The sequence below is a fragment of the Budorcas taxicolor genome, chromosome 3 (genome assembly GCF_023091745.1).
Source record: "Budorcas taxicolor isolate Tak-1 chromosome 3, Takin1.1, whole genome shotgun sequence".
In the NCBI taxonomy this organism is placed as follows: Eukaryota; Metazoa; Chordata; class Mammalia; order Artiodactyla; family Bovidae; genus Budorcas; species Budorcas taxicolor.
The window spans coordinates 107,168,774-107,312,952 of record NC_068912.1 but is presented as its reverse complement, the minus strand read 5'-3'; the positions used below and the strand labels follow the sequence as shown (position 1 = coordinate 107,312,952).

The following is a 144,179-nucleotide window of genomic DNA, read 5'->3' as shown; positions in this document are numbered from 1 at the left end:
TTTCTCTCCCTTTTGTTTGTTCATGATAATCCTTTCTGTGAAATCTTCCCTCCCATCTCTCCCCACCCACATCCTCCTCCCACTCCAAGGCCAAACATCACTTCCTCCAAGAAGTCTGCTCCAGTCCCAAGAGGAAGCAATCTCATCCCTTCTGCACTCTCCCAGCACAATGTCGGTGATCTTCTCTTCTTTTTTTTTTACCACTGGGGTTTGGGGGGGGAGGGGGTTGCAGGTTATGCCATCCCAAAAGGCACAATATTGTTTGAGTTAAGAATGCAGGTTTGGGGAATTCCGTGGCAGTCCAGTGGTTAGGACCCTGTGCTTCTACTGCAGTAGGCCCAGGTCCAGTCCCTGGTCAGGGAACTAAGATCCTGCAAGTCACACAGCATGGCATAAAGAAAAGATGCAAGTTTTGAGTCAAACAGACCTAGGTTCAAATCCTGGTTTCCTGGACTGTGATGAACTTGGGCAAGTGACATAATGGTTCTGAATTTCACTTTCCAAGCATGTAAGACAAGAATAACACAGCCTCTCCATTAGAAGGTCTTGGTGAAGATTAAATAAAATGATGTACATTAAAGCCCGATAAATAGTTGGTATTACTATCGTCTTGTCTTTCTCTTGATGCAAGTACCTTGAAGGAGGACATAGCATCTTTCTCCTGACAGCTCAGCACAGGGTCCTTCCTGAGCATGGTTTAAACACTTTTAGAATAAATGAAACAATCAGAAGTGGTTTCAGGCTGTATACCTATGTTCACAGAGGCATTTTTCACAACAGCTGAAAGGTGGAAGCCACCCAAGTGTCCATCAACAGATAACTGGATAAACGAAATACAGTAGTTACATAAAATAGAATATTATTCAGCCTTTAAAAGGTAGGAAATGCTGACATATGGATGGATGAACCTTGAGGCCATTATGCCAAGTGAAATAAGCCAGTCACAAAAAAATAACTATATGATTCCACTTATACAAGGTACCTGCTGCTGCAGCTGCTAAGTCACTTCAGTCGTGTCCGACTCTGTGCGACCCCAAAGACGCCCTCCTACCAGGCTCCTCTGTCCCTGGGATTCTCCAGGCAAGAACACTGGAGTGGGTTGCCATTTCCTTCTCCAATGCATGAAAGTGAACAGTGAAAGTGAAGTCGCTTAGTCGTGTCCAACTCTTAGCGACCTCATGGAGTGCGGCCCACCAGGCTCCTCCATCCATGGGATTTTCCAGGCAAGAGTACTGGAGTGGGGTGCCATTGCCTTCTCCGATACAAGGTACCTAGAGTAGTCAAATTCATAGAGAGGAAAGATGGAATGGTGGTATCCAGGGAAACCAGGAGGGAAGAACGGCGAGTAGTTGTTTAGTGGATACAGAGTTTCCATTTTGCATGATAGAAAGCATTCAGAAAATTGGTGGCACAACATTGTGAATGTGCCTAACATTATTGAACTATACACTTAAAAATGGTTAAGATAGTAACTTTTATGCAATGTATATTTTATCACAGTTAAAACTAAACAAGAAAAAAATCAATAACTTGCTTAGACCTTTAAAAAAAGAGTAGATTTAGGCTGAATCCCTCAAGAGTCTCAGTAGGAACAGAAAAGCAGAAAAGATGCTCTTAAAGTTTCAAGTATTTGGGTATAAAATTTGTTTTAATGTCCGTGAGCCACTCATGTGCTCCAAACGAGCTCATTTTTCTTCTCCCTTCTGCTCTGAAGGGTGACATAAAGATCACCAGCACAGGAAGGATCTGAACGACCTGCTGATTACAGGATAATATTCATACAATGAGGTTAAAAGCACTGGCTGAAAAGTTCTTTCATAAAACCTGCTACATGAGAAGAGAAAATAATTTATGAGAACCATGAACAATTAGCACTTTGTAAAAAAGAAATAATGCACTTAACTTGATCCCTATATTTAACATCAATTAAAGATTATCCTCATGAATGAAACTCGACCTGGAAATTAACAAGGGATTTAAATTGCATTATGCAAGCGAAAGATAGAAACCAAGAAGCCAGTACGCGAGCTCAGGGCTTCCAATATTCAGCTAGGCTGGCATCTGTACGATGAAGCCTGACCATTCCTTCACATTTCTCTGAGCCACAAGATATTGCTGCAACATAAAAGGACATTTGTTTCAGCCCCCAAATCACATGATAAAAATCCCTAGGTAGCTGCAAGCACAAGGTTGGCACCCTTCATTTTTAAAAATAACTTCTGGGTCTTTTTTTTTTTTCCACTAATAAAACAAACCAAGAGATTCCCTTTAAAAGAATGTCTGCACTGCTTCTAGATTTGACTCTGGATCATTTCCATAAAACTATTCAAGTGAATCTATAGGGCGAGGCTAGATCAGAAATTATATTCTGGGTCACCTAGTTTCTTCCCAAGTTACAGAGCATTTTATTCTCCAAAATGAGCAGCTCAAAGGGTGTGAAATGGGTCTTAGAAAACAAGTGTGGACTGTAGCTATTTATGTGTGATTTTTAAAAAATAGGTACCTTGTACTGAGCCATACTCTGTGCTAAGCAACCCACATCCCACCAGGCCAATTTTACGATCCCCATTTTATAACTAAGAAGACAGAGGCTCAGAGACTTCACTTATTGAGGTTCACATGGGCAGATCTGGGATGGGGACCCAGGTTCCTCTGTTTCCAGAGTTCACTGGCAGTCATACTCTTTACCATGGAGGGCAGAGATGATGGCAGAAGCAGAGAAACCCTCAAAAAAGACATACACAAGACCCCCTCAGAATGCCCCAGAGCCTGTGTCTAGAACCAGAGGCTGAATCTCTGTTTGTCTCCTGATACAAAGCATCCTGCTACTCCCCAGGGGACATGTCAGGACCACAGCTCTGATGCTGATTGCTAAGAATTGCCCCACTGGGAGGAAGCAGAGAGTTTCTTACCATCATTCAGACCCCCTGCAAGAAAGGGTCTTGTTCACAGCCCCATGAGAGATTTGGCTTTGTTTTGTTTTGTGTTTTTTCCTTCTATCACTGTCACTCTTGCTACATCCAAGTTTTCTGGTTGTTTCTAGTGCCAGATCTGGGGACAATTTACCCTTTGCGGAGAGAAAGATTCGGCTCTCACAGTACTGGCTTGGGGGGTGTGTGTGTGCAGAGCCCAGGCTTTCCCATTGTTATCCTGGGAAAGAGAAAGCAGATGTTAACCGCTACCCCTTGAGAATTCACCTTGCTGTGCTGTAAAAGTCTGCATTATTAATATTCCAAAATCCTTCCACTCTTGTACTCATCTTAGATGGGAGTGCATTTTTGAGAACTCAAAATGTGGAGAGGATGGAGGTGGCAGAAGTTTATTAAATTGGCCCAGGGCAGTTTTGAAATTTGAAAGTTTCTCACTCTCCATGGCTCTGGGCCAACTCACAGCCAACTTGGTTGAACAGCTTGTGCAGAGGTTTCTCACTGGGTAGCCCTCCCCATCCTCACAGAGGGTGAAAGGCAAGTACAGTGGGTACCCAGGGAGGACAGATTCATCCAGCTCCACTCTGGAAAAAGGGCACAGTGGCAAAAGGAAGACACTCCATAAGACCTCACAGTAAGTGCATTAAATATTAGTTAAATTAACTGATCACTTTTAAGACAAATAATTCTAAGGCAACTTCTCTGTTACATAAGCCAGCAATGAAACTCAGCAGTTTCTTCCTCCTCTGATCTGGCTGACCCATTGGAAAGTGAGAGCTGGGGCTTTTTTTTCACTCTATTTCGAAAAAAAAAAGAAACAGCAAAACCAAACAGCCACTCATTGCAAAATTGTAAAATAATTTTAAAGGGTATTTCCCCACATACAAATGTGCTTCGCAGCAAATAACTGCAAGTTTCTGTAACAATAGAGCAGAGTGAATAAGTCCCGAGTTTTGAAATCATAAGGACTTAGGCTGAGTTCCATCTCTGTTCCTTTCCAGCTGTATCACCATAAGCAAGTTAACCTCTCTGAGCCTCAGTTTCCTCCCTTGCCAAATGGAGATGACAATAGCACCTACTTTATAGGTCTGCTCTGAAAATTAAATAAGATACTGGAGATAGAGTACACAGTACCTGACACATACTAGGTGCCCAAGAAATGATAGCTGCCTCATGCTATTATTTTCATCATCGTTATTGTTGGTGAGGTTGTTTTTCAAGTACACTGGCCCCCCAGATGGCAGTAGCATCCACACACCCTGCCCTGAGATCAACAGCTGGGATTTGATTTTGCCTCATGAGCTAGACCCAAGGATCTCCTAACAGGAGACAAGCTGCAAAATAAAGGAGCCTTCCAATAGGAAGGGTTTCTCTTTCCCAACCCTCAGCCCCACCCCCTGGTTTTGATCTCAGAATTCCCAGCTACTGAAGATTTATTAAGGCCATTTGGGGATAGGGAGAAAAGAAAGACAAAATAGAATCTATTTCTGTAATTAACTACTTAACTAGAGCTTTCAATTAAAGGAATATCTTAAAGAAGAGAGGGATGGATACCCACCATCTCTCATCTGTCTTCCCAGGGGTGAGTTGTTCCCTAACCCAAGGGCAAAGTGTCATCCCAAGGGAACTCAGGTGAGTCCTGTTTGTTACCTCCTGAGCCTAAGGCATCTGAGGACAGAAGACCCTCGCGGGTTTGTAATAGTAATAAAATGTGGTGTCAGCGGAGCCCGGAGCGGGAGACCGACGTTTACAAAAGACTGGCACAGGTCAGGATGAAACCGAAAAGACTGGTCTCATTAATACAAAATAACCGCCCAAGTTAACTGACCCAGAGCCCATCTTCCCCGAGCATTTGGGGGAAAGGGGGCTTGCTGAAGCCACAGCGCCTGGTGTGGGAGGCTGAGCGGCGCTCCCTGCAGAGGGAGCTGTGCAGGCGCTCCCGCGCCCGAGAAGACAGCCATCCATCACTCCGGGAGAGGCGGCGGTGGGGACGTGAACTCGGTCACCTCCTCCCCCTCTCCCTTCCCCTCCAGGCTCCGAGGAGCCGAGGCGGTGGCGGCAGCGCGAGGAACAGAACGCGCTGCAAACTGCTTGGCTACCCCGTTTGCAAGACTGACGCCGCCGACACAAGTTTTTCCATTTCCCCAAACAGCCTCTCCGGCTGCCAATAAAGACGGCGGCGCTAGGCCCAGGCGCGCGGTCAAAGGGGTCCTTTATGGCGGCTTCGGAGAGGCCCTCCCCGCCCGCGGCGCGCGCTGGGGCCCCCGGGGGACGCTCAACTTTCCCCCCTCTGTCTGCCGGTGCGCACGCCGGCGACCCGGGCCGATTGCAAGGTTGTGCGGAACAATTACCGGGTAATTGATGGCGGGCCTGATAGGTGCCAAGTCCAAGTCCCCTTCGAAACCGCCGTCTGCATCCTGCGTGGGTAAGGCACGGTTGACGCCCAGGATCCTACTTTCGCAGGGCTCTGAGGCTCTGAGTTGACAAGCTCCATTAGAGAGCGGTTGTGTCATGGAAATTGTGGTCTTAACAGAGGGGTATGTGGTGGATACCCAATTACCTGCACCAGCCTACACTGACTGGCAGGCCCCTCTCCCTGCCTGATTAATGGGATCAGGGTCTGTTCTCATCCCTGACCTAACCCATCACCATGACCTAACTCCCCAGACCAGTCCTCATTGGACTTGACCTGCAGGGCCGAGATTGGGGAAGGCGTGGCCTGGAGACCCTCACAGCAGGGGAAAAAATGTCCTTTCCATGCCTGATCCAATTCCTAGACCTGGGCCTTCTACCAAGAAGGTTCAGATGCTTTTCCAAACCAAAGCAAACTGCAGAACTTTGCAAGGCTCTCAGATCTAAAGTAGAAAAGTCTTTGGATCAAGGCTTGCAGCTGTGTGGGACACGTGGATGCCCGGGAGTGACCTTGAGAAAGGCCTTCTCCTGGGTCCTCAGCCACACACACACACACCCCCGCCCCACCTCCTCAAGTGCCACGACAAGGCCCAATTTCTCCGAACCTGAAGCAGATCAGGTCTGTCCCTGACCAGTGAATAAAGACGGCCACTAGGCCAAGACAAATTCCTGCGCAGCCCCCTTCCTTCTAGAAAGCCGAGAAGGCACCTGGAGAAAAGGGACTTGACTGGAGAAGGGAGGGGAAAAGGTTGTTTGTAAACTTCACCTGATCCCAAAAGAAAAACTTGGAGCCCAAAAGAAGGAGGCCAATAAAACAAATCCACGAATTCATATCACACACGCCAGAGACAACAGGACTGACCACGGGCCCCTGGATCCTACCTTCCCCCTACTCAGGAAGGACAGGATTTGCCCCATGGCCCCCTCCTCTACACAAACAAACGTCTCTCTCCAGTGGCTGGGCCCAGGTCCCAAGGTATGCTAGCCTCAGACACACGCCAATTGCTGCTCCCCAAAGGTGGGGCCGTGGGGATGGGGAGAGGAGGGGTGACTCTGTCAGCCACTGCGGGTCTTGGTGGACCAAGCATCGCCATGGCTGAGAGGCCAGCAGGGACTGGCCCAGGGTCACCACGCCCCTAGTGTGAGGCTCAGAACGCTCAAGTCTAGGGCAGAGAGAAGGGGGAAGGCTTAGCCGTGGGCCACGTCTAAAGGGACCGGATTAGGACAGGCTAGGTGGCCACCCTGAGGGCCCTGCGCCCTCGCGCCCTGGATTGCCAGGGCTGAAAGCGCCGCCACCCCGCGGAGAATCCCGGAGCTCCCTCTCGGACCCCGCTCCAGGAGAGCCTGGAACAAGACCCCGTTCATTCCAGGCAGCGGAGCCTGGACTGCTTCCAGCAGCCCTCTTCCCTTGGTCACTTGGACCCTGTCACCCGGTCCTGGGTACCCACGGCAGCGCCTCCCACGGAGCAGCCCGCGGGGCCTCCGGCCGGACTCGCTGGAAGGTGGCGGCGGCGCCCGCTGAGCCCTCGCTGGCGCGCGCGGCGGAGACCAAGGCTGCCATCTAGCGGGCGCAGTAGGGGGGCGCCGGGGGGCCCCGAGCCGGGGGATCCCGGAGTCCGCGGCAGCCCGGCAGGGTTTGGAAGCCAAGGACTCGGTGCAAACTTCAGCGCAAGCTGTGTGACCCTGGACAAGCCCCCGACCTTTTTGAATCAAACCTGTTTTCCTGGTAAAACGGAGAGGGAACGACTTCTCCGCTCAGGGTCGTCGGGAAAGATGTGTCGGGGAGACAGGCGCAGCCCCCTTCCTCCAGGCCAGCCCTCCGCGTGCCTGCTTCACACCCCACTCCTGCCCAAATGAGTCTTGAGCAAACCCAGTCCCCCGAAGACGGGAGAAGAAGGCGGCGCTGAGGAAAGCCAGCAAAGCAGGAATCCGCACTGAACAGCAGGATTCTTTTCTAGGAATTGTAAACCCAGAATTGTAAATAAAATGCTAATGATTTATTCGTGCTCAAACTCCGGGGGCTGCGTCGCAGCTTTTGAAGACAATTCCAAGCGAAGCTTTCCAGGAAGGCGGGCCTCCCCGCGGCGCCTTCTAGAGCTCACCGGGGGCTTCCAGGCGGTGGTTCTCGGCCGAGAGCTCTGAGCTGCCCTTGACTGAGACCCGCACGGGGTTAGAGGAGGACTGGTCTTTTTCCTTCAGTCCGCAACTGAGTCAGATCCCTCAGCATTCATCCATCATTCATTCAACAAATACTTACCCATCACCAAGTACCTACCAATCCCTTAGCTAAAACCTGGTGATCAAAACAGACATAGAATTCAAATCTGGTTGGGTAAGTTTGACTTAATGAACAGTCCTAGAAATAAATCCATGCAAATTACAGTGAGTGCCTCAAAAAAGGGGGGTGGGGGGATGGAAAGCAAGAGTATAGATTTTTAACTTCCAAGGATGGATTCCATAAAAGTTCTGGAAGCTTCCGGGAGTTCTGAAGGGCGATCTGAGGGTTGATCTTTGAGTGTCCTAAATATTTCACAGTATTTCTTCAATGGATGAGCTTTAAAAAAAAAAAAACTTGAAAACAATTCAACAATATGTATAGACATCTGCTGTACATGGTAGCCGTGGTGATACCTGGCCTGGCTGGGTAAGGTGGGGATCACTGAGCACCCGTAGGCTGAGAAGCAGAACACAGCCCATCAGACTGCTGTCCAACCAGTGCAACCCACAAAGCATCAGAGAGAGACTCACTTTTAGCTGCTTCTCCCGGCAAAGTAAGAAGCTCAGCACTAGCGGAGAAGCTGCAGTGGCTACAAACCCTACCCCTCAGATCAGGAGACCTGGAGCAGCCCCACGCAGCTGGTTGGAGCTCCCTGCAAAAGCACCTTGCAAGCTGTGTTTGTTTTTAATAAACCTCTCTTCCCCACGCTCCCTTTTATGTAATTTCTTGAGAAATGGTGAGTCTCTGGTTAACACTGACCTTTCTAAGGTCTTTTTGAATATAAGATACAAGTGCACTAAGGATGATCCAGATTCCTGTTTCCATCATTAAGCTGGTTTTTGCATTTGGGGGGGCCTCTATCAGCCCACCAAGGAAATAGTTCCTCCCTCACTGGTCACTGAAGGCCATATTGTTGAGGAAATTCAGGCATCCTGCAGGGGGTATTCTGAATAACTTTTATTCTTTCCTTCAGTGGACAAATTTTTATTGCTCTCCTACTGTTCATGTGTGCTAAGTTGCTTCAGTCATGTCCCACTCTTTGCGATATCATGGACTGTAGCCCTCTGTCCAAGGGATTCCCCGGGCAAGAACACTGGAGTGGGTTGCCATGCACTTCTGCAGGGGGATCTCCCCAACCCAGGGTTTGAACCTGCGTCTCATGTCTCCTGCATTGGCAGGCAAGATCTTTACCGCTAGCGTGACTTGTAGACTGACTCTACACTGGGTCCTGGTGATGTAAGGCAGATAAAGCACCTCCTGCCCTTAGGGGGCTCACAGTTTAAGTCTGGCTTCTCCTTTGCAAAGCAAGGAATTAGGAATTCCCTTTCCCTGGCCTGGCTGTGTCGAGACCTGGACCCCAGCAACATTCTGTGTCCTTTAAATTAGTGTATGTTTTGAGGGAATTCATAAAGCAATCAGGTCCCTAATGCTATAAAAAGAGGATGGCATTTGATCAGAGCATCCAGAACCAAAGTCCAAAGAACAACTTTTCTGGGGCACCCTTGTTCCAACTCCTGCCCTGTAAGCTGAGTTTTATCATGCTTTATTTCACAAGGCTGGGTTCTAATAAGTTTCTTTAAGATAATTCCCATGTAAAAGGAAAAATACCTGTAATGAAAATGAATGAAATTCAACTACAGGAAACAGCATGGATGAATCTCATAATGTTGGAACCAAGAAATAAGACAAATACGTACAAGATGGTTCCATTTATTCAAAGTTTAAAAGCAAGCAGCAATAAGCTATTTGGGTGGGAACATTATGAAGAAAGGCAAGGATCATGGTCAAGAGAGGGATTATTTCTAGAAGGGAGGGGGTTGAGATAAGGGAGGGGCAAACAGTGGGCTTTGGGGGAGCTGGTAATACTCTAGTTCTTAACCTGGATTGTGGCTGCAAAATTATTTGCTTTATATATTATTTGTCAAATCATGTGTTTTATGCACATTTCTATATATGTGTGATAGCTCACAATAAAAAACACTTTCATTCAAGAAATAGGTAGAAAAGTAATATCCAACCTATTTTTTGATGTATTACAATTTTTTTCAAACTGAATTCTTCAGTTTGAGTATCTATACCCTTCCTGAATTCTCTGTAACTGCTGTATCAACCCTTTGATTCTCTCACATGATGGAAACAGATTCTAATTCCGACTCAGCTTTATACATAACACAGATGAGGAAGAGCTCAGCCCTGGAGCTGGAATTCTGTTTCTGTAGTATTACTAATTTACTGTGTGACCTTGGACAAGTCCCTTCCCTCTCTGGGCCTCAGTTTCCTCTGGTACACAATGATGGGGTTAGAGGAGATGATTCCCCAGGTCTGTAGTTATGTGAGCAGTATCTTGCATGTTGAGTGAGGCTTTCTCTGTTCTAGAAACCCCCTTCCATCTCCCAAAGGACCCATACTTGTGGAGCCCAGCAAATCTCGCAGTGATGCCACGCTGCAGAGAAAGTGAGGCCACGGCCTAAAAGCAAGGCCATCAAACAGTCCAGGCGGCTGTCTGAAGCTGCCATAGGCACCCTGTCTTTCACCACATCCCAGCATCCACGCCCAGAGAATCCCAGCACCTTCAGTTCTCAGATGTCTCCGCTTGGCAAAGGCAAGAGCTGTCTTTGGGCCTGATGGCCCTTGGGGATGTGAACACTGCTAAAATCCCATTGATTAATCGGGTCCCACCCTTGGATCAATGGCTGGCATTAGGCGAGCTTAGCACAGTTTTATTAGTCTGGCTGCCCTCTTGTAGATGTTATAGATGAAGAAATAAAATGAGGAGGAGAGGGAAAAAGGACAAAATCATTAGTCTGAAAGAAGCAAAAGAGCATCTTCTCTATTTTGTATTCAGATTTAGAGCTGCACTGGGAGCACACGCAACAATCCATTTTTATGCTGTTTCCAGAAGTTCAGTTCGGCCTCCTGATTTCCCACTTTGCCTGAGAGCCAAGATCCCAGGAGCATCTGATCCAGAAATACGGCCAGCCTGGGCTCTTCTGCCATTCCAGGACCCCCCAAACACCTAAGATCCCATTCATTCATTTGTTCATTTCTCACAAGGGCAGAAGGCTTTTGCCTCATGCAGGGGAACAGCCCTAACCCTCCACCAGGAAGTCCATCTTGAAAGAGTCCTGTTTGCTCTGAAGGTACTGCTCCTTGCACAGGACTTGCAGAGAAACCTGCTATACAAACATCCCCATGTTGCCAAAGCTTTGGTTCCAACAGAGGAAACCCATGGCCTCTGCTCACTGAAGCTCTCCAGAGAGATGCTTTGAATTAAGACCAGAAATGCTTTTAAAAGACTTCAGTCCCTGGCCTTCTGATGATGACCTCTTCCTTAATTTTGTGATAGCTTCATGTGCCTCCTTCCATCATCTAGGTAGCTATAAAAAGCTAAATACCTCCTACTAACCCCATTAGGATGAAAGCGGAGGATTTTATTATTCATTTTTAATAGGAGGAAGAGGCTCAAACTCCCCCAGGAAGTGTAAAAGGTAGGGTTTTGATGTATCTGATGTAGAGAGGTTGCAACAAAGCAGAACCCCCGAGAATGGGGAAGCCTTGTCAGAGGACAAACAGGGAAGACCGGGGTGACCGGCTTCTGCACACAAGGCAATGATCTCAGGCAGCCCCAACTGACTTCTCCAAAGCGCTGAGCTCTGCGGCACAAACTGCTTTCAGAACCTGCCTGGGAATCCAGGAATACCCTGAATCCCCTAGAACACCGTCTCCTGATAATTGTCTGTTAAACATTTGCAACTCACACACAAAGGTAACTAATCAGAATGGTTCCCTCCAGGACCACACTGTTCATAACAGTAATAAAGCCCCTAACACAGACAGCGTCATTATCCAAACGCCATTAACGTCAATATTCGTATCAAATGCCATCTGGCAATGAAGCCGCAAGCCTTAACCCCTCCTACTCTGGGACTTGGCAGCCTGGTGGGGTGAGGGTGGCCCACAGCCCTCCTCCCCCTGTAGCCTGATGCTCGGGACAGGCCTGCCAGGGAATCGGGGCCAGGCTAGTAGGCTGATCCCAGGAGGAGACTGAGGTATATATACAAAGAAGAGCAAGACAGGAAGAGCAAAAACATCTAATTTATTCACTGCCACTGACTTTTCTTCAAGTCTTAATTATGAAGATGCAGTCAACTGCTCCTCCACATTGTCATAATAGGAAACTGATTGAGTATTTATGTAAACCTCGAAAGAATCATAGTTTGGAAGAGAAACAGAACTTAACCGCCTGCCGGTCCTTGGGGTTGCCTTGCAGACAGCGTCATCTCCAGAACCCTATACTTAAGTCGAAAGAGCTTTCTGTGGGGAGTAATTAGGTGACCCCAGAACACGAGTTCTTCCTGGAGAGAGAGGCTGGGTGCTTGGGGCACAGCTCGGCTCCTCCTCAGGGCTGGATCCCGTTTCCCCAGCCACTGCGTTGGTGTCACCAGATGGCCCTCTGAGAATCACGGGTCACCAGGCCGTGGGGCCATCCTCCCTGAGCATGGGCATGTGAAGGCAATGGAGAAGGCGGGAGCCTTGTAGGTGTGGGCTTGTCAAAGCGATGCTGAGCACTGGCAGAAAGAAACACAGCAGCAGACTTCAAGGAGATCCTCACAAACCGCGCCGAGCCTCAGTTTTTCCCTCTGTCAACTGTCGCTATCATGTTGCTGATGTTGTTTAGTCACTAAGTCATATCCGACTCTTTTGCAACCCCATGGACTGTAGCCCACCAGGCTCGTCTATCCCTGGGATTTCCTAGGCAAAAATACCAGAGTGGGTTATGATTTCCTTCTCCAGGGGACCTTCCCAATCCAGGGATGGAACCCACGTCTCCTGCATTGCAGGTGGATTCTTTACACTGAGCTACTTGGGAATAGATAGCTATAAATGAACCAATCATACCTGCTGCATGGGGTTATGGTGAGATTTTGAATGAAGTAGTAATGATGATGGTGATGATGTTGATGGCTGCCATTTATGGAGTATATCTGTCAGGTACAAGGCTGAGTGCTTCATGTTTCATCATTTAATCCTCACCACAATCATGTTAAAAAGTATTGATCTCCATTTCATACAAGACAAAACAGAGGTTCAGAGAAGTTAGGTGAGCTACCTAAGCTTACCTTAGCTAAGTAACCTACCAAGTGGGAGAGCTGGAATTTGAGATCAAATCTACCCAGCTCTAGTGCCCAAGCACTTGACCACTATTCCGCCCTCCTCCCCAAAGCATTTTGTGAGCGCTGATATACTGAGCACAGGATCTTGAATTAGAAGGCCAGCGTTTCAGTCCCAGCCCCCCTGACTGCTAGCTATGTGACCTTGGGTTGGTCACTTTGCCTCTCTGGGTCAAAGTTTGTCTTCCTGCCTCACGGAGTGGCAGTAACGCTCTTAGGAGATGAAGGCTGAGACTAACTGCTCTTAATGGGTAAAGTACGGCACAGATGAAAAGGGCAACCACCAGCCTTGCTTCTAGGAGAGCAGCATGGACCACCAGTAAATAGCTGGGAAGCAGCATCTACAAAGATGAGTGGCTTTGGGGATGCACCAGGGAAGGAGGCTCTGTTCGAGCCCAGGGTCTGAGGCAGCCAAAAAGCAGAACAACTGTTTCCAACCACAGTGGGCTCGCTAGAGAGCCGCCAAGGGCCAGAGAGATGGGAACTGGGGCTATCTGGGAACAATGGACTCCCAGAACCAGGAACCTGGACGATGGTAACGGGAATATAACTGCCCTTAGCGGCAGCTGCCAGGTCTTTCATACCGAGACGTGCCTGGCTGGCAGCAGCACTTAGAACTGCTCTGACTTATACTGTGTCAATGAAAAGTGAACAAGTAATCATAAGGCAGGACTCTCTTTTCTAATCCCATTTTAAATCCTTTTGGGAGAGATACAGGGCTCAATAAATTCAAAAAACAAAACAAAAAGAAGTGAGCTTCCTGACACAGGAAGCATCTGTTCACAGCCCACCAAGTGCTGTCCTGGGGGCGGAATTCCTTCACTGACAGGGAAGTCCTCAGTTCCAGAAAAGTAGTTCTATAGCCACCCTTTGTAATCGGCCAGCACAAAGCCTTCATACGGGAGATAGGGACAGACTCGGAGAGGATATATCGTTACTTCCTGGAAGAATCTAAGTCTTCAGTGCCGCTACTCCATGTAGCTCCTGTGATGAAAGCGGAGTCATCCCACAGCCCTTCTCCCTCTCTCTCTATGCCTCTTGGGCCAGCATAGTGGGCAGTTCTCAAGGGCTAGGATTGGTCAGGTTTTGAGGTCGGGACAGAACTGGAATTCCCTGGCCTTGGAAAGCAGAAGACACCACTGCCAGATGGGAGCAAAGTCAGAATGAAGCTCTGAGTCCGGAGCAAGAAGATAAGTCCAGCGAGGCAGGTCAGGATCTAGTGGAAAATCCGTGCGATTGCATCAAATTCCAGCCAGCATTTAGAGTTCACCTTTACAGCCAATGGACTTCCCTGGTGGCTCAGACGGTAAAGCATCTGTCTATAAGGCGGGAGACCCGGGTTCGATCCCTGGGTTGGGAAGATCCCCTGGAGAAGGAAATGGCAATCCACTCCAGGACTATTGCCTGGAAAATCCCATGGACAGAGGAGCCTGGTAGGCTACAGCCCATAAGGTCGCAAAGAGTCGGACACAACTGAGCGACTTCACTTCACTTCACTTTACAGCCAATAAGGACTTGATTCATGGCTTGGTTCAGAAAAGATCGGAGAGGATGGGTGCTTGGAAGTGAATAGGAGCAGCCCCTGCCCATGCCAGTACCCTGACATACACTGGACCCTCTGAAAACCTTGGGCACATCATTCTTCAACTCTAACCTACTAATACCGCAACCCTGGCAGACAGAACTTTTTCCTTTCCTACTTTTCCCTAATGCTTTCAGGCAGAAGAGTCATTAATACTTCACAAGGAATGAAAAATCAAAGGAAGAAGACAATTTTTTACTGTATTTCTTAAACATTTGGGTAAGAAAAGTCAGATGTCAAAAAAAAATCCCCATTTACATCTTTTAAAATGTGAGCAATTAATATTTTCCACGGAGGTTCACGCTCCCTCTCTTCATTCTGTTTGCAGGGTATTGTTAAGCCATGGTTTGTCATTTGTTGCATGTTTAAATATTCAGTCTGTATTTCATTTGGGCTCCACATTTAATTCAGCCAACATGTTCATTTTAAGATCAATACTGTCATAACTATGTTGAAAAATTAAATTATTGTAACTTTATTTACATTTCTTAAAAGTACTGTGAAAATTATTCTTAACCAGGACCTAATCAATGTTAGAGTCTAAAAATATGCCACTCTGCATGAAGCTATAAAAAGATTAATGTACATTTTTTTACAAGAAATTAGTAGCTTAATGAAGTGGATAAAAACGCTGTCACAATTTTTATTGGATCTAAATTGCATAGTAGTGGAGGTACAGTAAGTGCCTTCTGCATAATGACATAATGAGTCATGACTGGTGCTGGAAGGCTAATTTGCCCTTAACTGACACAAAACCAGGGAATTAACATCCCAGTCGCTCTACGCCAATAGCAGATGCATTATTTCATTGCACAGCAGGGTTTTTAACTAAACTCTTAACTGTAGAAATATTGATCTATTCTTCTGTGAAATGATGAAATTGGAATTTTTTAAAAGGACGTCTTAAATTATGGCTGCTGCAGTGACATTTGCTTTCACAGTACCACGTCTGCCGACAGAGCAAATGTAACGAGAAGTTTGATGAGGCTCCTACCTGTGTTTTAGAGTCTTTAGTCAGAGGAAAGAGGAAGGGGAAATTTTGTATGAGAGCAAATGCTGGTGTTTGAGAAAATGACAGACCATCTATAGGAACCTCAGTTCTAGAGGGAATATTCTTGAGCATTGTCCTAGCCCATGAACTGGTTTAATTTGAAGAATATTTAGTGCTTGAAAGTTGTTTGGGGTAAAACACCATCAAAACAATAATATTCAGTCCAAAATAATAATGTAGCGGTGCAAGGTAGCCTGGGAGTAGTTGAAGGAGCTAGAGACCCTTATAAGAGATAAATATAAAGTTAGAGACACTGTACTACCATGGTTTCAACTTTGTGATTCATTAATTCACTCATTCATTCATTCTGCCTATATTTACTAGGCACCTATCCAGTGCCAGAGATGGATAAATACAGTCACTTCTCTATGGGGCTAATGATCGCTTCTATCAATAGTGCAATGCAATATATATCTTTGTTTAACCAAGTGAATCAAACTTCATCTTGCTTTGAAATTTTTGCAATAAACCTGGTAATAATAACTGCAGACAGTGTGAGCTATCGCAACCCAGGAGGTTAAAAGAAAAAAGAACAGTGTACAGACTAGCAGATACACATCTGACACCTCTCATGTGTCTCTATCGACACATGAGTTAACATAAAAAAACAGTAGTAATAGTAAAGATTGGCAAAATCCAAATTCTTTGTGATCAAGGAGCTGGCAGACCAAACCTATTTAACTCAATTCAACAAGCATGTATTATGTTCATGACCTAAACCTGGACACCCAGAGTAATTAGATTTGGTTGGATCCAGAGGATCTCAACAACACTAAAAGACAGCAAGTCACAAGGGGACAGCCTTATTAGGACAACCTGGTATCACTATTTTTTTTTTAAATCAGCCCCAAATGATTCTGGAGTGCAGCTGGGGTTCAGAATCACTGCTTAAAAGGCTTACAACATAACAACAATGGAGACTGCTCAGACCACACTCAGAAAGTTGGAGGACTTGATGGTCAGGCTCCGACTAGGAGTGGAAAGGAAAAGAGCCATACATTGGCCAGGTGAGGATGCACAAAAGAGGGGCAATTTGAGGGACTGAAAACTACAGACAGAAAATTTGGTCCCCTGTGCAGATTCTTTAATGTCTGAGCCGCCAGGGAGGCCCTAACACTGTTCTGAGTCTAGGACCATGCTCTACTGCATGTTAGAAATCTCAAAACCTCTCCTCCTCATCTTCCCTTCAATTTGTATAGGATATTTTAAAATCCATGTGTGTGTGTGTGTGTGTGTGTGTAGTTATTTATAAAAAGGATACATATTCATTGTAGAAAAATTGGAAAGCTATTAAAAAGGTTAAAAAGAGGAAGACTTTTCAAATCTGTTATTTTAAAGAAATACAATAATTGATCACTTTTAAACCATCCTAAAATGATCTGCAAAGAGATCCAACCAGTCCATCCTGAAGGAGATCAGTCCTGGGTGTTCATTGGAAGGACTGATGTTGAAGCTGAAACTCCAATATTTTGGCCACCTGATGCGAAGAACTGACTCATCTGAAAAGACTCTGATACTGGGAGGGATTGGGGGCAGGAGGAGAAGGGGACGACAGAGGATGAGATGGTTGGATGGCATCACCAACTCAATGGACATGAGTTTGGGTGGACTCCAGGAGATGGTGATGGACAGGGAGGCCTGGTGTGGTGCAGTTCATGGGGTCACAAAGAGTTGGACACAACTGAGCGACTGAACTGAACTGACAGCAACACATGTGTGAAAGATCCCATTCTTAGACTCTCATCCAGCATCATCCCTTGGGAAAAAGTGCCCATTTGATAAGGAGAAAGGGAAGCTGGTTGTTATTTTAATTTGCATTTCTTTCTATTACTTGTTATGGGTTTTCATGTTTGGGGCCTCCTCTACTTTGTGCATCTGTGTCATTTTTTCTCCTCACTCTATTTTGGAATGTGTTTCTTTCAATTTGTGAAATTACATGAAGAATATTAACATTATCTATTACACATTAGTGAACGTTTTCCCTGGTTTCTCCTGTTTTGGTTATAGTACATTTTGACATAAAAAGCTTTCCATTCTTATGGGGGGGTGGTGTAGACAACAAATAGAACTCTGTTAAACTGCCTCTAATATCTTGCTTATTTCTCCTCCCTACACTCCCTGTGTGTCAACAAGCCCCTGGGACCTGGAGTCAAAAGATCATTTAAATAGTCACTTACCAGCGTTTAATTGAGGGCCCCCAGCTTCATGTCTCTAAATCTGTTTTCCTTCATCAGCATCCCAGCTTTTATCAGGATGAAATTCAGTCACCACTCTAATGGCAAGAACTTGGCTATCTTGCCTACTGATACATCCTTAGAAAACAGAATACTCAGTAGGCACTCAACAAATATTTGTTAAATGAGTGGATAAGCATCTGGCCTGGACTCTGGCCCAAAGCAGCCAATCAGCACATTGTGGTCACTCACAGCAAGCCTAGATGCCATTATCTTAACCTGTCAGGTTAACATATCTTGTAGTCCCGCCTACATCTTTGCCATGATTCCCCAAGTACAGTAACATATGTATTGACTGTCCAGTATGAGAATAGGCCTGTTCTGAGCATCCCTGGTGGATATGAAAGAGGGCTACTGCACAAACTCTGCCTTCAGCCTAGTGATGGCTCTTATAGGATTTCATTGTACATACAGAATAATTAAAAGAGAAGATGAAAAGAGCCAGAATGTGGGCCAAGAGTCTCACTGAGAAGTGAGATCAAGAAGGGAAAAGCAGAAACACGGAAGGCTTGTTAAAGAAGGAGGCCCCCAGCAACAGATTTGAAGGATGAAGACTCTTCCAACATGCAGAGGCGAGGAGGCTTCGAGGCCAGATGATAAACAAGGATCCAGGCTTGCTTTTACTCTTAACACTATTGGCCTAATGTGCTACTTGACCACAAGACAATTGTATAATATATTCACGATTTCCCTCACCCAGACTCTTTTACTTGCTCATTGGCAATCATTCCATATGCTAATGTACTAGTTTCTAGAAAAGCTCTCCTTTTCCTCTTAGGATTGGAAACCCCAGGGAAAAAATGTGAAATCAGAACATTCAGCCAAGTCAGGCTTTCATTTCAGTTCTAAATCAGCCTAAGTGGTTTATGTTCAGATTCACAACTGATTCTTCACTTTTTTGAGTGCAGACACACTGGAGAGTGAGAAGAAAAGTGGGGCTCCTTCTGTCCAGTTGGTGCATGTAATTTTGCACACAAATATAGGAGCTCTCAGAACCCCTGTAGCCCATCCAATGACTCCTAGGGTCATACAGTGAATCCCTTGCATCAGAAGTTGACCCTGAAGAGTAGCCAGCAAACTGCAGCCTTCAAATTCTGTAATTATTATAATCTCCTTGGCCTGAAAAGGACTATTTTGGGCATTTTGCAACTGGCTACAAAATCTGAATCTTTCCTGTTTACTTCTTTCAAGAGATGATTTCCTTTCTCCTTCACTACCTGTCCAAGTTCCTACCTACAAATCACAATGGAAAGAGTGTGTAGGTGTATAAGTTAAGATAATACCAACTGCTATAACAAATCAAGTCTAAGGACTTCTCCGGTGGTCCAATGGTTAAGAATCCGCCTTCCAATGCAGAAGATGCAGGTTCAGGCCTTGGTCTGGGAACTAAGATCTCACATGCCCCAGGGCGACTCCTGAACCCTCACGCGCTGAAGCCTATGTGCCACAATTCGTGAGCCATGCATGACTCAACTAATATCCCGCATGACGCAGTGAAGATCCTGCCTGTCTCAACCCAGACCCAGTGCAGTCAAATAAACAAACAAAAAACAAATCAAGTCTGTCATCTTGGAGACTTCACATCATTTATTCACAGCTTATGTAACATTCCAATGCAACAGTTTCTGGCCAACAGATGAGGCTCTCACAGTCTGTCTGGGAATCCAGGCTCCATCCACATCAAAGCTCTGCATTTTCTGAAGAGTTGTTTTGCTCTTTTTTCCATCTTGAAAGAAAGGATAATGAGTGAGAGGATTTTATGTGTTAGACTTGGGAGTGGTGTGCACCACTCCCTCACATTCTTACAGCCAGAATTCAATAATATAACCATCTGTAATTGCAAGAGAGGCTGGAAATGATATCCCTGCACCCAAGAGGAGAAAGCTTATTGGTGAACAGGTATCCTGCCTCAACCACAATGGATGACTACAGCTATTCTCAAACTGCTCTTGGGCAAGCCATTCAGAGTCCTCACTAGCCATTTTTCTTCCTCCTTTTGTAGACTCAGCCTCTAAGGAGTTCTGCCACTACCAAGAAGGAAGCCCTTTGCTCAGGCATCAAACAAGTGAGACTTCAAATCCAAGCTCTGCCAGTAACAAGCAATATGTTCCTGAAAGTTCATCTCTGTACCTCAGTTTTCTCATCTATAAAGTGGACCACAACAATAGCTCTAACCTCATGATATTACTTATTTAACTTATATGCAGAGTACATCATAAAACTGCTGGGCTGGATGAATCACAAGCTAGAATCAAGATTTCCCAGAGAAATATCAACATCAGATATGCAGATGATACCACCCTAATGGCAGAAAGTGAAGAAGAACTAAAGAGCCTCTTGATGAAGGTGAAAGATGAGAGTGAAAAAAGCTGGCTTAAAACTCAACATTCAAAAAACTAAGATCATGGCATCCTATTCCATCACTTCATGGCAAACAGATGGGGGAAAATGGAAACAGTGACAGATTTTATCTTCTTGGGCTCCAAAATCACTGTGGATGGTGACTGCAGCCATGAAATTAAAAGATACTTGCTCCTTAGAAGAAAAGCTATGACAAACCTAGACAGCATATTAAAAAGTAGAGACATTACTTTGCCAACACAGGTCCTTATAGTTAAAACTATGGTTTTTCCAGTAGTCATGCACAGATGTGAGAGCTGGACCATAAAGAAAGCTGAGCACTGAAGAAGTGATGCTTTTGAACCGTGGTATTGGAGAAGACTCTTGAGAGTCCCTTGGACTGCAAGGAGATCAAACCAGTCAATCTTAAAGAAAATCAACCCTGAATCTTCATTGGAAGAACTGATGCTGAAGCTGAAGTTCCAATACTTTGGCCACCTGATGCAAAGAGTCAACTCATTGTAAAAGACCCTGATGCTGGAAAAGACCAAGGATGGGGGGTGAGGAGGGGGGAGAAGGGAGTGACACAGAATGAGATGGCTGGATGGCATCATTGACTCAATGCACATGAATCTGAGTAAACTCTTCAAGATAGTAAAGGACAGGGAAGCCTGGTGCGCTGCAGTCCATGAGGTTGCAAAGAGCCAGACACAACTTAGTGACAAGACGACAACAGCAACATAACATTGGTGGACTACATGAGAAGGCACAAGTAAAGTTCTTAGCCCGATGGTTGATGAGTTGTCAGCACTCAAATAATCTAATGCCAATGCCACTGCTAATAATACTTATAACAAAAACAAAGCTATTATTATGGGGCTTCCCTGGTGGCTCAGACAGTAAAGAATCCGCCTGCAATGCAGGAGACCTGGATTCGATCCCGGGGTTGGGAAGATTCTCTGGAGAAGAAAATGGCTACCCATTCCAGTATTCTTGCCTGAAGAATTCCATGGACAAAGGAGCCTGGTGGGCTACTGTCCATGGGGTCACAAAAAGTCGGACACGACTGAGTGACTAACACCTTCACTTTCACTTACACTTCCTTTCTTTATAGGCTAGTCCAGATTTTGGAAATGAAGAATCTAAGAGATAAGCCAAGGCTTCTGTAAGAATTTTGATAAAATGTGATAAAGGTTTGGCCTGGGGTAAAACGAAGAAGAATTCCAGTTTTCAACAAGTACTTTTATAACCATTTACTTGGATCTGAAAGAAATCAAGAATAAATAATTTTGGGACTTCCCTGGTAGTTCAGTGGCTAAGACTCTGCGGTTCCAGTGCAGAGAGCGAGAGTTCAATTACTGGTCAGACAACTAAAATCCCACATGCCACGTGGTGCAGCCAAAAAAAATTTTTTTTAAATAACTAATTTCAAGATTTAACAATACATTAATGCGGAGAGGAAAGTAAAGAACCTATACAAGTTGCAAAAGGTCCAGATCTCCAGTTCAGATGTTTTTCCAAGTCACCAGTACTTCTAGGTAAAATTAAGATCTATTTATTCTCACCCCTCAGATCTCTTGCTGCATTTCACATTTCACAGTCTACCTGGTTTTCTTCTCATGGCGAGGATCATTCTGACTTCTTCCTCAGCAAGCCTCCTTCCACTGATTAACCTTGGCCTTCACTCAGTGCTGCCCCGAATCCCTCCCTCAAACTTCAGCTCAGGCTCCAGCTCAGCCGTGTCACTCGAGTTGTCCAAGGAACATTTCCACTAAGATCCTGTGACCTTTGACACCTAAATGAGTTCCTTTTTGCCAGATAGGCTGCCTTTCTCAATTATCCGATTTCTATCAATACCCTGCCACAAGGGTCACGCAGTGAGAACACAGGGCTCAGACAACTTTCAGTCTTAACAACTAACCAGGAAGAGCTGCAGTGCAGCGTTAAAGCATCCTCCAAGCGTGAAATGGCAAACAGCTCTAATTTCCAAAGACAGGTATTAGAAGAAGTCAGTAGGGCTCTAAGTTTACTTCTTAGTTCATCTTGCAGAAGTGTAAAGCCAATACCTTGTCTGGGACAAGCTCCAGTAGAGAGAGCTCCAGTACTGCTTTTTAGAGTAAGAGAGGCTCAAATAAGGGCTTCCCAGGTAGCATTAGTGGTAAAGAATCTGCCTGCCAATGTAGGAGACACAAAAGAAGCGGATTCGATCCCTGGGTCAGGAAGATCCCCTGGAGGAGGGCATGGCAACCTTACTCCAGTATTCTTGCATGAAGAATCCCATGGACAGAAGCCTGGCAGTTCTTAGGGTTGCAAAGAGTCAGACACAACCGAAGCAACTTAGCACCCACACACTCAGGCTCAAATAAATCAACATTCCCTTCTCAGCTGACTCATTACCTAGAACACAAACTTTGCATGCCTGTTTGAATACAGACAGGAGAGGACAATGAAAAGAAAGGAAGGGATATACACAACTTACTAACATGAGTGTAACAGCACCTCTCTTAAAAAACAAAAACAGCAAAAAGAACATTGTAGAAGATCAATATTCCATTTTTACAACCCAAGCTATCTATATTGTAGTAAACCAAATTTTAATTGTCTGCCGTGTCCCTTCTGATATTTGATGACTTTAGCTCAAAAGATGCTTTTTTAAAAAAAAATGAAGTATAGTAGATTTACAACTTCGTATCAGTTTCAAGTATATAGCTTCCCTGGTGGCTCAGTCCATAAAGAGTCCGCCTGCAATGCAGGAGACCTGGGTTGGGAAGGCCCCTGGAGAAGGAAATGACAATCCCCTCCAGTATTCTTGTCTGGGAAATCCCATGGACAGAGGAGCCTAGCAGGCTACAGTCCATTGGATCACAAGACATGACTTAGCAATTAAACCACCATCACCACCAGGAATACAGCAAAGTGATTCAGTTACACAAACATATATATATTCTCCTTCAGATTCTTTCCACTACAGATTATTAGAAGATATTGAATATAGTTCCCTGTGGTTGTTTATCTGTTATATATATAGTAGTATGTATGTTACTCCCAAACTCCTAATTTATCCCTGTCTTTCCTTCCCCTTTGTTAACCATAAGACTGTGTTCTATAGCAGTGAGTCTGTTTCTGTTTTTTAAATAAGTTCATTTGTATCCACTTTTAGATTCCACATTTAAGCGGTCTCCTTTGATACTTGTCTTTCTCTGATTTATTTCACTTAGTATGAAAATCTCTGGGTCCATCATGTTGCTGCAAATGGCATTATTTCATTCTTTTTGTGGCTAATATTCCTCTGTACACATATCACATCTTTAGCCATTCATCTGTCCATGGACACTTAGGTTGCTTTCACGTCTTGGCTACTGTAAACAGTGCTGCTATGAACATTGGGTACGCGTATCTTTTCAAATTAGATTTTCCAGTTTTTCCGGCTATATGCCCAGTAGTGGGACTGCTGGCTCATATGGTAGCTCTATTTTTAGTTTTTTAAGGAACCTCCATACTGTTCTCATAGTGGCTGCACCAATTTACATTTCCACCAACATTGTAGGAGGGTTCCCTTTTCTCCACACCTTCTCAGGCATTTATTATTTATAGACTTTTTGATGATGGTCATTCTGACTGGCATGAGGTCATTGTTTTACATTTCTCTAATAATTAGCAATATTGAGCAAAAGGATGGTTTTTGAAGTGCAAGGGTCTTAAACGGGAAGTTGCAGTACTTTTTGAATGACACATTGGTAGTGATGGGCACTGGGTGGTCGGGGAGTAACTAGTTTCCTTCTACTCATTTCCTGATTATAATTGTCCTTTTGCAGTTTTCTCAGTTATATTTTAAACAGTGCTGAAGCTACATTGATGAATTTAGGTTTTTTTTACATTAACATTTGTCCTTGTGGAACAAAGTCACAGCTGGGGATTGTAGAAAGATGATATGCCCATGGAAGGATAATGTGCTGCAGCCTTTTTCTTTGCAGTGTTTTAGCTCTCAAGTGTGAAATAATTACAATAAACCTCATCTGAGGCAAAAAAAAAAAAAAGTGATGAATGCAGAAATTATCATTCAAACGTGGCATTTCCTTCCAAACGAGTGCCCATTACTACCCGCCCCCAGTGCCCATCACTACTGTGTCGTGAGAAAAGTACTGCAACTTCCACTTCAAGACCCTTGCACTTCAAAAACCATCCCTTTGCTCAACATTGCTAATTATTAGAGAAATGCAAATTTCCTTCCTTCCTTTAAGAGCACACTCATCTACGGCAGATGGCTCGGTGAGCAAATCGTTCTGCCTGCTATAGGCATAAGGACAGCATGCTCTTATTAAAGCTCCTTTGTAACCCATAGTCCAGTGAAGAAAAGGATGTTATGACCTTCATCCTATCCAACCCCTTGTTAAAAAGCTGATAATGAACAGAAAAAGTGAAAATCACAAACTACTTCGCCTCCAACACAGTGTCTCAAATCAGCACGGAGTATGATTTCAGGGGAAATAACTTCAGCAATCCTTTGACTCTCTAAGTTAGGTGTACACTTGGGTGATACAGGCAATTGAGAAACTTTCAGAACAGAGCCAACTTCTGGGAGCCTGAAAGCTTGAGTTTAAATGATACAACACCGCCACCTAGAGGTCAAGCAATGAGGAATTGGACACTGCAGCCAAAACCGGTAAAAAGCTTGACAAGCTTACTGCCCAGCCAGGAAAAGCATCATTGCCTTCACATCAAAGCCACAATGAGAGACATTTAAATGAGTCTGGGTTTTCCTCAACATATGGGATATTGGAGAAATTCTACACAGTAGAAAATATACTCCCCCCATCACTCCCTACAAAGACAGGTGCTGAGCAAGTCACCAAAAAGGGGGCAGAGAACAAACTCACCCATGTCAAGGTGCTAGGGAGGCTCAGTGGTTAGAGGGCTTTTGTAGAAGTTAGGACATTTAAGTTGACCTTGGTAGGATGAACAGAATTTCTATATGCCAAGGGAAGCAGATTCCGAGCTGAAGGAACAGCATGAACTACTAATTTCAATTATGAAAATATACAAGATTTACTCATCAGCAGTTCATTACAGGTTATATTAAGCCACTTGGAAAATGGAATAAAAAATCACATCTCCAATCCCACAGAAAACATGCCAGTAAAGTGTCCTTCTGTGTATTTAACATGCTGTTATGCCTTTCTATCTGCAGCCCAATGAACTATAGCCTGCCTGGCTCCTCTGTCCATGGGATTCTCCAGGCAAAAATACCAAAGAGGGTGGCCATTTCCTCGAGAGGATCTTCCCAACCTAGGGATTGAACCCGAGTCTCCTGGACTGGCAGGCAGGTTCTTTACCACTAAGCCATCTGTGAAGCCCGTGCTCTTGAAAAGGCATTCCTTAAAACAATCAAACTTAGGGACACGGGCTATAAACCAAGGTAATCAGACTTCTTTACTGCAGGTCTTCTCAAAGAATTTAGTATTTTACTGTACATAGGAAATCTCCAAGAACTACAGAACGCAGTTTCCAAACTTTACAGAATTTGTTTTCTGCACAATTTTCCATGAGCAAACCCTCCCTCCCTATGAAGGAAGTGAGGTAAACTGATGGTTGAAGGATGCAGGTTCTAGAATCAAACTCCACCACGCCTCCACAGGGCTGTTTCCCCATCTGCAAATAGAACTAGAGGACCTACCTCGCCAGGTACTGTGAAGATTACATGAGGTAATACACACAAACACCTGAAATAATTAGTAGTTGCTACCCCTTCATGTCCCTCCCTCCATGCTCTTTATGGCTAGACCCTCAGCTCCACAGGGCCAGTTCAAGCACTGCTAATGGAAATACACTCCAGCTTTGCCCAGCTGCTGCCTACAGTTCCTTGGAAGACTGTGTTCCTTCAAGGTCTCTGGGGGACAAAGGGGGAATGTTTCAAGTTACTTTGGTAGCTTAGATGAAAAATAACAATATTCACTAACCTCTTCTGGATATAACTCCAAGAGCTGTCAGCATTTGCAAAACAGAACAGGACCGATACAGAACCTTAACAAAGCCCACGAATTACACACATTAAGCTTGTGAAAATCATTGTATCTTTCAAGTCATTTGTTTCTGTGTGTATACACAGAACCCTAAATGTAGGAGGTAAATATATAAATTCCAAATACCTTGAACATTCGGTTATTGAGATATTATTACATAAGTGTCTGTACACATATGCACATGTTATGTATGAATGAATGTGTGTACAGGAGAGGCAGTGTTATGTGAAACAGTTCCAACACCCTGCTGCAGAAGATGATAAGGTATGCTTCCACCATCTCTGCCAGCTGTCTGAGGTAGCCTGGTACATATAAACATCCATGGAGATGCAAAGCATTTCAGGCAAATCCTTAAGTTTCCTGACTTTTGTTTCCTTTTGCCTGAGTCTGTCTCACCATTTTCCACTTGTTCTCCTTATCACTCCCTGAATTTATAACTTCCCATAGTAGCAGAAAAATAGTATTTTATGGGCACCCGTGTCCCTCTTAAAGCATTATCTCCACTGGGTCAACGGGAGCCTGAGGCTGGAAAAGCAGGCAGGCAGCAGAGGGCTGCCAGGTCTGGAGCACAGGCGCCCCTTCACCACTAACTAGATCTGTGACTGAGCTGCCACCTGGCTTACCCCGAAGAGCAGAGTACACACCTGTTGCTCTGGTGGTGATTAACGACATCCCTTTTGCTCTCAACAGTACCCTGGATTGAGAGTTTAAGTTACAATGGTCATCCCATCTATTACCCCTAGACAGGGCTCTTTATTCCTCTGGATTTCAATCTCCATAATTTAAAAATGGATATAGGATTAGATAGTACTTTAAGGGCTTTTCTGTTTTAACCTGTTTTTGTGATTTCCATTTTTTTAAATAGCCCAATCACAAAATTAAAGATCTTTCAACCTCTACCTCCCTCCCTCCTAATATACACATCTTCCCCAACCGAGATCCAACCTAACTATATAAGCAAAACAGACATTTAAGGGTCAATAATGAATATCTCTGGAGAAGGAAATGGCAACCCACTCCAGTATTCTTGCCTAGAGAATCCCAGGGATGGGGGAGCCTGGTGGGCTGCCGTCTATGGGGTCACACAGAGTCGGACACAACTGAAGCGATTTAGCAGCAATGAGTATCTCAGAAACTGGAAGAAATGACAACTAAACTGAAACCAATACATATTTTGTAAAATGTGTTCTATGCTTCCTGGCTTAGATATGATACATCAAATATGTGAGGCCCTGGATAGTCCCCACCATGAACCACCACAACCAAAAGACCCATCTTTACCTCAGTTTAGATCTCCTAAACAGAAACGGGCAAGAGAGAGATGCCTGGACACAAGGCATGAAATTCCTGCACCAGGACAGAATTTTTAAGTCCTGAAACATAACCAGCATCTTAACCATACAAGGCAGCAAAAGAAGAAATGGACTATAAAATCACAGTGGGACGAGCCAATGTTTCATTGCCCCAACCCTCCATATCTTATGCAAATAAAAAACTGATTCTGGAGTAAATACATTTATTGATACCCATTTTATATAGTTCAATGAAATAACCTATAAATATAAAAGCATTTTTCTTTTGGATATCACTATGGTCCATGTAAATACTCATCAGTCGGAATCATCTGCAGGAAGCCCTCCAAGTCACACAGTTGGGTTTACAGACCTGAATACACATATTTCATGTAACAGTGGTACTTATGTACTCAAGCGGTCCAGTGGCTTTGGAATATATGACAACTGGGCATGTGAAGTAAAAGTAATGTATAAGTTTAAGTCAACGGAAAGGGTATCAACTTTCAACAAAACAACCAATTATAAATCAACATCCTAGGCGAAGAAAGTACCACAGTTGACACTTGATGTCGGAACACTGGAGACGAAGTATGTTTAATGACACATGTCGTGGTGCCGTACGCTCTCAACCCCCAGTGGACAGTCCACCAGTGCCTTTGGGTCATTCAGGGGCAACAAAACAGCAATTCTTAAAAGAATCTCAACAGCTTAGAATAAAAGGTACGTGGAGACTGGTATCAAGTTTAAAGAAAAATGAGCTAAATATTTCAATGACATGATGAGTTTTTCTCCTAAGAGGAGGAGGAGATTATGGGGAAAACAACTTTTTTAATTCCCTTTTTTTTCAGTGATCAGAATCATTTATCAAATGTGAGGGAAGGAACCCAGGTATCTGGTATCCAAAACACAGGTGCAAAGATCTTCTGTCTCAAAGTTTGTTCCTTAATACTTCTGAAGGAACGAACGCAGCAGCCACTGTTGGAGACTTGCTCTCGACTTGATGCAGCATAAAATTTTCTCATTTCTTCAGAAACAAATACAGGAATGTCCTTTTTTGCTGCAGTCAGACCATGTGTCTTGAGTTAGCAAGCAAATGCGTTTAGAAGGTCTGAGGTGTGTAAGGTCCAAAATTGAAATCTGAGAGGCAGTGTTAGAACTTAAGCGAGGCAGGATTTTTAGAGACTACTCAAATGAAAATCTAAGTGAAGCATATAAAAATTCAGTTCTATTATTTTCAACTGGTATTTGATGGCGACATCCCCTGGTAAGGACGGGTTAACGGCTATTATCTCCAGGTCCAAGATGTCCCAACTACTTAAAGTAGGGCCCCCAAGAGGAGAAAGACACACACTTCTGTGGTCTCTGAATTCTTTTTTGCCTTTTTTTTTTTTTTAAAGAAACAGTAGCTTCAGTTGCACACCACTGGCTGAAGGTGTTTGCATCCAAATGAGAAACTCTACCCCTTGTCTCTAGTGGGACAGGCACCAGGTTCTCACAAGCGGCAACTCCCATGTCCTGCAGCACGTGGCATCTGACCCTGGAGTGAAGAATAAGCTGGCACAGAGCCCCAATCACTGGCGTCCAGGCTAGATGGCGTTTCGTGGCGTGCCGTTGTGTGTCAACGCTTTCAGGCTGGGGGCACTGGTCTGGTGACTACAGCTCCTGTGAGAAGTCACACCCACCTCAAAAACCTCATGAATAGCTTTTCGGAAACAATGGAAGTTATAGTCTATTAAACCTGCAGGAGAGAAAAAGGAAGATCAGGCACCCTGAATGTCAACTATCTGCTAGGAAACATTTGGTGACAGAAAGAAATAATTGGTATGTATTTTAAAACATATATCCAATTGAGAAATTCTCTACAATGGAAGCATGATAAAGCATATGCCCTAGTTGCTAACACTGATTACCTCTGGGCCTGGGAATGAAGAGGGTAAATAAAAAAGCAATTAGGAAGACAAATTTGCTACGGAAATTTACAATGAACTCTATAAAGTGAAAGTAAAATACTTCGATACATCAAGTTTTTCCTTTTACAAGTCTCTGGGGCAGGCAAAGAAAAGCTGAAGGAAACAGTTGGAACAATAGTTACACAAACTGCTCAGTAGAGCCATGCGGATGGGAGGTTATCAAGAAGGCCCACAGGGCAGAGCCTCAGGAAGCCAGCTCCCCAACCTCAGAGGGGAGGGATGGCAACTCTGCCCTTTCCTGCTCATTAACTGGCTTCCAAATTAAATTTTAGTCAAAGGGTTCCTGCAGGTACATATGGACATGTGACCAATTCCAGCCACCAAGAAAAGTGCAAGTGTGTAAGACTTCCATGGAGTCTCCTTAAAAGGAAGACCTCCCTATTCCTCCCTCAATCCTCCTTAGTGCCCAGAATTTGGAGGAGATTGCTGGAGATCCAGAAGTCCTTCCGCATCATGAGAAGAACTTGAAACTAGCAGCTAGTACTGAGAACAGCAGAGCTGAAAGAGAAGCACCTAGGTCCTCGAGGATACCGTGACACAAAGACAACACACAAGAAACAAACCACAAGCATCTGATGCCAAAGTGCCTACAGATGGGGAAGCAGCCAAAGGTGGGAGGGTCAAGTGCAAGGCAAAGGCAGCCAAGAAAACTTCAGGGTGCAGAGAAGACTCTGAGGATACGGGCAAGATTTTAATAGGCAGGAAAGAGGAGCAAAATCACAAGAAAACAGCAGGGAGTTGGCACTGCGAACACAGCACACAGGTGGAAGACAGGAAAGAAACTGGTCTGGCTGGAGACGGGAGCGGACGATTCTTGGGAGCAGTACTGGGAATGAGTCTGAAGGAGCAGGTTAGAGTCGAATTAAGGAGTTCCTTCAGATTCAGAAAAAAATAAAGGTTTTGATAAGTTCAACTACAATAAAATTGAGTACTCTGCAAATGGTGAAATTAAACTGACAATCAAGGAAACCTGAACAATGTGTGGATATGTGATGATGATATGAAATCACTGTTAGTTTTTTTTTCTTTTAACATCTATTAATGGTGATACCATTACGCTTTAAAAAGAGCACTGTTGTTTAGAGATACCTGCTGAAATCTCTACAGACAAAATGATTTCATGTCAGAGATTTGCTTCAAAATAATCCAGTAAGAGAAAAGATATAGAGATGAAATAAGAATGGCTATGATTTTGATAGTTGTTCAATCTGGGTGACAGATAAGAAGGGCTTCCTTACATTATTTTCTCTACTCTTTTATGTTTGACAGTTTCCACAACAAAGGATTTTTAAAAAAGGAAGATATACAGGAAACAAAAGACTAACCATGTGTTCACGCAGGGACAGGTACATGGAATCGCTGTGCTGCTCATCTTCTGTGTTAACTTGAAATTTTCCAGGAACCAAAAGTTTTAAAAAATTTTTAAAGATTAGAATAGAAAAAGGTAAGAAACTCCTAAGAGGCACAAAAAAGATAAAAGCATAGGAACAAATAAATCACGAGAAGCCGAAACAGACATGACAGAGCGCCTACAAAGAGAAAGACGCTGGCTCTAAGCAGTAACTGGAGAAATAAAAGTGAGACCCCAACGAGACATTGCTTCACACCTGCCAGACTGACAAGCACTGAACAATCCGACAACATTAAACATGAACAAGGACGTGAAGTGACAGAAACACCCACAAAGCTCTGTCTGGGGTGAAAACGATAAAGCCACTTGGAAAGCAATTCAACAATGCCTAGTAAAACTGACATGAACTTGAGCAGGGGACATGAACTTGGGAAAACTTGGGGAGATGGTGAGGGAGACACAGGCCTGAGGGGCTGCAGTCCACGGGGTCACAAAGAGTCGGACTGGGCAACTGACTGAACAATAAAACCGAATACATATGCCCTCCATAAATTTCACTCCTAAATACTCACTATTCTAGAGAAATTCTCTGTATGTGCAAAGGCAAACTTGTTCATTAATTTCTTGCAGAACTATTTGTAATCTTAAAAATCATCTAAACATACAGTAAGAAGAATATAAACTGTGATATACACACTTCACAGACAGTGACAAAGAACTGAGCTGAAGCAACATGCTATTGATATGGATAAACCTCAAAACCAATCTTGAATGAAGAGAAGCAAGCAAGTTGCAGAAGATGACTTACATTTTGACATGGTTTACACAAAGATACATAATACCCTATATAGTTTAAGGATAGATAAGAACTAAAAGACTAATTCAGACACAGGAAAAAGAAAACACTACATTCAACAGAGCACAAGAGAGGGTTTCAACTGAGAAATACACAAAACACAAACATGTATTGGTCACGTTTCAGATCTTAAGCTCAAAGGGGAATATATACATTTTTGTTTTATCAAAAAAACTTTGTATATCTAAAATATTTCATTAGTATGAGCATCAGAGAAATAATATTAACTCATTCAATATTAATTAATATCACAAACCCAGACAGAAAAAAAGGAACTTGTTGCATCACTAACAGAGCTACTCTAGGTCCTTGAGTAGTTAAATAACATGATAAAAGGAACATTCTGGAAACTAGTCTGCCCCGAGGATAAAGGACGACACAGACTGAGCCCTCGGTGTATATGCTGAAGGCAGCCCCTTAGGCCTGGATGGGCGAGGACTTGGACTGGAGACACCAACAGTGGGAAAGGATAGGAAGTTCCACAAGAAACAAATGTGAAGAGTTGGTGAAGATTCAATGAAAACCACAGAAAAGAATGGAAAAAGGAGAACAAAGAACACCCTCTGTGAGATGCTGTGCAAGGGCCCTGGAAGCAATTACACCACACGATTAGCAGACTGCACACAGCTAAGCGCGGACACCAGGAAAATGGCCTAACTAGTAACAGAAGCAGAGCAGCCAGGAGAGTCACGAAACAATGGGGAAAATATTCACCGGTTTTTGACATCATGGAAAGATAAATATTTAGGTAAAGATGCCTTACTAACAGCGTCAAACATGGGATGGAAACAGCCCCAAGTCAGAGCTGGAGAGGCGAATTTTTCAGTCAACTACACGGAGATTAACTGAAGCCATAGATGTGATGTGCTCACCAGGAGAATAAGTGAAGAAGTGAGCCAGAAGCCCTGGCTCCAAAGGGCACTCAGAACTGAGAAAAAGAAAAGTAGTTAGAAGAAACAGGTGGTCAGAGAAACAGACACACAGAAGAACCCAAAGAGCTCTGCTTTGGGAAAGCAGAGAGAAGAGCGCTTGAAAGAGGACTGGATGACAGGGTCACATGCTTTGGCCGGCTGAAAAGGAAAGGCCACCAAATGTGGCAAGAAGGTGACCCGGTACCTCAGCAGATTGGTTCAGGTGGAAGCCAAACGGAGGCAGACAGGTAACAGAAGGATGTAAAACCAGAGGCTGGAATAAAAAATGTGATTTAAAAACCAAAGACCAAAAGAAGGCAGGAGAAAGCACAGACTGTTCATGGAAGGAAAGGCACAAAAGTAGTTGAAAACATCATGAAAGTCGAAGTGTTAGTCACTCAGTCATGTCCAATTCTTTGTGACCCGACAGTAGCCTGCAAGGCAACTCTGTCCATGGAATTCTCCAGGCAAGAATACTAGAGTGGGTTGCCATGCCCTTCTCCAGGGGATCAAACTAACTGGTAAATCCTCTAACACTGCAACAATGTTCTCTCTTGTTTTCCAGAACCTAAGAAATTATGACAAAGACCTTTACATAAAGATGGTTTTTAAAATGTCATTACCTTTCCTTTCAAAACTTTCTTCCCTAAGGATGCAAACCAGTGCCAAAAATTTAGTCACCTCCTTTAAATACAGGACAGTTGTGTTATTCAGCTTGATGATGGCCATGGACTCTTTGTCATAAGCACTTCCACTTCCATCTTCCTTTAACCTGTTTTAAAACAAAGTATCGTTCATTATAGGTTTCCCAACTCGGCATTTTGTCACATTTGCACAACAAGGCGTTCTACCCAGTTTCCTAAATGTCTTTTGAGAAAACAGGCTGGCTCGACCCCAGTGGAACGGAAGCTGTGTTTAGCTGTGGGTGCCCAGCCCCTGCTGCATAATCATTCCATGTGCTCACACCACCTTGTTGACCTAGGACGCATGGAAAACAGCAGACTTCTAATTTTCCTTCACACTAATCAGTGCTGACACCCTCCGCAAATAAAGAAGGGCCTGAAATATGAAAACTGTCAGTAGTGCAAAAGGAGTGAGTACAAAAACTAAAGTAAGTACGGTCTAGCAAAGATACTGTGGAATCCTGATGCCTGCAAAGTGAGCCTTACAGGGTCTGAAAGCTATTTTCATTTATCAGATTAGATTGTCAGAATTACATGGAGCCCCCTTCAAAAAAACACCAATCAAGAGCCAAGTAAGCAACAAACTGAACTTCAATAAAGCATACCAAGATTCACACACAGGTTAATAATAATGAAATAATGGCTGTTTCTTTTCTTTTTTATAATGTACTTTATCATGTGTAATGTAGTTTAAAATGTGCCTTATACTAAAAATAAAATTTACAACTAAATTTGATTCTATTATAAAAAATACATTCTGTTCATCTCTTTTTAAAATTAGGAATGGGAACATGAAACTTTTCTGCACGATGTACAGACAAAAATCACATTTTCGCTGGGGAAAGAATAAAAACAAAGGCAAGCGTGTAATCACAAAACTGACAGGAATGGAAAACAAGAACAGACAGGTAAAGAAGAGCTAAGACCAGCGCATTCTCCTACCCCGAGGCAGCCAGAGAAAGACACTGACAAGTGAGGCAGAAAGACCAAAGTGCCGGGTAGAGACAGAGAGATGAAACAGGAATTCAGACTAGGTGGAACAGAGGAACAACAGATCAAGGACAGAGGTATCAAAAAGCAAAGGTACTGTCAGAGCCCAGGACAGCGCTTGGGAGGGCCGACATTAACATACAAGATGAACCATCACCATTAGAGGCTGCAGAGGCTACTGGCTTTTCAAGTAACTATTAGTGAATCCACCAACGTTTTCACTTGTCTTCTGGACTATTCTACAAAACCCTTTCTTTACAAATTTCTGTATAAAGTGTGGTGAATTTCAATAAAAGGTTTATATTTTAGAGACTTCTTAGCAACTGAGATGTATAGGTCAAACATTCCGTGTTTCCGTGCTCTCTGAAAGATCAAGGACTCCTCAGTTCCACAGAACCTAAATCAAATTAGGAACCAGTACATACTCTTGTTATTCAGTGTTTTAAATAAATCAGTCTAGTTTATTGATCTAACAGTAGTGAAAAGTCGCGGTAGTGAGAAGACATAGTACAAACCCCTGAAATTAAAGCGGGTGAAACTTCCACTGATGTAAGTCTGGCACTAGTCATAGCTTTTCAACTGCTCTTGTCCATCCACTCAGAAAGAGTAAGACCCAGCAGTCCACTCACAGAGAAATTATGCTCCAAACTGAAGCACTATGGTCAGTTCTACTTCATACAGTACTTGCTAGATGCCTCAGAAATTAATCCCCCTAACAAGTCAAACTGGTGGTTTTCCACTTGTCTGAGATCTTACAAAAACATACACGAACACAACTTACCCATATATACAAGACACATCAATTACAACATCAATCATGTCACAGCAAAGTTCATATGACTGCATATCCACAGGAGAACTGTCTGTTGCAATGTAGATTTTGCTGACAACATCGAAGAGAAAAGCTTTTTCAATACCTGAATTCTTGGAAAAAACAAAATCAAGTGTTCATTTTTTACAGAATCACAATTTGTAAACTTATCAAAGATCCTGAATCATTAACATCCAAGAGCATTTTTAACGATACAACCCAATACCAAGAGTAAACAGTACTTTGCTTAGGAGACACTTCTCTTATCCAAAGAAAAGTCAAATTGTTTCTCTGCTCTGATTTACTGACATAATAGCACACTCAAATTTGTTCTTCTTTCATTCTCTTTACTTAAATGAATTATTTTCTAAGACACCACCAAAAAACAAACAAACAAAATCCTCCAAAAATCAAGCCATGCTACATTTCTGATAATCCTTGACAATAATCAATCTCTGATTCAAATGATCCTGCTACCAGAAAGGTTTGATGTGGCACTTAGCAAACAATGTTTCACATCAACATCTAGCATAGTGCAAAAGCCCAAAGAATCGGGGATCACGACACACTGAGTCCTTCAAAGCAGTGTTTGCAAAACATAGTCGCTGAATGCTAAACTGATGGGAAGAATATCCTTTTTAATTAAGCTGAATCCTCAAAATAAGAAATGTGAAATATGACAATGAGATTACAGTTAACAAGGATCAATTTTTCAGTGTGACCTCCAATAAACCAGAGGTTAAACTGAGTCTAATTCCCAATACCCAGTATATCCCAGTTTCTACCCTTCCTTCAGGAAGAGATCACAAAGATATTTTTAATTAAGAAAAGCATGAGAAAATTTTTCACCAGAGCCTTTTAAGACAAAAAAAGTATTAAGGAAAATTTCAGAAAATAACACAAGCCATTTTCATAAATGTTTTTATTATTTATTTAATATTTAACTGTGTGTCTTTAAGCTTGACTCAGATTAATTCAAGGCATTTTGGGGAGAATTTGATAATACAAATATATTCAACAAAAACCAGAAACAACACTGAATTAAATAGCACACTTACTGATATAAAGATATTTAATAGGTTTTCCAAGGTCGGTAGCTGTGGGATAAGTTTCTGCACCACCTTACTAAAGGCTTCAAATATCGAATGGTCATAGATACTAGTCAAATAAAAGCTGAAAGACACAACATAGTTTGATTAATTTGAAAAATATCTTAAAAGTCCAACAACAATTATCGCAACACATAAAATTTTTAAGTTTCTTCACATTTGATTTTAGTAAGTTCAAATAAAGCCTACTTTGTGCACCATCTCCCTCACTCAAGATGACACATGCAATTTCCCCACCTGGCTTGTAGCTCTCCATCCCTTTAATACATTTACACAGAGGGCAACTGAGGGAGTACAGGAAAACATTTTCGGATACGGAAACCTGGAACATTCACCTAAGTCCTTGCAATCTGATCCAAAAAGCTTGGTTTCTTAAGCCCACAACTGACCAAAAAAATAAGAGAAAGCTCAGAGGAGACAGGTGACATTTATTAAATAAGAACACAGTACAGGTTTCTGCTAAAAAGTTACCTCCTCAGAAAGTTCCTTCCTGACCCCACCTGAAATGGTACTCCTGTACCCTCTGCTTTCAACCTCTTCCCCCTTTGTTTTCCTGCATAGCACTGATGAGTACTTAAAATTACACTATATGTTTATTTATGTGCTTTTGAGCTGTCTCCTACATCATGAATGTAAGCTCCATGAGAATACAGGCTGTCAGCCTTGCTCACAGCTACGTGCCCACTGCCCTGTAGAGTATTCATGAATATTTGTTGAGTAAACAAATGAATAAAACTGGCACTTAGAATTTATGTAAATAACACGCTAAGGAAGATGAGAGCAGGAGCTCTAGAGAGAAGGGACAGCTATCTGGGGGCCCGAAAGGATACACAAGGAAGTAAATTTGTAGATTTAACAAAACACATACTTGAGAGAGAGAGAGAGAGGCTTTTAACAATTTAAACAGTGTGATCAACTATACCTGCTTTTTCACTCAGGAAGGATACTCTTAGTTACACAGCTGTATCCATTACGTAATTATAAACACAGATAACAAAGTCAGAGACACCGAACTGTTTATATCACACTTTTTATCAAAATTCAAAGATACTTTCAAAGAGTGCACCTAAGAACCTAACTTAGATGGGGCTCTAATCTAGATGTTAGAACAATGGAAGAGGTAAGACCAAGATTATCCCCCAACAGGCACTAAGGTAAAGGTATATTTTAGGTTAGCAATGTAAGAAGGCCCTGCAGGAACTGTGAGATTTGGAGGTGGATGGGGACAGGAAGAACCTCCAAAAGCAAAGTAATTAATAAAAGTTTAATGCTGTTAACAAGGCCCAGGGCCCCACAGAGAACTGGAAAAAGTGATAGTGTGTACCACTGAAGTGGGTGCTCTGGAAAGGGACACTGACATGGTGCTAAGAGGATCAGAAGGGTTCTTATGGGTCCTGGAGAACACAGGACAATCATGGCTTAAAACCCATCATTCATGGTAGAAAAATAAGACTGAGGAGTTTTATTGGAATATACTTTCACTTTCTCCTACAAATACTGAGTTTTTTTAAAAACACGAATTACTTGCACTTATTTTAATCCAGGCTAAAGGTCAATGGGACTTGTCTATGTGGTTTCTTAGGAGAGTAACAAAAAGATCTTACAGCCGGAGGCCCTAGGGAATATTACGGTAAGGATGCGGGCTGGCTTGAGGCTAGAGGGAAGTCATTATAACAAGGCAAGGATAAGGAAATAGCTACGGTTGTCTCTCTGCTGCTTCCCCTTTAAGTTGTTTGTACCATCAAAAGAACATTTTCTTGGGTACTTTTTATTACTCATTTCTACCTAAACCATAAAAAAAGATGCAGGAAATAATTCTCACGTATTTTTAAAATACAAGCATACAAACCACTGAGTTTATCTAGTAGGTGTTCTTTAATATTAATTTTGCAATGAAAATTACAAATCAGCAGTTCTTTAACTTGATAGCAACCCTAAGCAGATTTAATGGATACAATCACTTCACCCAATTTTTAGAGGTTTATAAAAGCATAAAGTGTTTTAAAAAACATAAACAAGAAACATTAGAATCCAAACTTAAAATGTGCCCTCTTTAAAAGGCTCTTCTTACTAAGAAAGGTACTGTGAAAGATTAAGCTACAGAGTTCTACAACAAATGTGAGATTCCTTGAACTGAGGTGGGGGGGGGGGGGGGAATGTAACCAAGAGAGGGGAATCCCAAAGCAGATTTGATGCCATGAGGCAACAGCCTGACTCCAGTCTCTTGAGATGAATTTGTAAATACACCTACAGAAACAGACCTCGCATGACTTCAACCTCTGGGAATATGCAAAAAAGCAGGGGAAGTAACTTCTCAGTAACATCAGGCTCCCAAAACTGCTTGAATTCAACAAAGATCAAAAACATTACACATTTGGGAAGGGTATACTAGTAACAGAGAGCTACGTGTTTGTAATGACAGAGATGGGAATACATTTACACACTTTTCAGGGCTCCCATATCAAACACACAGGTTGTTACCTAAGGTGGAGTTTTTCTAGCCCAGCATCTGCAAGGTCATCATTGGCCCTTTGATGAATGTCCCTCTGTGTTTCTATTTTGTGATCATCAGACAGACCATCAACTTTGTGAATAAAAACCTCAAAATTCATGTCTGGGTTAACTTTGTAGGCTTTAGAAACAGTAATGTGAAGTCTTGTTAAAGCCTCCATGTAGTCATCCTGTAAGTCAGAACAAAATATTTTTTAAAAAGAAATCTTACGTTAGGAAAGCCTCAAACCACCTCTTTCCCCAACCACAGAATATATATTACCCTAATCATTCATAAGTATTCAAACAACTACATTAACTTATACCACTAAATAGATCTTCAATCTCTCTTGTTAAGAATTCAACTACCAAGTTAATGCTTGTAATTTTTAATACTGATAAGAAAAGGAAATGGAAATGGACACTTATTCCCAATAAAAAATTTTTTAAGTAATCCCAGCTCTGCCATTTATTAGATGTGTGACTCTAAGCAGATTGCTTAAATTCTGTGATCTCAGTTTACTCAGCCATAGAATTGTAATTACAATACCTACCTTACAGCACTGTGAAGAAGAAATTAAATTAGGTCATACGTATGACCGCACTCATAACAGAGTCTGTACCTCAGAACTCATTCCTAGCTAATGCTTAAGCTTAGAAAAAAATTAAGATTCTTAAGGATAGAGACATGTCCCATTTATCTGAGTGTCTGCCACATGCTAGGCCCTCAATAAGTGCTAGCTGAGCTAAACTGAATTTGGACAACTAAAGAAACTATTCACTTAATATTTACTGACTCAGTTCTCACATTCCTCATTACAGACACTGATAAGACCTTTTCAGTGGGTGACAACATTACAACAGTTAATAAAAATATAGCAATATCTACTATTAACAAAAATGGAACACTGCTCACTAACTAGAACTCAGAGATATAAACCCTATCTCCTAGTCATCTCATATTCTGTACTTGCACAAAGGCATGCCTGCTCCTAAAGCACCTCTGCAGGTACACCTCTCAGAGTTAGGAAATCTAGTGGCAAAGAAACAAACTGCAAGAAGCACATGATAAGATAAACAACTTTCCTTTGTTCCTACATCTTCCGCCATCAGAGAAGAAAAGTAAACATCGTCATGCCCAACTACCTGTGCATCAATGACATATATCAACGCTCCCGTTCCCCTGAAGATCATCTCGTAGTCAAAAGTTGGGTCAAAAAAGTCCATTTGCCCAGGAAAATCCCATATTTGGAAATTCACAAAGGAGCTATTAGAAATGTCATCTTTGTAAATCTTGTTGGTACTTTCCAAAAAGAGGGTCTCATTGGGTGACATTTTATGAAACACCACCTGTTAAAAGAAAAAAAGACAATTGAATGACTATTCCACTTTTTATTTAAAATAAGTACAAAACTCCACCCAGAATTAACATAAAGAATGTGACCCTACAGCAAAAATTTTAAGAGAGATGAAAAGTGAATGGTGTATCCGTTGGTACTCACTATCCTCTAACTTGTAACAGAACAGAAAATACCAAATTACTAAAACCAAATCACCCAGAAAAGCTAAAACTTGTCTATTTTCTCTGTCTGTATACAATACTAGCAGTAGCAATGTCTCTCCTCAGTCTTTTTTTTCTCCTCATTGTATAAATTCTGCCAAAATCTGCTCTAAGATTATGGAAATCTATAGCTAAAGTTTAAGTAGTTTTGTTCATTAAAAATTTATCAGAATGCCCACATCAGGTTCTAACAAACAATTAGAAAATAAACTGACTGGACTCTGTCCTTCATGGGTTTGCAGTCTTGTGGAAGAAATAAAACAAAGGCAAATTATACCAAATAGGAAAAGGCATATTGATAGAGAAGGAATATTTGTGAGGAGGGGAAGAATGGGACTTGACAAGGAAAAGACAGCTCCCATGAGAAAAAAAAAAAGGTAAACGCAATTGTTAATCACAATTATCACAATCCACACAATTCCAACACAAAACGAATTTCCCTCTCTCTACTCGCTGGATGAGAAAAATGGATAGTTACTCCTGAGGTTTAGACGCTGAGTAACACTGTAACGAATCAAAACCAGCTTGCTAAAAACCTGCCATCAATGTACTCAGATTTTGCTGTAACGGTGAAAAGATAATAAAACATAGTAATCCCGTAAATTTGGAAGGCTACTTTTTAAAATTATCATGTCTACAGAATATCACGCAGAGATTTATTTTGGAGAGATCTTTGCCACAGAATGAAAAGCGCAAAAAGCCAGGGATCTGGCATTTTATCGCCAGCTCACCTTGTGTTTAAGAGGAATGGCTGATGGACGTCGTCAACCCTGCCTCTATTCCCCCTTACTAAAAAAGCGAATAGCCCTCCATCCTCTCCTGCCATTTCCCAAGTGAAAGCACATGTACAAAGGTCTGTAAATATTCTCCAGGTCTCAAGACTTTTGTAGCCACACACACACAGAGGGGAAATCACTACTAATTATACTCACCGGGCTAAAAGTACTAGAACAGGTGGAAGAACAGCCCCCATTCCCACTAAGGAATGTCACAGTGAAGTCTCCTTCGTACTAGTAACAAGAGCAGGCATTACAAACACCAAGGAGTTAGTCACAACTCTTTCTGACGCTGCTTCCTGGGGCTCACCTGGGAAGCCCTGCAAACTCAGGTCACCTGAAGTGAGTGGCGCACACAACCGGGGTCGGGTAAGGAGTGTGGGAAAGTTAGAACCGGGGAGCAAGTCTCAGTTTCATGAATGGCATGGGGGCTGGGTCCCAGGAAGTGAGGGCCCAGGAGGTGAGGCCACGGGCACCTGCCTCACTCCGGCCACTCAGGGAGTGCGGGGATCCACTCGGCCTCGGCTGACCTGGGCGTGGACTCCGAGATCGGGGTCCCGGTGCGTACCGCGCCCGGGCTCTGCTTCCCAGAGGAGAAGAGAAAGCGCGCTGGGACAACCCAGCCGGCCACCCCGGCCGCCGCCCTCCTCAGGGCCTCCCCTCCCGGCTGGCCCCCGGCGCCCCCGGGGAGGGGAGGGAGGGGGAAGGGCGGAGGGCCCGAACGGCCCCACTCACCTTCTGGATGGAGGACTTGCCGCTGCGCCGCAGGCCCATGAGCAGAATCCTCGGCTTGGAGCTGTCAGCGCCCCCCGGGCCACAGCCGCCTCCGGCCCCCGCCCCAACCCCGCCGCCCGCGGCTGCCGCCTCCTCTTCCTCCTCCTCCACGCCGTAGCCGAAATCCTTTGGGAACGAATCCGCCGCGCCGTAACTGCCGGCGAGGGGCGTCTCCTCCGCCCCGTACTGCAGGGACATGGTGCTGGAGCCGCCGCCGCCCGCGCCCTGACAGGCCAGGCCAGGCCAAGCCAGGCCGCCGCCTCCCCAGTCCGCCGCCGCCGCCGCCGCCGCCGCCGCCCCCGGCAGCCGCCGCCGCTGTGCGGCCCGCCCCCCGGCGCCCGGCTCTCATAGGCTCCCCGCCCGAGCCTGGCCCCTCATTGGTCGCCCGAGCTGCCACTCGGGAGCAGCAAGGTAGGTGGTGCCCGTCACGTGCCCGGAATCACCTGACTCGGAGCCGTGGAGGGGGGAGGAGGAGTCACGAGGAGGGTGGCCGGGCCGAGCCCTCTGCCCTCCGCCCCAGCCCGCACCTCGGTCCAACCCAGCCACGCGCCTTGCTCCTCACCGTTCTCCTGCCTTCTTCGGGACTCCGGAGGCCAACGCAATGAGTGACGCTCTCTGGGCACTTGGGAGAATTGATTGTCCTCCTCCTACTATTGTGCTTGCCCAACCAATACTTACTGATGCCCGCGAAGTCCTGGGGCACAAGGGGCACAAAACTGGAACTACCTTGGACCCTGCCTGCCCTCAAGTTGCCCCAAGGTTAATGGAGATCGGACCTCTGAGTAAGTAGCTTCTATATGAGATAGAAGTGGGAAGGTCAAAGGTGCAGATAGAAATGCTCGGAATGGGTGGGTGAGAGCATCTCTAAGGAGCTGGCGTCTGAACAGGTCTGGAAGGATGGCATTGGTTGGGGTGTTCAAAGGTAGAGAGGAGGAGCTAGCCAGAGGGCAAAACCTCAAACGAGGCAGAGTCATCGGTGAGATAGTTTGTTCTAGCAGGTAGCTGGCCCCTGATAGGAAAGCAAATGCTAGCAAGCTAGAATGTCTTACCCACTTTCTTCAGCAAATCACTGACAATGAATACTACTGTTTGACTTATCAGGATCTGACGACGACGACTCCCCACCCAGTATCTACTTCTGTAGTAATTCCATCACCCCATGAAACATTGCATCTTGTGTGATCTCCTTCAGATCAGAGACCAAAGGAATTAATAATGAAAGCTGACCAGAACAAATGCTTGTCACCAACATATGGGAAAGCTAGAGGAATTTTACTCTTCACAGGGCGGCTTTAGAATTGGAAATTTAACCAATTTCCTCATCCAGGGTCCTCCTCTTAAAGGGGACATGGGTGGTGATATTGATCTTTCAAGGAAACTTTCTTGATTATGAAGGGAAAGCAGGTATGCACATCTAGAAGTTGGTTTTGTCTGAATCTCAAAGTTAAAGGTAGGACATCCTTAGAGGTCATCTAGTGCAACCTCTCACCTAGAAAGAATCTACTGTACAGCGTCTCTGACGCTGCATGAAAGACTTGCAGCATACATTTCAGTAGAGCCCAAGGAAGAGAGCTCACTATCTCAGTAGGAAACAATTCCACTGTAGTGAAACTTGGCTTAGAAGTCTCTTATTCAGGCCAAAAATCACACTTCTTGGAGCCTATACACCAGTCTATTAGCAGTGGTCATCTTTTTTATGACAGCACCTCAGATACTGGATTACAGTCTTCATTACCCACTGTCTTCTCTGTTCCACATTAAACATACTTCAGCCCAGCCTTCTACAGTAATGTCCAATAGCACTTCGTGTGATGACAGAAATGTTCCACATCTATACTGCTCAACATAGTAGCCAGTGTGGATTGAGCACTTAAATTGCTGCTAGTGTGACTCAGGAACTGAATTTTTAATTTTACTTGCCAGATGTGGCTAGCAGCCACCATGTTGGACAATACAGCTTTGTGGTTTCAAATGTCCTCTCCACATTTATATGCAATTGAGCTTGTTAACATCCATCAAATGTCTGACACCTACAACACAATAAGGACCAATAGAGCCTTCAGGGTGATTGTTTAGCACCTGGACAGTATTTCTATTAGTGATTTCCAGAATGGAACTTTTTTAAAAATATACAGACTGTAAGTGGTTCACACTAACAGTCACTGGAACCAGTACTTTGTCAGCAATCCTTAAGTGCCTAAACTTGTACAGCTGCATTTTTAACCTCAATGTAAGACTTGATATTTCAACTTTTTCATTTAGGCCGTGAAGTTTAGGCATTCCCAAGTTGTGAATCATTTTCAAGCTCATCTCAGTATCGTCTACCAACCAGCCCTTCCAACTCTGTGGCAAATAGAGAATTAGCATTACTACCATCTGACCCATATGTAGTCCTTTACAATTTGCAAGGTACTTTTTACATCCATTATATTTAATTTAATCCTTATAACACCTTGTGAGATAGGCAAGATATGAAATCTACATTTTACAGATAAGGCAGCTGCAACAGCAGGAACTGAACAGATCGGATCCTTTTTTTACTCCATTGAGCATCATGTATACCGTCTTCATCCAGATCCTTGATAGAAACGTTGCAAGAGGACCTGCAGAGGCCAGGCTCACCCTGAATTCTTACATAGCACTGACTGATACAGCAGTGTAAGCATGTCATTTCCCCCCAAAAGTCTGATTATCCAACTCACAGGTTGCCATTTTTCAAAAGGATGGTACAGGAGACAATCACCTGATTTACATAAATATTAATACCAGTCTTATTAGGGAAAAAAATAAGTGCTAGCTGCCAGAAAAAATTTCTACTTGCCTGTCCACAAAGGGACTATCACACCAACTGCTTAAAGAAGCCATGTCTCCTTCTCTTCTAAAACCCCCCATGAGGCCATGTTTTATTATCATTTACCGTTCTTAGCACATCCTATCCCACATTGTGATTATATACATGTCTTATAGTTAACTTCAAGTCATTCATCTTTATAATACTTAGCCCACTGCTGTCCCTGTAGGAGGCACTCAAACTGGTAAAAGATAAACCAATTCAAGTAAATGTTCTTCCAGCCGTATCTGCTCCTGCTGCATCTGCTCCTGCTGCTAACTCGCCTCAGTCGTGTCCGACTCTGTGCAACCCCCGAGACGGCAGCCCACCAGGCTCCCCCGTCCCTGGGATTTTCCAGGCAAGAGTACTGGAGTCGGGGGCCACTGCCATATCTGATTCCCCTACAAAAACCAACCTGGGACTGGAAGAGACAGACCACTGCCACATTCCTACCAATGTGACTGATTAAGATGCCCTTATAATTGGCTTGGTCACAGCTTCTAGCAGGTGCTGAGGCTTCTGCTAGTTAAAAACCAGCTTTCATTGTATTGTTTTCTCTGTGTGTTTTGACCAAAAAATAAGGACATTTGTGTAACACTGGGAACAAAAAAACATGAAATAGGGCTGCTACTTAATAATGCTAGTCAATCAATAAGGAAAATAAGTGAAGAGTAACACAAAAACATCTGACTGTAGGTCTTCCAAGAAAGGAAAAAGGACTAACAAACAAGAATATAGTGCTTTACCATTTACAAATCTTTCACATACATTCCATTTGACCCTCACAACAACCCTGTGAGGTAGGCAGCACAGATATTTTCATTTAACAGGTGAGGAAAGTGAATCTTGGAGCAATTATCTAATGTGCCCCAGGTTCTACAATTGGTGAATAACTGGTATTCACATCAGTCTTTGGCCTACAGATTCAGCACCCCACCTCCCCTCACACTTGCCTACCTACTTCACAGGGATAATGAAGATAAAATGAATTCAAAGCTAGAAAAATACTTTGAGGGAAAAAAGCACTGTATAATTATACCCACGAACTATAATTTTCCACAATATATGGCTCATTCCCCTTGTCATCCAGGCTTGTGCGTGAACCCAGAATTTTATATTGCCTCTGTTCTGTGTCCCGCTAAGCAACTAAGTAAGGCAGGGGAACAGTGTGATCCTCTTTAAGTTTATATAAATTACAATCAGGGTAACTGCTATTACAGGAAATTGAAAAACAACACAGAAAGGTCAATGTGCAACTGGGACCCAGGGAAGCACAGTAAAGCAAGGCAACATTATCAGATAGGGCATGATTGCATAGAAGGAAAGGTGGTGTCAGAGTTCACACTGGCACACACAGTTATCTAAGGCAAAGTGGTGGCAAAGAGTCATTCGTTCCAGCTAATATAAACAAGAGCAGAAGATTCATGAGACCCCCCCATGAAACAGCATCGTGTATCAATCACACAGATCTCTCCAGCTGCCTACAGAGAATATAAAACAAGTGTCATCTTCATTTTAAAGAATGACTGTACCTGTGCTCATAATCCTGAGCTAAACCAAGGAATAGCTCTGTACTAATAAACTTCCTTGGCTAAAATACAACCAGTATCATCATTCCTAGTCAGACTGATAGAATGTCTTTTAAGGTAATGAATTTGATGGCTGTGTTTATAGATTTTTTTTTTTTCTTTCCAGGATTCACTTTTGATTCTCCTGCTTTAAGACCCAAAGAAAGTTATACTGAGTTTTTATTGGTGATTCTAAGTATATGTGTTTATAACAGTTAACGTGTGATAGGTGAATTTAACATATTTAAAAGAGTGCTATAGCATCTGTTCAGAAAAGATTATATACTGTACAAACTATTCGAGTCATACAAAACCATTGTTTTCAGTGTCTTTTCAACTGAGAAGAATCCTATTCAGCACGTTTCTCCTCCTGAGGTGGTTCATACTGAGCAAGCTATGGGGGCAAAGACAGAGGCGTTTAGGTGAATTTTATTCTAAATTGGGTTAAAAAAAAACAGTAACAAAACAAGTCAACTACTTTGTTCAATGACTGGATCAGTTTATAAAATCCTAGCCTTTTTAAACCAGTGATTTTTTTAAATATTTAATACAATCAAACCTAGTGAAAGTTTTTTTTGTATAAACCTTAAAAATTACTGGGAAACTAAAATTTAATTCCCATTCATGACTGCACTGCACAAGCATCTATGCAATAATCCGTATCTTCCCAAAGATGCTGTGGCTTATATAGTAAAGGTACTTTCTTCCTCTCCACCATAAGTTTACTGAAAACTTTCTTCTAGAAAGTATAAAAAAAAAAATCATGTGACATATATTAATCTAGCCAGTTAATGAAAAAGCAGCTAATGTCTTTGACTTTAAAAGGGGTCAAAAAAGTTATCTAGCATTTATACACTGGAATCTTAGATAATTTAAGATACTGAATGCTCTCTTATGCCGAACTGTGGTTTACTGCAAGAACACTAAGATATGAGTTGTTCCAATTAGCTGTCAGATTTGAGAAGCTAGACTTAACTGTGCTTTAGTTTCCTCACCTATAAAATGGTCTCACAGAGTCGTTGAGAAGATAAAAACACATTATGAGAAATGCCTAGAGTCATGTGAAATGCATTATGTGATTCAGAATGAGATAAAACCTCAAAAGGCTTAGTTGACAAAAGTTTATGAAAATTCTCATAGGAGTTTAAACAAAAAAACTTCAGCACTAGACAAAATTAAGTGCAAACAAATGTACAGAGGTTAACTGCAAACAAGTTTACAGTTAACACATTTCAGGGCCACCACGTAACGATACAGATCGTGCACTGCACAGTCTTAAGGGGGGCCATTCGCAAAGCAGTGGCCCCGTAATGACCTACTTAACTGCCTAAGACTCCCAGAAATTTCCATTTACTTACAAACCGGTATTTTCATCTTTTTGTTGATGAAGGTTCCCAAGAACCTCTTCTTGACCACACTTTGCTCATCCTGTTTACAATTTGCTTGTGGTTTTCTAGACAGGGTATCAGCTTCTCCTTGCAGTTAACTGAGCTGAGATTGATATTCACCCTCCTCCCTCCTCTACTGTCCATTTTAGTGAGGTTCTGATCATACAATCATTAAAGGTGAAATTATTTTTAACATGAATACTTTCAAAAATTTTACCTTTGTTTTCAGTTTTTTATTTTCTTCTACAATAGCTTCATATTTCTCTTTCATTTCTGCCAATTCTAGGCGAAGCAGCTCTATTTCTGGATTTTCTGGGGTAGCAGCTCCTAAGTGATGCTTTAAAAAACTAATATCAAAGTTAAGGATTTACTTGAGCTCATTAAAACTAATGAAATAGCCCTCTATTGAAATAACTCTGATGAGAGTCACCCCAACCCTACCACCAATATATTTACCCAGAAATCAAAATCCAAATACTCAAAGTAACTTTTTCAACAGAATAAAGGCCTTTTTCTGACTTGAAAAATGAAAAGGATACTCCAAAGCACTATTAGGTTTCTCTGGTTCTTCATATAAGGCTACCAATACTGCAAATCAAAAAGCAAAAAAAAAAAAAAAAATTTAAAGTCTTAAAATGGCCAAAATTATATGCCATACCTCAGTAAATATTAAGCATCTATTATACACCAAACACATTGCTAGGACATACCATGGTGAACAAGACAGACAAGGTCCCTGTTCTCAATGTATTTACAGTCTAGGGCAAAAGAGTATCAAGCATCAATAAGGGTAATGGGTGATGGGAGCACACTGGAAGAACACCTAACTCAGCCCAGGGCACCAGGGAAGGGAAATAAGACCTAAGACCTTGGCAATGAAGGTTTCAGACAAAAAGGGAAGGCAAGGGCAAAAGAACAATGTATTCAGGAACTGAAAATTCAAGTGTGGCTAGATGGAGTTGTGAACTGAAAGGAAGCTGAAAAGGTGGTTAGGGAGGAGATTGGAGGATCCTGCAAGTTCAGTCGGGCCTTGATCCTAATAACAAAATGGCATATAATTAAAACAGTTTTAAGCAGGAGAGTGATGGGATCACTCTTGACTCCTGTGTGGAGTCAAGTAGGCTAACAAGTGGGACAAGGATTTAAATTGCAGGAAGAGCAATTATGGCTCAGTGGTAAAGAATCTGCCTGTTAATGGAGACGGGGTTTAATACCTGGGTGGGGAAGATCCCCTAGAAAAGGAAATGGCAACCAGTAGTGACTTAGCAGCAGCAGCAGCATTCTTGCCTGGAAAATCCCATGGACAGAGGAGCCTGGCGGGCTACAGTTCATGGGGTCGCAGGGGTCTCAGACACAACTCAGCAACTAAACAACCACATGCTAGTTTAAAAAGAGAGTGACCTGGGAATTCCCGGGCTGTCCAGTGGTTAGGACTCCAAGCTTTCACTACAGGGGGCATGGGCCCAATCCTTGGTCAGAGAACTAAAATCCTGCATGCCACGTGGCATCCCCCACCACCACCAAAAAACAAAAGAGAAGTGACCTGTACTAGAGTAATAGAGAGATGAAAACAAGGTAGATACATGAGAAAAATTTTTACAGACTCAATAAGGCTGTGGTTAATTGTTGGAAAAAAGAAGCTTTGAATCCAAAATATTCAAGAAAGAAGTTTCACACACTATATGCTAAATAACCACCAACCAAAAACTACCAGTAATCAATGTGCTCAAATTAAAATACATACATTAGTGGTTTCATATCCAGTAATTCATGTCAGCACTATCTTTTCCATCTTATATTGAACACATTCCTTCTAGGATCCTTCTCAGATAAAAATCTCTCTAAATCAGTGGTTAAGCTTTTGTGTACAAAATTCTGAAAAATCTGATCAAAGACCAAAAGCTGTAACTACATACAAAAAACATGCATATCTAGGCCCCAAGTTAAGAACTCTTGTAAACCAACTTAACATGCTTTGCTCTTTTTTCTATTTTAGTTTTAATAATTATATAAACTAATTATAAAAATAATTTAGACAGCATGAATAAAGAAGTCAAATGGCCAACTACTACAAACAACTTACATTAAGTTCTCATATACTTTTAAACATATTTACAGCACTATTTTTTGAGAAATTGGCATATTTATGTCACCACTACCCTCTCCTCGCCTTCCCTCTTTCAGTGTTACAAGACACTTTATTCCTCTACTTACTACCTTTTTCTTCAAACTATATACTCAACCATGTTTCTTCTTCCATTAATTCCCACTGATCCCTACCAAATTCTAATTTTATAAGACATACTCTTACCCATTCTTCCTCTTTTTCTCCTACCCTTTCTTTTAGCTTCTAAATTTCTGTCAGTGGTACTTACAAGGTTAAGGTTGATAATTACAGAACATAATGTAAGTGTCAAGTTTCCTGTGTTTTTCTATAGATGAAATATACTTCCTTTTAAACAGACAAGAACTCTATACCCAGTGTTTCCCTTTTTGTCTTAGCAGCCAGGATTTTTAGAGGTTGATATAGTGCTCAAAATAACTGAAATGGCTTTTCTTCCAAATAACTTATGTTTAGCCATCCTTATAGTGTTTTAATGTTAGAAGCAGTTTCAAATCCTCTTGGAAATGAGCTGGATAAAAATTATGTTAAATCTGTGTGAAGTACACAAAATCAAATGTTAAATAGATCATCGTATCAGTAGTTACTCTGTTGTCTGGTGTTACTTAGGAAACTGGAAACCCAGGAAGGTTGAGGGGGAATACCAGTAGATGTCAGCCAGGGAAAAGAAGCCTCCAAGGGTTTCCTACTTAGGAAACTGGAAACCCAGGAAGGTTGAGGGGGAATACCAGTAGATGTCAGCCAGGGAAAAGAAGCCTCCAAGGGTTTTGTTTCTCATGAAGGAAAATCCAAGTATGGCCACAAGGCTTCATATCTTCATTTACCTCCCACAATGGTCACTTCTGTGCCCTTTACCAATGTATCTTTCATTCACTGCATCCAGCCACTCTGGCTTCCTTACACTTCCTGAAACTCAACAGCACACTTCTTTCAGGTCTTTGTTCAAAGGTTACTTTCTTAAGAGGCCTTCCCCTACCACCCTAGGTAAAATGCCACACCCATCACTCTATCAGCAATGTTCTTTTCACAACTCTTACCACTGGTTGACACTATGTATTTATTATCTGTCTTCCCCAACTAGGATATGTTCATTTAGAGCAGGGGCCTTCCCCCCCACCCCCCACTGTTGTATCCTCAGTGCCTTAACAGACACCTGAATAAAATGGTTAAATAAATGAAAGAAATGTGCTTGCCGAGTTTTTTGAGGGGAGCGGGAGGTCCATGAAATTCCAATGGTGTGATACTTTACAGGCTGACAGCACAGTGCTTTCACACTAACTTAATGTTTACTGAAATTTGCAAAGAGATAGGAAATTGAACCTAAGGTAGGTAGCAATTCAAAATGACCAACCCAGGCTTGAGAATTAAAAGCCCTGCTTTCTGCTAAGACCCAGAGTTGTTGTCCTTCCAGAGTTTTCAAACTTTTGCTTCTGGACAAAGAGCAGGTACCAAAGTATTTCCAGATACATAACTACACTTCTCATATGGACCCAAATCATCATCCCTGCCAGCTCTTCTGTTCCACACCCTTGAAAGGCCCAGCCAGTGAGCTGAGTGATAGGTAACAGCATTCGCCTTACTGCCTAGCTGACGAAATAAGCAGTACCCACACTAGCTCTTGGAACCTTCCAGTGTCAATCACGTTACTCATCTACTTAGATCTTGAACTCCAGATTAAGAAATACAGTGTAACGACTTCCATTTTAAAAAGTGAAAACAACATAACCATTTTGATGTGTCCTCACGTTATTTAAACTGTAATTCTACTTTATGAAATCTGCACAAAGTAGGAATTGATATAGACTACAAAATGGGGTTCAGTTGAAAAGCCACATCCAAAGAGCTATTTCAGAGATTAGGTTCACTTAAGCTACTTTGTAAACTGCTTTCAAATCTGGTCGTTTTCCCATTTGTCCTTTGTTCGAGGGGAAATGTTTCTAAAGGATTTGGAGGGCTCGGAAAAATTTGTCAGGAGAGAGGAGTTGGGCTCTCCCAAGGTCTCTAGCAACATGCTCACTGCGGCGGCTAGAGGCAGAGCAACGGAAGTCGGAGGGACTTTGCAACAGCTGCAAGAGTTTTACTCACCACGGGGAGGGCGAGGCTACCCGACCCGGGTAGCGTCCGGCAGCCAGGCGTGCGCCGGTCCCCGCTGACCCCCGAGGCCCACCTCGCTGGACCCGAGGTGGGTCCCTCCTGTTCCCCTCCTGCCCCACACCACGGCCCGTTCGCGGCACAGCGCCGAGCAACACGACGACGGCATGAGGAACCCTCTCTTGGCCCATGCTCACCCTTGGTCAGCGTGTCCAGCACCCCCGACTTCTCCAAGTACCTCCGGAACTGCTCGCGCTTCGAGTCGGCGGCCTGAGGAGACACGGCGGGTCAGTGGCCGAAGCCCGGGGGCCAGAGCAGAAAGAAGGCGCTGGGAGTCCGGCAACGCCGCCTCCGCCTCACTACCTCAAGGCCCCCAAACCTACGCGCACGCCCCCACTCCCACCCGAGCCGACCAGCGGCTGGCTACCGCCCGCACGCCCCAAGCCACGCCGCGCCCCCCTCACTTTGTAATGGGCCATAGTGACAGCGGCAGCGGCGTAGCTGGCGCCGGAGACCGTGGCTGGCGGGCTCGGAGCAGCACTGCTCATGCGCGGAAGGGCACGGGCGCCTGCGCACTTGGGATCCCCGGGCCGGGATCGCCGGGGTGTGGCCTGTTTTCATGGCGACCAGGACGCTCTGAATGCCCCATAGCGAGATGAGCCGAGGGAGGCTGCGTGCACCCGCCCCTCTGGTTAGCGAAGCCTCGCCTCTCCTTCCTCTTCCGGTCCTTGCCAAGATTTGGTTGCTTAGTAGGAGGCTAGGTTTTGGTAACTCGGGGCGAGTGTCCAGGTGGGGCCAAAGACGGGCGTGCCGCCAGGGGGCGGGGCCTGCGGAGCTCTGGCGCGGGAGGCCTCACTCCAGACGCCGAGAGTGGGCGGACCCGCCTCAGCTAGGGCCTCAGAAGCCGCGGCAGCCGGCGCCTACTGGTTTGTGGAATCTCGTCTTGAAAGAGGGCGCGCGACCGTCGAAGGCAGCCCTTGGATTTCCAGTGGCTGGAAGACTGCTTAGAATCGTCTGTTTGGGCTCCGGCTCTGACGTTTGGAGTCTCCTTATTTTGTGGCCGACTTGATGTGGGTCTCCAGAGGGTGAGCAGTAATGTAATAATAATAGCTAGCACTTTTGAGCGCTTACTGTATGCCTGGCAGCGCGTTAAACACCTGTTTCTTATTTTAATCCTCACACCATCCCTGTAAGGTAGACACCGTTAGTAAACTGTAATGGTTAGATGGCCAGTGTAGTAGAGCCAAGACTCGGACCCTGGCACTGAATCACAATGCTATAAACTGGTAAAAGAAAGCGACATCTTTTTAGGATTTTATTTACTAGAAGCAACATGATGATTATATCCAGGACACATCGGGTTGCAGTCCATAAGGAAACGAAGAACCAAGCGCAAACAAAGTTCAATCAATGTCCAGAAATAAGATCAATAACTAAAAGAGGGAATTACATAGATCAAGAACAATCAAGGAAGGCTGTTTTTCCCTTCAGGGAAAAACCTGGTTCCGTTTAGCTTCATTTCTGCCATAGATTTTCCCAGAATCAGTGTTTTTCTGAAGGGAACCCACAAAAAAGTAATCCTGATTTGCTAACTCTGTGTCTTTAAACTTGAAACTAATCCTTCCCAGTTCAGAACTAGAGCCATTTTCCCTTTTTAAAACGGGTTTGTAGTCGTTTTTCTAAACAGCTGGTCTTTAGAGCTGCCCTATCTATTTTTTCTGTGCTCCACCATCTCTAGACTACTTCTGTGATAATGTAATATGTAGAATGTCTAAACGCCAACGGATGTTCAGATCTGAAGGTCTGTGGGAGCCCGCCTTCCAATGAGGTTGTTTGTCAGTGACACTAAATGATTTGGAGTACAAGCAGTAGGGTTACCGCAGGTTCTGACCAACTTGGATTCAGAGGACAGCCCTCCTGAAGAATCAGGAGTGTCTGGAACGTCAAGCGGTTGAAAGTCTTCCTGTGAAGGAGGAAGGGTTCTGGTTGTGCTCTCCCTGAGCTGGCCCTTGAGGTTACCTTTAGGAGGTAATGCCTGGGTTTCATTTTCTGCAGAGGGGCCCCGGGTAGCACGAGGCCACTTCGGTTTCCAGGTGCAGTTAGCTGGCAGAGAGAAAGCTGTTTGCGGTGACTGTCCCATGTGGTTGTTAAGCTCTATAGCGTCACCTGGACTAGAACAGTGACCTTTAAAGTAATGATTTCTTTTGCTGTCTTTGCCATAAATTTCTCTTTTTCCCTTCAACTGGTTACCATTAACTTCTTTTCCAGATAGTTTTTGAGTGTCTTTATTACTTGAGCTGATATTTTGAAGATGACCACAGGCCGTACTAAATGTGCACATCTCAGAAAGCAGAGTTTCCTGTTCATCCAAAATGCCTTTGTCATCATTTCCAATATGGTTATCAGGATCTGTCTGAAATGCAGAGGGATTTAAACTAGGATACGCTGCTGTGTGTGCTTCCTTGTCCACTAACAGACTATAATCAGGTGCAGAAGAGAGTCGTTTCAGTGAGTTTGCAGATGTGTTTTGATATTTGGCAAGGTTTTGTTTTGACGTACAAAATTCATTATGTTCATCCGTCAATTTATATTGTCCCCAAAGCCCTCTTTTAATCTTTTTAAAACCTAGATGGAAAATTTCTAAAACATTTAAGAAAAGTGAAACAGTCGCTATGGATTGCATGAATAACAGGAATATCGTCTTTTCTGTGGGTCTAGAGACAAAACAATCAATTGTATTTGGACATGGGTGGCCGTGGCATTTAAATAGAGGCTCTAGGTGAAATCCGTATAAAAGATACTGTCCAATCATGAACCCAACTTCAACCACAGAGCGAGTGAAAATGTGTATCACGTAAGTGCAAAGTAAGGTTCCTCGGAGTGGAACTTTATTTACTTTCCTTTGCTCCAGCTGACACAGTTCTTCCTCCAGTCGCCTCCGATCCCCAGGCGTTTCAAGCTCTACCTCCTCCAGTTCACCTCTCAGTTGCGCCTTCTTCATCTGCCTCTGCTTCTCCAGAACTCTCAGTCGGTACAAAGCATGGCCCATGTAGACCAGGGATGGTGAAGACACAAATATCACCTGCAAAACCCAGTATCTAATGAGGGAGATAGGGAAGGCCTGATCATAGCATACATTTCTGCAGCCAGGTTGTTCTGTATTACAGATGAAGCCAGACTGCTCATCATTCCAGACATCTTCAGCTGCTACACCCAGAACAAGCATTCGAAATATGAACAGGATAGTGAGCCACATCTTTCCAATCATGGTGGAGTGGATATGAACCTCCTCCAGAATGCCTCCAAGGAAATTCCAGTCCCCCATGTTTATTTAGTCAGTCATCTTATCTCTGAACCCCACCAAATAGGAGGCAGATACATTCTTCCATTTCTGAAGCGTGTGCTATTTCTTAAGCAAACCTGTGGCCAAAATATGAACAAAGCATCACTCTTTCAGCATGCTGGTTGCTGTCTTTTTTCCCTAGAAAGTTGTAATAATGTGTTACCAAAAATATGTTTAAGATGTCAAGAATAGAAAGTCATTTACATTTAGACATTATAACACAGTAGGGGGAAAAAAGATACCTGGAAGAGGGGTGTATGTATTCTCTATGAAGAACAGAATTGTAGGAGTTCCTGGAAGAAAGGACTCTTACTTGGCTTTTTGCTTTGTTATTTTAAACTGAGAACTCTTAGAGAGGTTCCTGAGACTACTGACTTGATCTTACAAACCTGTTTATTAAGATTATTTTATATGGAAGCTGTGACCAATGTCAATGATTTTAAAATCTCATTTATGTACAAAGGAAAAGGCATGTGTTTCATTTCATAATCCAGTAAGGTACAGCATTTCATGAAACCAAAGGAAACAGATCTGGCTCTTGCTATAAGAATTTAGATCAGTTTTTTAATCTACATTTAAATGTCTAAATTCTAGTTTCTTTCCGGCAGTTTTTGAGCATTTTCGGAAATCATTTCAGTAAAAATATTTATGAATATTTATGTAGTTATTACCATACTTTGCTATGAAAAATTATTGTGAGGATATTATTAGATATTGCTTGGATCATTGGTATGTTGGTAGTAGTATAGAAATTTTCATTACAACAGTATTTGACCCTTTTAAGACATACAGCTTTCTTTGTGGAGTGAGCAGTAGGGCAAGTTATAATTTAGATGCTTGGATTATCAGCCAGTAGGTTCCATATTAGAGTTGATAACCCTGGGATATCTAAGAGGAAATACATCCCAAAGGAAAGAAAAAATGGGGGAATGTTTTCATTCATTTTCAATTTTAATATATAAATGCATGTCCTGTATTCCTCATAGAAAGGGAAATATTACACAATCAAACAACATACTGGGATATTATAGCTACAAGATATATTCATCACAAAACTCCTGTGAGCTAAGTATATTGTTTCCCCATTTTACAGATGAGGAAACTGAGGCACACCTTAAATTACCCAAGATCACACAGCTAGAACTGGTATTCAAAGATCAATGTGGTTCTAAAGTCACCTCTTAACTGTTTTACTAAACTGCTATTTTTCTTCTCTAAACACACTTGAAGTTTTCATGAAAGAGATATTAAGAAATCACCTGTTTTCTCTTATAATTTTAATTATTTAAATTAGGTATGTCAAATAGTGAAAGTTTTGATTTTTTAAATAACAAGTTCTATAGTTTTTAGTTTTTGAAAGCTTTATATAGTTCAAAATAGTTGCTTCATATAGTTCAAAACCTTCTAAAATTTAGTTGTATGCCTAAGAAAGAGAAATTTTGTATTTGACTTTATTATGTTAATAGCAGTATACTCTTTGACCCACAGTCCAAAGCACTTTAAAATATAAGCAAAGATATTATTCTTATTGTTGTTTATAATAATTATCAATACAAGAAAGGCTGTATTGTACATATAAATAATAGTACATCCACAGTATGGTACTATGCAACCAGTAGAGATAATAAATATATACTAATATAAAAAGACATTGGATATATTGTTTCACTGACATTCAGATTATAAAACAAAATAATATAGCCCCATTATTGTAAATTTACATATATGTAGAGATGCATACAATAAAGCCTAGAAGAATATTCATCAAAATATTAACTGTGATTATCTCTGGGTAGAATGATAATAATTGACTTAATTTTTTATAATTATATATATGTTTAATTTCTTTTACCATGAGCACTTTACTTTTAAAATTACCAAAGAAAATTAAAGTGTTTTTTTTTTTCCTAAAAGGACAAGTGCATAGTATTTTCTGAAAGAGGAAGCACTGTTATGTAGCTTCAAATCTTAGGTCCTAAAGTTTTCATAGAAAATAGCATGAATACTAATATACATAGATACAGTACCATAAAATTCAAAAGAAAAAGAAAAAATATTTCAAATGACTCTTAATTAGCTAAGACAGATTAACACAGACCTTTCTTGACTTAGGTAAATTTGAAGCAGATCACGCTTAAAAGTTATATCACAGCCATCTTCAACGCGTTTCTCAGTGTGTCCCTTTGCAGGTGTAGAGCAGATTGAGTTTAGTTCGGTGCAGTGAGTCAGCCATCAGCTAAGCTCCAGCTCCCTGCCTTCATTCTGGCTTCTCAAACAGCACCACCCAATGGAAGTTTTTCTAATCCAATAGAACTTTTTGCAGCAGTGTTGGATAGACTGTCTGCGCTGTTCAATAAGATGGCCACTATTAATACATAGCTATTGAGTACTTGCAGCGAGGCTTGTGTAACAGAGACACAGTTTTTAATTTCATTTAATTTTAATTAAATGTAAACAGCTACATGTGCCTAGTGGCTACCTTATTGGGCAGCCCACAGAAAGAATATTTCTAATAGTTCTAATTAATACAGCACAGTTTAGAAGACTAAAACTATGAGCACAAAATTAAGCTGAATAAATGGTTCGTCTATTATTTAGAAATGTCAAATTTAAAACGTCAGACATATGTGTGCTTTTTAATGGTAACTTTGCCCCCTGGAGACCCAGAAAGATATCACTGTTTTTGGTAATGTAAACAATGTTTCTAGTACCAAAATAACCTAACTAGATAATAACTTCTTAGTCATCGGTCTTAATAATCAATGGGTCATGTCCGATTTCATAGTTAGATGAATCCTATTCCTCTGTCTAGTTTTCTATTATTAACAATTACTTTGCACTTTAGGTCATTAAAGATCTCCAGAGTACTGACCTGGTGGGTTGGTGATGGCAGATAAATATTTCTTCCTTGGGCTTCTTTGCCATCTAATAGCTACTTTTCAGTTTAAATTCAACCCTTTCATCAGGATATATATATATATATATATATACACACACACACACACACACATATATATTCATACTTGCATATTATATATTATGTGTAATATATAAATTATAAATATTAAACTTTAAATGCTAAGCTTCATTAGTATTACATATGAATTAAAATAAAATATCTTTTAATCAAAATGAAAATTTTTTCAAGATTTATAAAGCTACCTTTTGGCAAATGTATGAGGAAACTGTTACTGTCATATAATATCAGTAAGAATATAAATGGATACAACTATTTAAAAGGTAATTTAGGGAATTCCCTGGCATCCAGTGGCTAGGGGGCTTCCCTGGTGGCTCAGCAGTAAAGAATCTGACTGCAGTGCAGGAGATGCAGGAGACCCAGTTTCCATCCCTGAGTTGGGAAGAGCCCCTGGAGGAGGGTGTGGCAACCCACTTCAGTATTCTTGCCTGGAGACTCCTATGGACACAAGACCCCGGCAGGCTCCAGTCCACAGGGTTGCAAAGAGTTGAATACAATTAAAGCAACTTAGCAGGCACCAGTGGTTAGAACTCAAAACTTCGTGGTTCAATCTTTGGTTGGGGATCTAAGATCCTGCAAGCTGTGTGGCGCAGCACAGCCAAAAAAAAAAAATAAGTGGTAGTTTAAATCTGTCAAAATTAACATAACATTTCTGCTTCTGGATGCTTGAAATACCCATTCATTCAATCATTCTCAAAGACACACCAACATACTAGGATGATCACATAGCACTGTTGGTACAAACTCAGCAGCAGCTTAAATGTTCAGTAGAGGAATGGTTAAATAGCACAAATAGACAAATAGCACAATAGCACGTCTTTTGTTTAGTTACTAAGTCATGTCCCACTCTTTGTGACCTCATGGACTGTAGCCAATCCTGTGTCCATGGGATTCTCCATCCTGGAGTGGGTTGCCGTGCCCTCCTCCAGGGGATCTTCCTGACCCAGTAATCAAATGCACGTCTCCTGTGTCGCCTGCACTGCAGATGGATTCTTTACTCACTGAGCCATCTGGGAAGCCCTGTCAAGTCATTAGCGACCTTTAAGTCCTGCCCCCTCTTAGACAGATTACTTGATTTTTTTTTTTTCTTAAGAATTCTCATAGCCTCCTCTCTAAGATGCAGAGTAATAGCTGCCTTTCTGGGTTGTCAACAAGATGAACAATAATGCACACAAAGCACCCCAAACAGTGACCTATTGATTCAAAACAGTAATGGAAGGTGATAATCAGTAGTCTGACAGATATGAAAAGTTTTTATTGTCAGCAGAGTACATTATTTGTGGATTCTATCAAGCAATCTCTATACCATATCCTCCTAAGAGCAAGTTCTTTTTGAGAATGAATACCCTTGACACAGCATGCCTAGAAAAGAGCCAGTCTCTGGTTCTCACTTCCCTTCCCTTTTCTCTCTTCCTCTTCCCCCTCATTCCCTCGGAAGAGCTCCTTCCTTAAACCCTAACCCCTTCAGTAAGCAGTCTTTGAAACCGACAACTTCAGGGGTGTTTGTTCTCTTTGTAAAATTGTTAGCATTTCCTGGGACTTCTCTGTTTCTTCATAGAGAGTTCTCCAGTTTTGATTGTTTTCCCCGCAGATGGCCCTTTTTATTCATTGGTTTGTGTTAGGGGCAAGTCAGTTCGCTGGGGATAGGAAAATGTTGAAAAACACAGCAAATAAAACAAAAGCTAAATAAGCTGCAATCGCTGTCCAAAACCTTGGATCTTTCAGCAGTGCCTGATCAAAGCAGCTGAACACGGTATAACCAATAGACATTCCAGCAAATCCACCCGCAATGTGAGCTGCAAAAGACACCTTGGGAGAAAAGGGGAAAATGAAAATAAGTGAAGAAAATGCTAACTGTATATTTCAGCTGCATCTCTCTTATTAGAGAACAAATACCATCCCAGGCAGAGTCTTAAAAGTCTGAACAGCAAGGCAATGAGACAAAAGAGACAAGAAAATTCCATCATGCAAAGCTAAAAAAAATGTCATTTCACTGGCTCTTGAGTACATGCAACAGCCATCCTGTCTCTCTTCGAGGCCATCATTGCATTAGGATGGTTCTGTACAAGGCCAGCCAAGAGAGTAAGAGTTGAGATTAGTGACGGTTCTTTATAGGAGCATAATCTATCCCACATAAATGGAATGTCTGAATTAAAACACAGGTAATAACATACGCACAAATACTCAAGCAGAAATGACCAAATTCAGGAACCAATTTCAATAAAACTGGAAATCTTTGTCAGTTTTCTTTATATTATAAATTTATCTGGACCCATATTATTGCTGGTGTCCAATCTGCATTTTATCCTCCATAGACAGTAAAGTCCCTTCACTCCTGTTTTTTGGAATAGCTACCCGTTGGCAGGTACAGAGAACTAGAGCCAGTTATCTGGGCTATGAGAGAAGTGAAAAGGACAACCCAAAAGGCTGGTTTGCTCAGGAATTTTCTTAACTTCCAAATGGAAATCTGACGGCTTTAAATCTTAGAATTGTTGCTGCCCCTATTTGGTGACCCTTTTTAGCTAATGATATCATAGGTAAACAAATTTTCACTTAAAAAATAATAAACTGAACTCACCGGAGACCCATTTGCAGGAACAAAGAACCGTCTGTAGAGAGCAAATCCCATGTCCGACACAACTAGAAGGGAAAACAGCCTGATGAAGCCCCAAGATCTCCACAACAGCACACCAGTTATTTTTGGTTCCCCTCTAGCAATGGTAACATTTATTGAGACTTACTCTGTGCCAGGTACTGTTCTAAGAACTTTACATGTACTAACTTTGTATCATTAATCCTCACAACAATGCCATGAAATTGGTACTGTCATTACCCCATTTCATAGATGCATCCATCCAACAAGTATTTATTAATGGTCTCCCATGTGCCAGCCACTATTCTAGGTGGCGGATATACTGCCATGAAAAGATTAGACTGCCTCATGGAACTGAAAATCTAGCTGGGGAAGGCGAATGAATAAGTAGGGTGCTTAGTGCTGTAGAGAGTACCCAAAGAGAAGGAGAATTGAGAATGCTGGGAGTAGGGTGTGATGTTTAACTGGAGAGTCAGGAAGGATCTCAAGGAGAATTTGATGAAGATAAGGGAGCAAGCCTTGCTGACCTTTGAAAGAGCCTTCTAGGCAGACTGAAGTACAAAGTCCCTAAGGCAGAACCAACAGTGCCTGGTGTGCTTGAGGAATACCAGAGCAGTTGATCTGATGGCATCGGCGGTTTTCAAAGGACGGCTCCCTTTCCCACTGGGGATTCCCAGCTTCACTGGGAACTTACTAGAAATGAAAACTCTCAGGCCCACCCCAAACTTACTGAAGCAGAAACTCTACAGATACAATTCAGCAGTCTGTGCTTTACCAAGACCTGCAGATGATTCTGAACTCAAGCTGGGGATGAAGTTGTAGGTGAGGAGATCAGACCGGGGCAGATGCAGATCACATAGAGCCTTATGGACCCTCGTAAGGACTCCGACTTTTAGTCAAAAGCTTTTGAGCACAGAAGTGACATGTCTGGCTTGGGTTTTTAATAATCTTTATTTATTTGTTGATTGGCTGTACTGGGTCTTCACTGATGCATGAGCGGCCAGGGGGGGCTACTCTCTAGTTGCGGTGCGCAGGCTTCTCATTGCAGTAGCTTCTCTTGCTGAGCACAGGCTCTAGGGTTCAGGGGCTTCAGGAGTTGCAGTCCCCTGGGCGCGACAGTCGTGGCACAGGCTTAGTTGCTGCATGGCATGTGGGATCTTCCTGATCAGGGATTGAACCGTGTCTCCTGTACTGGCAGGTGGTTTCTTTACCACTGAGCCACCAGGGAAACCCCCTGACTCACATTTTTAAAAGATGATTCTGGCTGCCATACAGAAAACATACTCTAAAGAAGCGAAGACAGAAGCAGGCAGGCAAACTAATTACTGCTGTTGCAGCATCTCGAGTGAGGAAAGACCCTGTGTTTAATACATAAAGAAACAAGACACAAAGGCTAAGTACTCCCCCAAGGCCACATAGCTCTGAGGCATTGATGGGATCTGAACCTTAAGCCGTCTGACTGTGGGGGGCTTCACTCTCACCCACCTAGTCACCCCAGATTAAAAGATGAAAGCTTACACCTTGTCTTGAACATCCCAAGATGAAAGGTTGTGGCTATTAGCCATGAACGATGCCGGGATTCTTGGCCTCCAGAGGAAAGGATTTTGATGTGGAGCCAGAGATGAGGCCTGACCACTTGGAGCTTTTGTGTAGCCAAGTTTTATTAAAGTATAAGAGAGACAGAGAAAGCTTCTCACATAGACATCAGAAGGGGGCAGGAGAGTAGCCCCTTTGCAGTTTTTTGCAAGGCATCTTACACTCTTTAGCAAGCTGTTGATCACAGATAAAAGAAACACCTCAAGGCTGAGAGAGTTGCACCAGGTGCAGCTCTCTCCCACAACAGACACATCTACACACCGGGAGTCATCTCTGGACCTCCATGTCTCTGGCAAGATACTAAAGGAAAACAGACCTCCAAGCAAGATACATAGTTTTATTAACATAGCCTAAGAAAAACATTCCCATGAGTAAGATGTATTGTTTTGTTGGGCAATCAGCCCCTCAAGGTTGGGAAAAAGTAACTTCCAGGAAGAGCGGATTGTCTCACAGCAACAGAATTAAAGGAGCCTCCTACCTGGCTAAAGTGGGAGCAAAGGAATGTAGGGGAAAAAAAAGTCCACCACTGCCTTTAGCCATTTGTCTCCTGCAGCTTGGGGACCTCTGGCCCCCTTAGTGAGACCTGCCTACCCATTAACCCTTTCATAATTACCATCAGGAATACAGAAGACAGCCCGAGAAAGGAAGTGATTCCACAGTCACTAATGGAACAGTAAGAGCCAGAACAGACATTCCTTAAATAAGTCATAGCGGTGATGCTCAAGGACCTTCCAGGCTTCTTGGGTTAGAACTCTGCCCTACATGTGCGCTTGGAAACATCTCCTGCAACTGTCACATTCCACACCCATCCCCCAATACTCTATGCTCTACTTAGTGAGTGTCCCAGGAGACCGAAAGACCTAGTCCTTGCCTTTGGGAAAATAGCATCAGGACCATGTGTTCTGGCTAGCTTCCCTTTCAATACAGTATTGACGCTGAAGTCACTGGGTAGGAATGGAGGTCGAGGAAGTACTCAATGTTAATTAAGTTGTAAATGACTGTCACACCAAATGCTAGATAAATGTGGCTGTTAACTGCATTTTAAGTCATTTGCATTTCCCGACGGAGTGTAAATAACAGATGCAGTGCTAGGAAAGTATAAGAAAACCACCACTGGGCAGACTTACTAGAAGCAGTTACTTTGGTCTAGTCTTTCACAGTAGGAGGCCTCCTTTCAAAAACTCTCTGTACCTCTTGGCATGTCAGTTTCTCTCCTGCCTTCTGATTTGTATCTGCCTGACCCTTTCTGCTTCCAAGGGGAGTTTACTTCTAAACTGCTGCAGCCTCTAAACTGAGACCTGTCTTCCCACCTGAAAAGAAGCCCTCATTCCAATAAACCAAATCATTATCTTCAGTAAAACCTAACACTCATTTTTAAGGGAGTTGCCCTTTATATGGGTTTTCTGAAGGATGAAAATCGAGATGTCCTGAACTTTTTCCAGGGAAGCTCAGTTGCTTTGTTAGAAAACACGTCTAAAAATTGGTGTTTAATGAAGGAAGGTCCTTAAGGCCAACTGTCCTTCACAATTAAGAATAATATTTACCATTAAAAATATATATATAAATTTTCCCAAGGAAACGTGCTTAAAATGTATTTGTGTTTCATTAATCTGTAGTTTGTTGTAGGCGTGTGTGTGTGCACACTCAGTTGTGTCTGACTCTTTGGGACCCCATGTGCTGTAACTTGCCAGGCTCTTCAGTCCATGGAATTTTCCAGGCAAGAATGCTGGACCAGATTGCTCTTTCCTTCTCCAAGGGATCTTCCCAACCCAGGGATCAAACCCGCATCTTGCATCTCCTGCATTGGCAGGCAGGTTCTTTACAACTGAGCCACCAGGGAAGCCCCAACCAGGCCAAAGAACTTTTAGAAAAAATGGCATGTGGGGAAGGTTGTTGTTAGCTGTCCGACCTGTGTTTGTAGGATATAATAAAACCCTGTCATTCAGTGACTGTATTACTTACCTCAAGAATGACAGCATGTTACATAAACTGTATTTGGAGATAACTTTGTGCATGAGCAAAGGGTTCTTACTCCACCATTAAAGAGTATTAGAGAATTAAAATTATTTCCCCACTGAGAGTTTGAGGCTTATTTTATGAAAGTCATTTGAAAGAAACAGATGAACTGAAAACCCAGGTAACTTGTGTAAGACTATTTTTCTGTCTTAAGGCTTGTTCCTTTGTTCTGGTTATGACCTTAACAACTCAGGTAGCTCAGCCCACACAGTGACTCCTCCTAACTCCCAGACATCTGTCCTCCTTCCTGTGCTGACTACTTTCCCTCTTTTTAAATTTTTCGATGTCTATGGAGGAAAACATTATATACGGTATGGTATAAACTACAAACAAGTCACTTCTATCTGGGTAAAATACTGCTTTATAAATACACCATTCATAAACTAAACTTAGTCTCTTTTTTGAATACTTGATACCAATTTGCAGGATCATTTTTTTTCCTACTATGTGGACAGCCAAAATTGCGTGCGCATGTGCTAAGTCTCTTCAGTCATGTCAGACTCTGCAACCCATGGACCGTAGCCCACCAGGCTCCTCTGTCTATGGGATTCTCCAGGCAAGAATACTAGGGTGGGTGGTGCCCTCCTCCGGGGTATCTTCCCTACCCAGGGATCGATCCCACGTCTCTTAACGCCACCTGCATTGGCAGGCGGGTTCTTTACCACTAGCGCCACCTGGGAAGCCCTGACAGCCCAAAGTAGCCTGTATCAAATGTCACTTCTGTCTTTGTCTTCAAGTCTGAGCCTCAAGGTCAGCCTTCTCCCCACACCCTCTGTGCAGACACATCTGCAGCAGGAGCAGGCTCGGATATACAAGTTATAAGCCCTGCCTTGGCTCTTGTTTGCTTCTGCTCTGTATGGCCTGCCATCATCCCAAATCCTGACTTTCAGACCCAGGTGAAATTCCACCTCTTCTCCAGAATGAGCCTTCCTAAGCTCCTTCAGCATGTCATCCTCCGCTATCATTCTTGAGATTTCCAAAGCCACGTCAGTCATCTTCCTAGTTCCCTGACCCTTCTCCTCCTCCACCTCTGCTCTCATCATCAATCCTCAGCCTCTGGCCTGGAAAATTCCATGGATGGAGGAGCCTGGTAGGCTGTGATCCATGGGGTCACTAAGAGTCGGACACGACTGAGCGACTTCACTTTCTTTTTTCACTTTCATGCATTGGAGAAGGCAATGGCAACCCACTCCAGCGCTCTTGCCTGGAGAATCCCAGGGACGGCAGAGCCTGGTGGGCTGCCGTCTATGGGTTCGCACAGACTTGGACACGACTGAAGCGACTTAGCAGCTTATATCCTAGATGAGTTTTTTTTAAATCTGAAAATGTAGAAATTGAAGAAGAAAATGGATAATGTGAATGGTTTTTAAGTTTTCCCTTTCAAACAAAATTGTATACAGAATCTATGAATGAGAAAAATCCAGTGTATAAAAAATAAGTGACAGGGTCTTCTCTGGTAGTCCAGTGGGTGAGACTCTGCCTCCCAATGCAGATGTGGGATCCCTGGTGGGAGGATGAAGATCCTGCATGCCACAGGGCAGCCGAGCCCACATACATACCGCAGCTAGAGAAGCCCTTGCACCTCAATGAAGAGCCCACACAGTCAAAAATAAATAGGGCTTCCCTGCTAGCTCAGTGGTAAAGAATCCACCTGCCAATGTAAGAGACACAGGTTTGATCCCTAGTCTGGGAAGATCCCACATGCCATGGGGCAACTAAGCCTATTCCCCACCACTGTTACGCCTATGCTGACTGAGTGACTTCACTTTCATGCATTGGAGAAAGAAATGGCACCCCACTCCAGTGTTCTTGCCTGGAGAATCCCGGGGACGGGGGAGCCTGGTGGGCTGCCGTCTATGGGTCGCACAGAGTTGGACACGACTGAAGCGACTTAGCAGCAGCAGCAGCAGCAGCTGGAGCCTTGGAACCGCAGCTACTGAAGCCCGCACATCCTAGAGCTTCTGCTCCTCAACAAGAAAAGCCACTGCAATGAGAAGCCCAAGCGCTGTGACTAGAGAGTAGCCCCCACCCCCTCCAACTAGAGAAAAGCACACGCGGCAACAAAGACCCAGCACAGCCAAAATAAATAAAGTTAAATGATTAATTTTTTAATTTAATAAAAAAGAAATGACAGCAGAACATAACACAATGTAAATCAACTGTACTCCAATAAAAATTAAAAAAATAATAACATAAGTGATGGTATGGTGGATGAAGTGGACGGAGTACCTCAAGCCCTACTCTCTCAACTCCCCACACCCCAGAAACAGGCACCTCTAAGAACGACCCACAAGGGTCTGTGAAAACTCCACTCATATCTTCCTGCATCAGGCCATGTAGGATGTGCTTGGGAAATACGAGAAGGCCTTCTGAAGGCTGAACCCATAAACTTGAAGATGTGAAGTAGTCACAAAACACACTTACTTATAACAACAATGATGAGTAGTCTGACAACTCCAAAAGCAGGAATCATTTCTTGAAAATTCTTGCAAAGAGATAAATGACAGTATTAATAACACAAGTTATCTATTGGCAAAGGAAATCTCAACTGTACTCCCCCTCCATCTGCTTTTTCATTTAAAATAAAGTGTGTCAAATGTTTGCCAATCAAAGCATCAGTGTTAACAGTCCAGTTTTCAAATGGATTTGGGAAGTACAATGCCAGTATACTTTGAAGTGAAAATGAAACATGATATTCCTTGATACAGCAAGAAATACTCTAAATATAAGTAATAAAAAATCAACTCTTAATGTGTTGCAGATAGTTAATAGATGCTGTCAAACTAAACCTGGTGAAAATATTTCCAAGTTTTTTGTTTAATATTCATTTGATACAGCTTTACCCTCTTTCTAAGTAGGAGTTAGCAAAGAAAGCTAAAATTTTAGCATTACCTTGATTTTTTTTAAGATAATTTTTTAAAAATTTAGAACACTGGTCCAAAAACACTGTTTGATTTTAGTTTTGAAAAGCCTCAAACCAACTTGCTATGTGTTACCAGAGGACCAAGCAGACTCAGAAAGACACCTCCACTTCAACCCAAATTACCTGTCCCTTCCCTTTAAAGTTATTAACTCTCTTCCCAGAGAGACATGCTAAATAGCTATGCTAATTCTAAATCAATTATTTTCAAACTGTTGTGACCAAGATGTACAGTAACAAATAATTTATGTAAAAATCCAGCACACACATAAACAGTACTTACTCTTATTTTACATGGTGCATACTGAAATTTCTGTGTAAAAGGATTTTCACAGTCCCTTCAACTGAGTTCACAACCACTAATGTGATGTAACCCAAAGTTTGAAAAACATTTTTCTAAATGACTTCTAGTTTTGGAACAGTTTTTTAATTGCTTCAAATTTTTCCTCTTAGAGTATTTTTAAGGCACACGTACATGGTTAAAGGGTTAATTTAATCAGGATTTTACCCTGTTTTAAAAAGTGATTGGCATCTCACATACTATATCATGGTTGTGTAAAATGGTATGCCAACTTTGGAGGCATTTATATATAAAAATGTAAAGCCTTCATCCAGTAAATCCACTTCTAGGAACTTGCCTACAAAAGAATCACACAAATGCAAAAAGACAGGTGAAAGAACATTCCTGACAGCATTATTTTGAAATGTAAAAAGCTGTGATCACCCTGGATCTTTTCTTTCAATGAAAAATTGAATAAGTAGGGCTACTATATAGAAGGTGCTGTGGAGCACCTGAAAAGACTGGGGTGGATTTCAGTGTCCTACTCAAGTATCCTACGAGTAGATAGGATACTTTATGTTAAGATGCAGAATAATGTAAGGGGAGTTCCATTTTTGTAGTGTTACTATTGGTAGAATTTTGCATACATACAGAAAACATCTGAACGGTTGTAATATCAGACTGGTAACAGATACTAAATTGGGGGCTTTGACTTTTCTATTTTTCAATTTTGAACTTTCTTTAGTTTTTATTCCTTTTGAGATCAGAGATGAAAGGAAAATTCTTGTGGTCAGATGGAAGATGTGTGCTTAGTAAATACTGATAAATAAGATTCCCTGAACCAGATACCAGTAATTATTTTAAAATTTTTTCTTAAGGTCTATAGATTCATCCCCAAAATTCTTACCACTAGAACATTCATAAAATAGCCTCCCATCAGAGCATAGACTCCTCCTGAAGCACCCACAAGAGATTTGAGTGGGTCAAAGATGGAGCTGGCAAGAGATCCTAAAGAGATAAAACACAAAGAATTTCAGACATGACTAAGAATCATGAAGGATAAATCTTTCTAATCTAAGGTAAAAGTTGGGGAAGCTTGGGCCATTATATTAACGAACAACAAATTCACTTTGTTGCTTCCATACTAGAAAAGTATAGCCGTGTGATCTCTCTCAATTATTATGAAACATTAAATGTTCAATATGAAGACAGTATAACAGTGACAAAAACAAATACTCTGAAGCCAGAATTAGCCACTGTGACTTGAGCAAGTTTTTTAATGTCTCTATAAAAATGGAGGTGTTAAATAGAACTTAACTTCAGTAGGTTGTCGGGAAATAAACGAGTTTACACGCACATTATGATTAGAATACTCCCTGACGTGTTAAATACTTGTTAGCTGTTGTTTCAAAATATCCTACACATTTAACCAAAACTCTCAAAATACGTGAGACATTCCAACATTTTATTATCTATGGGCTAGCTTTTCTCATGGAGTCAAGATCTGGTCTCAGAATCCTTCTTAATATACCATTCAATCAGTTTCACCAAGCAAGATGAAATTGTTTGCTAATTCAATCTTACCTTGTCTGAACCAAAACAAGGCTTTAGAACCACCTTATGCCAACTCTGAAGTGTTCTCCATACTGCTTAGTTCTGTTTTTCCCTTGCCTTCAAGTCCCTCCTTCATTTTCTAAGATACAGTACAGTTCAGTACCTACTTTAGGGCTGCTCTAGTGGTCCCTTGGTTAAGAATCTGCCTGCTAGTGCAGAGACAGAGGTTCGATTCCTGGGCCCATCCCACATGCCATAAGACCACACCCTAGAGCTCATGCTCTGCAACAAAAGTAGCCACTGCAGTGAGGCGCCAACTACAGAGCAACACCCCCACAAACACACTAGAGAAAGCCCAGCAACAAAGACCCAGTGCAGCCAAAAAGAAATCAAATAATTTTTAAAAAAGAAGTTCTCGTTAAAAAGTAGCTACTTAATGCAAAAAAGGGGAAGTGTCTGACCTTAGGAATCTTACAAATGTATGATCAGTTATCAAGAAATGCAGACTCTAATAATTACTGTGGTTTTTTTAATGTGATAAATTTGCTATGGAAGCACTTAGGAAAGAATGACTCTGAGCAGAAAGGTGGAGGCCCTGCTACTCTTAAGAGGAGGGAGACAGCATTTTTTTAAAATTTATTTATTTATTACAATTGGAGGCTAGTTGCTTTACAGTATTGTGGTGGTTTTTGCCATACATTGACATGAATCAGCCACTGGGCTGGATTGCCCCAGTGCACCAGCTTTGAGTGCCCTGTTTCATGGATCGAACTTGGACTGGTGATCTATTTCACATATGGTAATATACATGTTTCAGTGCTATTCTCGCAAATCATCCCACCCTTGCCTTCTCCCACAGAGTCCAAAAGTCTGTTGTTTATATCTGTGTCTCTTTTACTGTCTCGCGTATAGGGTCGTTGTTACCATCTTTCTAAATTCCATATATATGCATTAATATACTGTGTTGGTGTTTTCCTTTCTGACTTACTTCACTCTGTATAATAGGCTCCAGTTTCATCCACCTCTTTAGAACTGACTCAAAGCATTCTTTTTAATAGCTGAGTAATATTCCATTGTGTATATGTACAACAACTTTCTTATCCATTTGCCTGCCGATGGACCTCTAGGTCGCTTCCATGTCCTAGCTATTATAAACAATGCTGCAGTGAACATTGGGGTACATGTGGGGAGACAGGATTTTGGTTAAATTCTGAAGACACTTTAAGATCTGGACAGGGAGGAAAGGGGGAAGAAGGCCAGGATTTAGGGATCTGGAAAAGCAAAGACAAAGTTATATGGGTTACTGAAGATCAGTGAGAAGCAGTCCATTAGGGTTAAAGCAGTGGTTCTCAAATGTTAACCTACAAGCTAGACCTGGGGTGGTTGTATCTTAGTTATGAGAAATTTATTTTTAAAATATAGATGTCCACTTCTGGCCACAATGAAGTAACAGGACAAGATTTTTCCTCCTGCTTGAAAGCAATGGACAAACAGTGGTCTTAAAGATACTGGACATCAGATAACAAGGGACAATGAACCCTAAGAAACAGGAAATAAATGAGTTGACTAACTGCCCAGCTACTGCCTTGAGAGAGACTGCAGGTAGCCGCGCATGAAGGGCAAACCTAGGCAGATAACAGTAAACTTCAAGTTGGTGAGATAGAGTCTAGGTCTATATAGAGCTCAGCAGCTACAGTTCAGACTCCTTGCAAGTAACTGAGTTACAGAACACATCTAAAGAATACTTACATGAGTACAATAACACCCACCATCCAAAGATAAAATGCCTAGCATCCAAACAAAAACTCAAGACATGCAAAGAAGCATGAAATTATGACCCATACTGAAGAGAAAAAAATCAATTAAAACCTACCAAAACTAAAAAAAAAAACCTAAAAGTAAATTTATTTATGATCTAGCAATCCCACCCAGAGGGAACTATAACTTGAAAAGATGCACGCACCCCAGTGTTCACTGCAGTACTAGTTACAATAGCCAAGACATGGAAGCAACCTAAATACCCATGACAGATGAGTGGATAAATAAGATGTGGTATATATACACAGGGGAATATTGTTGTTTAGTCACAAAGTCATGTCTGACTCTTTTGCGACCCCCTGGACTGTAGCCCTCCAGGCTCCTCTGTCCAAGGGGTTTCTCAGGCAAGAATACTGGAGTCGGTTGCTATTTCCTTCTCCAGGGGATCTTCCTGAGCCAGGGATTGAACCCACAGTTCCTACATTGCAGGCAAATTTTTTGCCACTGAGCCATCAGGGAAAGAGTGAGATAGTACCATTTGCAGCAACACAGGTGGATGTAGAGATTATCATACTAAATGAAGTAAGCTATACAGAGAAAGACAAATATATGATATTGTCTATATGTGGAATCTGTAAAAATGATACAAATGAACTTATTTTTAAAACAGAAATAGACTCACAGGCATAGAAAACAAACATGGTTACCAAAAGGGAAGAGGGAAGATAAATTAGGAGTCTGGGATGAATATATACAACTATTATATATAAAATAGATAACCAACAAAGACCTACTGTATAAAACAGGAAACTATCCTCAGCATCTAGTAGTAACTTATAAGGGAAAAGAATCTGAAAAAGAATGTGTGCGTGTGTGTGTGTGTGTGTGTTCAACTGAGTCACTTCTGTATTCCTAAAACTAACACAACATTTTAAATCAACTATATTTTAATTTTTAAAAAATCTACCCAAACTGACACAGGTGTAAGATTTAGCAAATAAGGGCCATAAATAATTATTTCAAATATATTCAATGTGTTCAAAAGTTAAATAGCAATAAAACAGGCTCAAATCAAACCTCTAAAATGAAAAGTACATCTAAGATGAAATAATAAAGTCGTTGAGTTGATTGACCAGTTAGACATTGCAAAAGAAAAGTTTAGTGAACATGAAGATGTGGCAATCAAACTGTCCAAAATAAAACACACAGAGGACTTCCCTGGCAGTCCAATGTGTAAGACTCACCACTTCCACTCCAGGAGACACAGGTTCAATCCCTAGTCAGGGAACTAAGATCCCCCATGCCGTGGGGTTAAAAAAAAAAAAAACTTTAAAAAATACATACAGCATCAATGAGCTATAGGTCAATTTCAAGCAGCCTCATAATATCTATAATAATTGCATAATCAGAATCCCCAGAAAAGAAGAATGAAGGCAGATTAAAAATACTTGAAGAAATAATAGCCAAATTTTTTCCAAAGTTTTGTGAAAACTATAAACCCACAGATCCAAGAACCTCAACAAACCCAACACAAGAATCATGAAGAAAACCACAAGGTATAACAGAATCACATCTTCAGTGAAAGTCTCAGAAGCATCTAGAATAAAAAGACATGCTTCATATCGAGAAACAAAGAAAGATGGCAGGAGATTTATCATCAGAAACAATGCACATGAGAACAACAGGAGAGCAGCATTTTAAAGTAAAGAAAGGAAAGTACTGTCAAGCTAGGACTCCAGACCAGAAAATGCACTACAAAAAATGAAGGCAAAAGACGGATTTTCTTTTTCAGACATACAGAGGCTGAAATAATTGATGACTAGCATTTCCATGCTATAAGAAAGGTTAAGAAAATCTTCAGGAAGAAGGAAAAAGAGATGGAAAAATAAAGCTACACAAAGGATAGGGAGCATTAAAAATGGTAAGAACATGGGCAAATATACAGGATTTTGTTATTATTTAAATCTCTTTAGAAGTTCATTAACAGTTAAACTATTGGACTACTAGAAATAATAAATGGCTTTATCAAGCTTAGAAGGTACAAGATCAATACCAAAAAAATCAACTGTATTTCTTTGTAATAGCAATGAAAATCAGAAATAGAAAATTTAAAAATAGTACCATTTACAGTACATCAAAAATATGAAACGTAGACATAAATATGACCCCCAAAATGTGCAAGCCCTAAACACTGAAAGCTAAAGACGATGCTGAAAGGAATTCTGAAAGACCTAAATAAAGAGAAGTCTATACCTTGTTCGTCAGTTAGAAGACTCTGATATTGTTAAGATGTCAGTTCTCCCCCAGTTGATCTAAAGATGCATTGCAATCCAAATCAAAATCCCAATAGACTATCTTATAGAAATTGACAAACTGATTCTCAAGTTTACATGGAAATGCAGAGGACCTAGAATAACCAAAACAACTTGAAAAAGAGCAAAGTTGGAGCACTGAGGTGTCCCAATTTCAAAACTTAGTAGAAAACTACTTAATCAAGATAGTATGGAATGGATGTTCAGTTCAGTTGCTCAAGTTGTGTCCGACTCTCTGTGACCCCATGAACCGCAGCACACCAGGCCTCCCTGACCATCACCAACTCCCGGAGTTTACCCAAACTCGCGTCCATTGAGTCGGTGATGCCATCCAGCCATCTCATCCTCTGTCGTCCCCTTCTCCTCCTGCCCCCAATCCCTCCCAGCATCAGGGTCTTTTCAAATGAGTCAGCTTTTCGCATCAGGTGGCCAAAATATTGGAGTTTCAGCTTCAACATTAGTCCTCCCAAAGAACACCCAGGACTGATCTCCTTTAGAATGGACTGGTTGGATCTCCTTCCTCTCCAAGGGATCTCAAGAGTCTTCGCCAACACCACATTTCAAAAGCATCAATTCTTCAGTGCTCAGCTTTCTTTATAGACCAACTCTCACATCCACACATGACCACAGGAAAAACCATAACCTTGACTAGATGGACCTTTGATGACAAAGTAATGTCTCTGCTTTTTAATATGCTGTCTAGGCTGGTCATAACTTTCCTTCCAAGGAGTAAGCGGCTTTTAATTTCATGGCTACAGTCAACATCTGCAGTGATATTGGAACCCCAAAAAATAAAGTAAGCCACTGTATCCACTGTTTCCCCATCTATTTCCCATGAAGTGATGGGACCAGATGCCACGATCTTCATTTTCTGAATGTTGAGCTTTAAACCAACTTTTTCACTCTCCTCTTTCACTTTCATCAAGAGGCTCTTTAGTTCTTCTTCACTTTCTGCCATAAGGGTGGTGTCATCTGCATATCTGAGGTTATTGATATTTCTCCTGGCAATCTTGATTCCAGCTTGTGCTTCGTCCAGTCCAGCGTTTCTCATGATGTACTCTGCATAGACGTTAAATAAGCAGGATAACAATATACAGCCTTGACGTACTCCTTTTCCTATTTGGAACCAGTCTGTTCCATGTCCAGTTCTAACTGTTGCTTCCTGACCTGCATACAGGTTTCTCAAGAGGCAGGTCAGGTGGTCTGGTATTTCCATCTCTCTCAGAATTTTCCAGTTTATTTTGATCCACACAGTCAAAGGCTTTGGCATAGTCAATAAAGCAGAAATAGATGTTTTTCTGGAACTCTCTTGCTTTTTCCATGATCCAGTGGATGTTGGCAATTTGATCTCTGGTTCCTCTGCTTTTCTAAAACCAGCTTGAACATCTGGAAGTTCATGGTTCACGTATTGTTGAAGCCTGGCTTGGAGAATTTTGAGCATTACTTTACTAGTGTGTGAGATGAGTGCAAAACACAACAGAAGGTCCAGAAATAAACCCACATATATATGGACAACTGATTTTGACAAGATGCAAAGGCAATTTAGTAAAGAAAAGATTGTTTTCTCAACCAGTGATGCTGGCACAATTAGACATTTACATGCAAAAATGTGATATTTCAGTCCATACCTTGCACCATGTATAAAAATGGATCATATACTTATATGTAAAGTCTAAGATTATAAAACTTCTAAAGCAAAACATAGAGAAAATCTTTGTGATTTTAGATCAGGCAAAATTTCTTAAATGTGACACTAAAAGCATAATTCCTAAAATTTAAAAACTGATAAATTATAATTAATCGAAATTCTGAAATTTGAGTCTTCAGAATGTACTATTAAGAGAAAAGCAACAGACTCAGAGGCAATATTTATAAGTCATATATCTGGTAAAAAACTTAGAATATATAATGAGGAATGTAAATCAATTTTTTAAAATATTTGTTTGTATCTGTGTCAGGTCTTAGCTGTGGTTCATTGCAGCCTTAGTTGTTTTGCGGCGTGTGGGATCTTAGTTTCCCAACCAGGGCTCGAACCTGTGTCCCCTGCATTGAAAGGCAGATTCTTAACCACTGGACCACCAGGGAAGTCCCTAATTCAGTTTTTAAATTGGCAAAAGATTTAAATATATACTTTACCAAAGAAGATATATGGGTAGCAACTAAGCATATTAAAAGATGCTCACCATCATTGTCATTAAGAAATGCAAATTTAAACCCAATGAAATACCTTTATATACCTAACAGATTGGCTAAAATTAAAAGACTGATCATACCAAGTGTTGATGAGGATATAGAGGAGCGGAAACGTATGGTGGGGATGTAAAACTATACACTTTGTTACCATATGACTTAATTCCACTCACAGATATTAATATATACACAAGAGATTCACACAAAAACTTGTACACAAATATTCATGACACTGTTATTCATAATAGACAAAAGTGAAAACAACCCAAATGTCCATCAAATGGTGAATGAAAATGTGGTATATCCATACAATGGAATATCATCCAACAATAAACAGGAATGTAGTACGGATACATGATACATCATGGGTGAAGGTGGAAAACATTATGCTAAAACATTATGCTTTAAAAAAAAAAAGTCAAGAAAAGACCACATAGTTTATTATTTCATTTATATGAAATGTCTAGAATGGGTAGATGTAAAGAGACGGAAATTAGATCAGTTGTTGCCTAAGGCTAGGGAAGGGGTTTGAGGTAAGGAGTGGGGAGTGACTGCTAATGGCTACAGGGTTTCTTTGGAGCACAAAAGTGTTTTAAATTTAGATTGTGATAATGGGTGCTTAACCTGTAAATCAACTAAAAAACACTGAATTATACACCTTAAATGGGTGCATTATCAGTTCAGTTCACTTCAGTTCAGGCGCTCAGTCGTGTCCAACTCTTTGCGACCCCATGAATCACAGCACGCCAGGCCTCCCTGTCCATCACCAACTCCCGGAGTTCACTCAGACTCACGTCCATCGAGTCAGTGATGCCATCCAGCCATCTCATCCTTGGTCATCCCCTTCTCCTCCTGCCCCCAATCCCTCCCAGTGTCAAAGTCTTTTCCAATGAATCAACTCTTCTCATGACGTGGCCAAAGTACTGGAGTTTCAGCTTTAGCATCATTCCTTCCAAAGAAACCCCAGGGCTGATCTCCTTCAGAATGGACTAGTTGGATCTCCTTGCAGTCCAAGGGACTCTCAAGAGTCTTCTCCAACACCACAGTTCAAACGCATCCATTCTTCGGCGCTCAGCCTTCTTCACAGTCCAACTCTCACATCCATACATGACCACTGGAAAAACTATAGCCTTGACTAGAAGGACCTTAGTCAGCAAAGTAATGTCTCTGCTTTTGAATATGCTATTTAGGTTGGTCATAACTTTTCTTCCAAGGAGTAAGCGTCTTTTAATTTCATGGCTGCAGTCACCATCTGCAGTGATTTTGGAGCCCCAAACAATAAAGTCTGACACTGTTTCCACTGTTTCCCCATCTATTTCCCATGAAGTGATGGGACCAGATGCCATGATCTTCGTTTTCTGAATGTTGAGCTTTAAGGCAACTTTTTCACTCTCCTCTTTCACTTTCATCAAGAGGCTTTTTAACTCCTCTTCACTTTCTGCCATAAGGGTGGTGTCATCTGCATATCTGAGGTTATTGGTATTTCTCCCGGCAATCTTGATTCCAGCTTGTGTTTCTTCCAGTCCAGCGTTTCTCATGATGTACTCTGCATAGACGTTAAATAAGCAGGGTGACAATATACAGCCTTGACATACTCCTTTTCCTATTTGGAACCAGTCTGTTGTTCCATGTCCAGTTCTAACTGTTGCTTCCTGACCTGCATACAGGTTTCTCAAGAGGCAGGTCAGGTGGTCTGGTATTCCCATCTCTCTCAGAATTTTCCACAGTTTCTTGTGATCCACACAGTCAAAGGCTTTGGCATAGTCAATAAAGCAGAAATAGATGTTTTTCTGGAACTCTCTTGCTTTTTCCATGATCCAGCGGATGTTGGCAATTTGATCTCTGGTTCCTCTGCCTTTTCTAAAACCAGCTTGAACATCAGGGAGTTCATGGTTCATGTATTGCTGAAGCCTGGCTTGGAGAATTTTGAGCATTACTTTACTAGCATGTGAGATGAGTGCAATTGTGCGGTAGTTTGAGCATTCTTTGGCATTGCCTTTCTTTGGAATTGGAATGAAAACTGACCTTTTCCAGTCCTGTGGCCACTGCTGAGTTTTCCAAATTTGCTGGCATATTGAGTGCAGCACTTTCACAGCATCATCTTTCAGGATTTGAAACAGCTCAACTGGGATTCCATCACCTCCACTAGCTTTGTTCGTAGTGATGCTTTCTAAGGCCCACTTGACTTCACATTCTAGGATGTCTGGCTCTAGGTGAGTGATCACACCATCGTGATTAGCCGGGTCGTGAAGATCTTTTTTGTACAGTTCTTCTGTGTATTCTTGCCACCTCTTCTTAATGTTTTCTGCTTCTGTTAGGTCCATACCATTTCTGTCCTTTATCAAGCCCATCTTTGCATGAAATGTTCCCTTGGTATCTCTAATTTTCTTGAAGAGATCGCTAGTCTCTCCCATTCTGTTCTTTCCTCTATTTCTTTGCACTGATTGCTGAAGAAGGCTTTCTTATCTCTTCTTGCTATTCTTTGGAACTCTGCATTCAGATGCTTATATCTTTCCTTTTCTCCTTTGCTTTTCGCTTCTCTTCTTTTCACAGCTATTTGTAAGGCCTCCCCAGACAGCCATTTTGCTTTTTTGCATTTCTTTTCCATGGGGATAGTCTTGATCCCTGTCTCTTGTACAATGTCATGAACCTCATTCCATAGTTCATCAGGCACTCTGTCTATCAGATCTAGCCCCTTAAATCTATTTCTCACTCCCACTGTATAATCATAAGGGATTAGATTTAGGTCATACCTGAATGTCTAGCGGTTTTCCCTACTCTCTTCAATTTAAATCTGAATTTGGTAATAAGGAGTTCATGATCTGAGCCACAGTCAGCTCCCAGTCTTGTTTTTGCTGACTGTATAGAGCTTCTCCACCTTTGACTGCAAAGAATATATCAATCTGATTTCGGTGTTGACCATCTGGTGATGTCCATGTGTAGAGTCTTCTCCTGTGTTGTTGGAAGAGGGTGTTTGCTCTGACCAGTGCATTTTCTTGGCAAAACTCTATTAGTCTTTGTCCTGCTTCATTCCACATTCCAAGGCCAAATTTGCCTGTTACTCCAGGTGTTTCTTGACTTCCTACTTTTGCATTCCAGTCCCCTATAATGAAAAGGACATCTTTTTTAGGTGTTAGTTCTAAAAGGTCTTGTAGGTCTTCATAAAACCATTCAACTTCAGCTTCTTCAGCATTACTGGTTGGGGCATAGACTTGGATTACCATGATATTGAATGGTTTGCCTTGGAGACAAACAGAGATCATTCTGTCATTTTTGAGATTGCATCCAAGTACTGCATTTTCGACTCTTTTGTTGACCATGATGGCTACTCCATTTCTTCTGAGGGATTCCTGCCTGCAGTAGTAGATATAATGGTCATTTGAGTTAAATTCACCCATTCCAGTCCATTTTAGTTCACTGATTCCTAGAATGTCGACGTTCACTCTTGCCATATCTTGTTTGACCACTTCCAATTTGCCTTGATTCATGGACCTGACATTCCAGGTTCCTATGCAATACTGCTCTTTACAGCATCAGACCTTGCTTCTATCACCAGTCACATCCACAGCTGGGTATTGTTTTTGCTTTGGTTCCATCCCTCCATTCTCTATAGAGTTATTTCTCCACTGATCTCCAATAGCATATTGGGCACCTGGGGAGTTCCTCTTTTAGTATCCTATCATTTTGCCTTTTCATACTGTTCATGGGGTTCTCACGGCAAGGATACTGAAGTGGTTTGCCATTCCCTTCTCCGGTGGACCACATTCTGTCAGACCTCTCCACCATGACTCGCCCGTCTTGGGTTGCCCCGCGGGCATGGCTTAGTTTCATTGAGTTAGCCAAGGCTGTGGTCCTAGTGTGATTAGATTGACTAGTTTTCTGTGAGTATGGTTTCAGTGTGCATTATAGGTTGTATGAATTATTGATATATCTTAGAAAAGCTATTTTAAAAGTTTGATAGTTTCTTAAAAGTTAAATATAACCCTGTATGTCGATCATCCCTCTCCAAGGGCTTCCCTGGCAGCTCAGTGGTAAAGAGTCATCCTGCAATGCTGGAGACTTGCAGGAGACGCAGGTTCGACCCCTGGGTCAGGAAGATCCCCTGGAAAAGGAAATGGCAACCTGCTCCAGTATTCTTGCCTGGGAAATTCCATGCAAGAAGCTTGGCGGACTGCAGTCCATGGAGTGGCAGAGAGAGACGTGACAGAGCGACTAAACAGCAACAAAAACCTCGCTGAACAGAAAAATGAAAAAAAAAACCACACAGATCCTAGGGCCATGTTCTTGGAGATTCTGATTCAGTAGATCTGAGTGTGATCTGAATAATATTTTAGTTGTAGCAGGTTCTTCAGGTGCTTCTGATGGTCAGTCAGATTGGGGGACCCAGGGCTGAAGTGCAGGCCATTGGTCCTCAACTTTTATGAATCACCTGTGGACTTGTCCAAATGCAAATTCTGATTAGTAGGTCTGGTGTGGGCCCCCAGAATTCTGCATGTTAACACGATCTCAGTTGAGGCCAGTGCTGCTGACTTGGTGACCACACTTGGCCAGGAGCAAGGATAGGGAAACTAGACTTACGTTACATATGAAGGAATCCAGGAAAAAAAGCAAAGCAATGGAAGAAATAGGTGAAAGGGGTCAAAAGGTAAAAATAAAATATGACTGCTTCCCTCATTTAAAAATAAAAAGCAAAGCAAGAAAGACACTAGCAGGAAGAAACTTTCATAGATGGTATGTTGACGGGATAGAATGTGGTGATGGTTTTATGGGTGTATACTTTTCTCCAGATAGTTTGGAAAACTCATCAGTGGCCACAGGACTGGAAAAGGTCAGTTTTCATTCCAATTCTAAAGAAAGGCAATGCAAAAGAATGCTCAAACTACCGCACAATTGCACTCATCTCATATGCTAGTAAAGTAATGCTCAAAATTCTCCAAGCCAGGCTTCAGCAATACGTGAGCCGTGAACTCCATGATGTTCAAGCTGGTTTTAGAAAAGGCAGAGGAACCAGAGATCAAATTACCAACATCCGCTGGATCATGGAAAAAGCAAGAGAGTTCCAGAAAAACATCTATTTCTGCTTTATTGACTATGCCAAAGCCTTTGACTGTGTGGATCACAATAAACTGTGGAAAATTCTGAAAGGGATGGGAATACCAGACCACCTGACCTGCCTCTTGAGAAACCGTATGCAGGTCAGGAAGCAACAGTTAGAACTGGACATGGAACAACAGACTGGTTCCAAATAGGAAAAGGAGTATGTCAAGGCTGTATATTGTCACCCTGCTTATTTAACGTCTATGCAGAGTACATCATGAGAAACGCTGGACTGGAAGAAACACAAGCTGGAATCAAGTTTGCCGGGAGAAATACCAATAACCTCAGATATGCAGATGACACCACCCTTATGGCAGAAAGTGAAGAGGAGCTAAAAAGCCTCTTGATGAAAGTGAAAGAGGAGAGTGAAAAAGTTGGTTTAAAGCTCAACATTCAGAAAACGAAGATCATGGCATCTGGTCCCATCACTTCATGGGAAATAGATGGGGAAACAGTGGAAACAGTGTCAGACTTTATTTTTTGGGGGCTCCAAAATCACTGCAGATGGTGACTGCAGCCATGAAATTAAAAGACGCTTACTCCTTGGAAGAAAAGTTATGACCAACCTAGATAGCATATTCAAAAGCAGAGACATTACTTTGCTGACTAAGATCCTTCTAGTCAAGGCTATAGTTTTTCCAGTGGTCGTGTATGGATGTGAGAGTTGGACTGTGAAGAAGGCTGAGCGCCGAAGAATGGATGCGTTTGAACTGTGGTGTTGGAGAAGACTCTTGAGAGTCCCTTGGACTGCAAGGAGATCCAACCAATCCATTATGAAGATCAACCCTGGGATTTCTTTGGAAGGAATGATGCTAAAGCTGAAGCTCCAGTACTTTGGCCACCTCATGAGAAGAGTTGACTCATTGGAAAAGACTCTGATGCTGGGAGAGATTAGGGGCAGGAGGAGAAGGGGACGACAGAGGATGAGATGGCTGGATGGCATCACTGACTCGATGGACATGAGTCTGAGTGAACTCCGGGAGTTGGTGATGGACAGCAAGACCTGGCGTGCTGCGATTCATGGGGTCGCAAAGAGTCAGACACGACTGAGTGACTGAACTGAACTGAACTGATACATTAAATATGTACAAAATTTTGTATGTCAATTATACCTCAAAAGTGATTTTTTAAAATGTTTTACGTTACATAAGCATGTCTAACATCTTTATATATATTCCTCCCTGAAGAAAAAGGAGAAAAGAATAAAAAGCAGTGAGTCCAGATGGTGGAGGGTAACACAAAGCAATCTCAGACATTTCAGGGACTTTCTGGTCCAGTGGTTGAGAATCCACCTTCCAATGCCGGGGACCTGGGTTAATTGTCCCATGGCAACTAAAGCCCACCTGCCACAATGAAGACCCAGCCCAGCTCCCCTTCCCACCACCCCCCCCCCCAAAAAAAATCTTCAATGTTTCAACTTTTTATCAGCCGCTGTAAATGTTTTAGGAAGGATGTGTTTGAGGAAGGCGACCAGCAGCAGTGTGAAAGAGAGACTGATACAGCAAAGAGATACCTGCCAAAAGGTATTGCAAAAATAGGCAGAGGATGTGAACAGGTTATTCACGTTCTCTCCTCTCTCTCTCTACACTGAAACTGGGGCACAGCTAATTCCACAGGTTGAAATTCAGCTGTGGGGGAAACAAGCATAGATACTGGAGCCAGGAAAAACGAGTGTGTGCAGAAACACACGGAGGAGGTGGAATAACAGCATGCACAAAGGCAGGGAGGAAGTAACTTGGGTAGCTGCGTCACTAGGCCTGGCCAACCCATCTCTTTACCCTTTACCAAGGCTTCCCACTCTCCATCCCCACTGCGCTAGGAAGCAGGCACAGCTGTGATTGGTAAAGTTTTGAGCACTGCCATGGGTCAGATTGGGTCCTTCCCCTCCCCAAAATACGTTTAAGTCCTAACCCCCAGCACTGCAGAATGTGACCTTATTTGGAAAATTGTTACAGATGTGACTGGATAAGAGGAGGTCATATTGGCCTTGAAAACTAATACAGGCACCCCCTGCAATACAGGTATATTCACTTATAAATTACATACATCAATATATGTACCACTTCTTTAATGTTTTGTAAAATCACAAACATAGAATTTTAAAGGATGGGACTTATTGGTAATATGATATTTTTAAATTACTGTTACTTCATTAATGATACAAAAAATTATTATCAAGAAATAAAAAGACATGGGGGAAACTGAAAAGCATGTTACTAAGTGAGACCAATCTGCAAAGGCTACCTAATGTATGACTCCAACTATATGACATTCTGGAAAAGGAAGCAATGGAGACAGTAAAAAGATACCCTTTATAATACTATAATGGTGGATACGTGTCAGTATGCATTTGTCCAAAACCATAGAATGTACACCACCAGAGATGAACCCTAGTTTTAAAGGACTTGGGTGATTATGATGTCATCAATGTAGGTGCATCAGTTGTAACAAATGTACCATTCTGTTGATAATGGAGGAGGCTGTGCAGGTGTTGGGGCAGGGGATGGATGGGAAACTTCAGTACTGTCCCTCTCAGTTTTGCCGTGAACCCAGAACTGCTCTAAAAATTAGTCTTAAAAAAAAGAATCTTTCAATGAGCAGTATTATTAAGTAAGAGCTTCCCAGGTGGCGTTAGAACCGACCTGCCAATGCGGGAGACACAAGAGACACAGGTTACATCCTTAGGTCGGGAAGATCCCCTGGAGGAGGGCTGGCAACCCACCCCAGTATTCTTGACTGAAGAATCCCATGGACAGAGGAGCCTGGTGGGCTACAGTCCATAAGGTCACAAAGAGTCAAACATGACTGAGGCAGCTTAGCACGCATGCACATTATTAAATAAGCATTATTATATTTTAAAACCCTGGTTAAATATCATGCCACAGAAATGCCAAGATTTTTTTTCGACTCAGCAAGTTTTACTTTAATGTTATGTTTGCTCATAAATGACTCTGGAAAAGCTGATATGCAAGAGACTAACACGCTGCGGTCTAAAGCAACGTCAAGGCCACTGAGAACGTCCTTCAGGAAAGAGACTACTCTAAATCTCCCTCACCTGGGGCAAGAGCAGAAGAAGGGGGTACTGGGACAGACAAATAAATACACATGGTCTTAGCTTTGCCACCAGGGCTGGCGGCCCGGGACCCCAAGGCACATGATCGGAAGTTGATTTCTTGGAACTTCCAAAGCCTCTCAGATGTTTGGGTCTTTGAGGGAAAGGCTGAGGTTTTGGGAGGGCTCATGTGCCAGCTGGAAGGGCCCTCAGCCAGCTCCCTCCTCCCGCTTCAGCCCCAGGGAGAGCCTAACTCCCTGCTGGCCAGGCCTGCTGGGCCCTGGGATGGGGGTAGACTTTCACCCCAGCAGCCCCTGCCAAAGGGATATTTTGGTTTTCCTGCCATGCAGGGTCAGGTGCTGAGGCCTGGCGGTGGCCCTGAAGCAGAAATAAGACAAATGCACATGAAAAATGGTGATTGCCCAAGACACCCTTAGTTATACTGGCACAGGGTTGTGATTGCTGGGCCTTAGGAAGAGGGAGTGGGGGCCGTTGAGGCTCCTTGCCAGGGTGGAATGGCAGGTGGGAAGAGGAGGCAAGGGTCCCTAGGCAGGGGGTACGGGCTTAGCACCTGCAACTAGGGGCTACCAATAACTTCATATTTATTTCCAGAGTGCAGGATGCTTTGGGGAGGGCGGGCCACATGGTGCTGGCAGCCTCTACCCAGTAGTGTGTGTGTTGGGGGCAAGGAAGGGCAAGGGCCTAAGCATCTGTGGCGAGGCCCGAACAGGAATCTGCCCTAAAGGTGGCTGAAGCAGCCCACCTGTAACAGAGCCCTGCTCCCAAAGGCAAAGTGCCAGCCCAGCAGGGTGACCTCCCAGGCCTGGGCAAACCAGGCTGAACCCAGCCATAGAAGGAGATGCGAGGGAAAGTGGTGGTAATGAACAGTGGTAGAAGTGGGTGCAGACAGGGCACAGTCAATGCGGGGTGGGCCCAGCGGCCAGCGTCCATCCATCAGAAGGCAAAGTAGCACTCCTTGGGATGGCCCACATGGTCCATGCAGGTACACTGGCTCGTGGGCAGGGGTCTGCACATCTGTACCAGTAGGCTCCTCCTCCAGGGATGGAAGGTGGTAGGTATGGAAGCCCTGGCTGTAGTCCCAGGCTTCAGGGGCTCTGTCCACCGTGTACCAGAGCCTGAAGCATGCAGAATGTTCATTCCTCCGTTTCTGCAACTCAGGCTGCAGCACGATGTCCTTCTCGGTCTGGTTGGCAAACAGCAGGTGACACATGGTGTGATCCCTGGGGTCCTTCATGATGACATGGGTCACCTGCAGCACTGAGGTGGTGCCGGTCCCTGCAGCAGTCATGCCCACAGACTTCAGCATCTTGAAGACAGGGTTGGGTTTCTTGTCCAGACAGATGGCAAACTTTGCTTTGCCCTGGTAGACCAGCAGCCTACTGGAGCCCCAGCACTCAAATAGTGTCTCCAGTCTTTGTGCTTTGCACGTACTGGGACATCTTTCCTCCAGAGGGAAACGTGGGATGGGTGTCTTTAAAGTAAACCTTGATGACCAGCTCCACAAAGCCCTGGTCGTCATCACTGGAAATGGGCATGTAGGGCCAAAGGACCAAGTTCCTGTTGCTTCAAGCAGAGAGGTAGATGTGCTGGCCAACAGGGAGGCCCAGGATGTGCTGGGGTGACGGCAGAGCAAAGCAGAACCGCCAGACATCCTGGCTGATGACCTCCTTGTTGATGAGCCACAGCAGGTACTTGATGTCCCGACTCTGGAGCATGATGGCCGGGGTGGAGCGCTGAAACAGCTTCCCGAGGAGGCTGCACAGGAGCCAGACTGGGGAGAGGACCCTGTGGCCCAGTGTGCCCAGCTGGGCCCCTATATTGGCACCCCTCTGCACTCACTCCACGGCCGCCGCCACCAAGACCCACAAAGATGTACTTTTAAGGTCAGTTATTTTCCATAGAAATTTTTTTCTTAGTCACTTAAAATATGAAATTAAAAAGTGATGTCCAGTTTCAACTGGAAGAATTGCATCATTGTGCGTGCGCGTGTGCGTGCGCATGCACTCAAGTCTCTTCAGCTACATCTGACTGTGAGGCTATGGACTGTAGCCCGCCAGGCTCCTCAATCCATTGAATTCTCCAGACAAGAACACTGGAGTGGGTTGCCATTTCCTCTCCCAGGGGATCTTCCCCACTCGGGGATGGAACCCGGGTCTCCCGTGTCTCCTGCATTGCAGGCAGATTCTTTACCCTTTGAGCCACCAGGGAAGCCCCGTCATTGTCTAAGCTTATTCCAGTTATCCAAAAAATTTGTTGTAATATGGCTGTTGATTCCTACCTTCCCTAACATCAGTCAGTTGTTCTTGCAAAGTTATCAGGAAGTGTTACAATCAGTTAAATTTAAAATTTACTAAAACTCCCCGCTGAGAAATTTTAAATCAGATGAGAAAAGTGTTCGCTGGCTTTTTTAAGTGTGAACTTAAGAGTTACTTCATCTTCTTCAGCAGCAAAAATCACATAATGATGGAATGATTTCCAATAACAAGTTTTCAAAATGCCCTTTTCAAAGCATGAGTGTTTTTGGAAAAGCAGTTACATTCTCACTTCTTAAGAGAAAAATACTACTGTGTCTTCAAAGGGACATATTTTGTGTTTGTTTTTCAACATCTGTAAAGTAGCTTACCAGTGAGAGCCTTTTGTTATCACAGAAAAAAAAAAAAAAAAAAAAGACACCCAACTGTTTTTAAAAGAAAAATACATAAACTAATCAGTAAATGAGCAAAAAATGAGAGGAATCCCTCTCGCTCACTACAGGACTTACAGCTACAGTGGTATTGACTGTGTGGTATTGGTAGAGAGATAGACACATTGATCAATGAAACAAAAAGGAGAACCCAGAAATAGTTTCATGAAACTACAACCACCTGATTTTTGACGAGGTGTAAAAGCAACTCAGTGAAGGAAGAATGGTCCATTCAGCAGTTTATTCTGATATTCACAGACAAACAGAAAATCTGAACCTCATGCTTTAACTAACCAACTCAAATAAATCACATATTTAAATGTAAAGTGCAAAACATAACTTTAGAAGACAACATAGAGAATAAGTTCAAGACTTAGGGCTCAGTGAAGAGTTCTTAGACATGACACCAAAAGCATGGCTCGTAAAAGGAAAAACCTGATAAACTAGACCTCATCAAAACTAAAACCTTTAGCTCTGTGAAAGACTCTGCTAAGACAATGAAAACATAAGCTACAGACTGAGAGAATATCTGTAAACTACATATTCTATAAAGGACTAGGTCTGGGATATATAAAGTCTCAAAATTTAACAGTTAAAAAAAAGTCTAATTAGATAAGTGGGCAGAATTCATGAACAGATACTTCACTGAAGAGGATGCATAAATGGCAAATAAGCACATGAAGAGATGTTTAACATCATTTAGACCACTAGGGAAATGCAAGTTAAGACCATGATGAGATCACACACATGCGAGCACAGCTACAATTAAAAACAGTGGACTTCCCTGGTGATCCAGTGGTTAAGACTCCACCTGCCAACTTCGGGGACACAGGTTCGATCCTTGGTCCAGGGAGATCGCACATGCTGCAGGGCAGCTAAGCCCATGCACCACAACTTCTGAAGCCTGTGTGCCTAGAGCCCGTGCTCTACAACAAGAAACGCCACCGAAATGAGAAGCGCGCACACCACAGCCAGAGAGTAGCCTCCACTCGCCACAACCAGAGGAAGCCCGAGTTCAGCAACAAAGACCCAGCTCAGCCAAAAATAAATGGTTTTAAAAATAGTGACAACACCAAATGCTGGCGAGGATGTGGAAAACTGAATTGTTTACACAGTACTGGGAGGAAAGTGAAATGGAACAGCCATTCTGGAAAACATTTTGGCTGGTTCTTAAAAAAACTAAATATGCAACTACCATACAACTCAACCAACTTGCTCTTGGGCATTTATCCTAGAGAAATGAGAATTCAAGTTCACAAGACTATACTTATGTTTTAAAAAGCCTGTTCACAAATGCTTACTGGAACTTTATTTGTAATAAAACTGGAAACAATACAGATATCCTCCAGTAAGTGAATGATTAAGCTAGTGGTAGTATACCATCCATACCATCGAATACTACCCAGCAATATAAATGAATAAACGGTTGATAAATGCAACAACCTACATGATTCTCCAGAGACTTATGCTGAGTGAAGAAAGCTCATCCTAAATGGCTGTACTCTGTATTATTCCATTTATATAACATTCTTGAAATGAGAAAATTATAGAAATAGAGAACAGATTAATGGAGTTGCCAGGGGGGTAGAAGAAAAGGGGGTATGGCTATAAAAATGAAACTGTGAGGAATCTTTGTGATGTTGGAAATGTTTTGTACTTTGACTGTATCAGTGTGGATATCCTGATTAGGATACTGTACTGTGGTTTTGTCAGCTGTTACCATTGGGGGTAACTAGTTACAGGGTATGTGAGACCTATAGGTATTTATTTCTTAGAGTGTGAATTTGTAATTATCTCAAAGTAAAAAGTTTAATTTTTTAAAGTTTCTAATAAATGGATAGATAGGGGTTCTAATATTTCCTGCCCACACCCTAATGAATTTTTGGCATGCCCAATTTGAGAGATCATTGGCATATGCTGCCAGTCCCAGGATGCTAGTCCCTACCCAGTCTTTGGGTCCCTTTAGCTATTCTCAATGTTCTCTTGAAGTTATCTTTCTTAAATGCAAATTTGGTCACGTTATTTCCCAAAATCATTAGTCTTGGGACATAAGGACCTTCTGGCTTTAGTCCTTTATCCAGTACCTGGACACCAAACTACTCACAGTTTCCAATCGCGTAGAACTCGTACCTGAGAATGGGCACAGAGACCTCTCGATACGCTTATCTCTAGTTAACTGATTTCTAAACTTACCAGGTGCCCTAGCACATATTAGAATGCAGTAAATCTTGATGTAAAAGTGTATTACCTTTGCTTATTACCTCCTAAGAGTCCAGAGATGTTGATTCTGTATTATATTCGGAACACTGACCTGCTATCACTCCTGCCAGGTACACCAGCCCCACTCGGAGGCCTTTGTGGACCATTTCCAAGGGGATGCCCAGACTGAGCTGCATAATAAGATTCCCCAGGATGTGCTGAACTCTGCAGAGACAAACACCATTGTCAAACATTATGACTAGCCCAGGCAGTTATTTCCTTGGGAGGTTAACAGGCATTGATATGTTGTTTCTAGTTAAGAACATGCTTAATGTGAATTCCATTTTCTAATTTTGTTAGGTGACTTTTTTAAAGAGATAAAATCTTGAGCTTCAGTATGTGAAGCAGATAAAAGGACATTTTTGAAATATACATTTACTTTATAAGTTTTGTTTTACAGTAATTACTGATAATGTCAAACAGAGCAGTGAGGAAGCTTTAAGGAATGGAATATAAGCTTGCAATTATGGGTTTAGCTGACAGTTGCCATCACATGTCAGCCTTAACACTTGATTTTGTTTTAGTCGCACAGTAATGCTGAGAGAATACTAATTCACTCATATTGAGTTGAAATTTCAGTAGGTTTTTAAACATCTCTTGCAAGCTCAGGGTAGTCTTTAATAAAACAGATGGTGGGACTTCCCTGGTGATCCAGTGGCTAAGATTGCACTCACTCCTAATGCAGGAGGCCTGGATTTGATCCCTAGTCAGGAAACTAGATCCCACATGCCACAGCTAAGACTTGGCACAGCCGAAGAAATAAATAAAACAGATATGGCAAGAGAAACCTCATTCCCAGTTCTGTATTTAAAAGGTTTTAAATTTACCAGAATGGAAAAAAAAAAATGTTTACCTAGTAACACTAGCTAAACTTGCTTTCTCTCATATAAATATACTATAATTTGGTATATAACATTGTTGAATACAAATGCTTTTAAAGTGAAATTGACATTATTTTGCTTGTCAAACCCCACAAGCATCTATGGAAACTCTCTGAATGTCATTTGTCAAATTTCCTTGTAACAGTAATCCTTGATTTAGTTGCTATGTAGCAAAATGCTTTAGTTTTTTTAAGTGGGTATGGTGAATCAGAATTCTGAGTGAGGTCATAAAAGGCTATTAGCATTGAAGAGACTGTAACCAAAACTAAAAGGCAGGCACCTATTGCTTGCATTATTCTAAATAAACTATTTTACACCCATCAAAATGTTGATGAATTACATTTTTAACTTTGGCAGAGGTGGGGAGGAAGTCACTGGCAATTCACATTTTAAAGGGAACATTTAACAACACCACACAACTTGGGGGACACAATTCTGGTTTGGTGATAATTTGGTCTCTTCTCACTGATGAAAGTGAAGTCACTCAGTCCTGTCCGACTCTTTGTGACCCCATAGACTGTAGCCTACCAAGCTCCTCTGTCCATGGGATTTTCCAGGCAATAGTACTGGAGTGGATTGCCATTTCCTTCTCCAGGGGACCTTCCCAACCCAGGACTCAAACCCAGGTCTCCCACATTGTAGACAGACGCTTTACCGTCTGAGCCACCAGGGATATTGATATTCCTACGTAAATACCAATATTAGGCAGTTACAATATAAAGTACACTGGACTTGGAGTTAGCACTAATGGGTTGAGATCCTCACTCTACAAATGACTACTTCCCGTAAGCCTCACACAAAACAGCAGGAGCAGTGCTTGCCTCCTAGGGTTGCCAGGAGCATCAAACAAGATTATGGATATAAAAGTGCCTGATTAATACTAAGGGCTTCCCTGGTGGCTCAGAGGTTAAAGTGTCTGCCTGCAATGCAGGAGACCAGGGTTCAATCCCTGGGTTGGGAAGATCCCCTGGAGAAGGAAATGCCAACCCACTCCGGTATTGCCTGGAGAATCCCAGGGATGGAGGAGCCTGGTGGGCTACAGTCCACAGGGTCGCACCACCGATAGCACAGGGAACTGTGCTCAATATTCTGTAACAACCTCACTGGGAAAAGAATTGGAAAAAGAACAGATACATGTACATGTATAACTGAATCGCTCTGTTGTACACCTGAAATTAACAGCATTGTTAATCAACTATGAAAGTGAAAGTGAAGTCTCTCAGTCACGTCCTACTCTTTGCGACCCCATGGACTGTAGCCTACCAGGCTCCTCCATCCGTGGGATTCTCCAGGCAAGAGTACTGGAGTGGGTTGCCATTTCCTTCTCCAGGAGATCTTCCCAACCCAGGGATCAAACCTGGGTCTCCCGCATTGCAGGCAGATGCTTTACCATCTGAGCCACCAGGGAAGACTCATAGTCCAATATAAAATAAAAAGTTAATAAAGTACCAAACAAATGTTCAGGGCTATGGTTACTTACAGTCACCTCTGACATCAGTGACTCAACTGTCATTGCTTACCCAGCATGAACCAGCATGTACGAGATAAATCTCCAGGCTTCCTCCCGCTTCTCAGGACGGTAGATAAAGGGACTTTCCAAGATGCCTGTGTCCAAGGTGATCCACTGTTTCTGAGGCTTCCATACAGCATAGTAAATAAATACCGCCAGCTGACAGGGAGGGGCAGACACTAAAGTTAACCATACCTGCTGCAGAAAGCAGCCCCATTAAAGCCCACGGGCACTACCTCTGTTTGAAAGAATTTGCTCTTAAGATTACTGCTCCACAGCATGTGCTCAGATGGCAGAATTCAGTTCCCTGCTGTATATCTGACCGTGTAACTGTAGGCGTCTCCTGCTTCTTCCAGCAGTTAAGAGCAGCCCTAGACCAAACTTCAAAGAAGAGTCCCTCTTGAACCCACTTTCCCCTCCTGTGCCTTCCACTTCCCACCTTCACCACTTGATCACTCATCTGCAACTTAATCAGTCATCTGCAACTTAATAGGAAATGAGGCCACCACTGGCTTCTGAAAAACAGAGGAGGCAAAGGGGAAAATAGTGACTTTACAGTGGGAAAACCTGGCAAACAGGACCTGAACCAAGTGACGAAGGCCCACGTCACAGGGAGGGCATGTGGATGCCCCCATTCCCGAACGTGACGTGATGAGAAGGGCCCTTCACTCCTGTGGTCTTCCTCCCCCAACCCCACAACTCCAGTCTAACCATGAGAAAAAGTATCGGACAAACCCAGACAGAGGGACATTGCATAGGATACCTGGCCAGTACTCCTCAAGACCACCAAAACCACGGAAAGCAAAGGCTGAGAGAGGGTCAGAGGTCAGAGAGGAGTGGGGAGATGTGACGAGTAAACAGTGCGACACCCCAGGTTCGAGGTCACCGATGGAAAGACGGGCGAGATTCAAATTAAGCCTGGAGTTTAGCTAATACTGATATCTCAATATGAGTTTCCTGGTTTTGACAAATGTAAAACTATGGAAATGTAAGATATTAACATTGGGAGAAACTGGGTAAGGGGCATAAGGAACTCTCTTACTATCTCTGTAACTTTTCTATAAAGCTAAAATTACTCCAAAATAAAAAATTTGCTTAAAAATCATTTTTGGCAGCACCACTCGGTCTGCAGGGTCTTCGTTTCTTGACCAGGGATTGAACCCAGGCCCCTGCAGTAAAAGTATCGGATTCTAACCTCGGAACTGCCAGGGAATTCCCCCTTTCCTTTTTTTAATGTACAGTCTATCACATCCAGCAAAATACTGAGTAGAAATGGTGATGGGCATTCTTGTCATTTCTGATTCTAAAGGAAAAAACGATTTTAACATTTCACTGTTTGTACTATTAAGCCCCTAAGATGGTCCTCAAGGGTCCCCACCACTTAATATTCACACCCTTGAACAGTTTCCTCCTTCAATGAATTAGGGCTGGTTTCTCTGTCTTCCCCAATCAAAACAGCACTGACCAAAGCTTCTTTCAGGAATGCCACATTTTGGCCTTATCTTTATATAAGCTGTAAGAGGCCAGGTCCCTATGATAGTTAAATTTATGTGTCAGTGTAACTAAACCACAGTATTTGGTCAAATATCATTCTACATGTGTCTGTGAATAAAGCAGACTACCCTCTGAAATGCGGGTGAGCTCATATCAGTTGAAGGCTTAATAGAACAAACATTCCTTGAGCAAGAAGGAATTGTGCCAACAAATGGCCTTTGAACTTCAGCTTATCCCCAGGTTGCTAGTCTGCTGGCCCACCCTGTAGATTTTAAATTTGCCAAGCCTCTGCAATTACATAAACCAATTCCTTAAATCAATCTCTCTCTCTCTTCATATATGTGTATAGATAGATGATAGATTGTGTGTGTGTGTGTGTGTACATCCTATTGACGCTGCTTCTTTAAAGAACCCTGACTAATACAGTCCTTGATAAGAAAGTTGAGGCATCGGTGGGAACTAAGAGAATAACAGCAGCAACTTTCTCATACTCTTAAGTCGGGGCTTCCCTTGTGGCTCAGAGAGTAAAAGAAATCCACCTGCAATGCAGGAGACCTGAGTTCAATCTCTGGATCAGGAAGATCCCCTAAAGAAGGGAATGGCAACCCACTCCAGTATTCTTGCCTGGAGAATTCCACGGAGAGAGGAGCCTGGAGGGCTACAGATCACAGGGTCACAAAGAGTCGGACGTGACTGAGTGACTAACACACACAGTGCCCCTAAGTCACATCCCACAGGCGGCCATACTCTGTCAATTCCTTTATGAGGCATCATGGTGTGGGAGAAAAAGCTGGGTGAGATAAGGCTCAGGACAAGCCCGGTCCTGGTCAAATAACTAAGTATGCGGCCTTGGGCAAGTCACCCCACTCTTTTCCGGAAAACAAAACAGCTGACTGGACCAGAGTCTGATACTCACTACATGCTGCCCAGAGCCGACATCACTAGAAGATCCCAATCCCATTTTTTCCTACTGAAATCTGGAGGCAACCTATAGCTCTTTTAAACATAGAGCTCCTGATAGACCTTACCAATCAATCAAAGCTGGTTCATGAGATCAAACCAACTGGAAACCCAGAGATTATATGATCTCTAAAACCCCCACCAACTAAAATGAAATGAAGCCACTGCGATTGTGGTCACTGCTGGGCAGAGGAGTTGTTTGAAAAATAAAACTCAACACTTGACTGCAAGTCCTGGGAAGGCAGGAGGAGCCTGGGAGGGGGCTGTGCTTGCCACCCCAGGCTCTCTTCATGTGTTCCCCAGTCTTCCCTCCAGGTGTGAGCTGAAGCCCCAGTGTATCTGCAGCCCCCCAGGAGTCCTTGCGCCAGTGCCCACCACCCGGCACGTTTACCTCGGCGATGCTGACGCAGATGATGAACACGGGGGGCGGGAGGCAGTTAGCTCTTTCCAGGTATGTTCTTCGCACCGGTTCAGGAAGCATCCATTTTGAGACAATCCTGTGGACCTTTCTAGGCTTGAAGGGGTCTTTATCTGCCCTGCCCTCTCTCATTTTCTCCTCTTCCAGCTCTTCTTTCATCTCTCTATCCATATTCAGAGTCACATCCTCCTCTATCTCCAAATCATGAGCAGCAGCCATTGTCCTGGGTCCTCCTCCACCTGAAAGGAACAAGACTATCGGGGGGAAACAGATGACCCTATAGTCTTTGGGCCATAGCTCTTTCCTGGGCTCTCTGGCCATTGCCTTCCCAGTGAGTCAGTAGAAGGTGGCTGCAGATCTGTTGCCCAAACACATGCAATATCCATACCCTCACCATCCGGATATAATTGTGAAAAAGTACTAAGTTCTCCCCAGCTGCGGAAGAGGACTCCCCAGAAGTCACTTATGGAATTGTCACCACCCAAAGGGTGGACTGGAGCTTTGGGGTGGCAGCTCTACCTCATACACCCTTTCCTTGCCCTCTGCCACTGACTCCCAAGGCAATTATTAGTGTTTAAGAGATAGCTTTGCCACGAGGTGATACATCTCAGAGTCTAAGCCACACACACACGTAACTGAATTCAGTTTTGACTAGCTTAAGTAAGTAGTCTCCTCTCAACTCTTATTAGTTTCATCTTACTTCTACTCCCAAGCCAAACACAGGTCTCTGGTTTCTGATTCCGAATCAAAAATTATTTAATGAGCATCGACTATGTATCCGGTACTATGCTGAGAGGTACTATGTATCAGGCACCCATTTTAGTTTAAAAAATTCCCCTCCCCTCAAAAAAGATTTAAAACCACATCTTCTCTTTTTAAATTATCAGTGTCCTTTCCAACGTGCCACCGCTGCATTCTGTGGCACAGGAGTTAAGTAGGCCATTGCTGACTGGCCCTCCAGGTGCAGCACCGCCACTCTCGCTAAAACACATCTTCCCAACAACTCGTTGACATTTGACACTCTTGGCTGAGTTCCTACTAATTTCTACACCCAGTATCCCCTTGAACTCAATCCTCAATATCTAGACACTCCAGCATTTATTCAACAGATATCTGCTGAACACCTACTATGTATCAGGTGACCAGTTCTATCCCAAAGTGTTTACAGTGTCATGGAGGAGGCTCAGGTCAATAAAGATCACACAAATAATTGTATAATTACAGCTGTGCTAAGAGACACCAAGCAGACGCATAAGTCACTGAGGCGGCGTGTCTGTAACTGAGGCCAACTACGTACTCCCTTCTCTCCATGTGTCTGGTGCAATCTGTACAGTCTTTCTCCTTTCGGCTTAGTTCTGTTATATTTTGCTTCTGGTTGAACTACTTAATCAAATATTTTCATAATCAAAAAAATGGGTGCTGCTGCTTCTTAGTCGCTTCAGTCATGTCCAACTCTGTGCAACCCTATGGACTGCAGCCTGCCAGGATTCTCCAGGCAAGCGTACTAGAGTGGGTTGCTGTGACCTCCTCCAGGGGAGCTTCCCAACCCAGGGATCGAACTCGGGTCTCCTGCATTGCAGGCAGATTCTTTACCACTGAGCCACCAGGGGAGGGGGAGGCTCAAATACATTAAAGGAAAAAAATAGTGTTGCCAGACAGTACAATCCCTTTCTGAAAAGAGTAATGTATTGATACACAGGGAAAACATCTGGAGAATTAACCATAATTATATTCGTATGATGGGATTTCACTAGATTTTTCCCCTTTATGCAGGAGTGGGTCTACATTTTGTGTATGCTGAAGCTTAAACAATATGGGGGGGTGCTCTTTGGAAAAAATAACATTAAATTTAAATTATAAAATAGAAAAACTCTAAAAGTACTTAGAGTGCTTTAGAAGAAGCCTGTGTAAGTAGAAATCTGAAGCTTAAGCTTTGTTAGTATCACAGATAACCCAGCCAAAACAATCTTGAAGAACAAAACAGGAGGCACCGCATTCTCTGATTCAAACTATAATTTAAAAAACTACAGTAATCAAAACAGTATGGTACTGGCACAAAAACATACAGATCAAAGGAACTGAATAGAGAGGCCAGAAGTGAACTCACACCTATATAGGCAATTAACCTAAGGAAGCAAGAATATACAATGGGGAAAAGATGGCATCATACCACATACGAAAATAAACTCAAAATGGATTAAAGACTAAAATGTAAGACCTGAAGCCATAAAACTTCTAGGAGAAAACACAGGCAGTCTACTCTTTGACATTGGTCTTAACAATATTTTTTCTGGATATGTCTCCTCAGGAAAGGGAAACAAAAGCAAAAATAAACAAATGGGACTATATCATACTAAAAAGCTTTTGCACAGCAAAGAAAACTACCAACAAAAGGAAAAGGCTGCCTACTGAATGGGAGGAGATATTTGCAAATGATAGATCTGACAAGGAGTTAATATCCAAAATATACAAAGAACTCATAATACAACCCAACATAAAAAACAAACAACCCAATGGAAAAATGGGCAGGGGACCTGAATAGATACTCTTCCTACAAAGAAGACATAGAGATGGCCAACAGACACACGAAAAGATGCACATCACTAATCATCAGGGAAACACAATCAGAACCACCATGAGGGGAATTTCCTGGCATCTCAGTGGTTAGGACTCCACATTTTTCACTGCTGTGGCCCAGGTTCAGTACCTGGTCGGGAAAATAGACCCAACAGTCATGCAGTGCAGCCAAAAACAAACAAAAAAGCCACAATGAGAGTCACTTCACACCTGACACCATGGCTTTTATCAAGAAAGACAACATAACAAGTGCTGGCCATAGTGCTGAGAAGAGAGCCTTCGTGCACTGTTGGTAGAAGTGTACTTTGCTACAGCCACTATGCAAATAGTACAGGGAGGTGGTTTAGTCGCTAAGTTGGGTCCAACTCTTGAGACCCTGTGGACTGTAGCCTGCCAGGCTCCTTTGTCCACAGAATTTCCCAGGCAAGAATACTGGAGTAGGTTGCTGTTTCCTTCTCCAGGGGATCTTCCTGACCCAGGGATCAAATCAGAGTCTCCATGGAAAACAGTATATGGATTCCTCAAAGAAAAGCAGAATTACCATTAGATCCAGAAATTCCATTTCTAGGCACTTATCCAAAGAAAATTAAAATGTACCTCTGTGTTAAATGCTGAATGATTTACAGTAGCTAAGATACAGAAGCAGTCTAAGTGCCCATCAATAGATGAATGGATAAAGGGTATGCGGTATGCACACACACGCACACACACACAGAGGAATATTTCTCAGCCATGAAAAGGAATAAAATCTTGCTATGCAACAACATGGATGGACTGAAAGGGTAGTATGCCAAGAGAAATGAGTCAGGCAGAGAAAGACAAACACTGTATGATTTCACCTACATGGGTAATCTAAGAAACACGTGAACAAACACAACCAAACAGAAGCAGAGTCATAGATACAGAGAACAAACAGGTTTTTGCCAGAGAGGAGGAGGTTGGGAGGAGGCAAGAAAAAGATGGGAGATAAAGAGGTACATTTCAGTTACAAAATAAATGTCACAGGAATAAAATGTAGTGTGAGGAATACAGTCAATAACTGTGTAATAGCTATGCATGGTGACAGATGACAACCAGACTTTTCCTGGTGATGATTTTGTAATTATAGAAATAACAAATCGCTATGCTGTACTCTTGAGAGTCCCTTGGACTGCAAGGAGATCCAGCCAGTCCATTCTGAAGGAGATCAGTCCTGGGTGTTCTGTGGAAGGAATGTTGCTAAAGCTGAAACTCCAGTACTGTGGCCACCTCATGCGAAGAGTTGACTCATTGGAAAAGACTCTGATGCTGGGAGGGGTTGGGGGCAGGAGGAAAAGGGGACGATAAAGGATGAGATGGCTGGATGGCATCACGGACTCGATGGATGTGAGTATGAGTGAACTCTGGGAGATGGTGATGGACAGGGAGGCCTGGAGTGCTGCGATTCATGGGGTCGCAAAGAGTCAGACACGACTGAGCGACTGAACTGAACTGATGCTGTATACCAGGAAGTAACAGTGCTGTGGGTCAGTTATTTCAAAAACAAATAAAGTCATAGAAAAAAAGATCAGCCACATCAGATATATGTGACTACCAAAGGTGGGGGTGGGAAGGGGAATTAGATGAACGCAGTCAAAAGGTGCAAATTCCTGCTGCTGCCGCTCGCTCAGTTGTGTCCGACTCTTTGCGATCCCATGGACTGTAGCCTGCCAGCCTCCTCTATCCATGAGATTCTCCCAGAAAGAATACTGGAGTGGGGTGTCATTTACTCCTCCAGGGGGATCTTCCCAGCCCAGGGATCGAACCCACATCTCTTACCTCTCCTGTGGTTATAAGATACATATGTACTAGGGATGTAACACTATAACATCATAAAGATAATTAACACTGCTGTACATTATAAATGAAAGTTGTTAGGAGAATAAATCCCAATAGTTCTCATCATGAAGAAAAAAAATTTTTTTCTAGTTCTTTTAATGTATCTATATGAAATGATGGATGCTCACTAAATGGATGCTCAACGATCATTACGTTGTACACCTTAAACTTAAAAAAAAAAGATATAATAAAAACAGAGCCATATGTATGAGACCTTTGCTGGACCCTAAAGTCTCAAGCAATGTACTATTTCTTCCTTCCCCTTGTGGATCAATGTCTTAAAGGATGAGTTTGTACCCACTAAAAACCTTGTCATCTGAAACTCCGATCGAAACTGCTCTAAGTTATGCCCTTTAAATAAATCTACTTCTGTTGTAATGTGAGTTCTAACGAAGTGTGCAGAGCAGCCCAGTCTCTTCAAAGCACATCCTCATGCAAATACTCACATACTCCTCTGAACAATCTGGGAAGAAAAGCAAGCAATATGTTCCTAATTCTCACCTTCCACTTTCCTAACTGAGCTTCCTGTTGAAAGCCCTTCATCCCTGCCTTTCATCCCAACCACATTCCACTGGCTGACTTCTTTTTCCTACTACCCAGCCACAGGCATCCCCTCTGTGCACTTCAGCAACACTGTCCTCCCGCAATTGGCCTTCTCTAACTTGGTGGGAAAAGGCAGTGTCAAGGTCACTAAAGGACGGGTACACAGGCTAGACAGACCTGGGGAATGGCCATGTCTTAGTTTTATATGCCACCCCAGTAAATAGCCCTGGATCTGGGACTGTGAACCATAGAATCAGGGCTTTGAGGGATAGGAGGCAGGGGAATGGAGAAGTTTATGTTTAATGGGTACAGAGTTTCAGTTTGGGAAGATGAAAAAGTTCAGGAGATGGATGATGGTGATGGTTGTACAATACTGTGAATGCTATGAATTAATTATACACTTAAAAAGAGTTAAAATGGTTTTATGTGTGTTTTACCACACGCACAAACTAAATAATAATATTAAATTTTCAAGGTCACTGTGGAGACTAGATAGAATATACTGTTTATCATTAGCATGTGCTTAATCAACAGTACCCAATGTCACTGACATTTTCAGCTTAGTCCAGTGTATCTAAACTTCCTCTCATGCACATGCTCAGAAGCTCAGTCATGTTTGGCTCTTTACAACCCCATGGAGTATAGCTCAGGAGGCTCCTCTGTCCGTGGGATTCTCTCAGCAAGAATACTGAAGTAGGGTGCCATTTCCTTCTCCAGGGGATCTTCTGACCCAGGGATCAAACCCACGTCTCTTATGTCTCCTGCACTGGAAGTGGTACATCTTCCCAAGTGGTACCACTAGCACCACCTGGGAAACCCTCTAAGTATTTTCCACTGGAATTTTCTTTTTTTGGAGGGGCTGGGGGGCCGCATCAAGCAGCATGGGGGATCTTAGTTCCTCAACCAGGGATCAAACTCAGGCCCCTTGCAGTGGAAGCACAAAGTCCTAACCACTGGACTGTCAGGGAAGTCCCTAAAATTAACCATTTTAAAGTATATAATTCAGTAGCATTAACTTCCCTGGTGGCTCAGACAGTTAAGCATCTGTCTACAATGTGGGAGACCCAGGTTCGATCCCTGGGTCGGGAAGGTCCCTGGAGAAGGAAATAGCAATCCACTCCAGTACTATTGCCTGGAAAATCCCATGGACAGAGGAGCCTGGTAGGCTACAGTCCATGGGGTCGCAAAGAGTCAGACACGACTGAGCGATCTTCACCGTAAATATATTTATAGTGTTGTATAACCATCACCACTATCTATTTCCAAAATTTTTTCATCACCCCAGACAAAACCCTCATACTCAGTAAGAAGTCACTTCCTTCTTGCTCCATCCCTCCAGCCTCAGACAGCCATTAATCTGCTTTTGGTCTCTGTGGATTTACCTATTCTAGATATTTCATACAAATGGAATTATACAATATGCGGCCTTTTGAGCCTGGCTTCTTTCACTTAAAGTCTGCAAGGTTCATCCATGCTGTAGCATGTGTGGTACATCACTCCTTATGGCTGAAGAATATTACATCACATAGACAAATAAATAAAACCACATTGTTCATCCATTCATGGGTTTAAGGGCATTTGGATTGACTCCACCTTTGGGCGACTGTGAATAGAGCTGCTATGAACATCCCGATACAACTTTTTATTTAAATACATGTTCTCAATTCTTTCAGGAATATACCTAAGAGTGGAATTGTTGGGTCATATGGTAATTCTGTGTTTATCAGGAAATCTTCAGATCCCATTTTTAAGTGGTTAAGACTCTGCGCTTCCACTGCAGGGGACACAAGTTTGATCCCTGGTTGGGAAACTAAGATTCCGCAAGCCAAGTAATGAAGTGGAAAAAAAAAATTAAAGTGGGGATAAGGATAGCACTTACTTCATAACATTTTTAATTGTTTCTTATTGCAGTATAGCTGATTTACAGTGTTGTGCCAATCTCTGCTGTGCAGCTAAGTGACTCAGTTATACACGTATCAGTTCAGTTCATTTCAGTCCAGTCGCTCAGTCGTGTCCGACTCTTTGCGACCCCATGAATTGCAGCACGCCAAGCCTCCCTGTCCATCACCAACTCCCAGAGTTCACTCAGACTCACATCCATCGAGTCAGTGATGCCATCCAGCCATCTCATCCTCGGTCATCCCCTTCTTCTCCTGCCCCCAATCCCTCCCAGCATCAGAGTCTTTTCCAATGAGTCAACTCTTCGCATGAGGTGGCCAAGGTACTGGAGTTTCAGCTTTAGCATCATTCCTTCCAAGGTAATCCCAGGGCTGATCTCCTTCAGAATGGACTGGTTGGATCTCCTTGCAGTCCAAGGGACTCTCAAGAGTCTTCTCTAACACCACAGTTCAAAAGCATCCATTCTTCGGCGCTCAGCCTTCTTCACAGTCCGACTCTCACATCCATACATGACCACTGGAAAAACCATAGCCTTGACTAGACAGACCTTAGTCGGCAAAGTAATGTCTCTGCTTTTGAATATACTAGTGTCCTTTTATTTGTATTATTTTTTTTTATGGCTTATCATGGGATATTGATTACAGCTTCCTGTGCTATACAGTAGGCCCTTGTTGTTTATCCATTCTAAATGTAATAGTTTGCATCTAGCAATCTCACCTCATAGCATTTTGGGGAAGATTATTTGAGATAATCCATATAAAGCCTTAGAACATTTTCTGGCACATAGTAAACATGCCTTAATTATTAGTCCTATCGGCTATGGATGGATGAGTGGGTATGTGGATAGGCAGATAGATGGCTAGAAGGGTGGGACTGAGTCTGGGGTCTATTTTCACACTGCAAGTTACTAGGAATTAGGTCACATTTTTTTTTTTCAAATGCACTCCATTAGGCAAGGCTGCACATTATAATAGATTATAGTTAATAAATTTAAGGAAGTCCCCTTTTATTACTTTTTTCCCAGTAACTTTGCTGAAAATAAAGGCTTCTTCTCTTACACTCACCCAGTTCCCGAGGGTCAGACTCTCAGTGTATAGAAATAACTATGGGGTTGGGCAAAAACTTCATTCGGGCTTTTTGCAATGTTTTGTGGAAAACCTGGATGAACTTTTTGGCCAATCCAGTATTTTATTAATTTTCCTTGCATATTGATGATTATTTCTAGTTTGTTTCATGTCTCATAAATGGCAAAACAGAGTGTGGATTTAAGATCAGCAGCTCTTAAATGCAAATACTAAGGCATTTTAAAAGAAGTTCAGGGACTCCCTGGTGGTCCAGTGGCTTAGACTCCACACTGTCAATGCAGGGGGCCTGGGTTCAATCCCTGGTCAGGGAACTAGAGCCCACAAGCCACAGCTAAGACTCGGTGCAGCAAAATAAATGTGCAAGTAGGAGTGATTAACATTGTGTTAATAAGCCCTAGTCATACATGATCATTTCACGAGGAAATAAAATTCCTCATTGTTAATAACACAACTTTATAGCTGTAAAAGGGCTTCCCTGGTGGCTTAGACAGTAAAGAATCTGCCTGCAATGTGGGAGACCCACGTTAAATCCCTGAGTTGGAAAGATCCCCTGCAGAAGGGAATGACAACCCACTCCAGTATTCTTGCCTGGAGAATCTCATAGACAGAGGAGCCTTGGCAGGCTACAGTCCACGGGGTCACAAAGAGTCAGACACAACTGAGTGACTAACACACACACACACACACACACACACACACACACCCCTATAAAAAGAGCTAGAAAAACAAGGATTACATTTCTCCCCCAATTTTTCTCTTTTTTCCAGACCTCAGAATTTCCAGAAATTTTATGACCTCAGGGCCATCATTTTATTTATTTTAGTGAAATATATTTCCTGTGTTGCCAAAGTATCTGACCCATTCAGTCTGGCTGAGCTCACTCTGTGTGTGCTTTCTTCCTTGGTGTGTGTGAGTGTGTATTAGTCACTCAGTTGCGTTCAACTCTTCGAGACCCCATGGACTGTAGCCCGCCAGGCTTCTCTGTTCATGGGATTCTCCAGGCAAGAATACTGGAGTGGGTTGCCACTCCCTTCTCCAGGGGATCTTCCCAACCCAGGGATCAAACCCAGGTCTCCTGCATTGCAGGCAGATTCTTTACTGTCTGAGCCACCAGGGAAGACCTTCCTCCTTGGTACATGCAGTAAAGGGATCTGATGTCTAGGTCTAAGTAGATTCTAGAAATAGATGAACATGTTGGTAGAGATGGTGGCATTTTGGTTTGATCTCTCTTCTCAAACACTATCGTGCTTTGACTTCCGTACCCTGTGTGCCTGTTGCATGAATATCGAGGCCCCTCTCTCGTTCATCTCCACAGGTGCTGCTTCTCATCTGACATTCCCTGTCCCTCCCACTCCTGTTTACCTTCTGCTCCCACAGCTGAATTTCTGAGCACAATTCTCCACCATGGAAACACTACTGACCAGATTGGCAACTTATGAGGCTATATGGAAATGGGTGCCGTTTATGAGGTGTAATTGATGCAGGCTTTTCACAAGGCAATTGGGTAGTTTCTATAAAATATGAAACTCATATACCTTTCAACAGACTTATTCTACTTCTAGAAATCTACTTCTAGAAACGTATTTGAGCAAGTACTCAAGGCTATCGTTCAAAGATGTTCAGAGCAGAACTATTTAGAGTAGTGAAAAATTACAAAGAACCTTAAAGTACGTTAATCAGGTTGTTGTATTTTCTGATAGTTCTCCTTCCTTATACTGTGCTGAAATCTGCTCACCATCACTTCCTGGGTCAAAGGTTCCCCTCCCCAGGGCCTCACAAAGCACGTATAAGCTAGGGTCATGTCATTAATCATGAGGGTGTAGCCTATATAGGCTATGAGTTCTATAAGTCAAAGTTGGGATAGATAATCGGAATTTCCTGGATTACCAGAATTTTCAGAGGCTCAGTCCATAGCACAAGATCTCAAAACAAGTCAGCAATGGTTACAACACATTATAGTCTCAGAAATATAAAAACATCTACAGCTATCAAATTATTTACTTGGTCACTCTCATCACAGTGTTAACTCATGGAGTGAACTGTTTACTACACTGACTACTTCCTTATTCATTAAGCAAAGATGATGCAGGTTTCTTAAGCTTTCTTGAATGTAGGCTTGATATTATGCCTCAGCTCCTACCTTTTATCTGCAGCAAGTGGCTGTCAACTCTTTGTTGAAATCACACACACACGAACACACACACACATTCAGATCAAAACTGGGTGGAACTGCTGTGAAATGTTCTCATCCTACACTTAGAGAACAACTGGGGTAGATTATTAAAAAGAATACTGGAAAAGTAGAAAAGACTCAGAGCCTTCTGGTTAAAAATGGAGATGTTTCCCTGCAAACAAGAACTGAAGACCTTCCCTTCAAGTCAGCAATTATTCTCAAGAAGAGGAAAAATAGAAAGAACTTTTCTACTTCCTGACCTTACCTGGTATAAGCATTGCTCTTGTTATGAATCATGGAGCCAGTGTGCTGGCCAAGGATTGGAAAGGGGAGGGCTCTGCTCTTTTACCCAGAATAGTGATCTGCCTTTAAAATATATATATCTGTAGAAAAAGAGATTTCCATAAGAAGATTTACATAGGAGACTCTAGACATTGGCAAGGGATTTTTCTGAAGATCGCTTGTGAAGTGAAAGTCACTCAGTCAATACAGTCCATGGAATTCTCCAGACCAGAATACTAGAGTGAGTATTCTTTCCCTTCTCCAGGGGCTTGAACCCAGGTCTCCTGCACTGCAGGCAGATTCTTTACTGGCTGAGCCACAAGGGAAGCCCAAGAATACTGGAGTGAGTAGCCTATCCCTTCTCCAATGGATCTTCCCAACCCAGACATTGAACTGGAGTCTCCTGCATTGCACATGGATTCTTTACCAACTGAACTATCAGGGAAGCCCAAAGACCTATTCAGTTCAGTTCAGTTCAGTCGCTCAGTCGTGTCCGACTCTTTGCAACCCCATGAATCACAGCACACCAGGCCTCCCTGTCCATCACCATCTCCCGGAGTTCACCCAGACTCATGTCCATCAAGTCCGCGATGCCATCCAGCCATCTCATCCTGGGTCGTCCCCTTCTCCTCCTGCCCCCAATCCCTCCCAGCATCAGAGTCTTTTCCAATGAGTCAACTCTTCACATGAGGTGGCCAAGGTACTGGAGTTTCAGCTTTAGCATCATTCCTTCCAAAGAAATCCCAGGGCTGATCTCCTTCAGAATGGACTGGTTGGATCTCCTTGCAGTCCAAGGGACTCTCAAGAGTCTTCTCCAACACCACAGTTCAAAAGCATCAATTCTTTGGTGCTCAGCCTTCTTCACAGTCCAACTCTCACATCCATACATGACCACTGGAAAAACCATAGCCTTGACTAGACGGACCTTAGTCAGCAAAGTAATGTCTCTGCTTTTGAATATGCTATCTAGGTTGGTCATAACTTTCCTTCCAAGGAGTAAACGTCTTTTAATTTCATGGCTGCAGTCACCATCTGCAGTGATTTTGGAGCCCCAAAAAATAAAGTCTGACACTGTTTCTACTGTTTCCCCATCTATTTCCCATGAAGTGACGGGACCAGATGCCATGATCTTCGTTTTCTGAATGTTGAGCTTTTAAGCCAACTTTTTTGCTCTCCTCTTTCACTTTCATCAAGAGGCTTTTTAACTCCTCTTCACTTTCTGCCATAAGGGTGGTGTCATCTGCATATCTGAGGGTATTGATATTTCTCCCGGCAGTCTTGATTCCAGCTTGTGTTTCTTCCAGTCCAGCGTTTCTCATGATGTACTCTGCATAGACGTTAAATAAGCAGGGTGACAATATACAGCATTGACGCACTCCTTTTCCTATTTGGAACCAGTCTGTTGTTCCATGTCCAGTTCTAACTGTTGCTTCCTGACCTGCATACAGATTTCTCAAGAGGCAGGTCAGGTGGTCTGGTATTCCCATCTCATTAAGAATTTTCCACAGTTTACTGTGATCCACACAGTCAAAGGCTTTGGCATAGTCAATAAAGCAGAAATAGATGTTTTTTGGGAACTCTCTTGCTTTTTCCATGATCCAGAAGATGTTGGCAATTTGATCTCTGGTTCCTCTGCCTTTTCTAAAACCAGCTTGAACATCAGGGAATTCACGGTTCACGTATTGCTGAAGTCTGGCTTGGAGAATTTTGAGCATTACTTTACTAGCATGTGAGATGAGTGCAATTGTGCGGTAGTTTGAGCATTCTTTGGCATTGCCTTTCTTTGGGATTGGAATGAAAACTGACCTTTTCCAGTCCTGTGGCCACTGCTGAGTTTTCCAAATTTGCTGGCATATTGAGTGCAGTACTTTCACAGCATCATCTTTCAGGATTTGAAATAGCTTAACTGGAATGCCATCACCTCCACTAGCTTTGTTCGTAGTGATGCTTTCTAAGGCCCACTTGACTTCACATTCCAAGATGTCTGGCTCTAGCTTAGTGATCACATCATCATGATTATCTTGGTCGTGAAGATCTTTTTTGTACAGTTCTTCTGTGTATTCTTGCCACCTCTTCTTAATGTTTTCTGCTTCTGTTAGGTCCATACCATTTCTGTCCTGTATCGGGCCCATCTTTGCATGAAATGTTCCCTTGGTATCTCTAATTTTCTTGAAGAGATCTCTAGTCTTTCCCATTCTGTTGTTTTCCTCTATTTCTTTGCATTGATCACTTTTTTATCTCTTCTCGCTATTCTTTGGAACTCTGCATTCAGATGCCTATATCTTTCCTTTTCTCCTTTGCTTTTCGCCTCTCTTCTTTTCACAGCTATTTGTAAGGCCTCCCCAGACAGCCATTTTGCTTTTTTGCATTTCTTAGGTACCCTTATTCACTATTGAGAATACTGATAGGGACATAGTAAAGAGACAAAGTTGGTAATTAAACAGTTAATCCCACTAGGGGATTATAAGTCAAGAAAAAAGTATGGGAGACCCTTGTAAGTTAATGATCACTCAAGAAAGCAGGTTTGCTTAACCACAAAACCAAGCAGGGCTGCTTAGCAACAAAACCACACAACAGAAGCATGAGACATGCCCCCAGACAGTAAAACCACGGTGGCATGAGATCCACATCCTGCCCAGTGAGCCTGGTGAGTTAGTGACCCCGAGGACATGCTCTCTGCACACACGAAAAACAACAATTTATGGAAAGGTAACATTTCAAAGTGCAAGATCCTCAGTGGACTGAGATCTGAGATAATTCTTCCATAGTGTCATGACAGTCATGCTGCTGCTGCTGCTGCTGAGTTGCTTCAGTAGTGTCTGACTCTGTGCGACCCCATAGACAGCAGCCCACCAGGCTCCCCTGTCCCTGGGATTCTCCAGGCAAGAACACTGGAGTGGGTTGCCATTTCCTTCTCCAATGCATGAAAGTGAAAAGTGAAAGTGAAGTCGCTCAGTCATGTCCGACTCTTAGCGACCCCATGGACTGCAGCCCACCAGGCTCCTCCGTCCATGGGATTTTCCAGGCAAGAGTACTGGGGTGGGGTGCCACTGCCTTCCCCGCATGATAGTCATAGTGACAGTCATAGTGTCTTGACCATGTAGGGACCAAAAAAACTCCCCCACCTGACATAGAGGAGGAGCTGACGATGGAACCATGACATCTACTCAAGAATGAGGAAGAAAGTGGTTTTCTCCCTTTCTGACTTCTCCTTTGATTATAAAACTGTAGCCCACTAAGTTCTTGCGGTGGGGCACCTTCTCGCCTGCCCACTTATAAGCCTCACAAGCACCCTGTTCTAATAAATTACTTCTTACCCATCACTTTGCCTCTCACTGAATTCTTTGTGCCCTGAGACGTAAAGGACGGGAGCTCCTTGGAGTCCCTCAAAATGCCATGTAGCATTTTCAATATCACATAGTGTTTCTCAAAATTATGTTATAAAGTAAGTCCCCAAAATTTAAGTTAAGGACTTCTGTAACTGAGCAGAACCGTATGGGGCTTCCCAGGACAGACCTCTCTGCCATTTCCTCTGCTTCAGCTCCTCTCTAAAGCACCTAGAAAACAGTATCTGATGCACATTTCCTGAGTTGTTTTGCAGATACTAAAAAACCCCACCAAATGAAAGACGTTAACTACCTGATGACCATGAGCAGAGCCCCCAGGCCTACTGAACCTAAGGATTGATAACGTTAACCCTGTGACTCCACCCTGTTACCTCATCAGAGAACTGTGTGCCAGCTGATCACATACCCTGGGTCGCCCCTTCCTCGTCTTGCCTTTTAAAAATGCTTGCCTGAAACCCATCAGGGGAGTTCAGGTGTTTTGAGAACTAGCCACCCTGGACTCCTTGCTTGATGCCCTGCAATAAACACAGCACTTTCTTCCACCACAACCCAGTGTCAGTAGACTGGCTTTCGTGCATGGACAAGTGGACCCAAGTTTGGTTCTGTGACACTTCCACTGTATTCTTTTGATAATGCTTATGTAATGGTCATTTGTTAATTTTCTCAGCCAATTACTCATTTCACGAATCTGGGTGGGCAGCAAGGACCACTTCCCGGTACAAAAGCTAAAAATGTCCAATACTCACTTTTCCAGGTTCTTAGGCTCAGGTATGTGACCTGGGCTTGAGCAGTCAGCTGCATTTGCTTAGAATTTGGAGGACTGGAGCTGCGGATGGGGAATATTCTTTACATGGTGCACTTTAAAGCAATGGCAGCAGTGTCTCGTGTCCATCCAGCTGTGCCACTGGAGTCAGTGTGGCACCCAACATCCGATGCCCACTGTGTCTTTCATGCAGGTTGAAGCAATGAGCGTGCAGCAGCGACAATGTGGCTCTTTTTGCCTGCCTGGCTCTGTACCTCTAACTGCCTGGCCTCCCTTTGATTCTGCTTATTTCCTTCCAGTGATCTTGTAATCTACCATGACATTGTGATATATTAAGAAATATATACATTTGGTCTTCCTCCCCAGACTTCCCTGGTGGCTCAGACGGTAAGGCGTCTGTCTACAATGCGGTAGACCCGGGTTTGATCCCTGGGTTGGGATGATCCCCTGGAGAAGGAAATGGCAATCCACTCCAGGACTATTGCCTGGAAAATCCCATGGACAGAGGAGCCTGGTAGTCTATGGGGTCGCAAAGAGTCAGACACGACTGAGCGACTTCACTTTCACTTTCACTTTCTAACTGCCTGGCCTCCCTTTGTCTCTGCTTATTTCCTTCCAGTGATCTTGTACTCTACCATGACATTGTGATATATTAAGAAATATATACATTTGGTCTTCCTCCCCAGCTCCCGGCACTGAGCTCCTAATACCCCTGAAATTTCCTGAGTGATAAGTGTGAGAGGAGTATCTTTTGCTATTCTTAATAAGCCTCTTTCAGCTGTACCTGAGTTTATGCAAATGAAGGTATTCTTAGAGGATGGGGACTGGTCACCAGAGGAAACAACCATGTGATTAGAGAGTTGGGACTTTCAGTCCCCCACCTCTGGGATGGGAAGAAGTGCTCGAAACTGAGTTTAGTCATCGGTGGTCAATAATTTAATCCATCATCCCTATGTAATTGAATCTCCATTCAAATCCTAAACAAATGGGTTTGAAGAGCTTCCAGGTTAGGTGAACAGTTCAAGGTGCTGGGAGGGTGATGCATTTACAGAAGGTGTGGGGGCTCTACGTCCCTTCCCACATCTCTTCCATTTGGCTGCTCCTGAGTTGTAGTCTTTATAATAAACTGATAATAGTAGGCAATGTCCTGTCCTGAGTTCAGTGAGCTGCTCTAGCAAATTATGGAACCCAAGGAGGGAGGAGACAGAAACGCTGAAATTATAGCCGTTTGGTCAAAAGCCCTGGAAGCCTAGGCTTGCAACTGCATCTGAAACCGGGAGCAGCTTTGTGGAACTGAGCCCTTAATCTGTAGGGTAGTCAGCGTCAGAATTGCTTGACATGGAAACCCCACACATTTGGTGTCAGAAGTGTGAGTACTATTAGAGGTCCACTCTGTCTCACAATCTCTGTGATCTTCCAACAGGAGGCTGACACAGTTTTGTTGCTGTATTCCACAAGCCCAGAAAGTTCCTGATGCATCAAAGGTGTTCAGAAAATACTTGTATCTGAGTAAAAGGTAAACAAACTCTCTGCAACTTTGATGTATTAGTAAATCTACAGTTGTTCCAAAATACAGTTTATTTAAAAGAATACTGGAGGGAGGGAGGGAAGGAGAGAGGAATTCCGTGTACACCGTATTAATTAAGAGTTTTGGGTTACTTCTCTTAAACCGAGAAGCACTTCGCCTCATCCTTTTCCTCCGCACACCCACCCACCCCCATTGTCATCATTCTGCCATCGCTGAGCCTTCATCGAGACCTGCAGAGCTACCATGCTGCACTGGTTACCAAAGGGACTGTCACCTGTCTTCATGGAGCACTATTCCTTGTGCTTGGCACTGTGAAGACTCGAGTTCTACTCCCCTCAATGTCTTACAGAATTATTGTAAGAATCAAATGAAGTTCTAAGAGTTGCCATAATGGTGAGCACTTAGTGTGTGCCCGGTTCTATGCCAAACACTTTAAGAGCGCGCTCTCCTTTACTTCTTACAACAGTCTTGTAAGTTGGGATAATAACGTCCCCAGTTTGTGGATAAGGTAACTCGGGCTTCCCGAGCACCTTGCTCAGGGTCATAGAGCTGGTGAGAAGGTGGAGCAGGAGACGAAGGCGTCTGACTCCAAAGGCCCCGTGCGTGCCTCTGCCTTGTGATTCCCATGTAACAAGTGTGCAAGAAGTGTGCATAGTTCTGAGCATTTTCATCCCATCCTTCCCTCTTTCCTCCTCCCACTTCCTCCTCCAGCTCTCCGATCAGATCCCGACTAGACTCTGGGAGTTCCCAGATGGGAGCTGTAGAAGAACTGGCAAGCGGGGCTGGGAACACCCACCACTCCCATACTGCTGCAAGGAGTCAAGATGGAGAAAGACATCCAGGAAAGAAAAAGGATGTGATTCTCTGAGAACCCGAGGACTAAGTCAGGCTCACCTTCCCTTCTCCACCTCACCCAGGAGAGCGCTGCCAAGGCCACCAACCTTAGAACAACTCCTCTTTGGCAGAAGAGGCTTTCGATCACTAAGCTGTGCTGCTTTCCCAGCTGCATGCGAACAAGTAGGTTTCAGACATCTGAACTGTTTTTTTAAACAGCTGGCCCCACCCATTCATTGGTACCAGGCGGGCCCTTGCAGAGGCTGAGTCCAGCCTTGATGTGGCTGGGGTGTCCAGAAGGCTGGGCAACAGACTATGCTGGGTGTACCCAATTGCTGCCCAGCTGGGCGGGGTGGGGAGGCTTTGAGTGGTGTTGCTAGGCAACCTGGGTAATTGGAGAGGCCACGGATTGGGCTTCTGGGCCACAGAGACGAACAGCCTCCTTCATCACACTGCAGACCATCATTATGCCTCATTCCAGAGTCCTGCAGCAATCTCTCTGTGGTTATAGCCTGAAAGAGGGCTTTTTTAGCTACAGAAATTAAGAACCAGCCTTTCCAATTTATGGGTTTGTGGTTGTGGTTGTTTTCTTTTCACTACATCTCCAAGAATACACTTGAAATAAATAGGCAAAAGATTTTAAAACAAAATAGAAAGTACCTTTACAAATCCCCTTTTCCAAAAGTGTTCCTTATTCCTGAAGCAAACAAAGCACACTTGCCCTCAGTTGTGAGGGCACCTAAGGTAGGGACGCTCTTCTTCCTGAGGTCTCTGCATGCCCACTATGTGTTAAAAGATTCTCCTTTGGAACCCCACAACTGTGGCTGTGGTTCAAGGTGGGGGGACCAAGACTCCGGTCATATACAAGACCTCTCAGTGGAATAATTTCTTTGTGTCTCTCCCATTCAAAGACTATCATGACTGCCCCTTCCCAATCCACAGAACCACTTTCACTTGCGGGGTTTTTAGTTTGTTTTTTTGTTTTTGTTTCATTCGGCCGTGCCTCAAGGCTTGCAGAATCTTAGTTGCCTGAATGGGGATCGAACTTAGGCCCACAGCAGTAAAAGTACTGAGTCCTAACCACTGGACCATCAGGGAATCCCCATCACTTGTGGTATTTTGATGAATCCTCCTAGCTGCCCTGTGAAGAAGACACCATTTTTATTCCCATTTTACAGATGAACAAAGGCAAAAAGAGGTACCTGGGATTGCACATCAAAAGCAAAGCCAGACCACTGTCCCATTCTTGAGGCTAGATCCTGAGCCACTCCACTATTAATATACCCACTGCCTCCCCACAGAGCTATTTAAGCACTCTATTATAACATTTTTGTTTTCTGTTATAATAAATAATAGTAACAGTAATATATACTGTAAAGACCAAAGCTTTATGTTGTATCTCATACTGTCCTCAACACATTTTCTTTGTTGATTGTGATCAGACTTTCAAAGCTGCCTCATGCACACTAAGAAATAGAATATGGAAGAAGTCCCAAAGACAGACACACTATTTAACTAATGACCTAGCCTGCCAGAGCACAGAGCTAAAGGAAAACTCCCAGATGGTGCCAGGGGTAAAGAACCCTCCTGCCAATGCAGGAGACATAAGAGACACAAGTTTGATCCCTGTGTTGGGAAGAGCCCCTGGAGGAGGACACGGCAACCCACTCCAGGACTCTTGCCTGGAGAATGCCATGGACAGAGAAGCCTGGCGGGCTACAGTTCATGGGGTCGCACAGAGTCAGACACGACTGAAGTGACTTAGCATGCAACGCAGTGACCTAGCCCACCAGAGCACAGGGCTGAAAGAAAACTCCTAACCTCCTTAATTCAAGGAATTGGCTCTGTTTGATAATATGATGATACTATTTCAGTCCCTTCAGTAAGGAGGCAGAATCACTGCTCTCAGTAGGTATTTGTAGGTATTCTTCAAAAAGGCTTTCACTGCCTCATCTTCAATGTTTCTTAAATAATGGTCCATTGATGATAACCAACTGTGCTGCTTTGCATGGGATGAGGGATATGTGATTCAGGGTGCTAAAATTAGGACAGTCCTGGGCACACCAAGGACAGCTGGCCACCCTGACATAAACCAGCTACAGAATCATCTGAAAAAGTCAAGTGGAGATGGCTGGTTTTAACCCTAGGGCAGTGGTTCTTAACCCTGGCTACACATCAGAATTGTCTGAGGAGATTGTAAAGCAGTGTAAATGTCTGAGCTCACCCCTGATCAGCTGAACTAAGGCCTCTGGAGCTAGGGCCTGGGCATTGGGATTTTTTGATGTGCAGCTAAGATTGAAACCACCTCCTGTAGAAATGTGGATTCTGGGCTGGGGTCTTGCCCAGGAACCTGCCTGTCTTTGTAACAGCTCCCCAGGGGATTCTCATGTACACTATGATTTGATAACCAATGAGTTCTTACGTGATATGTGAATTTATTGCACAACATAACCTGAATGCCTTGTATATGCTATACACTGGAAACACACAAAAAAGCAAAAACAAAACCACTTCCTATTCCCCAGGCCCTCTTTATTCCCCGGTGGAGAACAAAGACCTATAAATTGTTCTAACACAGTATACAGTAGTCTCCCCTTATCCACAGCAATACATTCCAAGTCCCCAGGGAATATCTAAACCTGTGGGTAGCACCAAATTTTATCTATACAATGGTTTTTCCTATACACACATACCTATGGTAAAGTTTAATTTATAAATTAAACATTAACAACAATAACTAATAATAAAATAGAGTTAAAACAATATTCTGTAATAAAAGTTGTGTGAATGTTGTCATCATTCTCTCTCTCTCCAAATCTTATTGTACAAATTTAAAGCTGTTTCCATCTTAACTAAGCACTTACCATACATTGTGGCTGTAACTTTTGCAGTCTGAGGTGAGATAGCAAACCTAACATGCATTTTCTTTTCCTTCTTCACAATTTCATACATAGATGATTCATTTTTATCTTAGCAGCCTCAGAATGCAATTTTTTTCCTTACCATTTTTTTGTTGTTGTTGTTGGTCACACCATGTGACTTGTGGAAGCTTAGTTCCCTGACCAGGACTCGAACTTGTGCCCCTTACAGTGGAAACAGAGTCCTCACCATTGAACCACCAGGGAAGTTCCCTTTTTTCTTTCCTTATTAAGTCAAGAAGTTTCACCTTTTCACTTAAAGGAAGCACTTTACAGCTTATCTGCGGCATATCCAAATTGCCAGCATTATTACCCTTGTGTTTTGGGGCCATTAGTAAGTAAAATAAGGGTGACTTTAGCATACCTCAACTGATAACCAACACTGCAGCTAGATGACTGGGCAGGATACACTAGACAAAGAAATGATTCATGTCCCAGGCCAGATGGAGCAGGACAGCTTGAGATTTCATGAAGCTACTCAGAAGAGTACACAATTCAAAATTTATGAATTGTTCATTTCTGGAATTTTCCACTTAATATTTTCAAACCAAGGTTGACTTCAGGTAACTGAAACCGGGGAAAGCAAAACCTCGGGTAAGAAGAGGGTGCTACTGAACTGTGGTTTAGATTTTAAAGTGGGCCAGTCTCATCAGGGCAGTTGTGGTTATTCAGTTTCCAGAAGCCCAGTGTGGTAGATTAAAGACAGAGCATATTACTTGCTGTTTCTCCACGAAAAGGTGGTTTTGTTTCCCCACCTTGAATCTGGGCCAGACTTGTGACTAGTTTTGACTGATAACATGAGGCAGAAGTAGTGCCGGATGCCTCCAAGGCCAGGCCTGCGGAGATCTGCAGGCCTACTTCTGTTCCTCTTGGAATGTTCCCTCTTCGAGATCTGACATCATATAAGGAGAATGACCTCCACTGAGGCCACCATCCCATGAGGAAGTCCAAGCTACTCACAAGGAGAGAGAGACCACAGAGAAGAGCACCAAAGTGCCAGACCTATGAGTGAAGCCTTCTTGGAGTCCAGTTCATCCACCAGCTGAATAGTGCCAAGGGAATGATCTCAGCTGACACCACATGCAGCAGAACTGCTCACTTTAACCCAAATTCCGGACCCACAGACTCATGACAAAATCAAATGGCTGTTGTTGGAAGCTACTATGCTGTATAGTGATTTGTTGTATAGCAATAGTTACCAGCACCCCTCATCAGAACCAGAGGACGACATGACATTCCATACCATTCTGCCTTCCCTTGAACACCATTCATCTTCACAACCCCTCAGCAGAGTAGACAGCAGCTGTCTCACCTGAAAGAGCCTCTCAGTTAATCTCCATCTCTGTTTCCATTCCTGCCCTGCTGCCAAAACAAAACACAATCACTGTCTGCTTAAAAATCCTTCAGTGGGGGGGTTTCCTGGCAGTCCAGTGGTTGGGAGTCCACTTTGCAATGCAGGGGACGCTGTTCAATCCTTGGTCTGGGAGCATCTCACATGCTCTGGAGTAACTGGGCCTACGCGTCACAACTACTGAAGCCCACGCTCTAGAGTCCATGCTCTGCAACAAGAGAAGCCACCTCAATGAGAAGTCCTCACAAAGCAACTAGAGAGTAGCCTCTGCTCACTGCAACTAAAGAAAGCCCACGCACAGCAACAAAGACCCAGCACAGCCAATACACATGAATAAACAAAACCCTTCAGTGTTTCCCATTGTCTTCAAGGTAAATACAGGGTCCTTGGCATGGCTGATAAATCCTGCACCACCTAGCTCCAGCCTTTTAACCTTCTGCTACTCTCCCAGCATCTCTGTGCTGCAACCACAGGGGCTTCTTTCTGTCTCAAGCACACACCAAGCTCTCTCCTGTCTCAGGGTCTTTGCACTTGCTGTTCCCTCTACCTAACCCTTTCTCCTCCCCACCCCCCACTCCCCAAACCCCAGCACATACACCCAAGGCTAGCTCTTTTTCTGGCCTCTCTGTAGTGGCAGCCCAACCTCTGCCCACCCCATATACTCTATCACATCCCCCCTTCACTTTTAGCACTTAACTATCTAAAAATACCTGGTTTGGGGATTTCCCTGGTGGCCTAGTGGTTAATAATCTACCTGCCAATGTAGGGTACATGGGTTCAATCCCTGGTCAGGGAACTAAGATCCCACATTGGTTGGTTGGTTGGTTTAGTTGCTAAGTCGTGTCCGATTCTTGCAACCCTATGGACTGTAGCCCGCCAGCCTCCTCTGTCCATGGGATTTTCCAGGCAAGAATACTAGAGTGGATTTGCCATTTCCTTCTCCAGGGGATCTTCCTGACCCAGGAATCGAACCTGGGTCTACTGCATTGCAGGCAGATTCTTTACTGACTAGGCTATGAGGGAAGATTCCACATGCCACGGGGCAACTAAGCCTGTATGCCACAACCACAGAGCCTACACACTGCAGCTACTGAGCCGGAGCTGTGGAGCCCATGTGCTGCAATAAACTGAAGCTCACATGCCACGATCAATACTGATCCCGCATGCCGCAAAGATCTCCGGTGTGACAGCTAAGACTCAGTGTTGCCGCTGTTGTTGTTGTTTTCAATGGCTAGGTTGTGTCCGGCTCTTTGCAACCCCATGGACTGGGGCATGCAAGCCAGGCTTCCCTGTCCTTCACTATTTCCTGGCGTTTGCTCAAATTCATGTCCGTTAAGTTGGTTATGCTATCTAACCATCTCGTCCTCTGCCACTCTCTTCTCCTTTCGCTGCCTAAGACTCGATGCAGTCAAATAAATATGTAAAAATAAAAATCTGGTTTGTTTATCTGTTGTCTGTCTCTTTCTACTAGAATATAAAGTAGGAAATTTTCTTTTTTATCCTATGTAATGGTGCTTACTGTTTGCTGAATAAACCACTAAGTGAGTAGAAGAAGGAAAAAGGAGGAAATTTGGAAAGAACACTGAATTACTACACTCAGAAAACCCTGGTTCTTGCTCCAGTTCTGCCCCCTGCCTATCTCCAGACAAGCCTCATCACCTCACCTGATCAGTCTCCACTGTGATGTCCCTGGACAATGATGTTATGTGTGCCATACACCTGTAGTGTTCACATTTGTTGCTCATGAAGCCACATAAGAATTTTGGACAAGCTATGTTACTCTCATACATTTTTAAGTCAACAATAAATTATTTCTCACAAATTAAAATCAGTTGCAAGATAGAACTTTTTAGCATAGTCTTTATTAGAGACATGCTTTAGATATATCTTCCTCTAAACCTTGGAGGTACAGATTTAGCTTGCTCACTTTATGGAAAATGTCTGCCATATAATCCAATTGTCAAAACCAGTCCTCACTGTCAAATCGATCAGCCAAACCAGAATAATCTTCTGTCTGTAAGAGAATCCGCCTTCATTCTTTTCTTCCTTGTTAACTCTAATTAATTTTTTATTGAGGTATAGTTGACTTGTGATACTATGTTAGTTTCAGGTGTACAACATAGTAATTCAAAATTTTTATAGGTTGTACTCCATTTAAAGCTGTTATAAAATATCAGCTATATTCCTTGGGCTATATAATATATCCTTGTAGCTTATTTATTTTACACATAGTAGCCTGAACCTCTGAGTCTCCAACTCCTGTCTTGCCCCATCCTTTTCTCTCTCCCCACTGGTAACCACTAGTTTTGGTCTTACTGAGCGCCTAGCAATTCTAGCTCCCGCCCTCCACTAGGCCTTTTCATGAGCGTCTCTCTCTGTTAGAACATCTTCCCTCCCCAATTTGTTCTCTTGGCCAAGTTCTAACACCCCCTCCAAGACTCTGTCCTAACATTTCCTCTGCAAAGCCTTATTAAGCCTCTACTATGACTCTGATGCTGGGAGGGATTGGGGGCAGGAGGAGAAGGGGATGACAGAGGATGAGATGGCTGGATGGCATCACCAACTCGATGGACGTGAGTCTGAGTGAACTCCGGGAGTTGGTGATGGACAGGGAGGCCTGGCATGCTGCGATTCATGGGATCGCAGAGAGTCGGACACGACTGAGCGACTGAACTGAACTGAATTGAACTGATGCACCTGTCATTGTGCTAAGCAAGGAATACAGTAAGGAATAAAGCAGACATGGAAGAATTAAATGCCCTTAGGGTATCACTGTCTCCTCCACAAGGCTGTGAAAGCCCTGAAGATAGAACTTGTTTTATTCATCTTTTAAAGTTATTTATTTATCTAGGTTGGGCTGTGCTGGGCCTTCGTTGCTGCATGGGCTATTCTCTAATTGTGCTGTGCAGGCTTCTCATTGTGATGGCTTCTCTTGTTGTAAAGCATGGGATTTAGGGCGAGTGGGCTTCAGTAGTTGCAGCTCCCGGGCTCTAAAGCATAGGCTCAATAATTGTGGCGAATGGACCTAGTTGCTCCACAGTATGTGGGATCTTCCCAGATCGGGGAATCAAACCTGTGTATCCTGCATTGGCAGGCGTATTCTTTACCACTGAGTCGCCAGGGAAGACCTATTTTATTCATCTTTGAATCCCTATTATGGAACCCACAGAATGAATCAGATTATGTTTGTTGAATTAACAAAAGATTCCTCGAACATTTCTGTATCAGGGACATACAGGGTGCTCACTATAAGCTGTGAACATAACATAGGGTCAACAGAGCACATGACTGAATGAAGTATGAATGAGTGACAATGAATGAATCAGGGGAAGACTGTGCTCTTTCCCACTTGGATGAAGCAGCCCAGAGCAGGAGATGTACTGATGTACGGCAAGTGAGAAGCCAGTGTCTAGGAAGCTGGGGGAAGGCGGATGGCCTTTTGTTCTTTCCGATACACAGAAATTTGAAGGACGATAAGGATTTGAACAAAGTGTGGAATCCAGAGTCTGACCTAGATATGAATTCTGGATCTACTACTTATTATTAGCTATGTGACCTTAGGCAAATCCCTTTGTTTGTTTGTATCTTCATGTTCTCAACTATAAAATGGGGCTGAAGATAATACAAATAGGGTTACGATTAAATGAGATTTCGCATTTAAAAGGCTGTAACCTGAGACCAGGCGGAGTTGGTGGTAGGAACTGACGGTTCCCACCACTGACAATGCAAATTCAGAAACACAGCGGAAGAGCCTTCCTTTCCTTCCAGCTAGAGGTCCCAGCCCTGATTGCTGTTCTAACCTCAAACGGCAGGAGGCGCTTCTTCTATTCAGCCCCTCCCTTCACCACCTGCCCCTTCACTCCCAACTCAGTGTTTACAGGTCGGCCCAAGTGCCTTCAAGGCCAAGGGCGTCTGCTACATCGTTACAAGACAGAGAGGGGAGGGTGGCAGTTAGGGCAGGGCATGGCAGGAAGCGGGCCAAAGAAGCACAGGTGTTTCTGGAGCCGGCCTTGCTGTGTGCCCGGCACTGGGCTTGGTGCTTAATATGTATCCTCTCATGTCCATGGAGTCCCAACAACAAAACATCTCATGTCCTCTTCATAACAATACTATTTAGAGATAAGGAAACTGACCTTCAGGGAGAGGTGGGATATCAATCCAAATGCCTCTCTAAGACTCTAAAATGTTTCCACTCTGCCACGCTGGCCACCGCTTACAGATGATCACCATACATTTGTGAAATAAATTTCAGTTCTCTTATTCCCAGGAAGAGCGAAACTGTGTGCCCCACCCCTAACTTCACCCCTGCCCCACCCCAACCCCCCACCCCCCCGCAGAGAATCATGAATAAAGAATAAAAAGTAACATATTAAGGAGTGAACAGAATCCTTCAGACACCCAAACCAGGAAGGAGGAAACAACCTCGGAGACTTGCTGGGCAGGAAGCAGCCAGAGACTGTCTGGCCCTGGCTGTGGTCTCCTGGGGCAGAGGTCTAGAGACGACTAGGATCTGGCTCAGTTGGAGGGAGGAGAGGACTGTGGGACTGGAGATAGGGACAGGTTACTGAGGAGAACGGGATGCAGGGAGAGAAGATTGACCAGGGCTCAGAGGGGCAATGGTATTACCTGGTCCTCCCACCATCGGGGAGACGGGTGAGTCAGAGACAGCCCCTGACTCCTGGCCCAACCTGCTGCCAACTTTTAAAATGAAAGTAGCAGGAGCGGACACTCCTGAAGCTCCTGCGGAAGGAGGTTGCCAAGGGAGCACTCGTCCGTCGGCCCTGGGCCTCGGGCGCTCCCCGCCCGACAGAGGGACCCGGTCGACGGCTCCCCGCGCCCTCACCAGCGCCCGCAGCTTACCTGGGGGAGGCCAAGGTGCGTCCCAGGCAGGACAGGCCAAGGGGCTGCCTCAGGTATCCTGGAGTTCCCGCCCTGCCACACACTCCGAGGTCGCTCCTCGAATTAAAATCCTCCGCACAGGTTCCCGCTCGCCCAGCCCGAGGGGAGGGAGCCCGAGGAAATTCCCTCCCAGCCCTGAGAGGGCCTGGGCCGGGCCAGCCAGCTCGGCAACCTCAGCCCTGGGCTGGCCCTGGATGAATGAGCCCTTCCGCTCCGCCTGTCTGGGTTTGAGCCAGCCAGCCTGTGACCGCCCCTTTGCTCTTTCTCCTTGGCCCTGGCCCTGAACTCCGATCCTCTTGCTAGTCCTACCCTCCCAGGTCTCTTGCTCTGTGTTCTCAGCTCTCTGGAGAAAGACCTCAGCCAGAGGACTCCTTTCTCTTCCCACCTTCTTATTTCCTGATTCCTTGTCAAAAAAATGCCGGAGAGCAAGAGAGCTTATTGATGCATCCCAAACGGGTCGGCGCCCCAAGACCCAGAGCAAGACAGAGCCAGATAGAGAATGGATGGAGGGGGCGAGGGGGTCTAAGGGAAAAACAGTCTTCCCTCCTGTGTCTCTTCCTTACTCTCATAAGAGTACCGTCCAGCACTTCTGACACCAGATGTGTGGGTCTAACCCACCCCAAACAATTCTGCAATAGCAGCTGGGTGTCCTCCGTTTAACTCAGTTCTGACACAGTCTACCTGAAGTGAATGTCAGATCCCCCAGGTGAAGGGCTCAGACTGCTGCCCGCTTCAGAAGCCAGTTGCAAGAAGTAGGTCCCCAGGCCACCCACAACTTTCATCCAACTTAGCTACACATCAGAGGTTCCCGTGTCCCCTTCCTGAGATCTAGGGTGAGGCCTGGATGATCACCAAGCACAGGAGTGTCTGTCCTCGTGGAGTTGGGATGCAACACCCTACCCGTAGGCGGATGCGTTTACCAACCTGGAAACTCCCTGAACTGCTAATGTTGGGATTTTATGGAGACCTCCTCACATAGGCATGATCAATTATTAACCCCATGGCTAGCCCCTCTATCCTATCCGAGTATAGAAAATTTCAGTCCTCTAATACTGCCTGGCTTGGTCTTTCTAGTGACCAACTCCTATTCAGGAGCTCACCCAGAGTGGCCTCGTTAAAACAAAAGATGTTCATTGTGCTCTTATCTGGACTGAGAAGTTTTACAAGTGTTTTAAGAGCCTTGTGTCAGGGACAGAGTCAAAAACCAAATAATAGAACAAAAAGATGCTGGCAACGCTCTTATCACTTGGGAAATTACAAGACTTTTAGGGGCTGTCTCTAAACCAGGAACCTGGGACAGAGACCAATATATATACATTTTTCTATTATCTCACACAAGGGAACCAAACAGCTGGAAAAAAGATATTTAGGAGTGGTCCAGAAATAGCAACTGAAGCCCTGGGAATGGGTGAGGTCACTCAGGGAGAGGAACCAGAGAAAGGAGAAAAGGGAATCTAGGACAGGACCCTGGTAAATACCAAGGGACATGCAGAGGAGAAAGAAAGAGGGAAGGGGGCTTGCTTGGCGGTCCAGTGGCTGACTCCATACTCCCAATGCAGGGAGCCCAGGTTTGATCCCTGGTCAGGGAACTAGATCCCACATACCGCAACTAAGAGTTTCAATGCTGTGACTAAGAGCTGGCACAACCAAATAAATGGATAAATAGGAAATAAAGAAAGAAGAAAGGGCCAGAAGTGAGAGCCAAGCGTTTGAGTCAGTTTGGGCTCCTACAACAACATATTATAGGGACCTGGCAGTGCAATGGTTAAGACTTCACCTTCCAATGAGTTGGCTACTTGGTTGGGGAACTGAGGTCCCAAAAGCCGTAGGGTGCAGTCAAAAGTTACAAACAAACAAACTGTAGACTGGATGGCTTAAACAATGCTCATTTTTCAGTTCTGGATGCCAGGAAGTCCAAGATCAAGGTGCTGGCAGATCAGTGTCTAGAGAGGGCCTGCTTCCTTGTTTGCAGACAGTCACCTTCTCTCCAGGTCCTCACCTGGTGGAAAGCAGAGAGAAGCAAGCTCTTTGGCATCTCTTTGCAGAAGGGCTCTCATCTCATCATGAGGGCTCCACCCTCCTGACCTAATTACCCGCCCGAAGCTCCATGTCCAACACCATCACATGGGGGCTTGGGGCTTCAACACATGAACTGGCTGGAGAGGGAACACAACCCCACTATTGAGCAGAAAGGCCAGAAAAACAGATGCAAATTGGAGCGGACAGAGCAAGTAGGCTGAAGTGGGAAGGGGTGGCTCTGGGAGATGCCCAAAGCACTAAAGATGGATAGCTGAGCCTTTCCTCAGGAGCTTAAGGGAGTAGCACCCCACCCCTACTTCCTAACTAAAGTAGGGGGCGCGTTCACCTGTTAGGAGTTAGAGGGATAAAGGTTGGATGGAAGATTGCAAGAAATTGTCAAATGTTTGAAAAAAACTGTTGAGATGAGAGAAAGTTAACCAAAGTAATGTAGAGGCTCACAGAGGAGTATGGAGAGTCCGGTCATAACCACACACATACGTGGAGACTTCCCTGTGGTCCACTGGTTAAGGATCCTTCTTCCAATGCAGGGGACGTGCGTTTGATCCAGGGTCAGGAAACAAAGATCCCAAGCCTGGGTGCTGTAAATACTGAGCATGTGCACTCTGGAGCCTGCGCCTTAAAAGAAAAAGAACAACACAGATTAACAAGGAGGCCAGATTGAGGGGCCCTCAGGGCAGCTCCTGTCCTAAGTGACATGATGGTAAGATCAAATGGGAAATGGATGATACGTGTGGGGAATGCCACCAACACCGTTCAGCTCCCAGACCTAGGGGGAGATTTTCCATAAGATCGGAACTGTCTACAGAGAAAAGGTCCTGCTTTAAGGGACTGTGGGCAGCCATAAAAGTGCAAAGAGCACCTAAGGCCAGCAGTGACGGTGCTGGGCTGCAGAACTGCACGGGAACAGTGGCTGTGCCAACTCAACTCCAGGATCCAGTTCTCCCCACCAAGTAAAGCAGGGCCCAGGCTGCCAGAGACACCACTGAGCAGTCCAGCCTCCAACCACCCTCCCTTGTTCTTGTCTCACCCTCAACAAGCTGCTTCCTGACTGTGACTTGGTTTCTCAAGCTATGTGATTTCAGAGAAGGAAGGTGTCTGCCCACAGCCAACACGCGCATAAGTTAGGGAGCTCTCAGAGATCAAAGCCTGTATCTAATTTATCTCTATGTCCCCAGCACTCAGCACTGGGTTCAGCATTCAGTTGGGGTTCAAAACGGTATCTGAAAAACAGACCCGGGGAAGACTGATATGCCTTTAAATACACTTTGTAAATTAATAAATTCTCATTTAGGATTTGTGTATTGGTTGTTGTTGAAACCCCATTCATATGGATCAGTGCCTACAAATCATGTCAGTTCTGAAACATTGACAAGCTCATGTTTCTAAATCTGCAAAATTCAGAGCCTGGCCCTGCATTGTGGTGAATTCACCGAAATCATACTCATTTCCTTTTTTAAAGTTTATTTTATTGAAGTATCGTTAATTTACAATTTGTGTTCATTTCTGCTGTACATCAAAGTGATTATATATATATACACATATATATACACACATACATTCTTTTTCATATTCTTTTCCATTATGGTTTATCAGAAGATACTGAATATCCCTGTGTTATACAGTAGGGCCTTCTTTATCCATCCTATATATAATAATTTGCATCTGCTAATCCCAAACTCTCAATCCATCCTCCCCCATTCCCTCCCCCTTGGCAACCACAAGTCTGCTGTCTGTGTCTGTAAGTCTGTTTCTGTTTTGCAAAGAAGTACATTTGTGTCATACTTTATATACTTTATATAAGTATATACTTTATATAAGTATATAAGTATCATATATAAGTGATATCATATGGTATTTGTCTTTATTTCTGACTTACTTCACTTCTAGTATGTTAATCTCTAGCTCCATCCATGCTGCTCCAAACAACATTATTTCATCCTTTTTTATGGCTGAGTAGTGTTCCATTGTATGTAAAGATCATGGCCCTTGGAGATCCGTGAACCAGGCTTCTTCTTTGTAAAGTAACATACCCAGCACCATCCCTCCTCATCCAACCAACATCATCAGATCTAGATCTTGTGCCTGGGAATTCCCGGGCAGCCCAGTGTTTAGGACTGGGTTTTGCTGCCCTGGGAAAGAACACAGTAGGATGGTAGGACTGATTTGGGTTTGGGCGCTATAGGAATGCAAGGACCTTGCGTCTTTCCAGCTCACCACACCCAGCTCCTCCTCATTCATCCCTCCAAACTTTGGCTGTCGTATATGTAATCTGTGCCCAGAATTTGTTTCATTGGTTTTTCAAAGTCCTCAGAAAGAGGACATTTGACTCAGGCTGGGCCAATTTGTTTCCTTTTCCTAAAAATGGCCACAGGGGAAGGGAGACTGTACTTTGTCTCTGCTTATAGCTGTAACTAAAAGAGGTAAGCCTGGGAGCTACAGAGAGTTCCTTACGAAGAGACGCAGAGTTAACGAATCTTTGCCATGGCACTCTGCACTTGCCACACAACTTCTGACACTGCTGGTCACCAAATGTGTGACCACTAAGCAATTCTCCGTAACCCCAGCTGGGCGTCCTGCAGTTAACTCTGTTCTGACACGACTGCCCTGAATAGAGCGTCACATCATACAGATGAAGGGCTCAGACTCATGAGACTGTCCCCACTTCAGATGCCAGTCCCAAATAGCAGGTTACCCAGGACTTCCAAACAACTTGGTTACAAATTGGAAGTTCCCACATTCCTGTACTCAGATTTGAATAACTTGCTACAGTGGATCACAGAACTCGGAAACACATTTACCAGTCTGTTAAAAAATTATATGATAATGGATACAGATGAAGAGGCAGGTGAAGACTTACAGGATGAGGTCTGGGAGGGTCCCAAGAGCAGGAGCTTCTGTTTCTATGGAGTTAGGGTGCAAACCTTCCCAGTATATGGCTGTATTCACCAACATGAGCGCTCTCAGAAGCCCATGCTATTGGCATTTTACACATGCTTACTTGTATAGGTGTGATCAATTATTAACTCCCATTTCCAACCCTTCTACCCTCACTAAAGAAGTGAGGGTGGAGGCAGGGCTGAAAATTCCAAGCTTCTAATCATGGCTGGTCTTGCCACTCAAAGTTGCCCCATTAAAAAGAAAGATGCTCTTAACTATTAAGAAACTACAAGGGTTTCAGCAGCTGAGCCAGGAACTGGCTGCAGAGACCCATGCATATGTTCTCTTTTCTCACACACACCATAACACCTACCACAATGCAGTTAAAATACCCGAATATGTGTCTTTCTCTTTCACTGCTAAAGAGATTATGAGATCTTCAAGAACAGTAACCTTCACTGTTTCATCTTTGTATCCATGCAATTATGCCCCAAATCTGACACAAAGTAGGAAACAATGAATGTTGAACTTTCAAACTGGGCAATAAAAATGAGGTTCCCACCTTTCCGAAGTGAAGACTCCCTCAGCCACCAGCAGGTGTCAGGACATGTCTCTGTGGCTTCTGACTACCAAGCTCCTTGTCCGATCCATAGCGATTGGTAAAAGTACAGGTGAATCACTGAAGGTATGAAGAATGACCACCTGAACAACTCTAAGGCCAGGGTGTCAGGCTCTAACAAGAAGTGGTATAATTGAGGCTGCAACAAACTACTCATTGTATTCCTCCAGATTCCCGATAGCATGTTTCCCGAATGCTGAGCTCTTGCCTAAACAGGTTGTGTGTGTGTGTGTGTGTGTGTGTGTGTGTGTGTGTGTGTGTGTGTGTGTTAGTCACTCAGTCGTGTCCGACTCTTTGGGACCCCATGGACTGAAGCCTGCCAGGCTCCTCTGTCCAAGGGATTCTCCAGGCAAGAATACTGGAGTGGGTTGCCATTTCCTCCTCCACCTAAACAGGTTAGATGAACTGCAAAGAGAAGTCTCCCAATAAGTGATCTTTCCTTATGGGTTTTAGCATTCTATGTCTAAAGGAAAAATAAATTGTTAAAAAGATACTCATCTATGAAAAAGTACAGAAAATCTGATACAGAGGAGCTGGTAAATAATCTGCCTGCGATGCGGAAGACCTGGGTTCGATCCCTGGGTTGGGAAAATCCCCTGGAGAAGGGAACAGCTACCCACTCCAGTACTCTGGCCTGGAGAATTCCATGGACTGTATAGTCCATGGGGTCGCAAAGAGTCAGATATAACTGAGGACTTTCACTTCACTTTGTCAGGCAAGTGTATTAGCCTTGGTTCTGTCTCATCACAACAAAGATTTGGAGTGATGGACATTAAAGCCCTCGGCATGTCACAGCTCTTGGGTCTTGGACAGACCGTGTTATAGCTCTTAGACAAATCAGTGTTACAGCTCTGTGTTACAGCTCTATTTTATTTAGATAATAACAGGAAAATCCATCCTCAAGGCGTGAGGGCATGTCGACCCAAAGACTCGAGGAGAGGAGAAGAGCGCCCCCGGCGTACGGGAGGAGGGGGGAGAGAGAGAACCCCAGCCCTTTGGCTCCTCTTTTTATATGTCCCCCCCCAACCCGCCCCCGGGGCCTGCCCTATGTAAATTGGGTTAGCCAGGAGTGGTGTTGGTTCTACCTGAGGTCCTCACTCCAGTCCTCCAACCTTCCTTTGTTCTATTTTCACGGGCTTTTCTCTTCCTTATCTTTTAGCCACTGCCATTCTGGACTCCTTTTCCCTATTCTACCTACCTAACAACTTCAGAAAAAAAAAAAAGCAAAAACAAAGCAAACAGTAGAAACTAGATGAAATGAAAAGAAAATCTTTTAAATGCATGGATGACCTTGACCGGAATGTGAGGAGCCTCTAAGAGAAAGCAGGAGTAGGCGTGTGTGAGAGTCATATTTGTGCCAGAGTCATATGCAGATTCCTGGTGACCCAGCATCTGTGTTTTCATGGACCATGGAGGTAAGGAAAAGTAAAATTTACTCAGTCATGTCTGACTCTTTGCAACCCCATGGACTGTGATGAATTCTCCAAACCAGAATACTGGAGTAGGTTTGCCATGCTCTCCTCCATGGGATCTTTGCAACCCAGGGATCACACCCAGGTCTCCCACATTACAAGTGGATTCTTTACCATCTGAGCCACCAGGGAAACCCAAGAAAACTGAAGTGGGTAGCCTATCCCTTCTCTAGGGGATTCTTCCCTACCTAGGAATCAAACCAGGGTCTCCTGCATTACAGGTAGACTCTTTACCAGCTGAGCTACAGGGAAACCCACCCTGGGCCTAAAGAGAGCAGAAAATAAAGTCAGAGGGCAAGGCTGAGCCTCTCCAGTACCCAAGCCACTAATAGCCTCAGTGGACAGCGAGCAAACCGAAAACAAAAACTGGGAGAGTGGGAGTGGGGATGCAGGCCTGTCTTCACTTGGATCAGAGAAGAGGGAAAAATAAACATAAAACCGTCTCTCCTGAGAATTCTCTATCCCACGCCTCCACTTATACGTGTTTACCTTGGGGCATACTCTCTGTATCTGTATGAATCAAACACTCCAAGATGAAAATTTAGAGTGTTTCTGGATTGGCAGGACAGAGAGACAGCTGGGAGAAGCAAACCCAAACTTCCTCTTGAAGAATATGAGTAAACTCGGGCCTCAGATATTTCCCACAAAGTTTCAAAAGGCCTCTGATTACTCAAAGAAACAAATCCCTATAAGCAGAAACAACCAGCTAGAGGATCATACCCGTAAAGATCAGAAATATGTGGGTTTTTTTTATTTAAAAAATTTTTTTTGGCTGCATTCAGTCTCCATTGTTGCACATGGGCTTTCTCTGGTTGCAGTGAATGGGGTCTACTCTCTGTTGTGGTGCCTGGACCTCTCATTGCAATGGTTTCTCTTGTTCCAGAACATGGACTCTAGACACTGGGGCTTCAGTAGTTGCAGCCCCCCAGGCTCTGGGGCTTAGGCTCAGTAGCTGGGATACACAGGATTTAGTGGGATGTGGGTGGGGTCCTGTGCCATGTGGGATCTTTCCAGACCAGGGATTGAACCTGTGTCCCCAGCATTGCAAGTTGGATTCTTAACCACTGGACCACCAGGAAAGTCCCAAGATATTGCTAGTTTGAACTATAAACTATAGTTTAATTATGTTTAATATGTTGAATAAATTAGAAGGAATTAAAAGTATAACCAAGAAAAAGCAAATAGCAATGACTGGAAGTCTAGGCAAGTAACAATAGAGTCTAAAAATCCTGGATATTTTCCTTTGTTTAATTTCACTAGAGAAATTTAGGAACCCTTGACTGCAAGAAAAACCAACAGTAGGGTAACTGGAAGGACTGGTATATGCAGCAAGATTCCTGGCTCTATTCACCATATTGAAAGTCACCATGCTAAAAGTTGCTCAGGGGATGTAGCTCAGTGGTAGAGTGCATGCTTTGCATGTATGAGGCCCCGGGTTCAATCCCCGGCATCTCCATATTTTGGGCTTCGCACTGGCTCAGTGGTAAAGAATCTGCCCGCTAGTGCAGAAGATGCCCAAGAGGCAGGTTTGATCTCTTGGCTCAGGAAGATCCTCTGGAGTAGGAAATAGCAACCCATTCCAGAATTCTTGTCTGGAAAACTCCATCGGCAGAGGAGCCTGGCAGGCTACAGTCCATGGGGTCACAAGGAGCTGGAAATGACTGAGTATGTGCGTGCACACACACATGCACACACACATACACCCACATGCCTGCAAGTTACAGAGATTGGTGAAGGTTTTAATTTAGAACTGCTGACCTTAGTTAAGCTTCTCAGAACTTTCTTTGATAAAATATACGTAAGATAGTATTCACCATTTTACCCATCTTTAAGTGTACAACTCAGTGGATTCTCGTTGCTTTTTAAGTCTTCTCTTTGTTCTTGATGTTTCATTGTTCAGTCACTAAGTCATTGCCTTCTCCTTATAGGAGAAAGCAATGGCAACCCACTCCAGTACTCTTGCCTGGAAAATCCCATGGACAGAGGAGCCTGGTAGGCTGTAGTCCATGGGGTAGCACAGAGTCGGACACGACTGAAGCGACTTAGCAGTAGCAGTAGCACTAAGTCATGTTCAAATTTGCGACCCCATGGACTGCAGCACATCAGGCTTCCCTGTCCTCCACTATCTCCTGGAGTTTGCTCAGACTCATGTCCATTGAGTCAGTGAGGCTATCTAACCATCTCATCCTTTGCCTCCACCTTCTCCTGTTGCCTTCAGTCTTTCCCAGCATCAGGGTCTTTTCTAATGAGTCAGCTCTGTGCATCAGGTGGCCAAACTATTGGAGCTTTACCTTCAGCATCAGCCCTTCTAATCAATATTCAGGGTTGATTTATCTAGGATTGACTGATTTGATCTCCTTGCAGTCCAAGAGACTCTCAAGACTCTTCTCCAGCACCACAATTCGAAAGCATCAATTCTTCTGTGCTTAGCCTTCTTTATGGTCCAACTCTCACATCTGTACATGACTACTGGAAAAACCATAGCCTTGACTAGACAGACCTTTGTTGGAAAAGTCATGTCTGCTTTTTAATAGTCTGTTTAGGTTTGTCGTAGGTTTCCTTCCAAGGAGCAAGCATCTTTTAATTTCAAGGCTGCAATCATCATCTGCAGTGATTTCGGAGCCTACAAAGAGAAAATCTGTCGCTACTTCCACTTTTTACCCTTCTATTTGCCATGAAGTAATGGGACCAGATGCCATGATCTTCATTTTCTGTTGTTTCTTTTTAAAATAAGTTCAAGTCAGTTCAGTTCAGTTCAGTCGCTCAGTCGTGTCCGACTCTTTGCGATCCCATGAATCGCAGCATGCCAGGCCTCCCTGTCCATCACCATCTCCCAGAGTTCACTCAGATTCACGTCCATCGAGTCAGTGATGCCATCCAGCTGTCTCATCCTCGGTCGTCCCCTTCTCCTCCTGCCCCCAATCCCTCCCTGCATCAAAGTCTTTTCCAATGAGTCAACTCTTTGCATGAGGTGGCCAAAGTACTGGAGTTTCAGCTTTAGCATCATTCCTTCCAAACAAATCCCAGGGTTGATCTCCTTCAGAGTGGACTGGTTGGATCTCCTTGCACTCCAAGGGACTCTCAGGAGTCTTCTCCAACACCACAATTCAAAAGCATCCATTCTTCGGCACTCAGCCTTCTTCACAGTCCGACTCTCACATCCATACATGACTACTGGAAAAACCATAGCCTTGACTAGACGGACCTTAGTCGGCAAAGTAATGTCTCTGCTTTTGAATATGCTATCTAGGTTGGTCATAACTTTCCTTCCAAGGAGTAAGCAGCTTTTAATTTCATGGCTGCAGTCACCATCTGCAGTGATTTTGGAGCACAAAAAAATAAAGTCTGACACTGTTTCCACTGTTTCCCCATCTATTTCCCATGAAGTGATGGGACCGGACGCCGTGATCTTCGTTTTCTGAATGTTGAGCTTCAAGCCAACTTTTTCACTCTCCTCTTTCACTTTCATCAAGAGGCTTTTTAACTCCTCTTCACTTTCTGCCATAAGGGTGGTGTCATCTGCATATCTGAGGGTATTGATATTTCTCCCAGCAATCTTGATTCCAGCTTGTGTTTCTTCCAGTCCAGCGTTTCTCATGATGTACTCTGCATAGAAGGTAAATAAGCAGGGTGACAATATACAGCCTTGACACACTCCTTTTCCTATTTGGAACCAGTCTGTTGTTCCATGTCCAGTTCTAACTGTTGCTTCCTGACCTGCATACAGATTTCTCAAGAGGCAGATCAGGTGGTCTGGTATTCCCATCTCTTTCAGGATTGTCCACAGTTTATTGTGATCCACACAGTCAAAGGCTTTGGCATAGTCAATAAAGAAGAAATAGATATTTTTTTCTGGAATGCTCTTGCTTTTTCGATGATCCAGCGGATGTTGGCAATTTGATCTCTGGTTCCTCTGCCTTTTCTGAAACCAGCTTGAATGTCAGGGAGTTCACTGTTCAAGTATTGCTGAAGCCTGGCTTGGAGAATTTTGAGCATTACTTTACTAGCATGTGAGATGAGTGCAATTGTGGGGTAGTTTGAGCATTCTTTGGTATTGCCTTTCTTTGGGATTGGAATGAAAACTGACCTTTTCCAGTCCTATGGCCACTGCTGAGTTTTCCAAATTTGCTGGCATATTGAGTGCAGCAATTTCACAGCATCATCTTTGGGAATTAAAAGTACAACCAGGAAAAACCAAATAGCAATGACTGGAAGTCTAGGCAAGTTACAATAGAGTCTAAAAATCCTGGATATTTTCCTTTGTTTAATTTCACTAGAGAAGTTTAGGAACCCTTGACTGCGAGAAAAACCAACAGTAGGGTAACTGGAAGGACTGGTATATGCAGCAAGATTCCTGGCTCTATTCACCATATTGAAAGTCACCGTGCTAAAAGTTGCTCAGGGGATGTAGCTCAGTGGTAGAGCGCATGCTTTGCATGTATGAGGCCCCGGGTTCAATCCCCGGCATCTCCATATTTTGGGCTTCCCACTGGCTCAGTGGTAAAGAATCTGCCTGCTAGTGCAGAAGATGCCCAAGATGCAAGTTTGATCTCTTGGCTCAGGAAGATCCTCTGGAGTAGGAAATAGCAACCCGTTCCAGTATTCTTGTCTGGAAAATTCCATCAGCAGAGGAGCCTGGCAGACTACAGTCCATGGGGTCACAAGGAGCTGGATATGACTGAGTATGCGCGTGCACACACACATACACACACATGCCTGCAAGTTACAGAGATTGGTGAAGGTTTTAATTTAGAACTGCTGACCTTAGTTAAGCTTCTCAGAACTTTCTTTGATAAAATATACGTAAGATAGTATTTACCATTTTACCCATCTTTAAGTGTACAACTCAGTGGATCGCATTGCTTTTTAAGTCTTCTCTTTGTTCTTGATGTTTTGTTGTTCAGTCTAGTAATGTCCAACTCTGCGACCCCATGGACTGAAGCACACCAGGCTTCCCTGTCCTCCACTGTCTCCTGGAGTTTGCACAAACTCATGTCCATTGAGTCAGTGAGACTATCTAACCATCTCATCCTTTGCCTCCACCTTCTCCTGTTGCCTTCAGTCTTTCCCAGCATCAGGGTCTTTTCTAATGAGTCAGCTCTGTGCATCAGGTGGCCAAACTATTGGAGCTTTACCTTCAGCATCAGCCCTTCTAATCAATATTCAGGGTTGATTTATCTAGGATTGACTGATTTGATCTCCTTGCAGTCCAAGAGACTCTCAAGACTCTTCTCCAGCACCACAATTCGAAAGCATCAATTCTTCTGTGCTTAGCCTTCTTTATGGTCCAACTCTCACATCTGTACATGACTACTGGAAAAACCATAGCCTTGACTAGACAGACCTTTGTTGGAAAAGTCATGTCTGCTTTTTAATAGTCTGTTTAGGTTTGTCGTAGGTTTCCTTCCAAGGAGCAAGCATCTTTTAATTTCAAGGCTGCAATCATCATCCGCAGTGATTTCGGAGCCTACAAAGAGAAAATCTGTCACTACTTCCACTTTTTACCCTTCTATTTGCCATGAAGTAATGGGACCAGATGCCATGATCTTCGTTTTCTGTTGTTTCTTTTTAAAATAAGTTCAAGTCAGTTCAGTTCAGTTCAGTCGCTCAGTCGTGTCCGACTCTTTGCGACCCCATGAATCGCAGCACGCCAGGCCTCCCTGTCCATCACCATCTCCCAGAGTTCACTCAGATTCACGTCCATCGAGTCAGTGATGCCATCCAGCTGTCTCATCCTCGGTCGTCCCCTTCTCCTCCTGCCCCCAATCCCTCCCTGCATCAAAGTCTTTTCCAATGAGTCAACTCTTTGAATGAGGTGGCCAAAGTACTGGAGTTTCAGCTTTAGCATCATTCCTTCCAAACAAATCCCAGGGTTGATCTCCTTCAGAGTGGACTGGTTGGATCTCCTTGCACTCCAAGGGACTCTCAGGAGTCTTCTCCAACACCACAGTTCAAAAGCATCCATTCTTCGGCACTCAGCCTTCTTCACAGTCCAACTCTCACATCCATACGTGACTACTGGAAAAACCATAGCCTTGACTAGACGGACCTTAGTCGGCAAAGTAATGTCTCTGCTTTTGAATATGCTATCTAGGTTGGTCATAACTTTCCTTCCAAGGAGTAAGCAGCTTTTAATTTCATGGCTGCAGTCACCATCTGCAGTGATTTTGGAGCACAAAAAAATAAAGTCTGACACTGTTTCCACTGTTTCCCCATCTATTTCCGATGAAGTGACGGGACCGGATGCCATGATCTTCGTTTTCTGAATGTTGAGCTTTAAGCCAACTTTTTCACTCTCCTCTTTCACTTTCATCAAGAGGCATTTTAGTTCCTCTTCACTTTCTGCCATAAGGGTGGTGTCATCTGCATATCTGAGGGTATTGATATTCTCCCAGCAATCTTGATTCCAGCTTGTGTTTCTTCCAGTCCAGCGTTTCTCATGATGTACTCTGCATAGAAGGTAAATAAGCAGGGTGACAATATACAGCCTTGACACACTCCTTTTCCTATTTGGAACCAGTCTGTTGTTCCATGTCCAGTTCTAACTGTTGCTTCCTGACCTGCATACAGATTTCTCAAGAGGCAGGTCAGGTGGTCTGGTATTCCCATCTCTTTCAGGATTGTCCACAGTTTATTGTGATCCACACAGTCAAAGGCTTTGGCATAGTCAATAAAGAAGAAATAGATATTTTTTTCTGGAACGCTCTTGCTTTTTCGATGATCCAGCGGATGTTGGCAATTTGATCTCTGGTTCCTCTGCCTTTTCTAAAACCAGCTTGAACATCAGGGAGTTCACGGTTCACGTATTGCTGAAGCCTGGCTTGGAGAATTTTGAGCATTACTTTACTAGCATGTGAGATGAGTGCAATTGTGGGGTAGTTTGAGCATTCTTTGGTATTGCCTTTCTTTGGGATTGGAATGAAAACTGACCTTTTCCAGTCCTATGGCCACTGCTGAGTTTTCCAAATTTGCTGGCATGTTGAGTGTAGCAATTTCACGGCATCATCTTTGGGAATTAAAAGTACAACCAGGAAAAACCAAATAGCAATGACTGGAAGTCTAGGCAAGTTACAATAGAGTCTAAAAATCCTGGATATTTTCCTTTGTTTAATTTCACTAGAGAAGTTTAGGAACCCTTGACTGCGAGAAAAACCAACAGTAGGGTAACTGGAAGGACTGGTATATGCAGCAAGATTCCTGGCTCTATTCACCATATTGAAAGTCACCGTGCTAAAAGTTGCTCAGGGGATGTAGCTCAGTGGTAGAGCGCATGCTTTGCATGTATGAGGCCCCGGGTTCAATCCCCGGCATCTCCATATTTTGGGCTTCCCACTGGCTCAGTGGTAAAGAATCTGCCTGCTAGTGCAGAAGATGCCCAAGACGCAAGTTTGATCTCTTGGCTCAGGAAGATCCTCTGGAGTAGGAAATAGCAACCCGTTCCAGTATTCTTGTCTGGAAAATTCCATCAGCAGAGGAGCCTGGCAGACTACAGTCCATGGGGTCACAAGGAGCTGGATATGACTGAGTATGCGCGTGCACACACACATACACACACATGCCTGCAAGTTACAGAGATTGGTGAAGGTTTTAATTTAGAACTGCTGACCTTAGTTAAGCTTCTCAGAACTTTCTTTGATAAAATATACGTAAGATAGTATTTACCATTTTACCCATCTTTAAGTGTACAACTCAGTGGATCGCATTGCTTTTTAAGTCTTCTCTTTGTTCTTGATGTTTTGTTGTTCAGTCTAGTAATGTCCAACTCTGCGACCCCATGGACTGAAGCACACCAGGCTTCCCTGTCCTCCACTGTCTCCTGGAGTTTGCACAAACTCATGTCCATTGAGTCAGTGAGACTATCTAACCATCTCATCCTTTGCCTCCACCTTCTCCTGTTGCCTTCAGTCTTTCCCAGCATCAGGGTCTTTTCTAATGAGTCAGCTCTGTGCATCAGGTGGCCAAACTATTGGAGATTTACCTTCAGCATCAGCCCTTCTAATGTATATTCAGGATTGATTTATCTAGGATTGACTGATGTGATCTCCTTGCAATCTAAGAGACTCTCAAGACTCTTCTCCAGGACCACAATTCAAAAGCATCAATTCTTCTGTGCTTAGCCTTCTTTATGGTCCAACTCTCACATCTGTACATGACTACTGGAAAAACCATAGCTTTGACTAGACAGACCTTTGTTGGAAAAGTCATGTCTGCTTTTTAATAGTCTGTTTAGGTTTGTCGTAGGTTTCCTTCCAAGGAGCAAGCATCTTTTAATTTCACGGCTGCAATCATCATCTGCAGTGATTTCGGAGCCTAGGAAAAGAAAATCTGTCACTGCTTCCACTTTTTCCCCTTCTATTTGCCATGAACTGATGGGACCAGATGCCATGATCTTAGTTTTTGTTTTTGTTTTTAATAAAATCTCTTTATTTTAAAAAATAAAATTTGATTAACTTATCATCTTAAAAAAATCTTTGCACAATCCATTCACATTGGGCCAATATTAGTGTCTTTTTAAAATTATTTAAAGGAAATTTTTAAAATAATTGGCATTTTATGAAATATAGAACCATGTGGAATATTTTTGCAAATTTATGAAGCTATTAGAAAGACCAACTATATAAAAAGCTATGTTTTAGACAAATGAAACCATACAGAAATATCTTTCATAACACAAAATGGAAGATAATATAAACAATGATATATCTGTAAACCATTCATTTAGAAATGTCTAATCATCTTAAGATCTTAGTTTTTTGGTGATGGTTTTATAGCATGGTGAATATAACCAACAACACTGAATCGTATATTGAAAATTGCTTCAAATGGCAAATTTCACATTATGTGTATTTTACCAGAATGATAAAATATGTAAGAAAAATACCAAACAGATCAATTTAAAAATCTGGAAATTTAAAAAACGTATTTTCAAATGATTGATGGTCAAGGAAGAAATCATCATGGAAACTAGAAAATAGATCATACCATTGTAAATCAACTACACTTCAGTTTAAAAAGTAAATTAAAGAAAATGGTTGAAACTAAAATATTACAGGTCAAATTTTTTGGCATGCAGCGAAAGTAGTACTTATAGAGAAATAATATATTTAAATAGTGTATTAATGACCTATTGCTATATAAGTAATTGCCCCAAAATTTACTGATTCAGTTTTAGCAGCAAACATTTATTATCTCTTACATTTAATTTCAAAAGCAGCTTTGTTGAATGGTCCTCAGAATCTCTAATGAGGCTGCAGTCATCTGAAGGCTGGACTGGGGCTAGAGGACGCACTTTAAGTGTCTCACTCATCTTGTTGGCAACTTGGTACATGCTGTTAGCAGGAGGCCTCCATTCCTTTCCTTGTGGATTTCTTCACAAGGCTGATTGAGTTCACACAACCTAGTGGCTGATTTACCCCAGAGCAAACATCCCAAGGTACTGAGGTTGAAGCCACAATGCCTTTTATAATCTAGTCTCAAAGTCACACATCATCACTACTACCGTCAGAGAAACCAACCCTGATTCATTGAGGGAGGAAACTACTCAAGGGTGTGAATATTAAGTGGCACGGACCTTCAAGGACCGTTAGGAGCTTACTACTAGAAACAGTGAAAATATTAAAAACGTTTTTTCAAGCCTCCATCATGGTCCACTGGCTAAGACTCCTTGCTCTCATTGCAGGGGACTCAGGGTCCATCTCTGGTCAGAGAACTAGATCCTACATGCTGCAACTAACAATTCAGAAACTGCAACTAAAGATTCTACATGCCGCCACTAAAACCTGCCGCAGCCAAACAAATAAAATAAAAGCATTTTAAAATTAAAGTCCAGATATACAAAGAACTGAAACAAATAGGGCAAAAAGCCCAAACCTTCGGAAGAAAATATAACAAAATGTCTTTAAGAACTTTGGCTAAGAAGAATTTCCCAAAGATGTAAATAAATGCGTAGCGTTAAGGAGAAGACTGATGAATTTAGCCACTTTAAAATGAATGGCTTCTCATCAAAGAGAATGAAATGAAAAGCAACCAATCAGAAAAATGGGCAAAAGACATTTTTTAAATTAATTTATTTTTTTATTGAAGGATAATTGCTTTATGAATTTTGCTGTTTTCTGTCAAACCTCAACATGAATCAGCCAAAGGTATACATATATCCCCTCCCTTTTGAACCTCCCTCCCATCCCCCTCCCCATCCTACCCCTCTAGGTTGATACAGAGCCCCTGTTTGAGTTTCCTGAGCCATACAGCAAATTCCTGTTGACTATCTATTTTACATATGCTAATGTAAGTTTCCATGTTACTCTCTCCATACATCTCTCCTCCCTCTCCTCCCCTCTCCCCATGTCCATAAGTCCATTCTCTGTGTCTGTTTCTCCACTGCTGCCCTGTAAATACATTTTTCAGTACCATTTTTCTCGATTCTGTATATACACATTAGAAAATGATCTTTCTCTTTCTCTTTCTGACTCACTTCACTCTGTATAATAGGGTCTAGCTTCATCCAACTCATTAGAACTGACTCAAATGTGTTCCTTTTTATGGCTGAGTACTGTTACGTTGTGTATATGTACCACAGCTTCTTTACCCATTCATCTGTCGATGGGCATCTAGGTTGCTTCCATGTTCTAGCTATTGTAAATAGTGCTGCAATGAACAATGGAATACATGTATCTCTTTCAATTTGGTTTCCTCAGGGTATACGGTAGGAATAGGAGTGTTGGGTCATATGGTGGTTTTATTTCTAGGTTTTAAGGAATCTCCATACCATCTTCCATAGTGGCTGTACCAACACTGCAAGAAGGTTCCCTGTTCTCCACACCCTCGACAGCATTTATTGTTTGTAGACTATTTGATGAGGGCCATTCTGATTGGTGTGAGGTGATATCTCATTGTAATTTGATTTGCATTTTTTACTAATGAATGACATTGAGCATTTTTTCATGTGTTTGTTAACCAACTGTATGTCTTCTTTGGAGAAATGTCTGTTTAGGTCTTTTCCCCACTTTTTGATTGGGTTATTTGTTTTTCTGGTATTGAGTTGTATGAGCTGTTTGTATATTTTGGAAATTAATCCTTTGTCAGTTGTTTCACTTGCTATTATTATCTCCCATTCTGAGGACTGTCTTTTCACCTTGCTTATAGTTTCGTTTGCTGTGCAAAAGCTTTTAAGTTTAATCAGATCCCACTTGTTTACTTTTTTTTTATTTCCATTACTCTAGGAGGTGGGTCATAGAGGATCTCGCTTTGATTTATGTCATCAAGTGTTCTGCCTATGTTTTCCTCTAAGAGTTTTATAGTTTCTGGTCTTACATTTAGGTCTTTAATCCATTTTTAGTTTATATTTGTGTATGGTGTTAGGAACTATTCTAATTTCATTCTTTTGCATGTAACTGTCCAGTTTTCCCAGCACCATTTATTGAAGAGGCTGTCTTTGCCCAACAAAAGACATTTTACAGGTTCCTCTGTCCATGGAATTCTCCATGTAAGAATACTGGAGTAGGTAGCCATTCTCTTCTCCAGGGGATCTTCCCAACCCAGAGACTGAACCCAGGCCTCCCCATTGCAGGCAAATTCTTTACCCTCTGAGCCACCACAGAAGCCCAGGCTGTTCATAATATCTCCATTTTCTTTGAGAGTTCTATGATTTCATTTTTCTATTGCCATGTTTTGCAGTTTTATAAAATTTAAAGCTTTCTTTGCAAATTGAAGTACTATTAATTTACAATGTTGTGTTAGTTTCAATTCTACAGCAAAGTGATTTGGTTTTATATGCATATTTTTTCAGATTATTTTCTAGTATAGATTATACAAGAAAAAAGTTGAACTTCTATTTGTTCTATATACTTCAAGCAGACACAGACACAGTTATCTCAGAAGGTTCTGAAAGACAATATTGATAATAGGGGGATTATACAGTATGGGTCATTTCTCTTTGGCCAGTGTCCCAAGTATATTCCATGAATTTTAGTCTCATTAGATGATTCCCAAAAAAGGGGTTTCTTGGTTAATTAAGCAAAGGAAGTATTTCGTATTGTAATCCTCCCCTGAAGAATCACAGTGCATGTCAGCATCATGAGGCTCTAAGAAGTCCTGGATCAAACAGAGAAGTCTGTTCAACTTTGCTTCACCTAGTACTTCCCAAGCTTGTCAGACCTCTTTCCTGTGACATTTTCCATAATATCTGCTAAATAGTTCCCCTCAAACTAGCAATGCCTTCTTGGAATAGTTCTGTGGACTAAATAGGATATTTTTTCCCAAAGTTACTTACAAAATAAATGTACTGTTGTTTTATACATCTTTGGGGATAAATTTGGAGACGGCAATTTTGTTATAGTGTTACAGACCACATTACGGCTAGGCTCCCCTGATTACCATTACTTTTCTTTTTTTAGAACAACACAGATTTATTATCTCACAGTTCCCACGAGTAAGGAGTATGGGTACAGGTTAGCTGAGTCATGTGCTCAGTATCTCACAGTGTTGAAGCGGGATACAATCAAGGTGTCCAAAAGGGATATAATCTCATCTGAATTCACTGAATGTTGGCAGTTCAGTTTCTTATGGTTATCGGCCTAAGGTCCTTGCTTTCCTGAGGGTTTCTGTCATTATTCTTGAAAATGGAGATTAATTAATTATCTGTTGCTATATAACAAATTACCCCAAAATTTAGTGGCATAAAACAACAATAAACTATTATGTCTCATAGTTCCTGTGGGTCAGGAATGCAGGAGATTTTGGCAGAGAAGTTCAGAATCTTTCATGAGATTGCAATTAAGATGTCAACTAGAGTTGTAGTCATCTGAAAGCTTGACTGGGGTTGTGGGATCTGCTTCCAAGTGGGAAAGTTGGTGTCAGCTGTTGGTAGGAGGCCTCAGTTCCTTTCCATGTGAGTATCTCCCAGAGTTACTTAGAATCTTCATAAAATAGTGACTTATTCCTCAAAAGCAAGTTACCCAAGAGACTAAAGCAGAAGGCCTACTCTATGACCTATACTCAGTAGGTTCATATGACCACTTCAGGAGAATTCTAAAAATCTCACAAGTCAGTCTTGATTAAATATGGAGGGGAAGAAGACAAGAGAATGAATATCACAAGGCCAGGAAAGTTATTGAGAGTAAATCTTAAATATTCCCACCTCCCATACATGCACAAAAATGAATTATGTAGTTTCAGTTCAGTTCAGTCGCTCAGTTGTGTCTGAATCTGCGACCCCATGAATCGCAGCACGCCAGGCCTCCCTGTCCATCACCAACTCCTGGAGTTCACTCAGACTCACGTCCATCGAGTCAGTGATGCCATCCAGCCATCTCATCCTCTGTCGTCCCCTTCGCCTCCTGCCCCCAATCTCTCCCAGCATCAGAGTCTTTTCCAATGAGTCAACTCTTTGCATGAGGTGGCCAAAATACTGGAGTTTCAGCTTTAGCATCATTCCTTTCAAAGAACACCCAGGGCTGATCTCCTTCAGAATGGACTGGTTGGATCTCCTTGCAGTCCAAGGGACTCTCAAGAGTCTTCTCCAACACCACAGTTCAAAAGCATCCATTCTTCGGCACTCAGCTTTCTTCACAGTCCAACTCTCACATCCATACGTGACCACTGGAAAAACCATAACCTTGACTAGATAGACCTTTGTTGGCAAAGTAATGTCTCTGCTTTTCAGTATGCTGTCTAGGTTGGTCATAACTTTTCTTCCAAGGAGTAAGCGTCTTTTAATTTCGTGGCTGCAGTTACCATCTGCAGTGATTTTGGAGCACAAAAAAATAAAGTCTGACACTGTTTCTACTGTTTCCCCATCTATTTCCCATGAAGTGATGGGACCAGATGCCATGATCTTCGTTTTCTGAATGTTGAGCTTTAAGCCAACTTTTTCACTCTCCTCTTTCACTTTCATCAAGAGGCTTTTTAGTTCCTCTTCACTTTCTGCTATAAGGGTGGTGTCATCTGCATATCTGAGGTTATTGATATTTCTCCCGGCAATCTTGATTCCAGCTTGTGCTTCTTCCAGTCCAGTGTTTCTCATGATGTACTCTGCATATAAGTTAAATAAGCAGGGTGACAATATACAGCCTTGACGTACTCCTTTTCCTATTTGGAACCAGTCTGTTGTTCCATGTCCAGTTCTAACTGTTGCTTCCTGACCTGCATACAGGTTTCTCAAGAGGCAGGTCAGGTGGTCTGGTGTTCCCATCTCTTTCAGAATTTTCCACAGTTTACTGTGATCCACATAGTCAAAGGCTTTGGCATAGTCAATAAAGCAGAAATAGATATTTTTCTGGAACTCTCTTGCTTTTTCGATGATCCAGCGGATGTTGGCAATTTGATCTCTGGTTCCTCTGCCTTTTCTAAAACCAGCTTGAATATCTGGAAGTTCACGGTTCACGTATTGCTGAAGCCTGGCTTGGAGAATTTTGAGCATTACTTTACTAGCGTGTGAGCTGAGTGCAATTGTGGGGTAGTTTGAGCATTCTTTGGCATTGCCTTTCTTTGGGATTAGAATGAAAACTGACATTTCCCAGTCCTGTGGCCACTGCTGGAGTTTTCCAAATTTGCTGGCATGTTGAGTGCAGCACTTTCACAGCATCATCTTTCAGGATTTGAAATAGCTCAACTGGAATTCCATCACCTCCACTAGCTTTGTTCATAGTGTTGCTTTCTAAGGCCCACTTGACTTCACATTCCAGGATGTCTGGCTCTAGGTGAGTGATCATACCATTGTGATTATCTTGGTCGTGAAGATCTTTTTTGTACAGTTCTGTGTATTCTTGCCACCTCTTCTTAAGAGGTGTTAACTAAATTATTAACAAAATTATTGTGACAATCATTTTGCAACATATGGTGGTGGTTTAGTTGCTAAGTCGTGTCCAACTCTTGTAACCCCATGGACTGTAGCCTGCCAGGCTCCTCTGCCTGTGGGATTCTCCAGGCAAGAATACTAGAGTGGATTGCCATTTCCTTCTCCAGGGGATCTTCACAACTCAGGAATCGAACCCAGGTTTCCTGCATTGCAGGCAGACTCTTTACCAACTGAGCTATCAGGAAAGCCCTTGCAATATATAGGCACAACAAATTATCAAGTTATATCCCTTAAGCTTGCACAGTATTACATGTCAATCAGCTCTCAATAAAACTGGGAAATTTTTTTTTCTGAAAAATTATTCTGTTGTATAGAATTACTATATTTTATCCATTTATCAATTGATGGACACTTGGGGTGTTTAATAACTTTTGGTTGTAACATTTTTTAAATAACAAATAAATAAATATCAAAAGGAGAGGATTATTGGATACCATCTTGGAGCCTAGCTACCAAAGTTGTTGGACTATATTGAAAACAAATATTTCCCTCTCACCTCAGTCTATGACATAATAATCTGGAAAATAATGTGTACATACAATTGAATGGGACTAAAGAATAAAGAATATTGAGAGTTAATGAAAGTGTCTTGAATCTTCTTGGCAAGTTACTATTGCTCGAGGATTCCTTGAAGTTCTGTCATGATTACACCTTGAAAGATAGCTCTGTCCTCATTTTCTATCAGATTATTTATAAGCAAAAATGGATTCCATCTATTCTACGTTTCATGTTCTTTAAGTGAACCATGTTCTTTAAGTTTGTGGTTGAAGAATCAAAAACTAAAACAAAACAACAAAGACTTTTACTAGACTGATAGGACGCAAGTTACATGCAAAATGGAATATAGTGGAAGATACTTAGGAATTCAAAGTTTATCAATATCTCAGTGAGGGCATGCATGCTAAGTTGCTTCAGTCATGTCCAACTCTTTGCAACCCTACGGACCATAGCCAGCCAGGCTCCTCTGTCCATAGGATTCTCCAGGCAAGAATACTGGAGTGGGTTACCATGTACTTCTCCAGGGGATCTACCTAACCCAAGGACTGAACCCATGTCTCTTACCTCTCTTGCACTGGCAGGTGGGTTCTTTACCACTAATGCCACCTGGGAAGCTCTATTAACATTTCAGTGTCCTCAAGCAAATTAAGCCTAATAATCCTTTCTTATAGGAGACTCTGTGCTTGTGTGTTTAAGGGAAAAAAATCAAGCATAAATCAAGGTCAGTTAAAAAGATTTTTATAAATTATTTCTGGAGGAGGCTTTATAGTATTTTCTCATTTAGATCATTTGCTTAAATACGTCGAAGTAAAGAAATAAGGACCATTCTGTCGCAGAACATTTAGACTGTTCTGACTAATGCAATGTTTCTCACTTTTTTTTTTTTAATATGGAACACTTCATGAATTTTTGTGTCATCATTGAGCATCACTGAGGCCATGCTAATCTTCTCTGTATTGTTCCCATTTTAGTATATATACCACCAAAGAGAGCATCACCTACCTATTTACCTGAATTCCACAGATTTCATGTCAGCTAAATGAACTTGAAATTTGGTCTATCTTGGAGAAGCACTTTCTGTGCCAGGGCTACGTCACTTCATCTTAAGCCTACATGTCTCCATGCGAGTTCAACAAGCGAGAAGTGTTATTTCTGTTCAGCCCTGTTCGCCCAGGCCACAGCAACGTTTGTTTCCAAAGGTGTTCAGGTTCTGTAAAACCAAGTGTCATAAAAACTTCAAAAAGAATGAAATCCTAGCAAGATCAGATGGACTAAAGCATTCCAGATAGCAACTATATAAAACTCACAGCAGTAATTCACTTGAATTTGAAAAACATATTCCATAGCTCTCACTGTCAAATAACAGAGAGAGCTGTGGAATAAAACCACTGATGCAATGAACAGAGTTGAAGAGACCAAACAGAAATGCCAAGCTAAATTTATAATGAACAAGTTGAAGAAAAATAAAAAACTACATAAAGTTCAGAACATTAAAGCAGTTGAGCAAAGCATCCATCTTATCTGGGCCCTTCTTTCAGGTGAAGGAAAGTAGCTGGAAGACAAAATGGTACAGAATTTACAACAGTATGTTGACATGGAAGATGGTTCTTAAAACTCTTACTACTTGAAACCATTTCTTTAATTGAATCTGGAAATCTCCTATGGAGACGTAGAACTTCTACATTATTGATTTTTTCGCATAAGATCACTCAGAAATGGATGGAAGTACTTCTTTCCTACATCGTCATCTGTGGGACAGCAGGTAGTATGGATGCATCTCAATATTAAACCTTCGCTGAGAGACACACTTCTATAATTCATGAAAATTATGTTTGCAAATACAGAAGTGAACTGTGGACACAAAATGGCCATGCCATTTGGTCAATGGCGGTAGACAGCATTTGTGTAGTTCAGCCCAGTTCAGTCGCTCAGTCCAACTCTTTGCGACCCCATGGACTGCAGCACACCAGGCCTCCCTGTCCATCACTAACTCCCGGAGTTCACCCAAACCCATGTCCATTGAGTCAGTGATGCCATCCAATCATCTCATCCTCTGTCATCCTCTTCTCCTCCTGCCTTCAATCTGTCCCAGCATCAGGGTCTTTTTCAATGAGTCAGTTCTTCGCATCAGGTGGCCAAAGTATTGGAGCTTCATCTACAACATCAGTCCTTGCAATGAACACCCAGGACTGTTCTCTTTTAAGATGGACTGGTTGGATCTCCTTGCAGTCCAAGGGACTCTCAAGAGTCTTCTCCAACACCACAGTTCAAAACCATCAATTCTTTGGCACTCAGCTTTCTTTATGGTCCAACTCTCA

The 144,179-nt window shown here is 43.0% G+C and overlaps 4 protein-coding genes, 4 non-coding genes and 1 pseudogene across 9 annotated transcripts; 4 read left to right on the top strand and 5 right to left on the bottom strand.

The window, feature by feature from the left end:
* Positions 1-27,467: 27,467 nt before the first annotated feature.
* RRAGC (Ras related GTP binding C) lies at positions 27,468-41,793 on the bottom strand. 2 transcript variants are annotated; one of them, XM_052637007.1, is made up of 8 exons: positions 41,494-41,537; positions 40,915-40,992; positions 39,568-39,771; positions 38,413-38,612; positions 35,881-35,995; positions 34,793-34,935; positions 32,962-33,110; positions 27,468-28,988 (listed from the first exon to the last, which is right to left on the bottom strand). In XM_052637007.1, exons 1-8 carry the CDS (start codon positions 41,530-41,532, stop codon positions 28,837-28,839), a joined length of 1,080 nt encoding a protein of 359 aa, XP_052492967.1. In that variant the 5' UTR covers positions 41,533-41,537; the 3' UTR covers positions 27,468-28,836. The 2 variants fall into 2 exon arrangements, with proteins under 2 accessions (XP_052492967.1, XP_052492966.1); XM_052637006.1 differs by lacking the exon at positions 40,915-40,992 and having other exon boundaries at positions 41,494-41,793.
* Positions 41,794-44,926: 3,133 nt separating this feature from the next.
* MYCBP (MYC binding protein) lies at positions 44,927-52,079 on the bottom strand. Its single transcript, XM_052637374.1, has 5 exons — positions 51,996-52,079; positions 51,729-51,801; positions 47,858-47,906; positions 47,536-47,665; positions 44,927-46,324 (listed from the first exon to the last, which is right to left on the bottom strand). Exons 1-5 carry the CDS (start codon positions 52,077-52,079, stop codon positions 46,280-46,282), a joined length of 381 nt encoding a protein of 126 aa, XP_052493334.1. The 3' UTR covers positions 44,927-46,279.
* A 1,241-nt stretch (positions 52,080-53,320) lies between these two features.
* On the bottom strand, positions 53,321-54,856 carry GJA9 (gap junction protein alpha 9). The gene has a single exon (XM_052637863.1). The coding sequence runs from the start codon at positions 54,854-54,856 to the stop codon at positions 53,321-53,323; it is 1,536 nt and encodes a 511-aa protein (XP_052493823.1).
* A 4,624-nt stretch (positions 54,857-59,480) lies between these two features.
* On the bottom strand, positions 59,481-110,508 carry RHBDL2 (rhomboid like 2). The gene is made up of 9 exons (XM_052637898.1): positions 110,394-110,508; positions 97,087-97,106; positions 93,419-93,769; positions 90,584-90,732; positions 88,235-88,347; positions 68,164-68,264; positions 66,481-66,541; positions 60,430-60,491; positions 59,481-59,660 (listed from the first exon to the last, which is right to left on the bottom strand). The coding sequence occupies exons 1-9, from the start codon at positions 110,506-110,508 to the stop codon at positions 59,481-59,483; spliced, it is 1,152 nt and encodes a 383-aa protein (XP_052493858.1).
* Positions 110,509-127,893: 17,385 nt separating this feature from the next.
* On the top strand, positions 127,894-127,965 carry TRNAA-UGC (transfer RNA alanine (anticodon UGC)). The gene has a single exon. It is a non-coding gene; the product is annotated as a tRNA-Ala (tRNA).
* Positions 127,966-130,910: 2,945 nt separating this feature from the next.
* TRNAA-UGC (transfer RNA alanine (anticodon UGC)) lies at positions 130,911-130,982 on the top strand. The gene has a single exon. It is a non-coding gene; the product is annotated as a tRNA-Ala (tRNA).
* Positions 130,983-133,753: 2,771 nt separating this feature from the next.
* Positions 133,754-133,825, top strand: TRNAA-UGC (transfer RNA alanine (anticodon UGC)). The gene has a single exon. It is a non-coding gene; the product is annotated as a tRNA-Ala (tRNA).
* An 8,919-nt stretch (positions 133,826-142,744) lies between these two features.
* LOC128045846 (U6 spliceosomal RNA) lies at positions 142,745-142,856 on the bottom strand. Its single transcript, XR_008199180.1, has one exon. It is a non-coding gene; the product is annotated as a U6 spliceosomal RNA (small nuclear RNA).
* Positions 142,857-142,900: 44 nt separating this feature from the next.
* LOC128045626 (probable ribosome biogenesis protein RLP24) lies at positions 142,901-143,473 on the top strand (annotated as a pseudogene).
* The last annotated feature ends 706 nt before the right edge of the window (positions 143,474-144,179 follow it).

Coding starts and splice junctions, on each gene's coding strand:
- RHBDL2 (XM_052637898.1), bottom strand. CDS start 110,508: ATGCAGCTGGGAAAGCAGCACAGCTTAGTGATCGAAAGCCTCTTCTGC. Junction 90,733..93,418: donor TCTGCGTCAGCATCGCCGAG/GTAAACGTGCCG, acceptor CCTCCCTGTCAG/CTGGCGGTATTTATTTACTA. Junction 60,492..66,480: donor ACTCATCATTGTTGTTATAA/GTAAGTGTGTTT, acceptor TTTCCCTTCTAG/TTGTGTCGGACATGGGATTT.
- MYCBP (XM_052637374.1), bottom strand. CDS start 52,079: ATGAGCAGTGCTGCTCCGAGCCCGCCAGCCACGGTCTCCGGCGCCAGC. Junction 47,907..51,728: donor GCTGGACACGCTGACCAAGG/GTGAGCATGGGC, acceptor TTTGATTTGCAG/TATTGGTAGCCTTATATGAA. Junction 46,325..47,535: donor ATAAAAAACTGAAAACAAAG/GTAAAATTTTTG, acceptor TTGCCCCCATAG/CTTGCTCAGTATGAACCACC.
- RRAGC (XM_052637006.1), bottom strand. CDS start 41,730: ATGTCCCTGCAGTACGGGGCGGAGGAGACGCCCCTCGCCGGCAGTTAC. Junction 38,613..39,567: donor TATATGTCATTGATGCACAG/GTAGTTGGGCAT, acceptor TCTGACTTACAG/GATGACTACATGGAGGCTTT. Junction 33,111..34,792: donor GATGTGTCTTGTATATATGG/GTAAGTTGTGTT, acceptor GTTTTAAAACAG/GTTAAAGGAAGATGGAAGTG.
- GJA9 (XM_052637863.1), bottom strand. CDS start 54,856: ATGGGGGACTGGAATTTCCTTGGAGGCATTCTGGAGGAGGTTCATATC.